General features: G+C 44.5%; 3 protein-coding genes across 4 annotated transcripts; 1 reads left to right on the top strand and 2 right to left on the bottom strand.

Annotated features, from left to right (window-relative positions):
* Nucleotides 1–29,385: 29,385 nt before the first annotated feature.
* CUNH19orf18 (chromosome unknown C19orf18 homolog) lies at nt 29,386–41,486 on the bottom strand. The gene is made up of 6 exons (XM_055310180.1): nt 41,369–41,486; nt 41,016–41,081; nt 36,929–37,102; nt 36,294–36,396; nt 31,334–31,500; nt 29,386–29,504 (listed from the first exon to the last, which is right to left on the bottom strand). Exons 1-6 carry the CDS (start codon nt 41,484–41,486, stop codon nt 29,386–29,388), a joined length of 747 nt encoding a protein of 248 aa, XP_055166155.1.
* A 7,228-nt stretch (nt 41,487–48,714) lies between these two features.
* Nucleotides 48,715–75,122, bottom strand: ZNF606 (zinc finger protein 606). 2 transcript variants are annotated; one of them, XM_055309679.1, is made up of 7 exons: nt 73,050–75,122; nt 72,029–72,085; nt 71,401–71,489; nt 61,297–61,423; nt 60,755–60,850; nt 59,076–59,141; nt 55,270–55,342 (listed from the first exon to the last, which is right to left on the bottom strand). In XM_055309679.1, exons 1-6 carry the CDS (start codon nt 73,078–73,080, stop codon nt 59,101–59,103), a joined length of 441 nt encoding a protein of 146 aa, XP_055165654.1. In that variant the 5' UTR covers nt 73,081–75,122; the 3' UTR covers nt 55,270–55,342; nt 59,076–59,100. The 2 variants fall into 2 exon arrangements, with proteins under 2 accessions (XP_055165653.1, XP_055165654.1); XM_055309678.1 differs by lacking the exon at nt 59,076–59,141 and having other exon boundaries at nt 48,715–55,342.
* A 29,465-nt stretch (nt 75,123–104,587) lies between these two features.
* On the top strand, nt 104,588–123,357 carry ZSCAN1 (zinc finger and SCAN domain containing 1). The gene is made up of 7 exons (XM_055309707.1): nt 104,588–104,880; nt 105,167–106,438; nt 107,296–107,763; nt 115,921–116,009; nt 121,919–122,030; nt 122,225–122,299; nt 122,526–123,357. Exons 3-7 carry the CDS (start codon nt 107,394–107,396, stop codon nt 123,326–123,328), a joined length of 1,449 nt encoding a protein of 482 aa, XP_055165682.1. The 5' UTR covers nt 104,588–104,880; nt 105,167–106,438; nt 107,296–107,393; the 3' UTR covers nt 123,329–123,357.
* Nucleotides 123,358–127,860: the final 4,503 nt, after the last annotated feature.

Genomic DNA, 127,860 nt, shown 5'->3' with positions numbered 1-127,860 from the left:
GATGTCACTTATGCAAAGCCCCATGTCTGCAAACCAAAATATAACTAAGTTTAACTTTCCCAGACAGGGAAGGTTTAGGTCAACCGATTAGCACTTGCCTGTCCTGCACAAGTTACTTGGCCCCGCACCATGGCTTTTCTTTGCTCCATTTAAGGAATGTAACCTTGCCTTATCAGTGCAGAGATGTTGGGATGCACAGCTATTGGTCAAGAAAGAATTCTTGAACATCTTCAGTGCAAAAAAGTGGTTTTATTAAAGTACAGGGACAGGACCCAAGGGCAGAAGGAGCTGAACTAGGGTTATGAGGGGTAGCCGATTATATACTTTCAGGTTGGGAGGGTGTTATGGATAGCACAAACCTCCAAGATATCTTGGAAACAAGGTTTCTAGGACCCTGAGGGGCTGGCTATTGTTAGGAAAGGTCATTTATTATGGTTTGGTAAAAACAAATCATGAGACCCTTCAGATGTATGTCACTGGGCCATATGTTTGGAGTATGGCTGCTAACATACATCTTGGAGGGTAAGGAAAAAGGAAGTTTCCAAAGGAATTTCTATATTTTTAAAGTAGACTCTCAGGATCCTAGAGAGTCAGGTTAAGATTGCCTTTTGCTCTTAGCAAAGAGTCATTATCAAGGCAGCTGAACTCCCCAAAGAAGGTCATCTGCCTGTTTCAAGGAACTTGTTACTGGGCTGTATGTGGTAAGTAAATCTAATTTTTCTTCTGCCATTGTTTCCTATATCAATCACCAAATGCCTGGTATGATCTGTCTGTTCCTGTTCCCTTTCGCATATACAAATTGTTAATTTTTTACAGCTCTCAGAGCTCTTTACTATCTGCTAGATTGGTTGTTGCCCAACTCATGAATTGCCAAGTAAAGGCAATAATTTACTAGTGTCGGGACAAGGATAGTGGAGGGATGCTTGGCCACCCGGAAGCAGAAGTACAAAACTGGACTTCTGGGATGCCTGTGTGGCTCAGCAGTTGAGCGTCTGCCTTTGGCTCAGGGCGTGATCCCGGGGCCTGGAATAAAGTCCCGCATTGGGCTCCTTGCAAGGAGCCTGCTTCTCCCTCTCTCTACCTATGCCCCTCTCTCTGTGTGTCTCTCGTGAATAAATAAATCTTTTTTTAAAAAACTGGATTTCTGCAGTTCCCACAGGAAACATCTCTCCTGCCTTTAGAGTTAATCACATATGATTCATTGAGCAACACTTGTATCTGTTGAATATCTCACTTTATCTTCTTTTTTATTATCATTATTAAATAAATTCTACTTCCCCAATACAAGACTCAAACACATGACCTCAAGATAAAGACTCACAGACTCTACTGACTAAACCAGCCAGGCACCCCATCTCACTTTATATTCTGATATGTGTTTAATTCCTTTAGGAATCTGGTATGTGTCAAAAATGCCATGCTGTTTGGTACAGAGCAATGGCTGCAGTTTTCAAAGATGGAAGACATATGCAAAGGTTGCTCCAAACACTGAGATATTGGGAATATCTTAAATCCATGATTTCATTTCTTTGCTAGGAAATTATTATCATTTCTCTTGTGACTGCAGTGACTGATATCCACGGGAATTGATATTAACTCAGAAAAAAGTCATAAAATGCAAATTACAAAGACCTAATATATCTATGGATGATTCAAAAGTAGTGGCAGAAATTGCTTGGATGAAACAACATGGATAGTGATAAAAGGTAACACCTCAGAGAAGTTCTGGCAAAAATGTCTGAGAACAGACAGAATTAAATGAGCACAGGACTAAAATGGTCATTCTGAAGGTTTCATCTCCAAAATGTCAACTTTTTTCATTCTTGAGAATGTTATGCAATACCAGCATGTAGGGAGAGCTAAGAAGAACATTTAGAGCAGCCAGACTTACTTAAAAAACAGAAGCTGAGGTTTGGGTGATAATGATATGTCAATGTCAGTTCATTAATTGTAACAATGTGGAATTCTCGGGGATCCCTGGGTGGCTCAGCGGTTTAGCGCCTGCCTTTGGCCCAGGGCGTGATCCTGGAGTCCGAGGATCGAGTCCCGCCTCGGGCTCCCGGCATGGAGCCTGCTTCTCCCTCTTCCTGTGTCTCTGCCTCTCTCTCTCTCTCTCTCTCTCTCTCTCTCTCTATCTCTCTATCAAAAAATAAATAAATAGATAAATAAACCTTAAAAAAACAATGTGGAATTCTCATGGTGAATATTGACAATGGGGGAGACTATTCATGTGTAGATGAAGGGGTATAGGGGAAAATCTCAGCATTTTCTGCTCAATTTTGTGTGAATCTAAACTGCAAAAAAAAGTATCTAAAAATGCAGAGGAATTTAAACATATATATATATTTTTATAAACAAAGTAGGAAAAAAGTGATGATGGTGAAGCTACAATTATCTGAATTAATACTGTAATTGCTTTGACATGTCACAAATGTAAAAATTTTACTTAATCATAAAACAGTATTTAATTCAAAACATTAAAACAAAAGCAGTATTTTAAAAAAGATTTCCTACGAAAGAGTCAATATTTTTAAAAACATTTCCTATGAAGAGAGATTATATTTAAAAATACAAACTATTGACTCTACATCACTAGTTGATTATAACTTAAAGAAAAAAATACCTGAAAATATTCAAACTGTTTTCCATTATATTTCTAGTAAACTAATGGCATTGTTATTTTCAAATATCAGTGCTATTAAGAACCAAAGTTTTCATCATGTGAAAAAAAAAAGTGAATATAAGATCAATTCATTAAAACCAAGTAATCCGGGCAGCCCTGGTGGCCTAGAGGTTTAGCGCTGCCTTCTGCCTGGAGCGTGATCCTGGGGGCGGGGGATCTAATCCCATGTCAGGCTCCCTGCATGGGACCTGCTTCTCCCACTGCCTGTGTCTCTGCCTCTCTCTCTCTTTCTCTGTGCCTCTCATTAATAAATAAAGTAAAATCTTTAAAACAATAAATAAATGAAACCAGGTAATCTTAAATCCATTTAGAAAAGTCATGATTAAAAAAAAAAAGAAAAAAGAAAAGTCATGATTATGGGGATTCCTGGGTGGCTCAGTGGTTCTGCGCCTGACTTCCGCCCAGGGTGTGATCCGGAATCTCAGGATCGAGTCCCGCACTGGGCTCCCTGGATGGAGCCTGCTTCCAATCTGCCTCTCTCTCTCTCTCTCTCTCTCTCTCTCTTTCTCTCTCTGTGCTTATCATCAATAAATAAATATTATTTTTTAAAAGTCATGATTACTATTCATAATGAGATTAATTGAAATGAGAACGCTCTTTGTTTTTTGAAACAGTTCTTGTTTACATTAAATCAATTTTTAAAAAGTAAAACACATTAAATTTGGGGGAAGAAGAATGACTCTTAATGAATCAAAAATTTAACCATGGAAGTGAAAATCAGGTGTATGGAATAACATCCTAATAGCACTGGTCATTTTGCATCACACGATCATAAATCAGATTCATTTAAACAGGGTTTGAAGAGAATGAATTCAGCAGTTAAGATATATAGAAAAAGAGCATAAGGAAATTTCACAGTACATCTGAGACAAAATATTTCTGTAGAAATCTACCAATCAATAAGTGTGCTCTCAGCCTCAATTATACAGCAGGTGAAAGAAAATATGCTGAACAATGTACATTTATGGACTAGTTAAAATAAGGAGAGAGGGGGAGGGAGAGAGAGAAGAAACAACAGGAGAGAGTAAGTTCGCTAGGATCTCTTATAATGACATTAATCTCATCATGAGGACTTTACACTCTCAACCTCATTTAACTCTGTTTCCCAAAGGTTCCATTTTCAAATACCATCACACTGGAGAATAGGGCTTCAACAGATGAATTTGGAGTGAGGAACATAATTCAGTCTATGACAATGATGAATGCAGAAACAAAGCTCAGGTTTTCCCTGCACCCTCCCCCCCAGCTGGCTGTGTAAAACATCAAGAATAGTCATTGGACAGAATTATCACTACTATGGTGGGGTCTCAACTACCTGCTTATGCAGCCCACTTGTGTTCTCCAGATCTGATCCAGCTAATTCTTGGTTATAACCAGGATGTATACAGTATAATGTATCTTATAATTCTATCTTATAATCGAATACAGCAAGGCTGTTCTGGATGTAGGAAAATTTGATGCCTCACATTTAACCATTCAGTTCTTTTTTTTTAAGATTTTATTTATTTATTAATGAGAGACACACAGAGAGAGAGAGACAGAGACACAGGCAGAGGGAGAAGCAGGCTCCATGCAGGGAACCCAACATGGGACTCGATCCCGGGTCTCCAGGATCACGCCCTGGGCTGAAGGCAGCGCTAAACCGCTGAGCCACCCGGGCTGCCCTCAACCATTCTGTTTTTATGGGCATAGTGACACAACAGGAGTTGTTTCAAATGATGTAGAAATCTGGACTGCAGATGGTATGGGCATCCTCCAGAGAGCCAGGGGCATTCATTGTGATTCTCTGGCTATGGGTTGCTAGGAACCAAACACTGGACATTTTCTCACCAGCACGATCTTCAATTCCAAGGAGTCTGTTCGATCATGTGTCCTGAATGGCAGGACTACTTGCACACAACCGAGGCCATCTGAAGAGTCCTTTCCTACTGTAAGAGGAGAGAACTTCCTACTCTCAGTGCAGGCCATGGCCATCTTCCAAGCCTCTGGTTATATTAGTTCTATTTCTAATTGAGGAAAAGTTGACTCTTAAAGCCAAAGAAGGCTACAAGGCACGGTTCTTCCTTTCCCCCCACCAAAGGGATTCAAGAAACAAAAATGATGAAAATTAAAAGGACTGATTAAACCAATTATTGGTGAGAATCTAGAAACTGAAATTCTCAAGCGCCACTGGGACTGTAGGACTGTAAAATTGTTTAGCCACCTTAAAAACACAGTTTGGTAGTTCCTTAACAATAGATACACTCACTGAGTCATTATACTCTCAGGTCTTAAGGAGATGAAACAAATTGCCATAAAAAGACTTAACATAAATGTCTGTGGCAACATTATCAGCCAAAAATACAGAAATAACTACATGTTAATTAACAGATGAATGTAAAAACAGACTGTGTTCTATACATATAATAAAATATCACTCAGGGGACGGGAGCCTGGGTAGCTCAGTGGATTGATCCTCTGACTCTTGATTTCCACTCAGGTCATGATCTCAGGGTCATGAGATTGAGCTCTACATTGAGCTCCACACTCAGTAATGAGTCTGCTCGTCCCTCTCCCTCAGCCCCACTCCCCCACCCCATCTCACCCCTTCAAACCCTCACCTTGTGCATGCTCGCTCTCTAGATGAAGTCTTTTATTTTATTTTATTTTTATTTTATTTTTTTTTATTTATTTATGATAGGCACAGAGAGAGAGAGAGAGAGGCGCAGAGACATAGGCATAGGAGAAGCAGGCTCCATGCACCGGGAGCCTGATGTGGGATTCGATCCTGGGTCTCCAGGATCGCGCCCTGGGCCAAAGGCAGGCGCCAAACCGCTGCGCCACCCAGGGATCCCTAGATGAAGTCTTTTAAAAAAAGATCTCTCCCTCTCCCCTATTCCTCCCCTGCCCTGACTTGCACTCTCTCTCTACAAAATAAACAAATAAATAAAATTTAGGAATATTACTTGGTAGAAGAAAAACACATAAAAACAAGCAAAAAAAAAAAACCCCTAAACTAGGGGATCCCTGGGTGGCGCAGCGGTTTGGCGCCTGCCTTTGGCCCAGGGCACGATCCTGGAGACCCAGGATCGAATCCCATATCGGGCTCCCGGTGCATGGAGCCTGCTTCTCCCTCTGCCTGTGTCTCTGCCTCTCTCTCTCTGTGTGTGACTATCATAAATAAATAAAAATTTAAAAAAAATTAAAAAAAACCCTAAACTATTTATACATCATATGCATACAGAATATCTCAAGATAATTATGTGGCAGGAAAGAAACTGCATCACAAAAAATAAAAATTCAACTGTTATAAAATTGTAGAAAAGGCAAACTATACTGAAATAAACAAATGGTTGTCTAGGAAAGGAAAGTCATGCAAGACAGTGAGAGGGATTATCCAGGGGAAGGAGGTTACATTTGGAAGGGTAGATAGGTTCATCATTTGGTTCATGATAATGATTTCACCAGCATTTGTTCTCACTTCCATCAGCATATCATCAAACCTGCAGGGATGATGGGGAAGGTTGTTATCTCCAAGCCACACTGTTTCTGCCTTGTCACGTGCAATCCATGGATGGATACTGTGTGACTGTATGACTGTATGTGTATCTCAGATACTAGTTTGGGCAAATCTTTATCACATGCTTATCTCACATGTTTGTATGTAGTACATGTGTGTTCTTATGGCCACACCTGCTGTAGTGTCAGTACCTCCTTTTTCACCATGGGACCCTGGTGTTTTGCAAATGCAGGTTGTGTCTCATATCTGTCACACTTGTTTTCTGTGGACAGGGTGGTATATGTGTAAGTGGATCCAGGCTGTGTTGAGGAGTGTCAGAATCCCATACCTGTCCTCAGACTCTAAGTGGGACACCCACAGTTTTGTCAGTTCCACATACCTATCACAGAGAACTGCTGGGATGTATGTTTCTCTAGGCTGTGCTACAGTGTAAGCAGCCCACATTTGTCATATACCTGGGGCATATGGTATCTGAAATGTTTGGGTTTCCAGACTGAGATGAGATATTCTAGCAAAAAGAGACACTGTGAGTTTCCAGGTGTTTCACCAACATACTTACCTGGGATCACAGGTCTATGATCTATCTCATTAATACCTAGTATACAGAAAATATAGGGGAAGGGTAACTAAATTGCATCAGATATGCAAAAAGAGACAAATCCAGAATGTGAGAAATGCTCATGAACAAATGATTCAGGAACTCCAAGGAATAACAAGGAATAAATAAGAATTAAAAAGATGAAAGCATTAGCTGTAGGTTAAAAGAGAATTATGAGACAGAACTACTAAAGTAATAAATACACTTTTGAACCTGATGGCAATGAATTTCCCATAAAGAACAAATACATTTTTAGACAAGAGAAAAACTGGGCATTGAGAATGTTTTATTATGCTTCAAATATTTTTGTTTGAGCAAGTTGTTGAGGTTATCAAAGAGCTGTCTGAACTTGAAAATGTGTTCCGCAGATTGTGCAATAAGAGACGAGATGTCAAGATTAGAAGCAACACAACATAGCAATGTGCATAGCAACAGAGGAAATAAGAATGACTATGAAATTGGGCACCTGGGTGGCTCAGTGGTTGAGCATCTGCCTTTGACTCAGGTTGTGATCCCAGGGTCCCAGGATCAAGTCCTGCATCAGGCTCCCCATTAGGAGTCTGCTTCTCCCTCTGCCTATGTCTCTGCCTCTCTGTCTCTCATGAATGAATGAATAAAATCTTTAAAAAAAAGAATGGGGGATCCCTGGGTGGCACAGCGGTTTGGTGCCTGCCTTTGGCCCAGGGCAAAGGATCCTGGAGACCCGGGATCGAATCCCATGTCGGGCTCCTGGTGCATGGAGCCTGTTTCTCCCTCTGCCTGTGTCTCTGCCCCTCTCTCTGTGTGTGTGTGACTATCATAAATAAATAAAAATTATAAATAAATAAATGAATAAATAAATAGAAGGACTATGAAATGGTAAAAGTTTAAGAATAGATTAAGAAGGCCAAGAAGGAAGTTTTAGAATGAGTTTAAGAATGTATCAAAGCACAAACATAAACTGAATGCTTTAAATATACATAATTTATGACAAGATTCCTACGTAGTCAATGCTCATTTTTCATGGATTTTGTATTTATAAATTTGCCTATCTTCTAAAAATTGAAACCATAAAATCAGCCCACATTTTTGCATTCACTCACAGACACACACAGGGCCACAAAAACTGAGTCACCCAATGTGCATAAGGTCTACAAGGCCACACTCTGCCTTCTCATTTAATACTGAAAACAAGTGTTCTGATCTAATTATTGCCATGCTTGTGGTTTTTGTTCATGATCTTGTGTTGCACATGGCCCCTATGCCTAGTGCTTAAGTCCTGTTTAGTGTTCTTAAGCACAAGGAAAATGCCTGAAAGAAACTACATGTCAGGCTTAAGGATGGGCCAGGCACAAGTTACAGTGCTATTGGCCATGAGTTCAATAATATTCAATCAACAATATACAGCAAGTGAGTTGCGTTTAAACAGAAACACATGTAAAACAATGTTATGTATTTTTTTTATTTTTTTCAATGTTATGTATTGACTGATGAAAGTGTGACTAGAGGCTCTTAGGAACCTAATCCCTGATTTCCCCAGGAACAGTGGTTCTGTATTCATTAATTCAGTGTTCACAGTGACTTTCTAGAACATAACTATCATGAATAACAGGAATTGATTATACTTCAATAAAACTGTTAAAAAAAGCAAAGTAATTCTAAAATTTGTGACTTCTTAATTATTTTATCTTGTTTATATGTTCTGGGGGTTATTCATGGTTCCCTATCAGTGCAGTGAACACACAATATAATGTGGTACTTTGTATCTTTGTCCCCTCTCAGGCTGCCATAACAAAACACCAGACTACTTGGTTTAAACAAAAGAAATTTATTTTCTTACACTTCTAGAGGTTAGAACTCCAAGACCATCAGAATTGCTCTGTAGTGAGGTCACCCTTCCTTGCTTACAGACAACTGTCTTATTACATAATCTGTCTTCTGTTCTTGGGGAGAGAGATAAAGAGAAAGTGTGCAAGAGTACACCTTCTAATACCTTTTCTTCTTATAAGGACGACAGTCACACTGAATTAGGCCCCCATTTTTATTACCTCTTTTATCTTAGTAAAAGCCACACCTAAAAATATTTACATTGGGGAGTAGGACTTGAACATATGAATTTTGAGGGGGCACAATGCAGTATTTTACAGACTTACCCGTATTATGGAAAGGATTTTATTCTTTGTGGACATTTTGATGTTTTAGGAGATTAGAGTTGAAGGTAAATGATTTCCCACATTCACTGCACCCATAAATTCTCTAGTGTGAACTCACTGATGATTAATGAGGTTGGAGCTCTGGCTAAAGGATTTCCCACATTCACTGCATTCATAAGACCTTTCTCCAGTCTGAACTATTCGGTGTTTAATGAGGCTAGAGCTGCCGATAAAGGATTTCTGACACTCACTACATTCATAAGGCCTTTCTACAGTGTGACTTCTCTGGTGTCTGATGAGGCTAGATCTGTGGCTAAAGGATTTCCCACATTCACTACACTCATAAGGCCTTTCCCTAGTGTGAACTCTCTGGTGTTGAAGGAGCATGGAGCTATGGTTAATGATTTCCCACATTCTCCACAATCATAAGGCCTTGCTCCAGTGTGAATTCTCCAGTGTGTAATGAGGTAGGATTTGCAGCTAAAAGACTTCCCACATTCACTACACTCAAATGGTCTATCTCCAATGTGAACTCTCTGGTGTTTAATGAGGTTGGACAGGTTGGTAAATAATTTTGCACACTCATCACATTTGTGAGGTCTTACACAAGTGTGAACTCTTTGATGTTGAAAGAAACAGTACCTAGAGATAAAGAATTTTCCACATTCTCTGCACTCATAAGATCTTTCTTCAGCATGAACTCTCCAGTGTTTAATTAGGTGAGAGCTCTGGCTAAAGGATTTTTCCACACTTCTCACACTCATAAGGCCTTTCTCCAGTGTGAATTCTCTGGTGTTTAAATGAGACTAGAGCTGTGGCTAAATGATTTCCCACATTCACTGCACTCATAAGGTCTTATTCCAGTATGAATTCTCTGGTGAGTAATGAGGTCAGATTTGTAGCTATAAAATTTCCCACATTCACTGCAATCATATGGCTTTTCACCAGTGTGAGCTTTCTGATGCATAATGAGGTTGTACTTCTTGCTAAATAACTTTCCACATTTATCACATTCATGAGGACTTAGTCCAGTGTGAACTCTCTGGTGTTGAATGACGCCAGAATTTGCCTAAAGGATTTCCCACATTCCCCAAACTTATAAGGCTGTTCTCTAGTATGAACTCTCTCTCTCTTTTTTTTGTAAAGATTTTATTTATTTATTCATGAGAGACACAGGGAGGGAGGCAGAGACACAGGCAGAGGGAAAAACAGGATCCCTCCACAGAGCCTGATGTGGGACTCGATCCCGGATCCCAGAATCATGCCCTGGGCCAAAGGCAGACACTCAACTGCTGAGCCACCGAGGCGTCCCTCTAGTATGAACTCTCAAATAGTTATGGAGACTACAGCTTTTGCTAAAGGATTTCCCACACTCACCACACCTGTAACATTTTTTCCCTCATGAGGACTTGCTGGTGCTGAATAAAGGTGTTTGGGGGGCTAAAAGCTTTCAGGATGTCTTCCCTGTTATAATGATATTTTACACTGTGGAAGGCCACCACACACTCAGTTCCACTGTTTGACTTCTCTCTAGTGTGAGTGACCTTTTGCTGGAGAAAGCCCAGGCTGACCAGGAAATCCTTCCTAATTTCTTCGTAGGTAAAGGGCTTCACTAACACATGGAATTTGCAATTCTCCAAAAGCAAGGCTCTACTCATGTTGCTCCCGAACTATTTATCTCTGATCTGCTGCTTATGGTGCTGATGAAGGTTTGTAGTGACAGGAAATCATCCACATGCCCCATGTGCAGTTTCTGCTCCGGATGTGTTTCCTGGTGCTCAACCAAAGGCAAAATGTCTCTCAAGATGGGTCCACATATCTCACAGAGGTACACCTTCTGGGGAGACATACCTGCTTGGGAAGTCCTGCCTGGTGACAATACTCTTGCAGAAATGCACTGCTGAGAAGATGCAGCCTTATCCTCCACTCCACAGCAGCAACCTGAAGAAAAGAAACACTAGTGAAGTACACGCTGACTGGTGAGAAGGGGAAACCTCTGGAAAATTACCTGACAAACCCAGTAATGAATCAGTGGGATTGTTCTGAGGGCCAAGGAGTTGGGTACAGATTGCAGATGGGTTGCTTAGCAGAACTGTGCCTCTAAACATCACAGGAGTGGGAGGCCCCACAAGGTAAAAGATACTCCATAGGGTGCAATATAGGAAGAAGAAACATGGCCTCTACTTTTTCCTCTACAAACAAGTAGATCTTATCTTCTGCTGCCATGGGTGTGTTATGTAGAAGAGTGTGTTCAGGCCCAAGAACACATGACTGCAACAGAGCAGCTGGTATTCAATGGTTGCCTAAGAATATGTGCATACATCATGACACAGCATGTGGAGGCTGATGTAAGGAGAGCGTGAGATGTGGAGTTCACCAACACGGAATAACCCCGAGTTGGAAAAGTAGAAGTGACAAGCAGCAGAGATGACAAGTTGTCAGTGTCAAGAATGGGAAAAGCACTAATGATATTTGGCCACCATTGTCTTTAGCACCACCAATACCAAACAGAATAGGTTTCTGACATGATTTGAATACAGCTCTGACATTGTGTCTCTCCCAGGGCCAGGTTCCTGTTGAGCACATCGTGCTGTGATTGTATTCATGCCACGGACTCAATGTTTGTGTCCCCACAAAATTCTCATGTTGAAATCTTAGCCCTTGATGTGATGGTATTAGGAGCTGGGGGCCCTTAGTGGGTAATTAGATCATGAAAGCGAAATCATCATGAAAGAGATTAGTGTCTTTGTAGAAGTGATCCCATAGAGCTCTCTCACTCTCTCTGGTTCGGGCAGGTCAGGAGGTCCCTACGGGGTCCTCAGATATGGGGACACTGCTGAGAGCCACAGTGTGCTCAGCAGAGTGAGAGGGGCAATATTCAGAGAAGTAGGGCCTGGACTCAACACTGGTAGAGTCACTAGCTCATGATTACAGCTTGGGAAAAGCTGTAGCCATAAGAACCCAATCTAGGACCTCATCAGAGGCAGGACTGCTGCCTAGGAGAGCCTTGGAGGTGGGGCTGCTGCTCGTTGGCCCGGACGGCATACCACTGAACCATAGAGGATTATTCTTGAGGCTTAAGGTTTAATGAAATTTGCCTGCATGTTTGGATTTACTTGGTACCTGTCACTCCTTCTTCCCTCCCATTTCTCCTTTTGACATGAAAATGTAGACATTTTCCACCACTGCGTTTTAGAAACATGTAACTTATTTGGTTATATGTGTTCACAGCTGGAAAAGAATGTATTGCAGGGTAAATCATACCTCAAGTTTCACACATATCTGATTTAGATAAGACTTTAGAATTTAGATTTGATGCTAGAACTAATTAAGGTTTGGGGGCTGTTAGAATGGGATGAATGTATTTTGCATGTGAGAAGGATATCAACTTTAGGAGCTAGAGGTAGAAAGTCTGTGCCCCCCGCCCCACAAATGCTTGTTGAATTCTAACCCTCAATGTGATGGCATTAGGTGGTGGGGCCTCTGGGAAGGGATTAGGTCATGATGGTAGAGCCCTCATGAATGAGATTAGTGCCCCTATAAATGAGACCCCAGATAGCTCCCTAGCCCCTTTCACTATGTAAGGACACAAAGAGAACATAGCAGCTATGAACCAGAACAGGGCCCTCACCAGAACTACACCATGTTGGTGCCTTGATGTGGACTTCCTAGCCTCCAGAAGTATGAGAAATAAATATATGTTTAACCACCCAACCATGTTGGTTCGTTATAGCAGTATGAACGAAGATAATTCATTTCTATTCTAAAAGCATCAGGGGCTCTCTAACCTACCCCCAACATAAGCAACTGAATGGGATTTGGGTGATACAAGTATTCAGTGAAAGACAAGACAGAAGGGCACACATGACTGTTCCAAAACAACTAAGTATATGATATCCTGCAGGAAAGAAAACTATTACAAAGAGAACTTCAGAGGAGAGTCTTGAAAGCATTCTGATCCATATAAGTAGCGACTATTTCAGTAATGGCAATACCTGGCACAGATAGACATGAAGAAATGTCCGCTAGATGAAGGAAGTAGGCCTGTGGCACATAGGGGCCTTGGATCCAGATAAACCTGGCCAATGGGAGGGCAAGCAACGTAGGAGTTATGAGGATGACTATGAGACTCCTGACCCTGTACCCTTCCCTGAAAATCTGAGAAAGCAGGTGCTGGGGCTGCTCAAGAACACAAGAGGGCAGTGCCCACATCTCTGCTCAACCAACCACAGCACCTACCCAGGACACTAAAGAAGGAAGCAATGCCCATGGTCCTGACGTAAGAACACAGATGTCCTTCAGGAAAGAGGAAGGGCAAAAAGTATTTCAGGACACAGGGGTAGGTTTGAGGGCCTTACCCAGGAAGGTTATAAGTGCCAAGTTCTCCAGCATCACATTGTGGTGCAAGCATCTCTGAGCCATATCAAGGAGACTCCATTCCTCCCAGGAAAAGTACACAGCCACGTCCTCAAAGTCACAGTCCCCTGTCAGGATGGTGACAGATGAACCACAAACAGTCCACTTATGAGGATCCCAATCCCTTCCCCCCACATCTACCCCAAGCCCACCCTTCCTCCAAGCTCCCCAACTCAGAGGAGAAACTATGCCCTGGCACCACCGGTACCATTGTGTCTTCATGGGCTCATTAATCATGGGGTCCAGACAATAGCAACAAGAGGCAGGTAGACACATATGTATCTAAGCAGTAGGCCTGGCACAGAGGGATCCAGATGCTCATACTACCCTGTTATGGCCAAGGTCTCAATACCAGGTCCTAGAGCCATCAGGCATACTCTCTCTCCAAATACATATCATTCTTTAGAGGGTACATCTCTGGATACCACAGCCACATGTCCATGGCCACCACTACCTCACTCCCCACTCCATGTGACCAGGCATGTCCCTGGACTCTCCACATATTATTTGTGTTTTATTCAGCATCTCTCCATCCCACTGGTGAGGGTGGAATTTCCATTCTACAGTTATAGAGATGACCAAACATATGATATCTGACACTGGCCAGATGAGATTGATAGCAATTCATTAAGCACACTTATTCACATCATGGGAGAGGAAGACATGCTATGCTACACACGGCCACATGGAGGCTGTACTCCAGAAAAGAATAAATCATGAGTGATGTAAGCTTTGTAGTATCAAGAAGTGTTTAACTTGGTTCCTATAGGAAGATATGATTGGCTTGTTACATAATCCACAGATTGGCAGGGAACTGAAACCCTCTACAAAGGGATACACTGGAACCGTTCTGGTCTCCTTGATAAAAAGGTGGTGTTTGAGAGGAAAAAAAAAAAAGGTGGTGTTTGGTTAGGAGAGGTTACCTGCAGGAGCAGAGTGGGGAGGGGAACTGGCACTCATGTCAAAGTGGCCATCCCATTTTCTCCACACATTAAGGGCACCCATAATGGGCCTTAATTTTAGGCCTATGCTACAACTTGGTAGATGGCATCCAGATTATGTTTGACAGATTCAAAAAGATCCAGTATTGTCTCTGACACCCCATGGCTTCCACTAGTGGTCACAGCACCAAAACCTATGGAGATCTCTCTGCCTGGTTCCATTCCTTGGCTCAGACTCATGCCACACAGAACCACATGCGGCTCTCACAAACCATGGCCCTCTTCTACTTCTGTGCTCTACTTGCTGTCCCCTCAAAAGTCATAGCCTTTCTTTGTCCACCTAAGCCTCTTTCAAAGCCTAGCCCACTGAGGGCCCACTCCAGGTCTAGTGACTCTTCCAGATGACCACATGTGCTCCTGACTTAACTGTTCAAGATGAATGGAACACCACAAGTCCCACCAAAGTCCCACCAAAACCCTGGTGTATATATGGAGTGGTGAATAAGCACCTATTCTAACTCGAGATCTTACCTCATTATTCTCTGTCTCTGCATCCAGCTCATGTCTGCTTTTCTCCTGGAAGCCTTGGCCCCCTGTCAGACAACACTATCTCTAAGGCCCCTCCACCTCTTTCCCATCCTTTTACCCCCACTGATAACCACTTGTCTCCTTCACTTGTGTTTGTAAAACTTGATACCATCAGCCAGGTATCCACGCCAGAGACCCAGGCCTTTGCCTTCACCCTCCCCCCTTCATGGCCCCTTAATGTCTTTACCACCATAACTTGAAGATCATCTCTTCTAAATGTGACCCACATTCATTCACTGTGTCCACACAATAGCCACTACATTTTGTGTTCATCCTGAACCACACGCCACATTTCATACCTATGGTTTTAGCTGCAAACTGAAATACGTCCACTTATTGCTATCTAAAATATTTCTGACTCTTAGCAGGGTCAAAACACAGCTCCTGGTGAATACTACTCCTATAGTTCCTCATGGTAGACAATGTTTTCATTCCTACTTCTAAGACCAAAAACTATCTCTGAATCTTGTTTCACACCCTCAGCCTTCACATCAGAAAATCTAGTTGCCCCGTTAATAACACAAGTACAGAATCCAACCACATCTAAGCTATGACTCTGGTCTATTAACATTCAGCTGGACTTTGGCAGCAGCTTCCACCCTGATCTTCCTTCTTCCTCCTCAAGCCCAGTTTTTGCCTACTTTGCACCCAGATAGAGCTTGTTACGACCTTGGTAAGATCCCTCCCTCTTCTGATACAAATTTCCCATTACCTCCATAGTAAACACTCAAATTTTCAGGCAGCTATTGCAGTCCTGACTCCTAACCCCCTACTCCTTGTTACCACCTGAAAGACAGACTTGTAGTTTCCTGAACATTCTGAACATTACATTATTACCTCAAAGAATTTGCACATCCTGGTATCAATTCTAGGGATAACCTTCCACACCTGTTTACAGTGACTGCCAGACACCCCTGGCATAGACTTAGGACCCTACGTTTGGGATCCCTAGGCCCAAGGATTTAATGAATAGCACTAAGCCCCACCGCACCACAATCCATATAACTTGTGGTTCGAGGTGAGGGACCCTCCACTTCCCTGTGGGTGTACAGCTGCTTTTGCAGGTACGAGATGTGGAAAGAGGACAGCCTTAGAGGAATTAGTCCGTGGCAGGGCTTGACGGACTCCGGTCTCCCTATACCCCTGCCTGGCCCTGATATGGAGACAGGTGACTTCAGGCTAGCTGCTCAACCTCAGGGGACAGAACCGCCCCTAACCAAGTTCCCCTCCCCTGCAGCCCGCTCCCGCCCACCGGCGCCTCCCTCTCCGGGGCACCCGGCAAGACATACTGCAGAGTCTGCAGAGACGCAGGGGCTGCAGAGACGCCCCGCGCTTGGTCCTTGAGGGTCTGGGAGGGGGACGGCGGGGAGGGGAGGGCGGACGGCAGGGAGGGGAGGGCGGACGGCGGCGCTGGGAGGGCCCGGGGGACGAGCTTTTACCTGCGCGGGGGTCCTGGGCTATCGGACTTGTTGGGCGGAGCGGACACCCGGGCTGGGGGTCCCTGTCCCGGCCAGCCCGGGCAGCGTCGCCAAGCTGTGGACCCCTGTCTGTGCGACGGGGACAGCGCCTCCCCTCGCACCTTCTCAGTGTCGTCACCTCGGTCCCCACCCAGCGTTCCGGATCCCCGACTAGGCTGACAGCATTTCAGTGAAGCCAAAATGATTGACTACTAGAAACACACCAGAAGTCCAGCGCTGGCGTTTTACCTCGGACAGAAAAGCCGATTTGGGGAGAGTCCCACAGAGCTTTCTGGACAATGTAGTTCTGACAGAGCCACAGAGCTATACGTCAGGGCGCTCGTACCTCACCTCCAAAAGTCCCAGCTCCTCCGCGAGGGCTCTGGGGCTCAGAACCGAGGATGGACTCAGCTCCTTCTTTTTTTTTTTTTTAATTTTTATTTATTCATGATAGTCACACACACACACACACACAGAGAGAGAGAGAGAGAGAGAGAGAGAGAGAGAGAGAGAGAGAGAGAGAGAGAGGCAGAGACACAGGCAGAGGGAGAAGCAGGCTCCATGCACCCGGAGCCCGACGCGGGACTCGATCCAGGGTCTCCAGGATTGCGACCCGGGCCAAAGGCAGGCGCCAAACCGCTGTGCCACCCAGGGATCCCGACATATTGTTTTAAAATGCAATTCAGGGGCACCTGGGTGCTTCAGTCAGTTAAGCATCTAACTTGATTTTGGCTCAGATCATGATCTCAGGACCCTGGGATAGAGCCCTGTCTGGAGCTCATTGCTCAGCACGAAGTCAGCTAGTCCCTCTCCTTCTGCTCCTCCCCCTGCCCCTTCTCAAATAAATACATAAACAAATAAAATGCTATTTAGATAATTCCATTGCATGTTTTATGTTTAAATATATTTGACTATTTTTACACTGCTAATTTTCACTTAAAAAATCAAAAAGTAACTTCCAACTGTAAACCTTAAAAGTAACAACTACCAGTTATTTTTCCTGCAAAAGATGGTTAATTTGGGACTAAAAGAGAATTGCCATCTAGGACAAACTTCAACAAAGAAGTAAACTGGAAGCTCTAAGTAGAATGGCTTCTCATTGGCTGAGCTGTTGGGGAATGAGGAAACTTAACTTTTTTTATTTTGAGGAAACTTTTCTTTCTCAGGCTTGGAGAGTAAAATAGTATCCCCTGCAAGGTCAAGTCAGGGTAGAGTCAAATCTGTCTCTTCCTGTTGGATCTGCAATTGACTACAAGTGTTAGGTTTTTCCCAAATGAATGGTGGAGAAATTTTTTAAAAAACGGCAGAAAAAAAATAAAATAAAATAAAAAAATAAAAAATAAAAAAAACGGCAGAACCAGGCAGTAGGTTCGAGAGTGCTTTAATGGGGAGTGCTCCCGGGCGAGGTTCCATGACGACTTGGAGAGGCTTGAGTCAGGGAAGTAGCGCCCAGGCAAACCGCAGGGGGATCTATAAAGAGTTTTCAGTGCGAAGTTGGGGGCAGGGTGGCATTCCAATTAGGGCAAAGGTTACAGGTCTTTGTAAGCTAAGTTAGGGTAGGGAGGTAAGGTGGTGTTGGCGGGAAGATGGGGGTAGGGCTGCATTCCAGTTAGGGCAAGAGTTACAGGTCTTTGTGTGCTAAGTTAGGGTAGGGCGGCAATAAGGCGGCCTTATTGGGAGGCTGCTGGCGTGGGGTCGCCGTTTTGAGGTCCCCAGTCTCGCCAGCCCAACATTCTGATCCTTTTGTTATGTTATAACTGGGCAACGATTCAGATCTGGTTGCTTCCTACTGATATAGGGGTGTCGTGGGCATGTCGGAGGTGGGCAAGCAAGCATAGGGGTGTAAAATAAGTTGATTGGCTGATACCCGAGATATTTCACGGATTCGTTCCTTGATGAATCAGAGAAGGCAAGGGGCCACCATTAATAGTATGCCAATGATTAGGAGCGGGCTTAGGAGGTGGAGGAGCCATGTGGTTAGTGTGGTCTGCCACCATTGGGTTGTATTTGGGTCGACAGGGTAATACTGTTTTTGGAGAGACTCACGAACTTTGGCGAGGGTGTGGAGATCGGTTTCAACTACACCTGTTTCGTTGATGTAGTAGCAGCAATCTTGATTGAGAAACATACAAGTTCCTCCTTTCTCGGCTGTGAGGAGGTCCAAGGCACGTTGGTTCTGAAGAGCTACCTGGGCCACAGAGGTTATTTGGCGTTGTAGGGAAACCAAAGACTCTGCTGAAGCCTTGACAGCCATTTGAAGCTTCTCAGATAGGTCCCTGGAGGAATCTATAAAATGGATCAAGGTCCCCGTACCCAACCCTGTGGCCACCAGGGTTGAGGCCAGGGAGACCCTGACAACCAGTGGGAGAAAGATCACTTGTTTCTGCTTTTCCAGGGGGCTGGTGAGGAGAGCTACTTCTGCCTGACTATAGATAGTTAATCATGGAACCAGGGAGACAGGCAGACAGAGGAGGGAGGCAGAGGTATTGAGAGATTTAGATAGCGTGCCATTGCACCAAAAGAAACCATAATGAGAGCATAATGAGAGGTGGCGATAGGAGCATAATGAGAGGTGGTGTTTAACTGGGTGACGTTGCAAAGGGATAGGTTAGGGATGGAATAACAGAAAGGGAATTGGTGGTTGAGAGGGTCAGTAAATAGGGGAACATCAGTGAAAGAGAGATGAGGCGCTGGGGACGTGGGTGCAGAGCTAGTGAGGCTGAATGCATTAGGGAAGGGAATGGCCACAAAGGAGTTTGGGGGGACACAAATGAAACAATGGGACAGATTGCCCATGCCAGAAAGGTTGGCAAGAGAAGTGCCTTGTTGGATAAGCTTTACCCAGGAGAAGGGATCCTGGTCCTGAGTTGGGTTAGTCTGTAAGTGGGTTTGGAGAAGTTGTTCCTGTGTGCATATGGTGTCAGCTTGATCTTTTAGGGTGGATTGGTTCTGTAAGACTCTTATGTATGATCTATAGATTTGGAGGGAGGCAGTAGGATAAGAGGAATAACCCCATTGGTAAAGTTTTGCTGTTACCCCCATTGCCCAGCGGGGGTCCCAGGGGTCTGGGACAGTTAGGCCATATTTACCGGACTATTGGTAGAAATGACAAGGTTGACGATGGGCCGTAGAAGGACTGGTGAAAGGGCCTTGGCAAAGGTGATGGATACTGCAATAAGAATAAGGACAGCCTCCATTAGTTTGGACCCAATAATCTTGACAGTTAGGATGAGTCTGATCATAGGTGAAACAGATTATGGGATCAGAGCTAGGATTAGGGCCAGGTGGAGGGAGAGAGTAAAATCTATCAAAGGTAAAGTTGATGCTAGTTTGGCAACCTAAAGGTTGACAATCAGTGGTAGAAATGAGGCTGGACCAGTTTCGGTTTCCCTGGCTCCAGCATTCTGTGATATAAAACCTCCACCTAAACCCAGATTCAGGGATCCCTGGGTGGTGCAGCGGTTTGGCGCCTGCCTTTGGCCCAGGGCGCGATCCTGGAGACCAGGGATCAAATCCCATGTCGGGCTCCCGGTGCATGGAGTCTGCTTCTCCCTCTACCTGTGTCTCTGCCTCTTTCTCTCTCTCTCTGTGTGACTATCATAAATAAATAAAAATTTAAAAAAAATTTAAAAAAAAACCCAGATTCAGAAGTGGGGTGGCTGGGGGGTAGGGTCAGGAGGAGGAGGATGGCATGAAAGCCGCATCTTGGTAGGCCCCAGAGGTTGGGCTGTCCACTCAGTTGAGAGAGGGCTTGTTTTAGTTTAGACAGGTGGACCCAGGAGGGGTATCCTAAAAGTTTAGCTGCAGTTGGAGTAGTAAGGATTACTGTATAGGGGCCTGTCCACCTGGGTTTTAGGGTCTTAGGGTGTAATTCTTTTAGTAAAACACTCTCTGGGGGACAGATCTCGCAATGTGTCAGGAGTCGGTGCCCTTGGGGCAGGAATGACAGAATTGGCGTGGGCCCGGAGAAGGGCTCTCAAGAGAGTCAGGTAAGGTAGATAGGAGAGGAGAGGGGGTGGTGATGAAGGAAGGTTATGAGTAAGTAGAAAGGATTGCCTGTACAATAATTCAAAAGGTCTAAGTCCTGAGGGTCCCCTTGGGGTTGCCCTAAGCCTGGTTAGGGCAAGGGGGAGGAGGGAAGGTCATGACAAGCGTGTCTCAAGGGTTAATTTGGTAAGCTGTTCCTTGAGAAGGCTGTTGGCCGTCTCTACCTTACCCGAGGACTGGGGATGGTAGGGTACATGCAGTTTCCAGGCGATGTTGAGACTTTCAGAGACCTTCTGGGTGATGCTGGATGTGAAAGCTGGCCCATTATCTGACTGTAAGGTTCGAGGGAGGCCGAATCTGGGAATGGATATGTTCAATAAGTATTTCGGCAACAACGTCAGCAGTCTCTTGGGCGGTGGGGAAAGCTTCGATCCAACCTGTAAAGGTATCCACTAAAGTTAAGATATATCGGAAGGTTTTATGACGGGGCATGTGAGTAAAGTCAAGTTGCCAGTCCTTGCCCAGTTGGTGTTCCTTCAGTTGGGGGTTGGGCCCCAGTCAATGGATCCCTCTTGTGAGTTAACAGAGGAGCATGTCTTACAGGCATGGTGGACAGTCTCGATAGCCCTACGGAAATGAGGGTGATAAAAAAGGGGTGACAGGAGGTGATATAAAGCCTTAGGTCCTGTGTGTAGAGACTGATGGATTTCACTAAGTAGGGTGTGGAGAAGTTTGTTTGGGAGGGCAATTTTTTCCTGGAGAAAGATCCATCCCTTATCTCCAGGTTTGCCCCCCATTTGTTTGAGGGTGTTAAGTTCCTCATCTGTATATGAAGGGGTGTGGGGTGTATTCAGGAACAGGAGCGGGGCTAGGGAAGTTTCTTTAGCCATTTGGCCACAGTATCGGCTTTATTGTTCCCCCGAGAGACGAGGTCCTGGGATGTCTGATTTCCTCGGCAATGTATAATGGCCACTTTGGAAGGGAAGTCGAGGGCTTCCAACAATTTGGAGATAAGGGGTCCATTAACTATGGGCGTGCCCTTGGTGGTCAGGAACCCTGTTCCTGCCAAAGTATGGAATGTGTGTGTGTGATTAGGTAGGCGTATTTAGAATCTGTATAGATGTTAACCTGTAAGTTCTTGGAGAGATGGAGTGCCCTGATGAGGGCAACTAACTCAGCTGTCTGGGAGGTAGTTCCCAGAGGAAGGGGAGCTGCCTCAACAATGGTCTCCAGAGTGACCACTGCATATCCAGTATGCCGCTGGCCATGTGGAGCCATGACAGAACTCCCATCTACAAACAGTACTCAATCGGGATCGGGAAGAGGCTGATCAGAGAGACCTGGATGAGAAGGGGTAAGATCGTCCAGGAGTTGTGGGCAAGAGTGGGTTGGTTCAGAAACAAGAGAAGGTGTGGGTAGAAGAGTAGCAGGGTTGAGACATGGAAAAGTAGATAAGGAGACTTGAGGGTTTTCAATAAACAGTAGATGATATAGTTGGAGGTGTGAGGGGGTCAAATGGGCCAGGGATCTGTGGCCAACCAGGTCTATTAATTGGTGTGGGAAAAAACAGTGAGGGGCTGCCCCAAGTGAGTTTTACAGCCTCCTTAGTGAGGGAGGCAGCTGCCACCAGGGCTCTGAGACAGGGTTGCCAGCCTTTAGTTGTGAGGTCCAGCTGTTTGGATAGAAAGGCTACTACCTGGTACGTTGGCCCAGCCGGTTGGGCAAGGAGGCTGGTAGCAGCCAGATCGTTCGTCGGTAAAGAGGTGAAACAGTCTAGAAGGGTCTGGGAGGGTTAAGGTGGGTCCTGAGATTAGTCAGTCCCTGAGTTTGGAAAACAGGTTTTGGACTCCAGTGTGCAGTCAGGGGGCCATGGGGGGTTTCCTTGGCTGCTTGATATAGGGGTCGAGACAGAAGGGCAAAGTTAGGTATCCAATGTAGGAAAAAAACCACTAATCCCAGGAAGGAAAGGATTTCGGCAGCGCTTTGAGGGGGTTGGAGGTCCCAGAGCAGCTGGATGCGGTCCTCTGTCAAGGACTTGGAGGTGGGAGTTAGGGAGATACCCAAGTAGATGACAGTTGGGGTGCAGAGCTGAGCCTTAGCTGGTGTGACCCTGTATCCCTTGGGCCCCAAAAAGTTCAGTAGAGTGGTGGTATCGTCCTCTGAGGAAGAGAGGGAAGGGCTGCAGAGAAGGAGGTCGTCTACATACTGAAGGAGGGTACTAGTTTTTAGAGAACATTGTTGGAGGTCCTCGGCCAGGGCCTGCCCAAAGAGGTGGGGGCTATCTCGAAAACCTTGAGGGAGGACCGTCCACGTAAGCTGCTCTGAGATGCGTGTGTCTGGGTTCTCTCAGATAAAGGCAAAGAGAAAGTAGGAATCGGGGTGTAAGGGGACAGTGAAGAAGGCATCCTTGAGGTCTAGGATGGAAAAATTAGTGGTGTTGGGTGGGATATTGGAAAGAAGAGTGTACAGGTTGGGCACTACCAGGTGAAGGGGTATAACGGCCTCATTGATGAGTCCTGAACAAGGCGATATGCCCGGTTTTCTTACAGGGAGGATAGGGGTATTACAGGGGGAGCTGATAGGTATGAGGAGCCCCTGTTGTTTGAGGCGGTCCATGATGGGCTTTAATCGTTGTCGGTGTGTCAGGGAAATGGGGAACTGAGGATGGGCTGGATAGGTAGATTGTCTTTGAGTCTGATTTTTATAGGTTGGTGGTGTGATGCCACAACTGGCCTGGAGGTATCCCAGACCTGGGGATCGACAAACAGAAGGCGAGAAGAGGGTGCAGAGGGTTTAGACGCCAGAGGGGGAAGAATAAGGTGGCTAGAGGTGGTGGGAGAGGGGGAGAGCCGTATAGTGGCCCTTAGTTTATGGAGAATGTCCCTTCCAAGAAGGGGTACCCGGCAAGAGGTAATGAAAAGGAAAGAGTGAGCAAAAGGGAACCCGTCCAAGTTACAAGTGAGGAGTGGGGTTGACCTAGGACTGGAGGAGGTGTCATCAATTCCTATCACCATCACTAGGGAGGGCTGACTAGGTCCCGAGTAGAAGAGCAGGACAGAATAGGTAGCCCCTGTGTCCAGCAAGAAGGATATGTTCTTACCCGCTACCTGGAGCATACCCCTGGGATCGGCGTGGGTGAGTGGGGTGTCCGAGTCTGGGCGCCGTCAGTCGTCCTCCATATCCAGTAGTTGGAAAGCCGGACTCACCGTTTCAGGGTCTTCTCCACGTGGAGGCGCAGAGGACAGTCGGACTTCCAGTGGCCCATCATTTTACATTGAGGGCATGGCCGGATGGGTTCCTTTGGATTAGGACAGTGTCCCTCGGTGCCGCATTTGAAACAGGCTCCCGGAAGGGCGCGACTGTTTCCTCCTTTTTTTCTGATCTTCAGAGTTTGCCCGCCTCAGGGCAGCAACCAAGGCTTGGGTTTGTAATTGGACTTTCTGCTGGAGTCTGGTTTGCCGTTTCTGTTCGGCAGCCTCCTCCCGGGTGTTAAAAACGTTAAAGGCCATTTTCACCAGGTCTGAGATGGGAGTTTAAGGACCCTCCTCCGCCTTTTTAAGTTTTTTTCCGAATGTCTGGCGCCGACTGGGAAATAAAATGGGTCGCCAGCACAGTCGCCCCCGCTGGGAAAGCCGGGTCTAAACGAGTACACCGAGTTAAGGCTTCCGTAAGCCTATTTAAGAACATGGCAGGGTTCTCATCGGGGTTCTGAACAATTTCTCGCAGTTTGTCATCATTGACCGCCTTGTTTGAGGCCGTCCTCATACCCGCCGGGAGGCATTGCTCCAAGCGGTTGTGGCGTCAGCGGCCATCTTGGCCGTCTGATAATCCCACCCGGGATCCGCCGCCGGGACCGCGTGGGCGCCCACCGGCATCGCGGCGGCCGGGAGATGGGCCTGGTCCGCGTGTTCCTGCGCGCTGCCTGAATGCGCTCTCTCTCTTCAGGAGTGAGAGTCATGGTCTGCCCCACATGGAGGTCGTGCCATGTGAGGTCATAGGCCTGAGATAAATATTGAAATTCTTTAATATAGTTATCTGGGTCGGCAGAAAAAGAGCCGTTTTCCAATCAGAGAGAGCTTATAAAGAGAAAGGATCGTGAACGCGGACCACTCCCTCGACCCCTGCCACCTCCTGCAAGGGACAGACAAGGTCCAACGGTGTTTGCTGAGACCGAGTCCGGGCAGCGACCGGAAGGGAAGTCGGAGGAGATGCGGGAGCCGGAGGGGAGGGAGTAGGAGGGACGGGATTAGGTTCAGGGTAAGGGGGGTGTAGAGGAGCCGCTGGTCCCGAGCGGGTGGGAGGATGTGTGAGGTTTTCGGTTTCGAAAAGGGGAGAAGGGGAGTAAGAGTAGAGGTCCTTGGAATTGGTAGGAGGTATGTTAGGAGTTGCGGTACAGGCAAGCAGGACTTGGGTAGTCGAACATTGAGAGCAGAGGGAGGGACGAGAGCGCAGATCCCAAAACGCTTGTATATAAGGAACCTCGAGCCACTTGCCTTGGCGTCTGCAAAGATTATCAAGAGCCATAAGACTTTGGTAATCGAAAGTACTCTCTGGAGGCCATTGAGACTGATTGTCTAATTGGTATTGAGACCAGGCTACAGTACAATAATGGATAAGGTGTTGTCTCCTCAGGTCACGGGAATATCCCCAGACTTTAAAGTTAGCTACTAGGCAGCCCAATGGGGTTTTGGGGTCGAATTTGGATTGGGCACTTCCCATGATTCCTGCCTGGTAACCCAGAGACTGAAAACAGGCGTCCCCGTTTGCAGCTCTCAGGGTCATGGACAGAAACAGAGCTCACCGTGAGGATGAGGACGTCTCCTGATCCCCAGGGGCCGGCGGAGAGCCACCCGGTGGCTCGGCAGAGGTGCCCTGGCGCGGCCGTGGCTTCAGGCAGGACAACTCGGAGGGAGGCACGGAATCAGGGGAACTTACCCGGCGTTTCCAGGCGCTGGGTTCAATTAAGGTCCTGGTGGCGAGAGGAGAGAGTCTCCCCACCAACGTGGGGCCTTGATCTCCCCCCGGGTTTCGGCACCAAATGTTAGTTTTTTCCCAAATGAACGGCGGAGAAATTAAAAACAAAACAAAACAAAACGGCAGAGCCAGCTGGCAGTAGGTTCAAGAGTGCTTTAATGGGGAGTGCTCCCGGGCGAGGTTCCATGACGGCTTGGAGGGGCTTGAGTCAGGGAAGTCGTGCCCAGGCAAACCGCAGGGGGTTCTATAAAGATATTTCGGCGGGAAGATGGGGGCAGGGTGGCATTCCAATTAGGGCAAGGGTTACAGGTCTTTGTAAGCTAAGTTAGGGTAGGGAGGTAAGGGTGTTGGCAGGAAGATGGAGGTAGGGCTTCATTCCAGTTAGGGCAAGGGTTACAGGTCTTTGTGTGCTAAGTTAGGGTAGGCCGGGTAGGGCGGCAAGGCGGCCTTATTGCGAGGCTGCTGGCCTGGGGTCGCTGTTTTGAGGTCCCCAGTCTCACCAGCCCAACAAGTGATAGGGTGTGAGAGCCTCACACCTGCTGAAGCTTCATCACTACATTTTAGTGAAGTTTCCTGTTACTATTACTAATTTTCACACAACTGAATTTTTATTAAATCAGTCATCACAAAAAGGAAGCAATTTCTATTAAGTGATAAACTTTTTTAAAAGATTTATTTATTTATTTATTCATGAGAGAGAGAGAGGCAGAGACACAGAGGGAGAAACAGGCTCCATGCCGGAAGCCCAACGCAGAACTCGATCCTGGGTCTCCGGGACCACACCCTGGGCTGAAGGCGGCGCTAAACCACTGAACCACCCGGGCTGCCCAGTGATAGACTTTTTTACCTGGAGAGAATATGTTATTAAAATTAGTGATAATAAAAGCAAATGATTTATTGCGTTTGAGAGATAAGGAGAATAAACACATTCGACTCTTCAAAGCGCCAATGGCTAACAATAAGTTCTGAAAGTGAATTTCATTTTATGGAGAATAATTTACAAAAGCTGCCTATTAAATACTGTATTGCATTACATTTAGGCACTGATTTTTTTGTACATTCTTTCATTGGATTTCGATTTGCCAACATATAGTATAACCCCCAGTGCTCTCATCCTGTCAAGTGCCCCCCTCAGAAGGCACTGATTTTTTTTTAAAGATTTTATTTATTTATTTGACAGCACAAGAAGGGGGAGTGGAAGAAGGAGAAGCAGGCTCCTCGCTGAGCAGGGAGCCTGATGTGGGGCTTGATTCCAGGACCCTGGGATCATGACTTGAGCCAAAGGCAGATGCTTAACTGACTCAACCACCTAGGCATCGTACTTTTTTTTTTTAAGGCATCATACTTTTAAGCACTAATTAAAACAAAAAACTTTAGCAAAATAAACTTATTTCAATTGAATTCTTAGCATTTTTATCATAAGTAATGCTATTCTTACAATCTGCTGTATGATGGGGGAAATGGTAAGAAAAGAAGCAAGGGGAAAGGGAATGGTTCTGGCAAGTACAGAAAGTACCCAACAACTAGAACTATCAGGATTTTCTGAAGGCAAGGTAATGGGTTCATCGGGGTTTAATCATGTCAAATAAATACACCAGAGTTAGACTATCATATCAATAACAACATTAAAAAAAGACTAAAATAACTCATTGCTCAACATATAGTTGATGCTAGACTATAGCCAAGTAAAGAAGACTAAAATAAATTATATAATTAGTAAATTATATAAATTAGTAAATTAGTATATTAGTAAATTGTTTTTCTTTCCTAAAATTAAGCCTAGCTAGATGAAAATCTGGGAGGGAATATTAAAGTAAAAATGAAACTCAAGCCATTAGAATTTTTCAAAAACAAGAAAAATAAAAATCACAAAATATCAATTTCATTGTTATCTAAATCAGAAAAAGTAAGTTTCAAGTACTGATTAAAGAGGGGCACCTGGGTGGCTCAGCGGTTGAGCATCTGCCTTTGGCTCAGGCCATGATCCTGGGGTCCCGGGATCGAGTCCCACATTGGGCTCCCTGCAAGGAGCCTGCTTCTTCCTCTGTCTGTGTCTCTGCCTCTTTCTCTGTGTGTCTCTCATGAATAAATAAATAAAATCTTTGGAAAAAAAGGATTTTATCTCAGAGGAGCGAGGAGTGCGTCTTGTGCAAGGATATGAGGTTGCAGTGAAGGACACTGAAGGCCCATCTAGGCCTAGGGGCTGTGAGTTGGTGTAGCTCCTCGGGCTGCTGCCCCTGGGCCTCCAATGCCCTGTGGAACTCTACCCTTGGAGCACCACCCAGGCAGGTGGTGCAAACTGCTGGCTGAAAGATTCTTTGGACTTTGGGATTTTTGTTGTTATTATAATTTTCTTAATTTAGGAAAGATGGAAACTGAAAGGAAGAGTAAGGAAGCCCAAGTCTGCCTTCAGTTCACCCTCAGACAAAAAAAAAATTTTTAACAGTTCATTTGAGATCTATTTCACATACCCACAAAATTTACTCTTTTAAAAAGAATATAATCCTGTGTTATTTTAGTATATTCACCAACTTGTACAACCATCACAATTATTTAATTTTTGAATATTTTCATTACCCCAAAAAGAAACCCTACAACCATCAGCAGTCCTTCCCTTTTTTCCCCTCACCCAGTTCCTGGAACCACTTAGCTATTTTCTGCCTCTGTGGATGTGATTATTTAGGGCATCTTGTATAAATGCAATTGGAAAATATGTGACTAAAAATTTGAGTCTAACTTATTTCAGTTGGCATAATGTTTTCAAGGTTTTTCTATGTTGTAGATGTATCGGTATTTCATGCTTTCTTATGGCTGAAAAATATTGCGTTGTATGGCTAGCCCCTCATTTTATTTATCTTTTTGTCAGTTGATGGACGTTTGGATTGTTTCCACTGTGTTGCTCTTATGAGTAGTGCTGCTATGAACATTTGTGTACAGATTTTTCTGTGTAGGTGTCTTTGTGTGTGTGTGTGTGTGTGTGTGTGTGTGTGTGTAGGTGTCTTTTCAGTTCTCTTGGACATAACCCAAGGAGTGGAATTGCTAGGGTCACATAGTGACTCTGTGTTTAACGTTATGAGGAACCATCAGACCATTTTCCAAAGCACTGACCCATTTGGATTCAGTCTTGACTCCTGTATTTCCACAGTTTATAGCATCCACTACAACTGGCCATGCTTTACAGCTCCTTGCCTGAAGACCCTTTTTCCTCACTAGATACCAGCTCCTTAAAAACAGGGATGAAGGGATTAGTGCCTGGGTGGCTCAGCGGTTTAGTGCCTGCCTTTGACCCAGGGCATGATCCTGGAGACCTGGGATTGAGTCCCATATTGAGTCCCACATCGGGCTCCCTGCATGGAGCCTGCTTCTCCCTCTCCCTGTGTCTCTGCCTCTCTCTCTCTGTGTGTCTCTCATGAATAAATAAAATATTTAAAAAATAAACAGGGATGATTGTAACTTAATCCACTGCCATAACTATTTTGATATTCTCTGCCATGTGAGTAAAATGGCAACAATTTACTGGAATTGATAGATAATATCCCTGGAAAAGTTTTGTATCATGAGAGTGATTTCTTAGTTTGGTCTGCCAGATGGCCCAAATAAATTATTTGTGCTTCTGGTTAGGGAGCAAGAAAAGAATATCCTAAAAACATTAATAGGGACACCTAGGTGGCTCAGTGGTTGAGCATCTGCCTTTGGCTAAGGTCGTGATCCCAGGGTTCTGGGATCGAGTCCTGCATCGGGCTACCCACAGGAACCTGCTTCTCCCTCTGCCTAGGTCTCTGCCTCTGTGTGTCTCTCATGAATAAATAAATAAAATCTTAAAAAAGAAAAGAGAAGAAAATCCTGGCAGTTTCTCTTTCGTACTCATGAAGTTGGATTTTTCTCCTTTCCAATTAAGTTATAGTTATAAAATGAACTATGAGAGTGAAAAAGCAAGATTTTTTGTACATATGGATTTATTTTCTGTTATATACTTCCAGTTTTCTTCTTTAGAGTGCTCTGAACAGAGCTCTCCAGGAGTAAGTCATTCTCAGGTCCCTAGTTGTGGGTTGTCCCTGTGACTGTTGGCTCCATACTGGCTACCACGTTCTGCATTTCTTTCATTTGCTTTCATAGATTCTCTGAGAATACACTGTGCAGAGAATTGTTCAGTTTTGTGTCCTGTATGAACATTTGTTCATTCTTCAATCTCTTGTTCTCCATATGCTTTCTTCTTTTGGATCTAATAACTAAAATGTAGACATAATGTTATTGAGATACTTAGGAATAGAGACAAAAGAAATGAGGGGAAAACTTGGAAAAATAAGGTATAAATAGAATTTGCAAGATATAATGAATGTTATTTGTCTGAAAAGGATGGTGGAAATTGAATTTTAAAATTATTTTCCCTCAAAAAAATGAAATTATTTTCCCACTTCTTATATACAGGTTTTATAAATACACCAGTTAAAAAAAATGTCAGCTGACGAATGGATAAAGATGTGGTATATATAAACAATAGAATATTACTCAGCCATAAAAGGAAATGAAATCTTGCCATTTGCAATGTCATGGATGGAGCTAGAGTATTACGCTAAGTGAAGTAAGTCAGTCAGAGAAAGGCAAATATCATGATTTTACTTGTGTGTAATTTTTAAAAAGATTTTATTTATTTATTTATTCATGAGAGACACACAGAGAGAGGCAGAGACATACGCAGAGAGAGAAGCAGGCTCCTCACAGGCAACCCAATGCAGGACTCGATCCCTGGACCAGGATCATGCTCTGGGCCAAAGGCAGACACTCAACCGCTGAGCCACCCAAGCATCCCACTTGTGTGTAATTTAAGAAACAAAATAAATAAGCAAAGGTGGGGAAAAGAGAGTGAGGCAATCCAAGAAACAGACTCTTAACCATAGAGAACAAACTATTGATTATCAGACGGGAGGGGGTGGGAGGACCAGGAAACAGCTGATGGGGATGAAGGGGTGCACTTGTGATGAGCATCAGGTGTTGTATGGAAGTGCTGAATCACTATATTGTACAATTTAAACTAATATTACATTGTATGTTAACTCACTGGAAAATAAAAAGTTTTTTTAAAATGCAGAAAAGTTATACTTCAATGTAAAGAAAAGACATTGAAAAAATATTTCCTAATGGTAAACTAGGGGCTTGCATCAGTAAGCACTGCTGATCACTGTGTTCCTGGCCTCCAACCTGTCTCTGACCATCTGTGTCTGGGGATGTCAGAGAGGAGATCCATACCAGGGATGCCTCCATGGTTGAATCAGACACCGCACTCTACATATTTTTGCTGTAGAATTTTTTATTTTTTATTTTTTTAAAATTTTTATTTTTTATTTATGATAGTCACAGAGAGAGAGAAGAGAGAGAGAGAGAGAGAGAGAGAGAGAGAGAGAGAGGCAGAGACACAGGCAGAGGGAGAAGCAGGCTCCATGCACCAGGAGCCCGATGTGGGATTCGATCCTGGGTCTCCAGGATCGCGCCCTGGGCCAAAGGCAGGGGCCAAACCGCTGCGCCACCCAGGGATCCCCTGTAGAATTTTTTAAATCGAGAATCCAAGAATCTCAGAACTTCTATAAAATCAGGTGTATATGAACACACATCCTGCCTTCTCCTCACAAAAACTTGCAGGCGTGGTGAGCATCTCTCACACAAGGGTCTGTTTTCTGGGCCTGGATCCTGTTCCCACATCAGAGGGAGGCCAACTGTGACAGAGAGAGACACCTGTCTGTGTTCTAGACTCAGGAATAACACCACACTGTAAAGTGTGTTAAAGGGAAATGTGTAGTCTGGGGAAGTTTTGTTCCCTGAACTCTGCTTCTGGTCCTTGGAATTACCTCACAAAAGGGACCAAGCAACCCGTGGCTGTTTGCTCTCTGTGTAATGTGATGAAAACAGTTCATTTCTGTAGGTCTGACTGTAAACATTTGCTTTTATTACCTCAAACTCCATTAAATCCCTCCTAACTTTGTCTTTGAAAAACAAACCATCAAGTCCAGCTCAGTTTTCATGTGACTCTGCATCTGACATGATAAACTGGTGGGTTAATTACCTGAGTGAATGAACTTTTCCAGCTCTTTCTCATTCTCTGGAAGTAGGTAGGTGGACTCATCCTGGCTCTCATCCTCAGAGACCTCGTCCTCATCTCCCAGAAATGGTATCCTGACATTATTATAAAGCCACACCAGTTGCTGTCTTTCCTCAGCCTGGACCAGCCGACTGGAGAATAATGTGGATGAATTTAAGAACCCAATTTTCACGGTAAATCATTACATCTTAATTCTGTGATATTCAACTGGAAACAAGTCACTGGTACTTGGTGGTAGTCAGGGGAGGGAGGCAGAAGAAGATTGGGCTCTGGTGTGCACTGATAGGAAGAAGATGGGCAAGGATGCCAAATGTGGCTCAGGGCCAGCATTAGATGAGGGGAATAAGGAACTCATGGGGGGCACAAAAAATATAAGAATATAATAATGTCTTCTTTTTAGGCTAAATAATATCTTTTTAAAAAAGATTTATTTATTTATTTATTTATTTATTTATTTATTTATTTATTTATTTATTTATTATAAACACACACACACAGAGCGGGGGGTGGAGGGGCAGAGACACAGGCAGAGGGAGAAGCAGGCTCCATGCCGGGAGCCCGATGCTGGACTCGATCCTGGGACTCCAGGATCGCACCCTGGGCCAAATGCATGTGCCAAACCACCAAGCCACCCAGGGATCCCTAGGCTAAATAATATCTTAATGCAATATTTTACAAAAGAAAAATGAGGGATCCCTGGGTGGCCGGGATCCCTGGGTGGCGCGGCGGTTTGGCGCCTGCCTTTGGCCCAGGGCGCGATCCTGGAGACCCGGGATCGAGTCCCACATCAGGCTCCCGGTGCATGGAGCCTGCTTCTCCCTCTGCCTGTCTCTCTCTCTCTCTCTCTCTCTCTCTCTCTCTCTCTCTCTGTGACTATCATAAATAAATAAATAAAAATTTTAAAAAAATGAATGCCAAGAAATCCACGATGAACAAAATATCAACATTTTAAATAAAGTCCATCTAGGTATTACTGATTTTTCCTTTTGCTCACCCTCTGAAATAGCTTGACCTGGCACTGTTACTGATCCTGTATTTAAAATGTTGTTATTTTGTTCATTGTGGATATTTTGTGAAATAAATTTAGATTTTATAAAATATTACCTTCAAATATTATTCATTTTGGGACACCTGGGTGGCCCAGTTGGTTAGGCATCTACCTTCAGCTTAGGTCATGATTCCAGTTCCTAGGATCATGCCCCACATTGGGCTTCCCTTCCGTGGGAAGCCAGCTTCTTCCTCCCCCTCTGTTGTTCCCCTTGGTTGTGCTATCAAATAAATAAATAAAATCTTTAAAATAAAATAAAATACTATTCATCTTGATGACTGAGTTTTTTGGCACCCTCTTAAATTTTGTACCTGAGGTAGGTGCCTTGCTCACCCCACCCCAGATTAAGCCCTGGAAGTGGATTTTCAAGCAACTATGTGAAAAGGGGTAATAGAATGCTTTCCTTTTTCCTAACATACATACCTTCCTAATTCTGTTTGGTGTATGTAATTAGGAAGAACTAGGCTGATCCTAAACATCATTAAGAATAATTACCCGGAGATCCCTGGGTGGTGCAGCGGTTTAGCACCTGCGTTTGGCCCAGGGCGCGATCCTGGAGACTCGGAATCGAATCCCACATCGGGCTCCCGGTGCATGGAGGCTGCTTCTCCCTCTGCTTATGTCTCTGCCTCTCTCTCTCTCTCTCTCTCTGACTATCATAAATAAATTTTAAAAAAATTAAAAAAAAGAATAATTACCCAAGGGATGCCTGGGTGGCTTAGCGGTTAAGCATCTCCCACATTGGGCTACCTGCATGGAGCCTGCTTCTTTCTCTGCCTCTCTCTCTCTGTGTCTCTAATGAATGAATAAATAAATAAAATCTTAAAAAAAAAAAGAATAGGGCAGCCCGGCTGGCTCAGTGGTTTAGCGCCTGCCTTTGGCCCAGGGCGTGATTCTGGAGTCCTGGGATGGAGTCCCACGTCAGGCTCCCTGCATGGAGCCTGCTTTTCCCTCTGCCTGTATCTCTGCATCTCTTTCTCTCTCTGTCTCTCTCATGAATAAATAAATAAAATAAATAAATAAATAAATAAATAAATAAATAAATAAATAAAATCTTTAAAAAAAGAGTAATTACCCAAATCCTGGTCTTGTCCCAATGTCTTTATTACAATTGCAAGATGTGCCAAAAAAAAAAAAAAACAACTCAGTAATGATGGTAAATATTGTAGCTCAATACCTTAAATTGAAATGAATGAAAAAAATCTGTGATAAACCAAATATCAAAATTTCAAATAAACATAGGATCCAATAGTGCTATGATGAACCATATGGGAACCTGGGTCAAAAGAAAAAGGTGAGCCCCTTATATATGTTTTTATGTATTTTTAATTTTTATTTTTTTAAAGATTTTGTTTATTCATGAAAGAGAGAGAGGCAGAGATATAGACAGAGGGAAAAGCAGGCTCCTTGCAGGAAGCCTGATGTGGGACTCAATCCCCAGATGGGGATCCCGCCCTGAGCCAAAGGCAGATGGTCAATCACTGAGCCACCCAGGGGTCTCTTATGTAATTTTTTAGATTTATTTACTTAGGGTTGGATGGGTCGTTCACTTGCTTAAGCATCTGCCTTCATTTCAGGTCATGATCCCAGGGTCTTAGGGTTGAGCCAGGGTCAGTCTCCCTACTCAGTGGGGAGTCTATTTCTCCTTCTGGGTCTGCCCCTCCCCTGCTCCTCCCTACTCCTGCTCTCTCTTGCTCTCTCTCTCAAATAAATAAACAGAATCCTTTTAAAAATTTGTTTAAAGGGGTGCTTGGTGGCTCAGTTGTTGATCATCTGCCTTTGGCTCAGGTTGTGATTCTGGGGTCCTGGGATTGAGTTCCACATTAGGCTTGCCACAGGGAGCCTGCTTTTCCTTCTGCCTATGTCTCTGACTCTCTCTGTGTGTCTCTCATGAATAAATAAATAAAATCTAAAAAATACAATTTGTTTTAAGATTTATTTATTTATTTCAGAGATGGGGTGGGCTCTGGAGGGGCAGAGGGAAAGGGAAGAAGAGTCCCAAGCTGACTCTGGCTGAGTGTGGAGCTCCAGGTGGGGCTTGACCCCCCAACCCTGAGATTATGACCCCAGCCAAAACCAACACCCAACCAACCGACTGTGCCACCCAGGTGCCCCATGTTTTTTATGTATTTTTAAGTAGTTATTTTTTTCCAAAACATTAAAGAAGTTGATAATGTATTACCAATTTGAAAAGTAGTATATCAAAATTCACCTTAAGTTTAAATATTTTATCTATACCAGAAACAGAATTTATTATTATTTTACTTTCCTGGTTTAAATGAAAGCGAACTTACCAATAGTATTTTCTTTCTTTTTTTAAAAATTTTATTTATTTATTCATGAGAGACACACAGAAAGAGAGAGAGACAAAGACACAGGCAGAGGGATAAGCAGGCTCCGTGCAGGGAGCCCAACCTGGGACTCAATCCCAGGTCTCCAGGATCACACCCTGGGCTGCAGGCAGCACTAAACCGCTGCACTACCGGGGTTGCCCAACAATAGTATTTTCAAAATCTATTCCTGGGGCAGCCTGGGTGGCTCAGGGGTTTAGCACCACCTTCAGCCCAGGGCGTGATTCTGGAGACATGGGATCGAGTCCCACGTCGGGCTCCCTACATGGAGCCTGCTTCTCCTTCTACCTGTGTCTCTCATGAATAAATAAATTAAAAACTCTTAAAAAAATCTATTCCTGGAAAAAATTAAGCACTAGAAATTACATTGAATCATGTACCTTGGGGGATATATTTTTCCTTTTGCCTCATGCTCTAAAATAGCTTGATGTGGCCCCATGAGTAACACAAATATAAAAGCTGTTGAGAGTTGACATTAGCTCAGCAACATAATTGGGCATTGCAAGTCCCAGAGGATGTTTTAGTGAATTATATTAGAAAACTCTCTCTATATTAACATCATTGTCTATACTAATGAAAATAAACTGAAAATGCAGCTACATAAATAGAGTGAAAGATCACCATGTTATATATATCAGAACTAAACACGCTGGTTACACCCTCTCATTTGTAAAATGTCTTCAATTTTACCTTTAATTTTATTTGCCTTTATTGGACATACTCAAAGGTGGTCCTAAAATGAGTATCTTAAAAAATACCCCATACACGCCAACATATTCCTTGTGTTCATGCTCAATTCCAATAGATCAAATAATGTATTACTTCCGCAAGCTGTTTCTGATGGGATATAACAGAATCCTGGCACTGAATCTTGGAGAAGGAATCAGTATATCATTCTGGTCAGAATAGCATAAATTCAGAGTCTGCATTTTGTCTAATACTAACTCTAAATGATCACATCATTTGAAAGAGCTTGACCACAAACTTTATTTGTGCAAACAAGATGAAGTATCTTCCCCAGATAATAACAAATGTCTACTGAAAAGAGAGCAGTCACAATTTTTCTGCTTTGCCTTAGATTCCTGTTAAGGTATCAAGCTCACTTTAGAACATCACCTTTTGGAAGGATGGAAGCATCTTAGACAGTGGCTTTCAAACATTTTGACCATGATCCACAATAGGAAATAGATTTTGCCTCATAACTGTGTATTTGTCTGTCTGAAAAGTTAAAAATCAGCATTTACATTAATACATGTAATGCTTTCTAATATTTTCTATCCTACTAAGTTGTATTCTGTCCTATTTATTTTTTATTTTTTTCTATTTATTTTTTTAAATTTATATTATGACCCAACATGAGTACGGTCCATATTCTGAAAAACGCTGGTGTGGAAATTTAGAAAGACTAAAAAAAATTAGTGATTATAAGAATCATCATTATTACCATTGTTGATACTAAATAATAATCTAGTTAGTTTGTTATGTCTTACTTGAGGATGGTAAATGATACTTAGTATATACTTACTATATCACATAGGAAATAGTAATTCCACATATCAGGGCAATGCTGAAGGCTACACACGCAATTACAATTACTTGAACAAGCGCAGATCTGTGTGGAATCAGTGCTGAAAATGGAAAGAAAAGTTCTCATAAAATTTCATTTCACTTATGTCTATCAGTCAATAGATTTGTTAATCATATTGTTATTCCAAAAGGGGATGGGAGACAAAATCAGAAGTACCATAAAAGATAGCATCCTTGATTTTTAAAAATATGGAGGCTAGATTGCACAGCCCGTGTGAACAGATATAATTAGAATTCCCATGTAATCTCTAACTCCCTTTGCTTCCTCTGCCTCTTGTCCTTTGTCAAAGCCCTTTTTCACTCTGTAGAGGCACAGGATCTCTGGCTCTGTGTAGCAGCACCTGCTATCTCTGTAGCTGAAAGGAGAGTGGTTTTTAAAAAACTTTTATTTATTTATTCATGAGAGACACACAGAGAGGCAGAGACATAGGCAGAGGGAGAAACAGGCTCCCCGGGGAGCCTGATGCAGGGCTTGATCCCAGGTCCCCAGGATCACAACCTGAGCCAAAGGCAGCCGCTCAACCACTGAGCCATCCAGGCACCCTGGAGAGTGGCTTTAGTTTGACAATTCACATGTTGCATTGATGGTCTCAGGGTGCGCAGTGCTGTGCTGAAAGGGTGTTAGAGAGAAATCAAGAATGCCATTCCAGGAACCTGCATTCCAGGTGTCGGTGTTCAGGGGTGTCGAATGTGCCTTAAAACTCTGGTTGTTCTTTATAGGGCTAGGTGTATCACCCTTCCCATTACCTGAAATTTAAAAAAAAAATAACCAGAGAGTTATCATTCATATCATTTAATTTTAATTTTAAATGAAAGAACAACTGGCAAAGTAAGTACATTATTCAGCCACTTGTAAAATCTGACACATTGAGGTGATCTTTGTCCTGCACTTGGCCTTCCCTCTCTCTGGCGCAGAAGGAGTTCTGCAACTAAACTAAAAACTTCCCTGAAGTTCACCCATCAATGAGGGTCAGGTGAGCATGATGAAAAGAACCTGGGCTATGAAAAGGCTAGTGGTGTAAAATGCATAATTGTAGACCACAGGCATGGAGAATGTTGTGGGTGTTCACTCTATGATTTTTTTCTACTCTCCTATGTGCTTTCAGGTTTTCCCAATGAAATACTGGGGCAGAGAGAAAAAATGAGTTACAGATGATATCAATATGGCCTCTGGGTTTGACCCTGGAAAGGTCATTGGAAGAATAGACTCAGGCAGTGCTAACAATGTGGTGGAGTTGCCCTAGTGACTTTAACAGTTCAACAGAGGACAGGAGGAAAGGAATTGAAGACAGTAGTTTTAGAAACTCTTGAGGAACTTGGTGTTGCGTGGGAGCGGTCAGGGCATATTCCAGAAGAGCTTATGGGATCAAGAGATGGGTTTTGCTTTCTAAGATGAGAGAATTGACAGTACATTCATAGGAGAATGGGAGTGATACTCTAAGTTGTGATAACACAGGAAATGGGGAGAGAATTGCCAGTAGCACCTGTGAGTTGACAGAGATGGATACTGGCTCACTGGCTGGGGCCATCCTTGCCCTGGAAAGGAAGGAAGGCAGAGAACAAGGGTGCAATTGCAGGTAGATGGGGGAAGGGAGATGTAGATACTCTCTTTTGATAGCTCGTATGTTGCCAGGGATGGAAGAAACAAGGGTGAGAGTAAGGTAAACATGTTGGGGGTTGTGCTGAACAAGAAAAATAGATGTGGAAGTCATCAAGAAGAAAAGGAGAATAAGTGGGTTAGAGAAATGAGAAACATATTTTTAAAAAAGATTTACTCATTTATCTGAGAGAGTGGGCATGGGGGAAGGGGCAGAGGGAGAGAGAATCTCTAGCAGAATCCCTACTGGGCACAGAGCCCAAAGAAGGACTCAATCTCATGACCCTGAGATCATGACCTGAGCTGAAATCAAGAGTCAAATAATTAACTAACTGCACCATCCAGGCACCCTGAGAAACACTTTTTAATAAAATCTCCTAGAAATGAAACTTCTGTGTATATTGACTATATTTTCTTATTTTCTGTATTTTTAAGTTATTTTGTTTTTAAGTAATCTCTACACCCAACATATGAGTTGCTTGAGACCAAAGTTGCACACTCCACTGACTGAGCCAGTCAGGTTTCCTATTTTCTATATTTTTGAAACTTTGGTATTTGAGGCTTTGATCCTGGACAGACTGTCCCTCCCAGGGCTATTTCCTACAAATCTCAGACAACTCCCCTATAGGCATGCCTTTGATATAAACCATCCAATCCAGAGCCCACACTCCTAACTACCTCTCACGCACAAAGCCAATGTTCCCCCTGCCCTAAATTATCCCAGGGCCAGGTGCTGGACAACTAGAAACCACTCCTATAGCCCAGAACCCACCAAAATCATTCCAACTCTCCACTACTCAGTGTACCTACCCACGTCACCCATTCCTTCCCTTGAAAACACCAATAAAGACTCTGGGCCATGCTCTTCCCTCTCATCCCTCTGCTTCCTGCTTCTAGAAATCTGTGAGTATAATGTTCTTCCTTCATGAACAATAATTTCCACATCTGTATGTCTTATCATACCTGATTAAAAATAAATCTCAGGTATATTTCAATACTCTGGGCCAAAAAGTATATACATTCTTTTTATTTTAAGAATAGTCAATGGCCCTTTATAGAAGTTGCACTTGTTCCTAGCCTACACACCAGATATACACTTGAAACTAACAGGATACTATGTTAATTATACTTTAATTTAAAAAAATGTTAGATTAGGGGCGCCTGGGTGTCTCAGTTGGCTAAGCATCTGACTCTTGATTTTGCTCAGGTCTTGATCTCAGGGTCATGAGTTCAAGCCCCACATTGGGCTCCACAATGGGCATGGAGCCTACTTAAAGAGAGAGAGAGAGAGAGAGAGAGAGGAGAGAGAGATTATATTTCCCAACTTCTTTGCCAGTTTTTTAATGAAATATTCTGTCCACTTTCAACATGATAGCTGAAAACTGGAATGAATATTTTCTTTATTATAAATTAAGCTTCTTTCCATATAACCAAGCACTAAGAATTACAGAGAAAATTGAGTCTTCAATAATCTAAAACAATTCTGTCCTCTATCTCCATATTAGAACCTGCACTTGGAACCCAAAGCTCAGGCACCTCGGAGGTCTCTCTAGTGGAAGCTCACAGCACAAGTTGGTTTCAAGGTAAAGATTAGAACCCCAGGTCTCTTGGCTTTGGTAGTATGGGGGTGAACAGGCAAGTGAAATATTCATAGCTAAACTTAAAAAAATCAATAATGTGTCCAGGATTGCTGGATGTATTAATTGTGTTTTTAAGATTCTCTGTATTTCCTGATTCTTTGACATGTGCTATTTCCTAATCTGCTCTGAGTGGCATCATGCCTGAATCAACCATCCAGGGGGACTCCTTTTTCTAATTTGCATAAAGAGCTGTACAAATTAGTGATGAGCACTGTGGGGGTGTCCTCTGGAGCCATACACCACAACAGCTTTGGGAATGTCCCTGAATCCCCACCACCCTCTCAGATCCCTTGACTTACCATGATGCCTTGGGAATTGGTTGGGCATAGTAGATCTCAGAGCTAGAAGGCCATTCAAAGGAATCAGGGAGAAGAGACAAGTTTAAGATAGATTTAGGAAAATAAAGAAATAACTTGGTATTAGACAAGGGGACCTAATAGCTAAGATGGTAAATGCTGTTAATAAATTTATTACAATGCCTCATTGAAATATGTGACTTAATTTGCAATTTATTTTGTTTGCATCTAGTGTATCCTTTTATGAATACAGAGTGTAAGAACATAATGCATTTGTCTTCTGGTCTGTTTTTGCAGTCACATGAGCTGGTTGAGGACCTCACAGATTTGAAGGGGTCTGTGGCAAAAGGTCAGAGAGCCAGTGCCAGGGAGGGCCCCATGGCAGTATCCTTTCCTCCTACAGAAATTAGATGCTATTGTATTGTGCAGATAGCATTTCCCTTGTACAGAATAGAGGTTGTTTATAACTACCACATATCTTCACAAAGAGTTGGGGCCTGACTTCACCAACTGTCAAGGTCAGTTTCTCTGTTTTAGACACACAGAGTTTCAGGACTCAGAGTGCAAATCACAGAAGGCAGATGATTATAAAGAACATTTTACACTTGCAAGGCATCCGTATCTGGATTCATATGGGTCCACCACCAAAACATGCCCCAAATTACATTTAAAGTCATAGAGACACATTCAAATGATCCTGATGCGGTCTCAGTTTCTGTGTGTGCTAAGTGAAATGAAAGAGAAGCCTGGCAATTTCTTTTTTTTTAAAGATTTATTTATTTATTCATGAGAGAGAGAGAGAGAGAAGCAGGGACACAGGCAGAGGGAGAAGCAGGCTCCATGCAGGGAGCCGGATGTGGGACTCGATCCTGGGACTCCAGGATCACGCCCTGGGCCGAAGGCAGACGCTCAACCACTGAGCCACCCAGGCACCCCTAAAAGAAAGCACAGCTTACAGAGAGAGAATAATATAGGATTAATTTCCAAGCAATGCTTATCTAATTATATTATTGTATAGACCATGCTACTAACAAATACACACACACAAAAAAGACACATTGGTATAGCAAATAGGAGGACCGAGACTTTGGTTCTCATTTCACCAAATGAGTAATATAATGACTTACCTCTGGGTCTTGAAGTAAGTCCTTTCTGCTTAGTGACATTTGCGGATGTTTGTAGCTGTTTGTAGCCTTGAAAAGAAAACTCATAGCAGTGAAATGTCATTACCCCTTTTTATTTCCCATGAACTAGTAAAAACGATGGTTGAAGCTACTCATTAAGTCTGTTGCTAGTTCGGGATCCCTGGGTGGCGCAGCGGTTTGGCGCCTGCCTTTGGCCCAGGGCGCGATCCTGGAGACCCGGGATCGAATCCCATATCGGGCTCCCGGTGCATGGAGCCTGCTTCTCCCTCTGCCTGTGTCTCTGCCTCTCTCTCTCTCTCTGTGTGTGACTATCATAAAATAAAAAAATTTAAAAAAAAAGTCTGTTGCTAGTTCAACTGGTTTGAACTCACCTCCATAAGGCAAACATAAAAGAAGTGGATATTCCATTAAAAACAAAACTAAAACGGTGAAAGAACTTTTAACTTTGTCCATCACTCCAAAACTGTTAGTGTTTTATCATATGGATGAAAGGAAATATTTAGCTATAGTGCAGTATCTGCCCTCTATTTATCTGAGGAACTAAGAATATGTTCCCTACGGAATGTTTGGGTTCTGACTTGGAGTTACCAGTGTGAGGTCAGCTCACGTTGCCACCTGGATTTCCTTCACAGAACCTCATCAGCCAATGGGGAGATTAATGGGATGGGGTGTGGGAGGAGGCTCATTTGTGGATACAGATAAGAATGAAGCCAGGGCCCAGCCCTCAGTGAGTGTATAGACTAGTAAAGAGGCAATGAAGATTAATTATAATCCAGGGAGACACATAAAAGGCAAATAGAGAACACAGTAGGGCTCTGTATTCAGATGCCTAAATTCTAGTCCTAATTTCTGGCTTCCTAGACATTTCTGCTTGATCAGGTTACTTAACCTCTTTGAGCTTTCATTCCCCTTTGCTCTCCCCTGAACACAACCTATCAATATTCAAATGTATCAATGATATCCTCTCCCACCTATTCTTATGTACTCCATCCTGGCCCCCAATAAAGGTACTTGCCCATGGATATTCACCTGCTCCCCACCTGCTTCATTGAGCTCACTCTCTAGGTGACCCCGCTGTGCAGCCCCTCATGGGGTGCAGTTGACTCCTGGTGTTATAATTCTATGGGTTTGTTATAATTCTATGGGTTTGAGAACCTATAATTCTATGGTTTATAATTCTATAATTCATGGGTTGAAATATATCATTACATTTATCCAAACTGTAGTATCATACAGAATAGCTGCACTGCTCTAAAAATCTTTCCTAGGGATCCCTGGGTGGCTCAGTGGTTTAGCGCCTGCCTTTGACCCAGGGCGGATCCCGGAGTCCGGGGATCGAGTCCCACATCGGGCTCCCAGCATGGAGCCTGCTTCTCCCTCCTCCTGTGTCTCTGCCTCTCTCTCTATGTCGATCATAAATGAATAAATAAATCTTTTAAAAAATAAAAAAATGAAAATCTTTCCTACTCCACCTGTTCGTCTCTCCCTCCACTCTCTTCCTGGCAATCACCAGTCTTTTTACTGTTTCCATAATTTTGCACTTTCCAAAATGTCATATAGTTGGAATCCTATAGTATGGATTGGCAGCTGCGGGCTGCTTTTCAGATTGGGTTCTTTCACTCACTAATATGTATTTGAGGTTCTTCCACGTCTTTTCATGGCTTGATAGCTCATTTCTTTTTAAAAGCTATTATTTTGGGGGATCCCTGGGTGGCTCGGTGGCTTGGCGCCTGCCTTTGGCCCAGGGCGAGATCCTGGAGTCTCCAGATCGAGTCCCACGTCAGGCTCCTGGCATGGTGCCTGCTTCTCCCTCTGCCTGTGTCTCTGCCTCTCTCTCTCTCTATGTCTATCATGAATAAATGAATAAAATCTTTAAATAAAAATAAAAGCTATTATTTTGGATAATTAGTTTGGATGTTCTTCAGTCCGCAGATTAGTGAAAACTCACATTTCTACATTACTGGGTCTACTCATGCAGGAAGCACTTGCATTGTATCTCTTAATCATTCACATTTTCATTTATAGCTCTTGAAAATATATGTAAATTTATTGCCACTGGTTTCCGTTCTTTTCATTTCCCCTCACCATTAAAATGTTTGTATGTTTACAAAACAGTATTCCCCCTTTACGCGCCCTATGTACGGCTGGTATACAAGCAGAACTATTGTTCCAATATCTGCAAACTGTCCCCAGGCTACTCCTCGCAGGGACGCCGAGGGGCCCATCTGGGAGCTGTTTTTGTTTTTATAGATCTTATTTATTTATTTATTCATTCATTCATTCATTCATTCATTCATTCATTCATGAGAAACAAAGAGAAAGAGGCAGAGACTTAGAGGGAGAAGCAGGCTTTTCACAGGGAGCCCGATGTGGGACTCAATCCCGCACCCGGGATCACGCCCTGAGCGGAAGGGAGACGCTCCACCGCTGAGAGAGACCCAGGCGTCCCTCAACTGTGAACTTTAAACGCGGCCCACCAGCCAGAGAATTTTCCCGCCACCCGTGATCACTCCCACTGGGCTGGGAGAGAACCGCAGAGAGCTCTTGCCCAGGAGGCAGCGGACCTAGGGGAGAAGGAAGAGGGCGGCTCCCGGCGCGCTTCCCAGAAGCGGACCCGGACCCGGTGTCTCCACAGCCTGTATTGGCGGAAGTCCCAGAAGGCCGTGCGGCCTGGCAGCGTCTCCGAGGTTAACGAAATCTGCGGCCCGCGGGTGGCCTGTGGGGAGGTGGACGCGGGTGGGCGCCTGAATTCCCCTCCTGGTAGAGGGGCTGCGGGAAGAGTGAGGGCAAAGTCGCGAGGCGTAAAGGCAGGCGTGGTTCCGGGAGCGGCGCCGAGGCCGGGGGCTTCAACGATGCTATTTGGCTGCTGGCGCTGGTATGAGGGAAACGCGCATCAGGTGGTGGGGTTGTCTGCTCCGGGCTCCCTCGATCTTCAGCTCCCCGGAGGCAGAACTAACTGGGGAGAAACACCCGGCCCTCCTTGCAAGGATGGGGCCGGCCCCTGCGGCCTCTCCCTGCCCCCGCGGTCCTCTGGTTGCCTTAGCGTTTTGCTTCAGGTTGAGAGTTGGTCCTTTGCTGCTCTGGCGCTTCTCTTGATCGTCAGTACTTTCGCCACGATGTGGTTGATTTGTGGGCCTTGTCTGCAGGACCTTGTCTAGGACGCCTGGGTGGCTCAGCGGTTGAGCATCTGCCTTCGGCTCAGGGCATAATCCTGGTCCGGGAATCGAGTACTGCGTAGGGCTCCCTGAGGGCAGCCTGCTTCTCCCTCTTTGTCTCTGCCTCTCTCTGTGTGTGTCTCTTGAATAAATAACATCTTAAAAAAAAAAAAAAAGGCTCTTGTCTGAAGGTGTAACATTGTCTGAATCAGCAGACATAAGTGTTCATCGCTTATCCACAACCTCTGCACCTCCTTGGTCAGAGCCTCCGTACCTCCACGCTTCTCTTTCCGCCAGGCCATTGTCTCCGTTAGTCCATTACCCACACAATGGCCAGAGAGGTCTTTGTACACAGAAAAGCCTTCTGTCCTTCCTGGTTGAAGCTGAGGGTTCCCAAAGCCCATACAATAATAGCCTTCCGATATAGAAACGCGGCTTTCATGCATAGTTTCTGATATCAATGTACTGAAAATGAAGATGCCCAAGGATGTTTGTGAGTAACTGAGCTATTTATACCATTACATGTATTACACGTCTTAGCACCTCCCGACAGTGTTAAGGCACTGGAAGGTCCACTTAAGCCATGTGGCAGTTTACACCAAGTTCCAAAGGAATAAGCTCCAGCTGGTTTACTCCCTGGAAAATGATAACATCCAGTAAATAAACCAGAACAAGTACAGCGCCAAGGAAGTTCTTAAGCCTCAAGCTTTATTTTTCCAATTATTCAAAATCCAGAACAGTCTTACCCATTATTACCTCTGTATGCTCTAACAAATCCATGCCCCAAAGTTCTTCCCTTTGGCCTGGGTTGTCTTCCCTGGACTCTGTTAGGACCCTTCCATTGTCATAATAATATGGGAAGATGTTCAGAGTCTGAGTTTGGGAATCACCCTAATGCTGATTTGGCCTTTAGTTCAACATACATCTGTTGAAAACTTGCTGTGTGCTAGACACTGTTCCAGGTCCTGGAGACAGAACACTGAACAAGTGAAAAACCATGTCTTGTTGAAGTTTGTATCTAGTAAGAGTGATAAAGGCAATAAAAAGAGACATAACAAGTTGGTTATATTGCATGCTTAAAGTTGGTAGGGGTTACAAATATATAGACCAGGAGAGTAGAGTAGGGTAAGAGAATCAAGAATAAGAGGGTTCTACCACTTTATTTTATTTTAAATTTTATTTATTTATTCATGAGAGACGGAGAGGCAGAGACATAGGCAGAGAGAGAAGCAGGCTCCATGCAGAGAGCCTGATGTGGGACTGGGTCCTGGGACTCCAGGATCATGCACACCCTGGGCCAAAGGCAGACGCTCAACTGCTGAGCTCACTCAGGCCTCCTGAGGCTTTGCAATTTTAAATAGAACCCCCTGGCCTTGGATTTGCCTGTGCTGTGCTGTGTGCTGCTCCTATGGAGAAGCTGAGAGAATAAGGGGAGGTAAAAGGTATGGTCTCTAGTACCTTTCCATAGACTTCATGTTAAGACAATCTATTCTAAGTTTCACAAATGAAATTCCAATTCTGGTCCCTACAAGCCCTATAGGCACCTACATGAGATTAAATCCAGATATAACTTAAGAGGAAAAAGATCAGGGAATATCAGAAATGCTAGAAAGACCTAGATTGATACCTGCTTTGAATGAGTATGCTGGGTTGTATGACTAGAGCAGGAGATAGATAGCTGAGCTGTAAGAATCAAACAAAAGGAACTTCTGGAGTTTGCTCTTGCTTCTTTCCTGTTTGCATTGGAACAGTATCTGTGCCCACAGCTGCAGTAACCGAGCCTCTGGTCCAGGCTTCCTGTGGAGCAAAATCAAGGCAAGGCAGTAGCCTGTGCTTATGAGTAGCTGAGAAGCAGGCACAGACCACATTATCTCAGGCAAGTGTTTCTCCACCCTGCCTCCTCAAAGCTCTGGGATGGCTCTGGGATCACATTCCAAGGAGTTCTCTCATGAGGTAAGGAGTCATTGACTAGCTTTCTGATGACTCAGCCTCCCCTCTTAGGATCCATTCATCCTGAACTATTTATAGGAACCAGAATCTGATCCCATCACATGAAAGCATAACAACCGACAGAACAGCCAGTGACCCCAAAGGAAACACACTTACTGGCGAAAGTAATAAGCAATTTTCTGAACATAACAATTTCAAGAGAAAACACACAATGCGTTACAGCTTCCATCAGAAATAGAACAGATGGACCAAAATTTTAAGTTAGTCTACTAAATATATTTAAAGAGGTAAGGCATGGTATTGCAATAGGAAATGAGAATATTAACACATAAAAAGGAACCAAGTATAAATATTAGGTATGTAAACAATTGTTGAAATGAAGACACAGTAGAGGAAATAGCAAAATGGACAGCTAATAAAGAAATTATCAGCTAATAGCAAACTGAAAGAGCAAATTGAGGAAATGTCCAGAAAAAAATAAGAAAGGAAATGGAATTAGGAAACATAGAAGAAAACCTAAGAAATATGGACAATAAACATTGTGTGCTAACATTTGAATAACAGAAATCCTAAAAGAGAAACTCTTTAAATGAAAAGGATGAAGTATTTAAAAACAAAAAACATAAATTTCCACAGTGTTTTGCACATGTCCCAGAATGTCACTCAAAAATTGTTACTATACTATGACATATTATAAAATTTTATATTTGTATATGTTTGTCTAATATTATTATATTTACTATCATAGTTTATCTTCTTTTTACTACAGATGTAACACCATTTCTGTGTAAGGCTACTCAAGATAAAATCAGAAACATAGTAACTTGGGGCACCTGGGTGACTCAGTGGTTGAACATCTGCCTTTGGGTAGGCCGTGATACCAGGGTCCTGGGATTGAGTCCCGCATCAGGCTCCCCATGCCGGCTTCTCCCTCTGCCTATGTTTCTGCCTCTGTCTCTCATGAAAAAAATAAATAAAATCTTTAAAAAAAAAAAGAAACATAGGCATTTGACCTTGGAAAGAACTATAACCTTTGTCAGATTTGACTATCCATGGAATGAACTATTACTATATTATAGTTCTTTCTTCTTTTTTTTTTTAAGATTTTATTTATTCATAAGAGACACAGAGAGAGAGAGAGAGACAGGCAGAGGGAGAAGCAGGCTCCATGCAGGGAGCCCGACGTGGGACTTGATCCAGGGACCCCCAGATCACGCCCTGGGCTGAAGGCAGCGCTAAACCGCTGAGCCACCAGAGCTGCCCTCCTTCTTTTAGTCATAAGTGAGAAGAGTTAGTTACTACTTGGTAAACCAGGAAAATACAAAAGAGGTAAATAAGTGTTAAAAGCTTAGAAAGGAAATACAAAGGCATGGAATCAGAAGATGGATTTGTGTGGGGATACTTGATTGGTTTCCAAAGAAGTATGCTAGAGCTGATGAGCAGAGCACCCTGGTGGATTAGTGACATGAATAGGTATAACTGACTGTCTCTGTACATAACTGTTAAGGACATATAAAAAGAACAGCGAGGGCAGCCCTGGTGGCCCAGCGGTTTAGCATTGCCTTTGGCCCGGGGTGTGATCCTATAGACCCGGGATCAAGTCCTGCGTCAGGCTCCCTGTGGGGAGCCTGCTTCTCCCTCTGCCTGTGTCTCTGCCTCTTTCTCTCTCTGTGTCTGTCATTAATAAATAAATTAAAAAAAAAAAGAACAGTGAAATTCAGAAAAACAAAGCCCACTTTGTGGTATGTGGCTAGAAGAGTCTTTTTTTAAATAAGGATTTTTAAAATTTTTATTTGACAGAGTGAGAGAAAAATCATGTGTGGAGAGGGAGAGGGAGAAGCATAAGCAGGCTCCTCACTAAACAGGGAACTTGACATCATCCCAGGGCCCTGGGATCATGACCTGAACCAAAGCGAGACTTAACCAACTGAACCATCCAGGTGCCCCAGAAGTGTCTTAATCAAGGTTTAACAGAAATCCAGGCAGAAAGAGCCTGAATCCAATGGACTGGCAGGGCTTGTTCCTTGTTCTCTGTATTTACCAATCCTTATAAAGCCTCACTACCATCATTCTGCTTCTTTCATTTCTGTTACCATTTGCCACTGACACAAAAGCATTGGTCTCAGATTTAAGCATATCACAGGCCTTTAAAAATTGATCTCTCATCTCTTATGATGCTCTTCTCAATTCCTATTTTCTTTTCCTTATCTTATCCTCCTTGTGCAAAAATGTTTTGTTGTTCCTGATCTTTAAAAAAAATGGATACTATCATAAAAAAAGACATAAATTTCCCAGAATATTAAACATTAACGACATCAGATTAAAAGATCCAGTGTCTTATTAACTTAAACATATACTTAACACAAAACACAAGTATTCTAAGCCTAGGTTTTTACACAACATAAATGAAAACTTGCAAAAAAAATAAATAAATAAATGAAAACTTGCATATACAAAAGCTTTGTAGATGAATGTCTATAGCAATTATATTTACAATAGCCAATAATTGAAAACAACTTAATGTTCATCAACAGGTAAATAGAATAAGTAATGGTAGCACATCCACATAATGGAATTCAACTCAAAAAAAAAAAAAAAAAGAGAGGGGGAGAGAGAAAGAGAAGAGAGAGAAGAGAGAGAGGATTAAGCTACCAATACATGCTATAACATGGATGAGCCTCAAAAAAACCTCCATTATGTTGAGCAAAAAATTCTGGACACAAAGGTAAGTATATGAATAGAATACTGTGTGATTCCATTTATACAAAAAAGCCTAAAAGAGAATTCTAATATGTAGTGATAGAGCAGAGAAGTGGTTGCTCAGGGCTTGGGAGTGTAGGGTAGGGTGGGAATGAACGGTAGAGACATGAAGGAACTTTTTGGAAAAGTAAAAATACTTCAACACTCATCAAACTGTAGCCGTAAAAGTAAAGTCATCAGCGTACCAGTGGTATTTGAAGCTCAAGACTGGACAAGACCATCAAGGGTGTAAACAGGTAGGAAACAGGGCACCCTTAATGTCCTAACATTAAGAGGTAAGGAAAGTGGGGAGGAAACAGCCAAGTGGCCTGAAATAAAGAATGTCCCAGAATCAGGAGGGAAGTCCTGAAAGCCAGCTGAAAAATATTTGTTTTGTTTTTTGGATTTTATTTATTCATGAGAGACACACAGAGAAAGGTAGGTTCCCTGCAGGGAGACCAATGTGGGATTTGATTCTAGGACCCTGGGATCACGACCTGAGTCAAAGGCAGATGCTCAACCACTATACTACCCAGGCATCCCTGAAAAACATGTTTTAAGGAGGAAATGATCTATTATCTATAATGCTATGTCAAGGAAGGCAAAAAACAATTGACCACTAGGTTTAGCAATGTGGAGGACATCTGGCATTGAGGTAGGTTTGGAGAAGGTTGAAGAAAGATTGGAAAGGAAGTAGAGCAAGAACAGACAACTTTTGAGAAATTTTGCTTTCTACAACGAGGCAGAGAAATTATGCAAGAGCTAGAAGGGGATGTGGTATCAATGGGTTTTGTTTTTTAAAAGCATGTTTGCATGTTGGAATAATCCAGTATGTAGGGAAAACTTGAAGACACAAGAGAGGGGAAACTTGCTATAACAATGCCCTTGAGGGATCCCTGGGTGGCGCAGCAGTTTGGCGCCTGCCTTTGGCCCAGGGCGCGATACTGGAGACCCGGGATCGAATCCCACGTCGGGCTCCCGGTGCATGGAGCCTGCTTCTCCCTCTGCCTGTGTCTCTGTCTCTCTCTCTCTGTGACTATCATAAATAAATTTTAAAAAAATTAAAAAAAAAAAAACAATGCCCTTGAGCAGTATGGAGGAGACAGGCTCTAGGGCCAACCCAATCAGTTTGTATATAGGTACCAGTGGGAATGCATGGACACTGTGGAAGGTGGGTTGATGTTATGGCAGGATTCTGATTGCTTCTGTTCTCTCGGGGAAATAAGAAGCAAAGTCATCTGCTGGCAGTGAGCATGAGGGAAGGTTAAGGGGCTATTGGAATCTTGATACTAAATAGCCAACCAGCTTAAAAAAGAGATAGTGGAGGTGTTCCAGTCACTAGTAATGGTATAGTCCTAGGGATGACAATGGGAGTGAAGAGTGGTTTACAAAACCATGAGCACAGCGGTCAAAGAACTGTGGGATCACTTAGATGGATGATGGACTCAGGAAGCATTATGATGGAGGTGGTTCTAGATGCAGTAAAGCAGGTGCTGAAATCTGATATGTAGACCCCAAATAGCTGACTGCAATGAAGGAATCAAGAGTGACGGTCTCATGTCCCAAGAGTCAGAGGTAAGTTTTAGAGAAAAGGGAAGAACAATCTAGAAGCAGCAAATGAGAAAAGTGGGAGGGAAAGGAGCCACCCCCTGGCACTCTTGTAAGAGACACTGTGCATAGCGGAGACCCAAGCTTCAACCACAACAGGAAGGTGAAAGGGGAGAGCTCATGGCCAAATTAAGAATTCCAACTGGCCCCGGCAGAAGGGCAGAAGGTTCCAGAGTTCGGGAGAAGTTGAAGATGTGGTCAAAAGAGCAATGAACTGGGATGCCTGGGTGGCTCAGTGGCTGAGTGTCTGCGTTCAGCTCAGGCTGTAATCCTGGAGTCCCGGAATCGAGTCCCACATCAGGCTTCCTACGTAGAGCCTGCTTCTCCCTCTGCCTCTGTCTCTCTTGGTGTCTCTCATGAATAAATAAAATCTTAAAAAGGGGGGAGGGACAATGAACTGAGCCACACATGGGTTAGAATAAGGGAGGTGAGGGGGCTGGGAGTCCTGAACATCTAAGGCACACTCTGCATGTAAGGCTGTGTTTTAAGTGGTAGGGATGTAGGAGGTCCTTTCAGGAGGAAGCAGAAGTCTGGGACTTTCTCTTGATTTGTGATGTAGGCTGGGCCAGAAGAGGCACTTTTAGAAATTATTTTTTAAAAGATACTAAGCTGGGTAATAGATAACTTGTCAGGATGTTTATATAATATTGTATATGAATTATGAGATCCTTTGGAGTTCCTAAATCAGAGAAACTGGATTTGCTCAAAATGTATTATATTGGGTACTGGAATACTATACCCATATAGCTACAGTATGACTTCATACGTAGTGCTTTCTCTTAACAGAGATGTTGCTAATTTTATTCTCTCTAAAGCTCTTTGCACAAATCTTTACCTTATCTCTTTATCTTTGCACAAATCACATGAGAATTCCATTCAGTTAATTTACTCCTGCAACATTTATTGGGTGACCACTATGTATTGAACCCTGAAAGGTAGGGAATCAGACATTACATAATTATATGAGTTCCAGCTACAGGAATCAGATGGTGAGCACTGCCTCCCCACACCGCTAGGCCACTTTCTCAACCAACGGGGAATCATGGACCCTACAAGAACCAGATGAACCTTTTGTATCCTAGATTTCTAACCAATATCCTTGAAGCATATCCAAGGATTGCTGACTCTTAGTTATAGCCCTACTTTAGGGGAAATACAGGAAATATTTGTGAACTGGAGAAAAGCCACTTAAAATCCTCTTAGGTATCTTGCCTTTACTAGGAGTATTCAGAGCATTCACTCTGATGAATTGGTGAGCTCCCTTCCCTTCTGAAGCCCCCCTACTATCAAACAATCTTCTCATGTAGAGAAGATAAAGCATAAACACTGAATTTGAGGGAGACCTTGAGAAATAGTGCTCCCATGTGCAGTAGTGTCTCTTGTTCTGTCCTATGAAGGCCAGTCTAAACCCATCAAGGGGCATTCCTCAGCATTGCCCAAATGTCCATTGAGTCTTCCAGCCATTGCTGTGCTGTAATTCTCAGAGTTATGGGTAGTGAAATCCTAGGGAACCCAGGTCCCAGAAAATGCAGTGATTCTGAATGTCCAATCCAGATTTCATATTCCAAAGGGAGGAGCTCTCATGTTACAGAAAGCATTCAGGATAGAGAGCCAGGTAATTTTATTTCTCATTGTTTAGGAATTTATGGACTTTTATTATTAAATATCTACTATAGAAAACTGAACAAAAGGGAAAAAATGGGGAAAAAAATCACTTGAGAGGCAGCATAACATAGTAGTTAAAAACATGACTCTGGAGCCAAACAATCTCAGTTCCATTTCTTAATAACTGTGTGTCCTTAGGTAGGTCTCTCAACATCTCTGCCCCAGTTTCTCCATTTGTAAAACTGGGATAATAATGGAACCTATCTCATAGAATTAAGGAGACTGAAGAAGTTAATATTTGAAAAGCATTTAAAACAAAGCCTAGCACATAATAAGTGCTGTGTTTGTAAAACTTTTAAAAAAATTAAATTAACCAGGTTAATTTCTCCATGGGTCCTCCCAGTCTTAATCTGTATACATTTATTAGAGGTTATAATTATAGATATATATGTACAATTTTGTCCTTTTCATTCCTTAACATTATGTATACTGATGCAGTGTCCACATTATAACTTATAGGGATTGCCTAACACAAATTACAAATGAATTTTCCAACAATGCAACCATGAGTAAACCATGGACACTGACACACTGGGTCATAAACTGTCACCTCTTGTTCCAATGTCAGTCTCATACTTCTAGGTAATTATCTTTCCACCATTAGTAATCTCATTTACTAATCTTTTCTAAGGTTAATCTTGATCAACAGTAAATATCCCATTTAATACTATTTTTTTCTTAAATTCAGATTTATAGTATTTCATATTCTATTCCTTAAAGGGCACCCACATCCTCCCTCTAAAACAGCAAAATCTGTATTTCCACAACTATGCAAAAGATGTTACTATAAATCTTCCCATCCATTATTCCAGCTTGATTTAAAACAGTATATTTTCAGTTGAAAACTTTTCCCAGAACAAGGTTTTCCCCTTAACAATGCACTTTGATCCACAAATAGTTGAGATCTCTTACTAAAAGAAGTCTCATTCCCTACATTCGTGTTCCATAAGTAGGACTCCTGGTGGAGAATTATGAGAGTTTGGAGTTTTCTTCACTCTAATTATCTGATGTTAAATAAAGGCTACATAACTGCTGAAAGTTTTCCCAGTCTTTCCATTCACAGGTTTCTTCTAAGCAGATATTTTCTATCGAGTAAAAGAGGAGTTTTCCTGAATTCTTACTAAAAAATTTCCTCTCTTGATTTATAGGGATTTTTTTTCCTTTTTCAAAGTATTACTAAATGTACAAAAAAAAGAAAAATCTATCAATTTTCAATTCACAGTTTCTCTTCACTATGATTTCTCTGATGTTGAAGTAGGGCTGAGTGACCACTAAAGGCTTTTCCACAGTCATTGCATATAAAGCGTTTCTCTCCACTATGCATTCTCTGATGAATAATAAGAGAAGAATTCTTACAGAAAGCTTTCTCACAATGATTGCATTTGTATGGTTTTTCTCCAGTATGGTTTCTTAGATGTACAATTAGGGAAGAACTCTCATTAAATGCCTTCCCACATTCATTACATCTATATGGTTTCTCTCCAGTATGAGTTCTCCGATGCGCAATAAGGTGAGAGCTACAGTTAAAGGATCTTTCACATTGATTACATTTATAGGGTTTCTCACCAGTGTGAATTCTCCGATGAGCAACAAGGTGACAGCTCTGGCTGAAGGATTTTCCACATTTATTACACTCATAGGGCTTTTCTCCAGTATGAGTCCTTTGATGTCTAACAAGGTGAGCCATTTGGCTGCAGGATTTTCCACATTTATTACATTCATAAGGCTTGATTCCAGAATGAATTATTTCATGTTTAGTGAGGGCTGAGCGTTCTCTGAATGCTTTGCCACATTCCTGACAGTTGTAGGGTTTTTCACCTGTGTGAGTTCTCTGATGGGCAATAAGATGGGAGCTCCAGCTGAAGGATTTTCCACATTCCGTACATTTATATGGTTTTGCTCCAGAGTGAGTTCTTTCATGTTTACTAAGGGCTGAGTAATCCCTGAAAGCTTTTTCACATTCATCACATTTAAAGGGCTTCTCTCCAGTATGCATTCTCATATGGGCAATAAGATGGGAGCTCCAGCTGAAAGACTTCCCACATTCAGTACATTCAAAAGGTTTCTCTCCAGTATGAGTTCTCTGATGTCCAATAAGATGGGAGTTCCAGTTGAAAGATTTCCCACATTCATTACATACATAAGGTTTTTCTCCTGTATGAATTCTTTTATGTACAATAAGATGAGAATTCCAGCTGAAGGCTTTTCCACATTTGTTACATTCGTAGGGCTTTATTCCAGTGTGAGTCCGTTCATGTTTAGTAAGGGCTGAACGATTCCTAAACACTTTTCCACATTTATCACATTCATAGGGTTTCTCTCCAGTATGAGTTTTCTTATGCTGGATAAGGTAAGAGCTCCAGATGAAAGATGTCCCACATTCATTATATTCATAGGGTTTCTCTGAGGTGTAAGTGCTTGTATGTTGAGTAAGGAATGAATCATACCCAAAGACTTTCTCCCATTCATTGTATTTATATGCTTTCTCTACAGTACCAATTTTTTGATGTTCCATAAATGATGAGAAATAAAAGATATTCTCATATTCTTTGTAATCATACTGGTTTTCTCCAATATGAAGTCGTGGATGTTCATTAAATGAAGGGCTCTGGTTAAAGATTTGATGGCATTCCTTATATTCATAGAGTTTTTCTCCTGTATGCATTCCCTTATGATCACCAAAATGTAGTAAATGATTGAAAGATTTAACAGCATCCGCACACTTGAGAAGATTATCTTCAGTTTGGATCCTTTCAGGCTGAATAGGTTGTATGGATTGGTGGAAGGCTTTGTCATAATCATGACTTCCACAGGTAATCTTATCTGCATACATTATTGCTGAATTACACCGCCAGCTTTCAGCATTTGTATCAGGCTTATAGAAATGTTCTATTTGAGAAACTCTCTGAGATGGAACAAAATTTAAGTTCTGGCTACACTCTGCTCCAAATTCACAGAATTCAGAACCACTTTGAGAGAGTACTTGCTTTTGCATGAAGACCATTTGCCTCATAGCTGTACTCTGGTTCATGTGATACATTTCTAATTGGTCTTTACATCCCAAGACTTCTAACCTGGAGAACCAAGGATCATCCCATATGTATCTTTCCAACTTCATCCTATGGGATTGTTCTTCTTCAAAAACGCTTTGGGTTGGGATCAATGCTTTGCTTTCAAGTTTTCTCATCCATTCTGAAATAATCAGAAAAAAAAGCCATGAGAGCAGAAAGAAAAACTTCTAGGAAGAACAGAGTGAAAAAGTGAGATTTATTGTCCATATTATTGAAAAGGCAAATGTGAATTTATTTTCAAAAAGATTTGTAACACAACAATCACAACAGGGAAAAGGAGAATAGTGAAAAGTAAACAAACAAAAAGAATGTTAACCAGAATAAGTGTGTACTGGAAATCAATAAAAACCATTTAGGGGTATTTTCCCATGGAAAGAAGACCAGAATAAGGATGTGCAGTAAAGAGTTAACCGCATGCCTGAATTGCTCAAACTCTGCACATTCCCACAAAGGCCTGTTTCATGACCAGCCTTCAGCCAACTACTAGGAATTTAGGTCTTGAAATGGTCTAAGAGTGTTTTGTATGCTTGAGACGTTAAAGCCCACTGTCTCCATATCTCTAAATAGTCTATACAAATGTCATTTATGGTGAACATCTGCTTTCCTTTCTGGGGATCTGGAGGTTTAATGATTGCAGTCAGTTATGCAGGAACTGTGTACCCAAATATCCTATCCCTAACTAACACCCTGGACTCCTAGACTCAGGCAAGCTTCCCTAAAGATGACACTTCATACATGTAGTCTCAACTCACTGCTGAAGGAATTAAATGTATCCTTTGCAACTTCAACTGGGAATGACTATTCCAAGTTTACACGTGGTTTCCTCTGGAGTTGCTTCAGGTGCCTTTTCCCTTTGCTGACATGCTTTGTATCCTTTCACTGTAATAAACCATTACCCTGAGTATAATGATTTTTGAGTCTTTTGAGTCCTTTTAGGGAATCACTGAACCTAAGGGTAGTCTGGGGGATCCCTGACAAAAGGACACAATGGATACTATTAAGGTGAAAAAGTGTAAGAAATAACTTGCTTAAAAAATAAATAAGCAACCAGGCCTTTAACTAATGTTCAAATGATTAAAGTGTCCTAATTCATTTCTATGTTATAATATCCTCCCCTATTTTGACAGTTGCCTCAGAAAAGGAGAGGGTGGGGTTAAGAGAAAATATCACCAACAAAAGTTTCAAGCAAGGATGTTATCTATAATATACTATCACACTGTTTCCTATTTAGTTCAGTCAATGACGCAAAATTCATCAGCCTAAGGTCACCATGCTTTAAGGATATTCCTATAGTTACAATTCTAACAACTACAGAATCATTTGTAGGAAAATGACACAAGAGATAGACTTGAAAGGCAATGTATTATGATGAAAACAAGGGAGTTATAGCCTGATATAATGTGATTAAATGCTGGCTCTGCACTATCCTTAGGGGACATTTCCAATGATTCCATGAAATTGTGAATCCAGTGAAATGTCTGGCTAATTCAGTGTAAGGAAGCCACCCATCATCACTGCTGAGGAATCAATCCTCCAACAACTGAGGGGGTCTGTATTACTTTCCTACTGCTGCTATAACAAATTACCATATATATTGCAGCCTGAAATAATACAACCCTATTACTTTACAGCTTTGGAAGTCAGAAATCCAAAATGATTTTTACTGGGCTAAAACCAGGGTAGCTTCCTCTAGGAGCTCTAGGGGAGAACCCATATCCTTTGTCTTTTCTTTTCCTGCTTAGAAGCTGCCTGCATTTTTTGGCTTACAGCTCCTTTCCCCATCTTCAAAGCCTATCATTCCAGCCTGTTTCCATCATCACATCTCCTTTCTGTGTCTCTGACACTCCAGCCTCACTCTTACAAGGACCTTGAGATTACTATGGGCCCATTCAGATAATACAAAATCATCTCTCCATCTCCAAATGTACTCACAACCAAGAAGCCTCTTTGCCCCTTAAGTACCATAATAAGTTTAGGATGTGGACATCTTTTTGGAGATAGGGGTAGGAGGTTGTCATTATTCACCCTATCACATGGTCTAAAGCCACAGATACTGGACAGGACCTAGACCCTTGTCCTCTTTCTCTAGGTTTTTCTTCCTTCTTACTATACACCATTTCCTTCCTTTTACTATCCACGTACATTACAACAAGGGCTCTACTCTGCTCAAAAACTGGCATTGATTACAAATTTCAAGCTTACTTAAAAGTTAGGGAATAATTTTCATATACGCTTTGAATCCTTCCAATAGAAACTTTAAGAGGGGCACTGGGTATCTCAGTTAGTTAAGTGTCTGCCTTCAGCTCAGGTCATGATTCAAAAAATGGCAGCTGACCAAATGAATAATTCTTGTCCAATTTTATATTCAGTGCTGGTGGGCTGAGTATCTAGAACCAGAGACAAGACAACAAAGTATGGTTTAACCTGGTTAGAATCTATGTGATGACAGTGTATCAGTGAGACACTAAGGAGATGCAGATGCTGAATGGGCAGGAGGCTGGAGAAGGAGATTAACACTGACAACAACCTTAGAAAGTTTCATACAAGCGAAATGACATGAGCTTGGCCTTCAAGCCTTGGTTGAATACAGATAGACTGCTGTTCTATGGCATGAACTAGTTAGAAAATGAGAAAAATAACAGAAAAAATTGGAAGGTCTTGAAATCTAGTCAGAGTTATTTAAAAGGCTATTTGAATCACTATAGATTTACTGACAACCTCAAAATGGAAGATTTCAGGGAGATATAGCTAGAAATAACACCTGAGGTAGCTAATAAAGTAAGAATTTCCTCATTAACTTGAACAGGAATTTTATAAGGAACCTGAGAGTGATGTTGCTAGAAGCTGAATGACACAGTTGACATTTCAGAAGCAGGAAAATCTCAGGAGTTAGAAGAGAAATTACTTCCTGGAGAGGAAAATTGAGGACTTCTCAATTTCCTGCTTAGTGGGGACTCACAGAAGGCTAGTACCAGGAATATGCATCAAGAGGAGGTGGAAACATCATCTAGAAGAGCTGAGATTACGGATTTATCGCAATCAAGATGTTTGAGATAATTTGCAGGATGGCAGAAGCATAAGGATGGGGATGGTGGAACCACCAGGCTCAGGATGGTAACTCAGAATGGTCAGCACAAGGAGTAGGAGACTTAAAGTTACCAGATTTCTTGAGCCCTTGATGGAACATTTCAGATATGAATGGGGGCAACTGATGAGACTCCAAAAAAACTCCACTTCATTAGAATGGATGGGAAGACATCCAACTTCAGAACTTAAGAGCAGGCTATGGCATGTTGTTAAATTAAAAACAGCAAGATACAGAATAGTGTATACCATAATCTACTTTTGAAAAAGTGAAAATAATCATATCCCTGTATGCTTACAGTTGTATAAAGAAACTCTGGAGGGATGCCTGGGTGGCTCAGTGGTTGAGCATCTGTCTTCGGCTCAGGGCATGATCCCAGGGTCCGGGGATCGAGTCCTGCATTGGGCTACCCACAGGGAGTCTGCTTCTCCCTCTGCCTATGTCCCTCTCTCTTTGTGTTTCTCATGAATAAATAAATCAAATCTTAAAAAAAGAAAGAGAGAAAGAAGGAAAGAAACTCTGGAAACATACAATAGAAATTATTAAAACTGATTATCTGGGGCAAGATGTCAGTAAAAAATGGAAGAATAAGGGCCTCTGAAATGTCACCATTCTATAAGAGCAACCACACAGCATTAGCAAAAACTATCAATCAATGTCTTCAAAATTCTATAAATTAACCAAAGTCCTGAAGCAGCCCAAGGAAGATTTTATTCAAGAAAAACAGCTGAATTTTTGTAACAGTGAACTTTGCGGCATTGTAACTTACCCTATCCCATCTCTGGCTCCCCAGCTCAGCAGCAGCCTTGGAAAATAACAACCCATATTTCTGGTACTAGAGAGAACAGAATGAAGCTAGAGGTTTTCCAAAGCCTATACCCAAACAACAGTCATTATTTGACCTACTTGGTGGAGGACTTCCCTTGAAAGATTGTCAGGGCCTAAAAGCCTCTAGGGAGCAGGTATTTGTCAAACATTCACAGGCAATATATTAAAAAGTTGCTACTGCCTGAGATGATGGAAAATAGCTGAGGCAAATAATACATAAAACCAAAAAGATTTTTTTTTTAAATCTTTTAAAATTTATTTATTCATGAGACACACAGAGAGAGGGAGAAGCAGGCTCCACGCAGGGAGCCCGATGCGGGACTCGATCCCGGGTCTCCAGGATCGTGCCCTGGGCCAAAGGCAGGCACTAAACCGCTGAGCCACCCAGGGATCCCCAACCAAAAAGATTTTTAAAAAGCTGAGGGATAAGATGGTTTACAGGAGTTTTGAAAAGTTCTAATATATTCCTAAGAATCTAGAACAGCCATCATAATAAACTCTCAAAAGCCAGAGCCAAAGAGGGGATCCTGAAAGCAGCAAGAGAGAAGCAGTTTATCACATACAGGATCCTCATACGACTAACAGTTTATTCCTCTTCAAAAACCACAGAAGCTAGAAAGAAAAATACTGTCAACCAAGAATTCTGTATCTGACAAAACTTTCTTTCCAAAATGAAGGGGAAAGGAAAGGACTCCCAGATAAACATCATCTGAATCTGCTGCTAGCAAATCTGCCCTAAAAGAAATGGAGTTCTTTACACTGAAATGAAAGGACACTAGACGGTAAGTCAAAATATAGAACATCAATAACAGTAACATAAGATGTTATAAATGCATTTTTTGTTTAGAACTTTTTTCCTGATTTAAAAAACAAAAACAAAGCAATAATTATAAATCTATGTAGATGTAATTTGTGACAGTAACAGCATAAATGGGGGAGGATATACAGAATGAGAGTTTGTAGACTATCAAAAGTAATGGTATTAATCCAAACTAGATAGTTATAAATTACAATGTTAATTATAATCCCTAGGGCAACGACTAAGAAAATAGCTCAAAAATTTATAGTAAAAAAGTGGTTACCTTTGTTCGTGCCCTATGTGTGTATGGGATGTGGGTAAGAATAATGGAATAATGTGGATAACAGCAGCAAAAGTAAATGAAATTTTTCAGCTTACTCATTCTATGTAGCTCTGGGCTTTTTGAACCATGTGAATACATCACGTATACAAAAACCCTTTTTTAAACAAAAGAAATAGAAGAGTCTCTGTTAATTTGTTCTTATTTCCTTTATGGCCAAACTTGTAGCCAGGAGGCAGAGACTCTTATTCACATGCAAGTGAATAAGAAATCATCTCAGAGAAAGGGGCAGTGGAGAGAGTATGAGAGGGTCAGGAGAATGGATGACAGGGAAGGGAAACGGCAGCTCATAAAAACTGTCAGTAGGGTGGGCATCTTTCCTCTGAATCAACAGCTGCAGGAAAGTCAATACATGGCATAAAGCTCCTTGGAGGGAATTGTGAATGTCTGAGGACGGTAACTCCTCAGGGCCTCAGCCCATTTTCCAAACAAGGAGGACTTACAGGAAAGTTTCTTGCTTCCACCCGGGGCCTGCCCTCACCTGAACAAGTGCTTTGAGGATATGCTTGTTCCACTGACCAGGGCTCCTCTCCTTGCTCCAATAGAGAGATGACTTCTGGCTTGGCAATCTGATTCCCTGTGCACGGAGGAAAAACAAAGCCTTGTAAACTGCCCTTGCCTATTGTTCCTGACTTTTCACTTGGGCAGAATAAGCACGGTCTCTCCCACTTCGTGCTTCATAAGCATCAGGACTGTGTCCTTGAATGTCAGGTCTCAAGATCATCTTCGTCCTTCTGAGACCTCCATGAGGGCTTTTGCGTGTGTAATTTGCCAGTGAGTGTTTATTTGTTGTTGTTGGTGGTGTTCCGCATTGCTAATTTTTTTAAATTGTAATATAACTGAAGTATTACATAATATTACTTTCAGGTGTACACAATTCAGTATCTGTATACATTGTAAAAGGATAATAAATCTAGTTAATATCCATTACCACATAGTTACATCCTGTGAACTTTCGAACACAGAGTAGTAGAAGGTAATGCAATGGAAATAGCTTCATTAACTGAGATAGCTCAGGCTTACCCACAGAGAGTAGATGCCCATAGGTCTCCAGCATCACATCACGGTACAGCGTCCTCTGAACAGGGTCCAGCTGCCCCCACTCCTCCTGGGTGAAGTCCACAGCTACATCCTTGAAGGTTACTGGTTCCTAAAACAGCAGAGATGTTCCCCCTCAGCCTGCAACCACACCCTCCCATGTTCTCTAGGGATGGAGTGAGGCTGATCACATTGGGGAAGACAGAGGATATAGAAAAACTGTCCAGGATATGTTCAGTACTGTAAACTGATTTGGATCAAGTCCCATTGGGAGCAACCCAAGGGATCTGTATTTGGGATGTACTCTTAGGGAATTAGGTATGTGGGCCCACAGTAACCACAATGAAGATCAGCAGGTCTCTCCTAAGACTCTTACCTAATTCTAGTAATATTGGTTAGTATGGACAGGAATACCACCAGGGAAGTGCCCCCCTTCTTCTCCGGAGATGAAGATACTTAAGGCCAGGACCAGAAGAAAGCAGACTACAAGCACTGGGTTGGAGTCTGCTAAACATGTCGATGTAGGACCTGAGAGGAGGATGTAAATATTCACAGGCTGTCTTCCTGGCCACTAACAGGAGGTTTCCACTCTCAGTTCATTCCTGTCCCAAGGGACTGGAGCTAAGAGTGAGACAGGTTTGAGCAGAGCAGTCCATGCCAAAGAGAATCAGCTACAGCTGCCGTCAAAAAGCACCTGAGTTTTAAAATGTTCCAGGAGAGGTTTTTAGGAAAAATAGAAGCAGGAATACTTAACTAGAAGGGAGGAGGAATTACAACCTAAGTCTGACTTTTGTATGAATGCATCCCTCACAGTGCTCTCTTAAAAAATATATATATATATTTATTCATGACACAGAGAGAGAGAGGCAGAGACATAGGCAGAGGGAGGGGTAGGCTCCTTGCAGGTAGCCCCATGTAGGACTCGATCCCCAGACTGGGATCACACTCTGAGCCCAAGGCAGACGCTCAACCGCTGAGCCACCCAAGCATCCCAATGCTCTCTCTCTCTCTCTCTCTTTTTTTTTTTTTAAGATTTTATTTATGAGAGACACAGAGAGACAGAGACACAGGCAGAGGGAGAAGCAGGCTCCACGCAGGGAGCCTGACACGGGACTCGACCCCAAAGGCTGCCCTGCTCTCTTTTTTTAAAAAGATTTTATTTGAGAGAGAACACATGCGAGTGAGTGAGCACAAGTTGGGGGTCAGGGGTGGAGAGAAGCAGACTTCCTGCTGAGCAAGGAGCCAGGTGTGGTGCTCGACCCCAGGACCCTGGGGATCATGACCTGAACCAAAGGCAGAAGCTTAACAGACTGATCCTTGCAGGCACTCCTCTCACAGAGCTCTTAAGCAAATCAATGTGAACTTGTTACCTAGGCCCATCCAGATGGAGTAGAGCATGCCCTCCCCGTGGTGACAGTGGGAGTGAGCTATCCATCATGGTTAGTACGTTAGAATCCCCACAGGCCCCAATGGCTTCTAGGTCCTCTCATCTGTCTGGAAATTGGCTTTCTGGCCTACCCCTGTGTCTGTGAATTTCCACTGCAAGTGTCCTGTGAGCTTCTACCCGTGCCTTCCCAGCCTGCTATGTCACTGCCCTTCCCATGACCTTCCTTTCTGTCCCAGCTCAAGGTTCACAAACTGAGCTTGTTATCTCTGATCAGGGTCAGGCATCGTGACTGGGTCTTCAGTGTATCAGCCTTGGCTCTGTCAGACTTAACTGCTCCCCCTCCACCTTTACACAATGCCTGGCTTAAAACACAGAACTGATTCTGCTGCAATAATTACATGACTCTGAAAAGCACTTAAAATTGCTGAGCACAGGGGCAGCTCGGGTGGATCAGTGGTTTAGTGTCGCCTTCAGCCCAGGGCCTGATCCTGGAGACCTAGGATCGAGTCCCAGGTCAGGCTCCCTGCATGGATCCTGCTTCTCCATCTGCCTGCGTGTCAGCCTCTCTCTGTCTCTCATGAATAAATAAATAAATAAATTAATTAATTAAATAAATCTTTTTTTTATAATTTTTATTTATTTATGATAGTCACAGAGAGAGAGAGAGAGAGAGAGAGGCAGAGACACAGGCAGAGGGAGAAGCAGGCTCCATGCACCGGGAGCCCGACGTGGGATTCGATCCCGGGTCTCCAGGATCGCGCCCTGGGCCAAAGGCAGGCGCCAAACCGCTGCGCCACCCAGGGATCCCTAAATAAATCTTTTTAAAAAAAACTGCTGAGCACAACCTCACAGTGAAACTTTGCTTAACCCTTGGACTCATCAAGGCCAATACCTTGGTTTTCTTCTACAGACCTGCCTAGGCCTCAGTTTCCCTGGTGGGTCGTGCTTCCTTTCACAGAGCAATCATCCCTTCTAACCAGGGTGCTCCAGGTGTGCTCACCTCATACTACCTCATCTCCCCAGAGGGTGGCATCTACTTGATGGCTTCCAAGTTCACTTACACTTAACAAGGTGAAGGGGTCAAGCTGGTGAACTGAGCCACAAGTTAACCACCATGCCAACCACTCCTCCCAAGACAGAAATGGAACCCGCATGCACAAATTTATTTTTTTTATTTTTTTTAAATTTTTATTTATTTATGATAGTCACACAGAGAGAGAGAGGCAGAGACACAGGCAGAGGGAGAAGCAGGCTCCATGCACTGGGAGCCCAATGTGGGATTCGATCCCGGGTCTCCAGGATGGCGCCCTGGGCCAAAGACAGGTGCTAAACCGCTGCACCACCCAGGGATCCCAGCATGCACAAATTTAAAAAGGAATCAAAGAACTACATCTAATAGACACTGAAGGATTGAAACTATCAGAGTGATTCTGCAATCTTTAATCAAATAGTGGACAATGGCAGTGATCATCAATGACTGCTAAATCACACATGAAAAGCAGACAGGGAACATGTCTGAATAACATGAAGACTGATGGAGGGGCAGCTATTAGCCTAATCCATCACATCATCTGAAAATGGGACCACCAGACAACCTGTGCCCACTAACGCAACACAGGAGGAAGGACCTAGCACACCTATGATGTACTCTTACCAAAAATATGGGACCTGAATCTACTCAGCCCTCTAGCCCAGTTATCAGTTTACAAGGAGACAAAGGGAAAAGAACTCAACCAATGACATCAAGAGGGCAAAATTAGGTAAACCAACAGGACAAGTGACTAGTTTCTTCAGCATATGAAGTACACAGTGAGTGGTCCTTGTTTGAATCCTTATTTGAACAAACCAATCATAAAAGATATTTTGGGGACAAGTGGAAAAAAATGAACATTGCCTAGGTATTAGCTAATAATAAGGAATTACTGCTGTTAATTTTGTTGTGTGTGATAAAGGTACTGATAAAGATACTGTTTTCTAAAAAGTATGTTATCTTTTAGAAATATACACATAAGTGTTTATAAACAAAATGACAGAATAGCTTAGATTTGCTTTAAGATGTTCAGTTTTTTCAAGTGTCAGCAGAGATGAAAAGGCAGGCAGAAAGCTGAAAGTTGCTGTTATTGAACACAGGTGTTTGTAATAATGCCCCCAACCAAGAGATGGTCACATCCTAAATCCCAGAACCTATGACTGTTACCTTAACAAGACAAAGAGACTTTGCAGAGATGTGATTATGTTAAGGATATGGATTTGGGGAGATAATCTTGGATCATCCAGGTGGGCTCAATGTAATCACAAAGGTCCTCATAAATGAAGGAGGGAGCAGGAGGGTCTTAGTCAAAGCAGATGTGACACTGGAAGCAGAGGTTGGAGTGATGCACACTGAAGACAGAGGTAGGGACCATGAGCCAAGAAATGCAGGTAATCTCCAGAAGCTGAAAAAGCAAGTAAGCAGATTCTCCCCTGGAACCTCCAGAGGGAACACAGCCCTACAGACCGCCCCCCGCCACCCATTTTTGGTCTTCAAAAAGTGTTACCATTTATTGATATCTGAAGGGGAGAAGACATAACAATGTATGTCAAAAAAGAAGTATCAATGGAAAGATAGAGCTGGCTAATTGCCAAGAGCCTACAGACCCACTTTAGACTTCTGAGCTCTAGAACAAGAGAGTAAATTTATATTGTTCTAAACCATTAAGTCTGCAGTAATTTTTGGTAGCAGGAAGTAACACAAGATTCAGATTCCACGTTGTGGTTTAAAAATCTGCCAAAGTTTTCTAAGACAGGGAAATAACCAGAAGAGGCCTTTGTTTGGCACATGGTGTTCCACACATTCTTGCAAGATGAGGTAACAGATGAAAGTGCTGCGGACCAAGGAAACTGAGCAGAGGAGATTCCAGGCCCACACGTTGGAAGTGGCTACAGTGGAAGAGGTTTCCAGGAGAGGATTCAGGCTCTGAACTTAAATGATACAGTGAAAGCAGGAATGAGAGCCAGGATGAAAACAAGTAAGGAGGTGAGTCTGTATTCAGGACAGCTTTGCTAGTTGTCCCACCTTCCAACGAGCCACTCCACCTTGTGGGCAGCACAACACCCAGATGTGTTGGACTTATACTTGGGCAACACAGCTTAGACCCTTCTCACACACAAGACTGTGCATGGTTCTAAGGTTGCTTGGGTTGAAACCCTGGAGTTGAAACCTCTTCCACCAGGATGTGGGGCAGGGAGGTCTGTGGCCTGAGAGCCAGCTGCATACCTGGGGAAACAGGGAGGAGCATAAGCAACTTGATGATCCTGGCTCAACCAGCTCCATTGGAACTTAGAGTGAGACTTATCGGAAGACAGATGCAGACATAGACACAGACACACACACGAAGGGAGGCCTATGGGGAACCAAACTTGCTCAGCCATAGCAATGCAGGATGCTCAAATGCCTCACTGCTCTTTCCTAGAGAACAGAGACAGAGGCGCCCTGGAGCCAAGAGAAGTACATACAGCACAAGAGGAGACCAAACTCAGAGGCTGAAAGGAAAACAGAATAGAGGCCACAGCTACATCCAACTTTCAATGAACTGCAATTCCACTTCCCCAACTGGAGATTTCAGTATAAAACAAGACAGGCTGACACCAGAGAGGCTCTCAAAGAACAAGAATTCATTGAACATAAAGACACAGCAATTGCTTCAGGAGGCCCACCATGTAACAGAAGGCCTCAGAAACAGAACAAAAATAAAGGAATAGGACAGGACAGATTTTTTCTACAAGGGTTCTTTTTTTTTTCTACAAGGGTTCTTAAAAGAAGACACAAAAATACTAGCCATAAACAAAGACAAAATTTGTTTTTGACAAATTATTGTCAAATAATTATTTGACAAAAATATCCTGGAAAACACTTGACTGATCAAAGACACCACAAAGTTAAGAGACACTAGGAGAAACCAATTCATACAAGGCAAAGAATCAGAATCCACAATACAAAAAAAAAAAAAAAAAAAAAAAAGGAATCCACAATGCATGTAAATGCCTACTTATCAACAAGTCTGATTCTACACAAATCTGGGAATGAGAGAGAAATGCAGATGAGCAGTAATGATATGAAGATACTCAACCTCACTAGCGATCAAGGAAATGAAAAGTAATACACCTTTTGGGTCTTGAGGTAAGCAAACATTAAAAGATCTAAGTGGCAGCAAACATGCAAGGAAATTGACACTCTTCCAGAGTAGTGAGAAGAGGCTTTGCACCTTCAAAGAGCCTTATGGCAGCACTGGTCATATTGAAAACACACACACACACCCTACGACTCAGCATAATTCTGCTTCTAGGGGTATATCTACATAAATATTTATACGTGTGCTCAAAGTGAAATTACAAGAATGTCCACACAGCTTTCCCTGGAATAGCAAAACTGGTGGGGGCAGGGAACTTCTAAGCCCATCCATAAAAGGGATGAAGAGGGGCAAAAGAAATGGACTTTAAAAAAAAAAAAAAAGAAAGAAATGGACTTATCACATGGATGGACCTTAAAGTTGGCCTTCAATAAGTAAGAAAGGTGTAAAAAAAAAAAAAAAAAAAAAAAAAAGGTGTAGAAAAGCTACAGGCAGGAAAAGCATTACTTAAAAAAAAAAAAAAAAAAAAAAGAATAGGGGCACCTGGCTGACTTGGTCAGTAGAGCATGCAACTCCTAATCTTAGGGGTGAGTTCGAGCCCCACATTGGGTACAGAAATGGGTTAAAATGAAAATTAAAAAATATTTTAGGGCTGCCTGGGTGGCTCAACAGTTGAGCATGTCTTTGGCTCAGGGCGTGATTCTGGGTTTCCAGATCCCTGTGAGGAGCCTGCTTCTCCCTCTGCCTATGTTTCTTCCTCTCTCTGTCTCTCATAAATAAAATCTTAAGAAAAAAATCTTTTAAAAATGGAATATTACTATCTCTGACATCTACAGAAACATTATCTATGAATGAGTATAAAAACAAATTAGCTGTGTACACACCCTAAGTGGTCATTCTGCATAAATGTGGAAAATGTGAATAGAATGTATAAAAGAAAAACTAAGCAAATATGACAAAGCTTACCTGTTTATTCAGAATAATAGAAACGTTTGATTACTTTTCATACTTTTCTATAATTATGGGATTTGTCCAAACATTTGAAATAAGCAAGTATTTCCAGATTTGTAGATGTTATCAGAGTGGCAGGAATCATGGACTACCACACAGGAAGAGAAAAAGACCCACAGCTGGGTATATCCTAATATTGGGGCCTACAGTTCAGGCAGGCCTTAAAGATGCAGAATATGCAAAAGCACAACTGGAGTTGAAACAGAAGGAAGAGATGGGGGAAGTCAAGGGCCCAGTCTCATCAGCTGTGTGGACAAGAGGGACCTTAGAAGGCAAGACAGGATGGAGTAAGCCATTCTCAGGCAACCATACCTCAACTTGCACTTTACAAGTATAGCATCTGCTAGGATGACTTGAAAATGCCTCGCCCAAATTTCCTGTAATCATTCCTACACATATGTATGAGCCCTCACCAGGGCTCTCTATAGCACTTCAGGGAATCTCCTAACCAGCTACACATCTAAACCATGGTGCAGTTTGAGAAGATGCAGAGGATGCTGAGATGGATCTCAGTTCCTGCATTATCTGAAATCATGGACAATTGGCTCATTCATGGAATCTAGAGAAATTCAGATGGGTTCTTTCGCATCTTCAGAATTTCATTAATATTTCAGGGCAAGCTCTTTGCAGGCAAGGAAAACACAACTACGTGTACATCCTCAAGACAATCAGAGATGGGTGCAGAGTGCTAGATTATTGTTATGTGCATGTTTATCATGCAGAAAGCATTGGTGGATTGTTATACAGGGATTTGAGAGCTGCCATATTTGAGGAAACTGGGTGGAGATTTTTCTAGATGGGATATTATTTTCCTTATTCTTCAAAATAATGAGATCTGGGATTCCACTAGTTGAAACTTCACTATCCGACATGTTGCCCAGAATAGACTACTCAGATAACAAGGGATGACAGCATTTGATGTTTTCACCAGGTGAATGCTTTATTTCAGTATTTAATTTGGAGGGAACAAGGGAGGGATACGGAGCTCTTGTTAGTGTTCCTGAAGACCTTGCTTAATACAAAAACTCACATGATTCAAATCTTGAGTTTCCCACAAGGAAAAATCCGAAGTGAGTGTGGGGAGGGGGCCAGGAGCATGTTCTCAGAAATCATAACTCTTCAGACATTGAAGGGTGTTGTTATTTTAATTCTCCATTTTATTTTCTCAGCATTAACCCTAATTCTCAGAAACCACATAATTTAACAGCAGAGTGCAGCCCAGTGGTTATTAGGCTTCTTCACAGCATTTTAGTACAGCTAACTTCTATTCCCAAGCGACAGATTTGGGGCCCATCTTTCAGCCTAGCTCACTGCTGATTCTGTTAGAGTCTAAAAATAAATATCATAGCAGCAATGAGCGTCACAGTCACCCAAGTTATGATGTCAGACAACCACCACTCTGTGTCACATGGTTCAGGCCCTTCTGCCTCCTGGGGACAGCAGTACCGCTATGTGGGGGTAGCATACTTGCGATGCATTTCATCTATCAGCTTTGAAACTGGGAGATTTCATTACATTTTATTTCAATTTGGGGAGGGAGGCATAAAACTGAAATGTCGGATCCCTGGGTGGCGCAGCGGTTTGGCGCCTGCCTTTGGCCCAGGGCACGATCCTGGAGACCCAGGATCGAATCCCACATCGGGCTCCCGGTGCATGGAGCCTGCTTCTCCCTCTGCCTATGTCTCTGTGCCTCTCTCTCTCTCTCTGTGACTATCATAAATAAATAAAAATTAAAAAAAAAAAATTTAATAAAAAATAAAAAAATTAAAAAAAAAAAAACTGAAATGTCATTAATATTTTTATAGCTCAGTATCTCTTATTTGCTTGATCCATTATTTTAACTTAAGAAATCTAAATATAGTAATGAAACTATTTTTCTTTACCTTTCGTAGTACGGAGTCAATAAGATAAATGTAAATTTCATGAATCAAGATAAAAATCTCTCATTTAGAAACATAGAGATAACCCTAAGGAACCAAAAACAGTAAGTTAAAAATGGCTGCCTCTGAATTATAAAAAGAAATAAAATATTGATGTGTACTACAATACAAATGAACCTTAAAAACACACTAAGTGACAGAAACCAGACACAAAAGGCCATATATTATAGAATTTCCCTTTATGAGAAATGTCCAGAATAGAAGAATAAATAGATAAAGTAAATTAGTGGTTGTCAGGGGATGAGGGTGGTGGGAACATGGGTTCCTAATAGGTACAGGATTTCTTTTTGGGGTGATAAACACCCATGCTCTAGAAGTACATTATCGGTTGATAATACTTGCCCCATTCTGTGAATATATGAAAAACAAGAGAACTATTTACTTTAAAAGGGTGAACCTGTGGTATTTGAATATTTTAATAAAGTTGTTATGAAAAAATTTGTTTTTAAGTGGCTGCCACCAATGAAGAGGCTGGGCAGGAAAAAAGGGAGATGACACTTTTCCAATATTACCTATTCTGCTATCCTATTTCCTGCCACCTTTCCCGTATCAACTCTGCTGTCCTAGTTCTCTCAGAAGCCATTCTTATGCCTTTATGTCATAAAGCTCCCCTGCTTTGACTCCCTAATACTTCTTAGGTCTTGCTCCTAGGCCCTGGTCACACTGACCTGAAATGCAAGCCTGCTTCCCACAACCCGCTTCTCCCCACACTCCTGCCAGGGACATCCTTCCAGCCACATTTTAGACAGTGGCGCCTCCTACTCCCAATATTTAAGAGGCTCTTTATTACCACCAGGATGGACCCCTGGCTCTGCAGGCATTCAGAACCTGGTTGGATTCATCCTAGGCTCTCCATGCTAAATTCTAATTGGGGTCAGCCTTCGCCCAGATGCTGGTCATGCAATACCCCTGCCTCACCCCCCACCCAACACCACACACTGGTGGTGCTATAAAAGGCCAGACCCCTGCTTACCAGGCTGATGAATCCCCTTCACCTCCTGGTGCAAATGTGTCAGGTCTACTGGGCAGCCACTCTCCCCACAGCAGAAAGACTCCAGCTGCTCTGTGCCCCAATGACTCTATGCAGACTGACCCACTTCCTAAGACATCAGTTGGGCTCAGCTCTTTCAAGGCTTGGGGCCTCCCCCCAGCAACTCAGGCTCATATCCTGAACCACATTTACAGCACCAGCAGGCCATGAGCCCTCAGTAGCTGAGTGAATCATTTTGGAAAGGGGACTGAGAATCCCTCAGGACTGGGCTCGAACTTGTCCACATTCCCCTCCCAGCAGGCATACAGCTCACAGGACACCATCAAACTGAATCAGTACTGAATACATGAGGTAAGGCAGGAGGAGGAAGGGGGACTTCCAGCCAAAAGGGTTGCCCCTCATCCACCAAAACAACACACAGCACAGCTAGGGCTCAGGAATATGAATAGACTAATTAATAGTGTGGCTCCAAGTCATAGAAAATTGTTTGAATTCTGAGTATTCAGAAAGCAGTAAACTTCTGGCCGATTCCTTCTCTACCCAACTCTAGCTGTTATAAAGTGAGGAACACATAGACTAGGATGGTGGGAAACAACTTGGGCACCTTAGGGACAGCACAGCCCTTCAGGAAAAAGCAGAAGCCCACCTCACCTGGACCTCGGCTGTCGGGAGCCCAGTGGCCCTCCTCTCCTCCTCGGGGTTCTCTTCCAAATGCCAGGCAGAGTCCTGAGGACATAGAGCTGGGGAGGAAAACAAAGTCACGGAGGCAGCTCTCCCTGCCAGAAGTATGCCTACATGAGTCCTTCCTCCTGGGAGGTGGGGGGTTCAGGGAAAACTGGTTTCTGGACCTCTCTGTTACATAAATAAAAAAACTCATCTCCTCATTTTATAGATCAGGGAAATGAGACTCAAGAGCAGATAAGGAATGTGCCTAAACATGAACCCTGCACTGTCCCCCTTTGCTCTGAGGCACCGTCTCTGAGAAATAGTGCCATTCATATCCTTTCTGGGCCTGAGCCACAAATGCCCACACATTTATTCTCATGCCCCTTTTGTGGAGGTATCACCATCACTTTATCTCCCAGTGGTGTGTTCTGATCGTTTGCTATTCCAGCTTTGAAAGAGACAGATCTGGACCAGAAACACTCCCCACTGCCCTATGCCCTAAATCCCCAGGTGGCTCCCTAGGTCTGATTCCTGGCCAAGGCAAGTCACTGCTGGGAAAAGCCAGGACATTGCAGCCAACATGGCCAAAGGGGACACAGGCTCTTTGACTCACCCCAGGAGGCCCACGGGTCAACAGCCGCCATTCCCCAGGACTGGTCCGTAAGGATACCTGCATGAAATCAGGTTAGGATAAGTAAAGGGAAGGTATTGGCACAACAATCCTAGTGACTAAAGGCAACAAAATGGAAAAGGAGATCGGTCTCACTGAAAGGTGTAACAGAGTTCCATAAACAGAGCCCAAGGACATGTGACAAAATCCAACATAATAAGCTAGATTTGGGATGCCTGGGTGGCTCAGCGATTGAGCATCTGCCTTCAGCCCAGGTCATGATCACAGCATCCCAGGATCAAGTTCCACATCAGGCTCCCTGCATGGAGCCTGCTTCTCCCTCTGCCTGTGTCTCTGCTTCTCTCTCTGTGTCTCTCATGAATAAATAAAATCTTAAAAAAAAAAAGAGCTAGATTTATATCAGAAATGCATGTTAGTCACTATTAGAAAATCTGATGTGATATAGCCATAGAACAATATTTAAATTGCTCCTCCTTAAATGATTAAGGTGGTATCTGATAAAATATTTAACATTACCTAATTTAAAAAAAAAAATCTACATAGTAAGATACTCCCCTCAGTGTTTTTACTGATAAATACAGGGAACCTCACTTAAAAGATAGCATACCACTGACCTCACACTATTTAACACTGTTGCTAAATTACAAGCCAATGCTATAAAAACAAGAAAAAAATAGGGTAGTGGTAGAGAAATTTTTATCAGATGTATGATGGTTTTCTAAGAAATCCCACAAATCATTAGAAAATCTCTTAGAACTAATGAGACACCTTAGGAAAGGACTATAAAATATACAAAAATTATGTGGCATTTTACACCAAGTTTCCCTTTTCACCAAAAACCAAGTTGTTTCTTCTTTTTAAATCTCACTCAGTTCTAATTCTATACCAAGATCAAGAGACCCTCCTCCAATTCTTCAAAACCCTCAGCCCCTGTGCCACTTTGACCCCTGGCCGCAGCAGGTCACTGCAGAGGAGGCCCAGAAGAAACAGATTTTGAACTCACCCCAGGAGGCCCAAGGGTTGATGGCTGCCATCCCACAGGATCAATGGACCAGGTGCCCTCCCAGGTGCACTTGATTCAGGTGATTCATTCACGGAATGCAATTGCAGTACCAACCTAATGACAAAAATAGAAAACACAAAAGTGGTCCTTTCTCTGAAGAAGAACCAGTAACAAAAAAGGCAGCCTATCCACAGAAACAACAGAAGACTTCTAGGGAGCATTATAAGAAAACAAAATTTACAAGTCAAAAACAACAGAATGAAAAGGGAGTTAAGCTGAAAAAAGAGCACAATCCAGGATTAGAGGGTGGAAATTTGTCAATGGCTCCCAAGAGACACCGAGTGACAACTTCGAAGTAACTTTTTGGTGATTTACAAAAATTACTGTAAAATCTACATGCACCGCCCAATGAATCAGTGGCTGCCTAGAGCCGGCAGGGAGGGAGGAATGAGGAGTGACCGCTTAATGGGTGCAAAGATTTCTTTTGGGAGGTGATGAAAATGTTCTAGAATTAGATAATATTTTATTGTACAACTCTCTAAATATACAACAAAACCACTAAGTTGTACTCTAAAACGGCTAATTTTTTGTTATGCAAATTTTACCTAAAAGGGAAGGGAGGGAGGAAAAGAAGGGAAGGAAAGAAGAAATTGTTGGGGCCAGGCGGGAAGGGAAACTCCTCAAGATGGCGGATACCCCAAAATGGCTGAAGTTCCTGTCACTACCTCCACTTGGGACGCCAATGGACCAATGACCTGCTGACAGCTTGACGCAGACCCTTAGACCTCTCCTTTGGACTTCCCCAACCGAACCCAATGCCCTTCAAACCCCAGAGGAGGAAGTCACCTTTGACTGGCCGAACTGCAATCCTTCCTTTGCATAGTGAGGGTCACTCTGACTGGTTGGATTGCAATCCTTCCTTTGCATATGAGCCAACCAATAGGAAACCGTTCTGCCTTACAACGTTATGTAAACCCCCTACCACCTTGTCTTGGCGCGACTTCCCCGACTCACTCTCTTTCCCCCGTGAGTCGTGGAACCTCGCCCGAGGGTGCCTGCAATAAAATCTGTTCTTGGACCCTCGCTTGCCTTGGCGGTCTTATTTCCATTTAGTTACTAAAAAACCTAACAGAAATCAATCTGCAAAACCTACCAGGCCCAAGCCTGTCTGTTTACTGGTTCAGAGCCCAGACCACAAACTCCCTGGGTTCCAAGTCTTTGTGCAAGTCCCGAGACCTCTCTGAGGGTTCCAAGGCCAACTGGCAGAGCTCTGGGTTTCCTGGGAATGTGTATAAGGCACCAGGACGCCTACTGGACCCCAGGAACACCGGGATCTGTGACAAAGCTCAAAGCAGGCATACTACGCTGCACCGCTGTTTGCAACTTAACAAAATCCGCCGTCACTGCAAGCTGAAGGGAATGGGGGCTGTTCCCCTCCCACGTTCCACGTCGTCCTTCCGCGCCTCCGGTGGACCCGCGCGGACGAGAAACACCCGCTGGGGAAAGAAAGGTGTGCATGCCCATTAACAGCCTCAGAGGCGTCCTCATCACCTGCTGCCTGGCCTCCCGTCCGATTTTATCTGCAACCACCGGGGAGGAGTGATGCTCAGGAGCCCGTAGCAGCGAGCCGCTGGCCTTACCTGTTTCGTGGCTCCCAGCCTCCCACCCGTGAGCCGGTCCCCGCCAGTGCGCGCTCGGCAGGCGACTTAGCAAGCTCGGGCTCGCTCGGCCGGGGGCGTCCGGCTTTTGTTCCGCTCCAAGGTTCGGCCCGCGGGGCACTTGGGATCCTCGCGCGCGGCGGGGAAGACAAAAGCGTACGGGGCCGACAGCCGCGACCCCGCGCCAGGACCGACGTCCAGGGCTCCTCGGGTCCGCCCAGCCGGCCCAGCGCGGCCGCGAGCCCCGAGGCGGGAGAACCAACGGAAACGGGAGCGCGAAGCCGGCGCGGAAAGGGCAGGCGCGGGATCCGCCCTGGCGCTGCCCGGATTGCCGGAGTCGCGTCTTCTAGCTCGTTTTCCCGTCCTTCCTATCCCTCCGCTGCGACAGAAACAGCGGCCCCACAGCCTCAGCGACCGCCTCACCTCAGCAGTGGACAATGGCGGCGCTCCCCCGACGTCGACCAGGACGTGCGGCGCAGGTTGCTGGGAGTTGTAGTTCTGGACGGTGAGCTTCCGGCTGGTCCGGAAGCGCCGCCATGGCAGGTACCGGGAGCTGTTCGCCTGGAGTTGGCCTCCGCAGCGTCAGTGTCTTGCCAGGGCGTATAGTAGTTTCCCGGTCCCCACTGAGCCAGACAGTTCTGTCCTGGGCCTACACCACCCTCCCCGCCGCCGCTGCCCAACTTGGAAAGGCCTGAGTAGGTCGCGGCCCCGCGAGCCTCAGTGTGCGGTCTGTGAAATGGGGGCTCAGAGTAGCTGCGCTTAGCAATGCGAACTTGACGAAGTCTAGTCGTTTTCTGCGTCCGGGACGCAGGTCCGAACGCTTCCAAGGTTGTCCTTTCACTTACCATTTACAATACTGTGAGGAAGTAGCTGTTCTGATCCCCCTTTCCAGATGAGGCTGGTTTGGAACTTGTCGCACGTGAAACCTTAGTGTTTAGGATGCAAGGGATTGTTCCCAAATCTATCTAGATGATGAAGCTTTATTGGAGCCTAAGTACCCGCCGACCTACGTTGCGACGTATCTGGCGTCAGCATTTATTGCGAGGCGTTGAAGCCTAGAACGTAGAACGCGGTTAACGAAATCTCTGCCTGGCAACCGGCATTCAACCCACTCCTGAAGAGCCTGGACAGGGAGGATGAAAAGGCTCCGCACTCGCTGAGTCACCAACCCCAGCCTCCAGCTCTAGCTGAATCTGGAATCCCCAAATCCAGTGACAGCGCTTTGGGACTCTGTTGGAAACCTTCCCGGCTGAGTTTGAGGTGTCCCTCAGCTCGAGCTTCCCTGGCTCCCCACCTTTTCCTCCTTGTTCCTGATCCATCTTGCCTGTAGATTTGTCTACCGTGGTTTCGACGGCTCAGTTGGGGTTACAGCACGGTAGTCAGGCAATTAGGGGCCAGATTTCAGACAGCCTTAGGGTCACTGTGATGGCTCTGATTCTGAGTGAAATGGGGAGCCATCCCACGGTTCAGAGCAGAGCACTAATGAGCTCTGGCCTCACCAAAAGATCACTTTGGTTTATGTGTAAAAAATGAGCTAAAAAGGCGAGGGACGGATCCCTGTGTGGCGCAGCGGTTTGGCGCCTGCCTTTGGCCCAGGGCGCGATCCTGGAGACCCGGGATCGAATCCCACGTCGGGCTGCCAGTGCATGGAGCCTGCTTCTCCCTCTGCCTGTGTCTCTGCCTCTCTCTCTCTCTCGTGTGCCTATCATAAATAAATAAAAATTAAAAAATAAAATAAAATAAATTTAAAAAAAACATAAAAAGGCGAGGGAGGGAGCAGAATGGCCCTTAAAACCAATTTAGTAATCAAAGTGGGAAATGATAGCTTAGATCAGACTGGTGGTAATCAGCGTCCAGTTTGGGACGTTAGTATTTTTTTTTTTAAGATTTTTAAATTTAATCATGAGAGACACAGAGAAAGAGACATAGGCAGAAGGAGAAGCCGGGGAGCCTGATGTGGGACTCCATCACAGGTCCCCGGGATCATGACTTGAGCCAAAAGTAGATGCTCAACCCTTAGCCACCTAGGCATCCCAGATGTTAGTATTTTAAAGGTAGAGGCAACAGAAGGTTCAAGGTTTTGTTTCATGGGCTGCAGTCCGGCCTGTAATACCCAAAGCAAGGCAGAGCTGTTCACCAAGGGCCTTGTTGGGTAGGGAATGGGTTACAGGTATGTGAGAATACTGCTTCCTCTGACTCAAGCCCTCTCCCACTCCATTTACCTTAGTGTGCTGTGTGACATTCTGTTCTGTCCATGCTATAAGGAGGCAAAGACTGGGCTGCACAGCCATCTTGGATGCATGCCCCTACCATGGGGGTCTGAGCTATTTCTGAGCTGCCACAGGTTTCTGAATGGGAAGAGATGAGGGCAGTAGGAGAATCTAGGTTCTCCTAGGAGCATGCCTTTACTCAGAGATGCCTAAAGAATGGTCACCCCATGCCATCTGAAGGTCTCCAGCTGTTTCCATTTTCTCACAGCCAGATGTTGAGAATGAAAGGTAAAGGGAGTCCAGGGCACATTCCTTGGAACAAATAAGACCTTTAATCTGAGTCATAGGGTCACCAATAGTAAAATAACTAGTACAGGGACGCCTGGGTGGCTCAGTGGTTGGGTGCCTGCCTTCGGCTCAGTTCATAATCCTGGGATGTGGGATTGAGTCCCACAACGGGCTCCCTGTGAGGAGCCTGCTTCTTCTGCCTGTGTCTCTGCCTCTCTCTCAGTCTGTGTCTCTCGTGAATAAATAAATCTTAAAAAAAAATAGTACAAATACGTTGGATTTGAAGTTATCTATATACTCAAATACTAGTATTAACTCATTTACACCAACTAGGAGCCCAGTCATTAAAGATCAATATTCTGTGGGATCCTGGGTCCTCTACATGGAAGTCAACATGCCTGTCCACTGTCGGTGGCCACAGAAGCTTCCCCTTCTACAGTGCTCTTCCTTGCTGCCTTTGCCACCAGCTCAGCATTCAGCCTGATTTTTTTTTTGTCCCAGAGATTTAATTTTAGAGGTCTGCTCATTTTTCTTTTAAGAAAAATATGTAAAGGGATGCCTGGGTGGCTCAGCAGTTGGGTGCCTGCCTTTGGTTCAGGTCGTGATCCCGGGATCCGGGATCGAGTCCCACATCAGGCTCCCTGCGAGGAGCCTGCTTCTCCCTCTGCCTGGGTCTCTGCCTCTCTCTCTGTGTCTCTCATGAATAAATAAATAAGATCTTTAAAAAGAAAAAAAATGGGGATCCCTGGGTGGCGCAGCGGTTTAGCGCCTGCCTTTGGCCCAGGGCGCGATCCTGGAGACCCGGGATCGGATCCCACGTCGGGCTCCCGGTGCATGGAGCCTGCTTCTCCCTCTGCCTATGTCTCTGCCTATCTCTCTCTCTCTCTGTGTGTGTGTGTGTGCCTGTGTCTCTGCCTCTCTCTCTCTCCATGACTATCATAAATAAATAAATAAATAATTTTAAAAAATTATAAAAAAAAGAAAAAAAAGTAAAACATAATAGAGTTGTAAGGAATTTAGTGAAGCCCCGTGAAAGCATTCCAAAGCTCCAGGGGAAAGAAAGAACATTATCAATGTGGCTGAAACCCCTGTGTTCCTCCCTTCAACAGAAACGGCCTTTCAGAGACAGCCACTATACTGAATGAGATGTGGAATCCTCTGTTTCTATAGGTGTATCCCAGATCAATACACAACATTTACTTCGCATGTTTTGCAGTCATATAAATGTATCAATATAAGATTTTATCTGCAATTTGCATTATTTTGCTGCATATATTTGTCATTGCAAGGTTTATCATTTTTAAAAAAGATTTATTTGACAGAGAGCACAAGCAGGCAGAGCAGCAGACAGAGGCAGAGGGAGAAGCAGGCTCCCCACTGATCAGGGAGCATACTGCAGAGCTTGATCCAGGACCTTGGGATCATGACCTGAGCCAAAGGGAGACAGTTAGATCTAGGTGCCCCTAGATTTACTGATAATGTGAAGCTTTATATCATTTATTTTCACTCTGTCTAGTTTCTTGCTAAATGAGTATACCACAACTTGTTTATCCCATCTACTTTTGTTGGCCACTTAGTTCTTTCAGCAAATATTCATTAAAGAACCTACTATGCAGGGCGGGTGTCTGGGTGGCTCAGTACGTTAAGCATCTGAGTCTTGATTTCAGCTCAGGTCATGATCTCTTAGGCCTGTGAGACTGAGCCCCATATCAGGCTCCAGGCTTAGCAGGGAGTCTGCTTGAGATTCTGTCTTTCTCTCCCACCACTCACTCATGTTCTCTGTCTCTTATAAGTAAATCTTTAAAAAAAATAAAGAACCTACCATGCATGGAATGGGGAAGAAAGTAGTGAATAAAAATCACAAAATCACTGCCCTCATGGAGCTCACATTCTAGAGGAGAATGCAAATAGAAAAATAAGTAAAATATCTAATACATCAGATGGGGATAATAGCTAAAGGCCAAGTAAAATATCTAATGCATCAGATGGGGATAACAGCTAAAGGCCAAATAGGGAGAAGAGGCAAAGAATGCTGGAGGAAGTGGCTGTGATTTTAAGTTGGAGCCTCAAGGAAAGCCCACTAAGAAAGTAACATGCAAAGCAAAGACAGAAGAGGCAGGGAGAAGGCCAGCTGTGCAGGTATCTGGGGGAAGAGCATTGTAAGCAAAAGGCTTCCAGTCACTATAGATGATGTTGCTATGAACTTTCACATAGGTCTTATGGACAGACACAGGGTGGCTCTGGGGTTAGCCCTCAGCGGTACTGACAGGCCATAGCTCATGAATACTCATGTCCAAAACTGTTATGTCTCCTTGTTTCCAAAAGGATTGCACCTTTTCTTTTTTTTAAAGATTTTATTTATTCATGAGAGAGAGAAAGAGAGAGGCAGAGACACAGGCAGAGGGAGAGGCAAGCTCCATGCAGGGAGCCTGACGTGGAACTCGATCCCAGGACTCGATCCTGGGACCCTAGGATCATGCCCTGGGCCAAATGCAGGTGCTAAACTGCTGAGCCACCCAGGGATCCCCAGGATTGCACTTTTTCATATGCCCCTCAGTAACAGGAGTCCCACTTGCTCCACATCCTCAGCAATGCTTGGCAGTGTCAGCTTTTTTATTTTAAATTTTTTGCCAAATTCATGAGTAGAAAATGGTATTTCATTGTGAAATGTTTGCCTCTTTTTTGTGAGATTCAGCATTTTTTCAGTGTTGCTATTTATGTGTTCTCTTTTTTTAATTTTTATTTATTTATGATAGAGAGAGAGAGAGAGAGAGAGAGAGAGAGAGAGAGAGAGAGAGGCAGAGAGAGAAGCAGGCTCCATGCACCGGGAGCCCGATGTGGGATTCGATCCCGGGTCTCCAGGATCGCGCCCTGGGCCAAAGGCAGGCGCCAAACCGCTGCGCCACCCAGGGATCCCTATGTGTTCTCTTCTTGAATTAACTTCTCACTTCATGCATTTTTCTCCCAGGTTGTATTTTTCTTATTGGTTTGTAGAAGTTCTTTACATAAATTTTAACATTAATCTTTTATTAGGAATAGGGCAGCCCGGGTGGCTCAGTGGTTTAGCGCCGCCTGCAGCCCGGGGCCTGATCCTGGAGACCCGGGATGGAGTCCCACATGGGGCTCCCTGCATGGAGCCTGCTTCTCCCTCTGCCTGTGTCTCTGCCTCTCTCTCTGTCTTTCATGAATAAATAAATAAAATATTTTAAAAATATATTTTATTAGGAATATATCCTAAGTTGTGGTTTACCTTTACTTTGGTGTTTTTTGAAGCAAAGGATTTTTTTTTTAATTGTCTTTTCTGGGGTCCTTGGATGGTTCAGTCTGTTGAGCATCTGGCTCTTGATTTCCAATCAGGTGGTGATTTTAGGGTTCTGAGATCCAGCCCCATGTCGGGCTCCACACACAGTGGGGAGTTGTCTTGAGATTTTCCCTCTCCTTCTGCCACACAGCCCACTCATGCTCATGCGCACTCTAATGAATTAAATTTTTTAATAAAATATCTTTTTCAATCTAGATTCCTTTTATTCCATTCTCTTGCCAATTGCCTTGGCCAGAACCCTCATTACAATGTTGACTAGAAGTGGTGAGATCAGATAGCTTACCTTGTTCTAATCTTAGGGGTTAAACATTCAGTGTTTTACCTCTCAGTATGATATCATCTGTGGATGAAGCTGTCCTTTGCTAGGCTGAGGACATTGCCTTCTATTCTAAGTTTGGGGAGAATTGTTTATTTATTTTTAAGATTTTATTTATTTATTCATGAGAGACTCAGAGAGAGAGAGGCAGAGAGAGAAGCAGGATCCATGCAGAGAGCCCAATGTGGGACTCGATTCCGGGTCTCCAGGATCATGTCCTGGGCTGAAGGCAGCACTAAACCACTAAGCCCCCTGGGCTGCTCTGTTTGTTTGTTTGTTTTTAATTTTTTTTTATTTATGATAGTCACAGAGAGAGAGAGAGAGTGAGGCAGAGAGAGAAGCAGGCTCCATGCACTGGCAGCCCGACGTGGGATTCGATCCTAGGTCTCCAGGATCGCGCCCTGGGCCAAAGGCAGGCGCCAAACCGCTGCGCCACCCAGGGATCCCCTGTTTGTTTGTTTTTAAATCAGGAATGATTGTTGGATTTTGTCAATTTTTTCTGCATGTACTGAGATAACAATATACTTTTTTTTTTTAGCTTGTTAATGCAGTGAAGTACATTTATTGATTTTGGTTAAACCAACCCTGCATTTTTTAGATTAACTCCACTTACTCATGACTTTTAAAATTTCTATTATTTTATTATTATATTATTGGATTCAGTTTGCTAAAATTTTGTTTATAAAATATAAACTTATGCCCATAAAAACAAAACACATTGATAAGTATGTTCATAGCACCTTTATTCATAGTAACCAAAAACTGGGAACATCAATCTCAGAATGGAATAAATTGTGCTATATTCATACAATGGAATAAATACTACCCAGCAACAGAAAAGAACAGTAAAGATCCATGTAATGACAGAGATAAGTCTCAAATTTTTTTGCTTAGGGAATGTGGCAGTCACAAAAATGCAAGGAATATATGACTATAATCTCACCAGAGTAAATTCTAGTATTGGCAAAAATAATCCATGCTGATAGAAATCGCTGTTTGCTTTGGGGTTTATAGGAAAGAAATGTCTGGTAACTGACAAGAAAGAACTTTCTGAGGTAATGGAAATGTTCTGTTTCTTAATATGTGTTCACCAAAAATGATTCAATGGTGTACCTAGGAGAAGAGTGTTTCACTGTTCTGGGGTACTCAGCAAAATTCTAGGCTAAGGGGATTTTTTTTTCTTACATATTTTGCTTATTTTAGAGACAGAGAGCATGGGTGGGGGGAGGGGCAGAGGGAGACGAAGAGAATCACAAGAAGACTCTGCACCAAGCATGGAGCCCGATGTGGGGCTCGACCCCACGACCCCAAGATCATGATCTGAGCTGAAATCAAGAGTCGCTCAACTGACTGACCCACCCAGGCGCCCCTAGGCTAAGGGGATTCTCAAGAAAAGCAATTAGCAGAAAATTACTCTTAGGGTTTTTCTAGCCCCAAACCTGGGTCTCTGTCCCACCAGCCCACTGTCATCAAAGGCTCTGATGCACTCCTCATTTGTGGAGGGGCTCCATCAATGCCCAGCTGCTTTGATGCCCATCTACACCCAGTCCAAGTATTTGTCCCCAGCATGGTACTGGGCTCACCTGTAAAAGGTTTACCTCCCTTTAGAATTCATCAAATTTTCCTTGTTTCCACCTCTCTTCAATAGCTTACCACAGAAGAATATGAAGGTAGATATCGATGAACATCACATATAGGGATTAAGGATCAATAGCTTACTGGAATGGAAATTTTATTCAGCGTTGGTTAAGTTACATTATAGATTTTGAAGTTTCTTTAAAGGCTTTACTTTTTCCTTGCTTGCTTGGGTTTGAATTCACATTTGCTGCATCCTGGTTTTGTCAGTTGTGTTTATATCCTGAACATCTGTAGATGGAGACATTTTTACTTCTCACAAATGAGGGACACATCAACCCATCATACTCACATCTCTGGCTTGGAAAGACACTCTTGGTCCACCAGAGTCCCCAGATGAGGCATTTGCCTTCTGGCACAGCTACAAAGGCCCATACTGTTGGCTTTGAAGAAGCAAGTGTGCTTCCTTGTGGACACTTTTTTTTAAGCTTTTAATCTCTCTGTATTTCTCATATACATACATGGTTCCTCTATCTTAGGTCAACTTCCCTAACAGCACTGATTGTATCTCTCTGGCTACACACACATGAATGATCTGTGTTCTATTTCCTACCTAGTAACATGGGATAATGAAAATCTTGGATTTCATGATTTTAATATTATTCCTGGATGAAAGTAATGTTCTTTTATTTTTTATTTTTTTAAGATTTTATTTATTCATGAGAAACAAAGAGAGAGGCAGAGACATAGGCAGAGGGAGAAGCAGGCTTCATGTAGGGAGCCTGGTGTGGGACCTGATCCCAGGACTCCAGGATCACGCCCTTGGCCGAAGGCAAGCACTAAACCACTGAGCCACCAAGGCGTCCCAGTAATGTTGTTTTAAATTCCAGTTACATTTACTTTAAACAAAGTAAAACCACTTAGGAAAAGGCAAAAAGTAAATATTGCCACCACCCACAGATAACAAATTATTAATATGTGGATGACATTTTTCCAGAGATCCCTTGGGAAAGATTTATAATTTCACAGAGTTGGGATCATCCATGTTGTTATGAAGCTAATTTTGTCTCCCAATAATATGCCATTTAATTTTTGCACCATAATGATGTAAACTTTCTGGTATTGGGGAGCATTTAGTATTTTGCTGTTATAAACCATGCTATAACAAAGGTTCTGCCCATATTTTTATAGCTGGGCAGTTATTTCCATGGATAAACTGCAAAGGTGAGATTGCTGAATCAACTCCTGAACATACTTTACATTTGGACATTTCCAACCTAACTAACCTACAAAGAGAGTACACACATGTAACCATTTGTGTGTGCTGAATAATAGAATCAATTTCCTAATACTTTTTTAGTTTTCAGGGTTTTTTTTTTAAAGTAAACTCTACCGTCAACATGGGGCTTGAACTTGTGATCCCAAAATCAAGAGTCCCATGCTCTACTGACTGAGCCAGGCTGACACCCCCATTTCATACTAATTTTTAAAGATTTTATGTATTTATTAGAGAGAGAGAACACAAGCAGGGGGGGGGCAGAGGGAGAGAGAATCTCAAGTAGACTCTGCACTGAGCATGGAGCACAACATGGGACTTGATCTCACAACCCTGAGATCATGACCTGAACCAAAATCAAGAATCAGACACTTAACCATTTGAGCTATCCAAGCACCCCTTGTACTATTTTTTCTTATATCCAACAAGGATTTAAAAATACATCTTTTTAAATCGCTGTCAATCTTTACCTGCCAATTAGCCTCTCCAGACTGTACTTTCTGCATCTATAAAATGGAAATAATAGAAGAACTTGCCTCACCAGGATCTTTGTATTAAATGAGGTAATGGAGACTACATGCTTGGGATACTGCCTACCTCATAACAGCTGTTCAAATATTTATATCATTTTATTTGCATTTCTTTGATGACTGATGAACTCATGTACTTTTTAAATGTATTTATTATTCATTTGTACTCCTTTTGTGAATTTACTGTTAATACATAAGGACTAGTGAGCAACCCTGCCTTGATACTTCCTGAATGGAGATGGCTCTACATCTGGGGTTGGCAAGGCTTTTCTAGTAAATATTTTGCCTTTTCAGGCTATGCAATCTCTTTTACAACTATTCAACTCCACCTTAGTGTGTTAAGGCAGCCATAGACAACATAGAAATAAGTGGGTGTGGCTACGTTCCAATAAGACTATTTACAGAAATATATGGGCCAGATTTGGCCTGTGGGCCATAGTTTGTCAACCTCAGTGCTGGTATCACCATTTAAGCCCTATTTCACATGATAAAAGTATTTTTTTTCCTGTTACTAGGGTTCTTTCCTGAATCTTTAAATACCAAAAATTTTTTAATATTTTATTAATTCATGAGAGACAAAGAGAGACAGAGACATAGGCAGAGGGAGAATCAGGTCGTCTGGGAGCATGACCTGAGCCAAAGGCAGACGCTCAACTGCTGAGCCACTCAGGCACCCTAAATATCAACTTTTATGAACTTTTCTCATTAATCATGGAGATGTTGTCCATTTCTCCATTGCTTGATTAAAATGAGGTACTATGGTTATTTCCTAATACTCAGTACTTTGATTCCTGGAGTGAATGTTCCTAAATTCAAATGTACTAGCTGTACTATCTTTACTAGCAGGATCTGATCTAGAAATTTTGCATTAATAGTCCCGAGAGATATTGGCCTATAATTGTTCTTTCTTTGAATCTTGACAAACTAGTATCACAAGAGAGGTAAATATTCAGCTTTCTACATGTTCTGGAACAGCAGTGTATCAGTGCAGAGCCAGTCACAGGACTCAAACTCACAACCTTGAGATCACAACCCAAGCCAAAACCAAGAGTTGGATGCTTTAGCAAACTGTGCCACCTAGGCACCCCTCTCTTCTTTGTCTTTTTATTTACTGTAAAATTGTAGCAGTTTTTTTTAAAAAGACTTATGTATTTGAGAGAGAGAGTGCATGAGCAGACGGAGGAGTAAAGGGAGAGGGAAAATCCTGTGGGACCCAACACAGTGCTCGATTTCATGACCCAGAGATCCTGATCTGAGCGGAAACCAAGAGTTGGATACTCAACCCACAAAACCACCCAGGCGCCCCATAAAATTGTAGCAGTTTTGACCATAAAAAAAAAGCCACACAATATCCTAAGACTTATTGATTTGCTATGTCCATTTGTTTTTATCTAAGCCTTTGTCCAAATGTACATATAGGGCAACATAGTCACAACAGTACAGCACATTTCACTACAGCTGACCTCTGAACAATGTGGGGCTTGGGAGTGATAACGCCCTACACAGCTGGAAATCTGCATATAGCTCAGACTCCAAAAAAACTTTACTAATAACCTCCTGTTGACTGGAAATCTTACTGATAATATAAACAATCAGTTGATTAACATGTATTTTGTATGTCATATATATTATATACTGTATTTTTACAATAAAGGAAGATAGAAAAAAGGAAATCATAAGGAAGAAAAACACAATTACAATACTGTACACTAGAGATGCCTGGGTGGCTCAGTGGTTGGGCATTTGCCTTTGGCTCGGGGCATGATCCCCAGGGTCCAGAATCGAGTGCCACATCGAGCTCCTTGTGCAGAGCCTGCTTCTCCCTCTGCCTGTGTCTGTCTCTCTTTCTGTGTCTTTCATGAATAAATAAAATCATTTTTTAAATATTGTACTTTATTTATTGAAAAAATCCACATAATAAGTGGACTTGCACAGTTCAAAACTGTTGTTCAAGAGTCAACTGCATTACAGGCATTTTCCATGTTTCTACACAGTGTTCATAATTATAGTTCATAATGAATTCCTGAAGCAGCCCAATTTTCTAGCATTGGGGGAACAAAAAAGCAAATAATGCTACTCTGGCTCTTTGGAATAGTAGAGGAGTCATTCAGTTAAATATCATCCGCCTATTTTGACTTCTGAGTAACAGTCCATCCCACACTGGGTAATCACATTAATTAGTACTAGTGAAGAGAGTTTTGTGTTTTTTTGTTTTTTGTTTTTGTTGTGTGTGTGTGTGTGTGTATGTGTGTGTGTGTGTGTGTGTGTGTGTGTGTGTGTGAAGAGAGTTTTGACCTCACTAATTTAAAAATTTGTCCTAGGGGGCGCCTGGGTAGCTCAATGGTTGAGCGTCTGCCTTTGGCTCAGGGCATGATCCCAGAGTTCCAGGATCATGTCCCACACAGGACTCCCCAAAAGGGAGGCTGCTTCTCCCTCTGCCTGTCTCTGCCTTTCTCTGGGAATGGGTCAAAAAAACCCACAAAATTTAAATGTATGTGAATAGTTTTTATATATTAAAATGAAATATGTAGTTTTTTCCCCTTTGGTATGAGTTCTTTGGTGCCCAATAAAATTAGAACCTTAATTGAACTTTCCCACACTGATGACATATATACGGTTTTTCTCTAATACGCATTCTCTTATGTTGAGTGAAGGATAAGTGAAAACTGAAGGTTTTCCTGCATTCATTACATTTATATGACTTCTCACCAGCATGGATTCTCTTGTGAACTGTAAGGTGAGAGCTGTGACCAAGGGCTTTTCCACATTCATCACATTTGTATGGTTTTTCTCCAGTGTGTGTCCTTTCATGTTGTGTATATGAGGAGTGGTCACTAAAAGCTTTCCCACATTCATTACATTTATAGTTTTTCCTCCAGTATGTGTTCTCTTATGCACATGAAGATTAGAACTTCCATTGAAGGATTTTCCACATTCATCACATTTATAGGGTTTCTCTCTAGTATTAACTCTCTGGTGTACATTAAGGTGAGAATTTTGGCCAAAAGACTTTCCACATTTAATACATTCTTAAGGTTTCTTGCCAGTGTGAGTTCTCTGGTGCAAAAGGAGGTGAAGACTCTGCCAGAAAGACTTCCCACATTCATTACATTCATAGGCTTTCTTTCTATAGTGATTTCTCAGATGGTAAGAAAGAGATGAAAGTTTCTTAAAGGCTTTCCCACCTTCTCCTTAGTATGAGTTCTCATGACATTAGATAGGGGTGAGATAGAGGTAAAAAAAATCTCCAATTTCATTGCCTACCTGTTATCCTTGTTCCTTCTCCTTCTGGTTTTCTTTAGTTCTCCCTGAGCAGCACCATTATTAACACACCATTCCTCTCTGCTTGAGGACCTTCCTTTGGTCTCCAAAGTCTTTGCTATCAGCAACACTTCCCCTTCTCATCAAGTGAGCTCTCAACTCCTGGGTCACTGCCTCTGAGAGACCCTTCCCAACCATCCAGCCTGCATGGTTCTTCATCGCTTTCCACCTCATTGTCCTGTTTCATTTTCCTCTTACCATTGTTTAGCAGTAATCAACATCACCTTGTCCTCTCTGTCCTTTATTATCTGCCCCTCCCCAGGCCCATGTAGTAGAGGCTGTAGGCTCCACGGTGCCGGAAACTTTGTCCTGGTCACACTGTGTCTCTAGTGCCCAAAATGTACACAGACAACAAGAGGACTCTGCAAACAGATGGATAAATAAAAAGTGATCAGCACACCAGGGACAGAGGATGCACTTGGAGCACCAGGGGTGCTTGATCATGCTCCCAGCAGCCTGACTCCCATTTCTGACAATGGGAGGAGGCTATGGAATTGAATGTGAGGAGGGCTTTGCAAGGTCATGCAGAGCAGAGGAGTCTAGAAACCTACAGAGGACCCCAACAGGGAATGCATAAAAGGCTAACACCTGATGAAGAACAGTTGCTATGGTGCTGAGCAGAGGTTTCAGAAGTGACGCAGTGTTGGGAGGCATTAGCTGTGACCCAGTAAGCACCTGAAAAATTCAGGTGAGACTCTGCAAAGCTGTACATTTGGAGGAAACACCATGCCACAAGGATAAGAACAACATCCAAAGACTAAAGCAAAACCAAAATGACATTACCTTAATAAATCCTAAAACCAAGCCTCATCAAGATTAGGGTGATTTGTAGTAATTTAACTGCCTACCAGAAAAAAAAACTCATACTCTTGATAGAAGAGAACAATCCATGTCTCTCCAATGCATTGTTTGCAGTATCTAGTATACAAAAATTAACTAGACATGTAAAGAATCAGGAAAATGTGACTCATAATTAAGAAAAAAAGTCAATGAAATTAGATACACCAAGCATTAGAAGTAGCAGGAAAAGATTTAAAAATAACTATGATAGAACCTTCTCTCCAACTTGGTGGCTGAGCAGCAAATGCAGAGATGCAGATCTTTGTGGAGATCCTTACAAGCAAGACCATCACCCTCAAGGTCAAGCCCAGTGATGCCATCGAGAATGTCAAAGCCAAGACAACAAGAGCAACACAGCTGACCAGCAATGTGTTTGTGGGGGCAAATGGCCAGAGGATAGCTGCACTCTCTGACCACAATATCCAGTAAGAGCACCTTGCTTTCCCTCTGCCAGCTTACCTAGAAATACAACTACAGCAAGTGTTGTGCTCTCTGCCAGACATGCAGCCACACCAACCACCTGCACCCCCAGAAGAAGGTCAATAAAGCCCCTCCATTAGGTCTTCCTTTTCCCACAAGTATAAATGTATAGCTATAAATGCAAACATTAGAAAGGAAGAAAGCATTAAAATTAATGACCTATGCTTCTGCCCCCAAAAGCCAGAGAAAATGAAAGTAAATTAAACCAAGACAAAGGAAGGAAATAATAGCAGAAATCAATAAAATGGAGAAAAACAATTCAATCATGTCAATAGGTGCACAGAGCATTTGGTAACACCCATTCATGATAAAAACAACAACAACAACAACAAAAAACCTCATCAAACCAGGAATAGAACTTTCTTAGTTTGATAAAGGGCATCAGATCACATTTAATGGTGAAATATTGAATGCTGGCCCTTAATATCAGGAGTAAGGCAGAAGTGTCTATTCCTATCACTTTTATTTAATATTGTAATGGATAATCTCTGGTGACAGATATCAGAAGAATGGTTGCCGCACTGGGGGAGTCCTAAGTGGAAAAAGACATAAGGAAATATATGGGGATGGAAATATTCTATGTGTGGATTGTTGGAGTATGGGTCACATAAATACACATTTGAAAACTTTATTGAACTCTACTCTTAGGAACACAAGTCTCACTGTATGTTAATTATGCATCAATTTAAAAAAATACTAAAGGTCCTGGCTGGTATATGAAAACTGAAAAGCATAAAGTCTGGAAACGAAGAAATAAAGCCATCTCTATTTGAAGAAAACATGACTGTGTAAAAAAACTAAAGACATTGACAAATTACTAGAACAGTTAAGTGATTTTAATAAGTTCACACAGGATACAGTGTCAGTTAAAGAATAAATTACATTTATATACACTAGCAACAAACAAATGGAAAATAAAATTAGAGGGCAGCCCGGGTGGCTCAGCGGTTTAGTGCCACCTTCAGCCCAGGGCCTGATCCTGGAGACGGGGGATCCAGTTCCATGTCAGGCTCCCTGCATGGAGCCTCCTTCTCCCTCTGCCTGTGTCTCTGCCTCTCTCTCTCTCTCTCTGTGTCTCTCATGAATAAATAAATAAAATCTTAAAAAAAGAAAATGAAATTAGAAATAATACTTATAATAGCATCAAAAATGCCAAATTTCTAGGAATAAAATTAGTAAAAGGTGTGCATTATACTTGAAAAGTATAAAACATTGCTGAGAGAAGTACCTAAATAAATATATCATGATCACAAAATTAGAAGGCTTAATATGTTAAGATATAAATTCTTCCCAAACTGATCTGACTTAAGGTATTACAAATCAAAATTCAGGTAGGAATTTTGTGAAGTTAAAAAGCTTGATAATTTCCAATTGACAAACTGACTCTAAAATTTTTATGAAAAGTGCCAAGGACCTGGAATAGCCAGAACAATTATAAACAATAAAGTTATGGTAGACCGGGGGGCTCAGTGGTTTAGCGCGGCCTTCAGCCCATTCAGCCCAAGGCCTGATCCTGGAGACCTAGGGTCAAGTCCTGCGTCAGGCTCCCTGTGTGGAGCCTGCTTCTCCCTCTGCCTGTGTCTCTGCCTCTCTCTCTCTCTCTCTCTGTGTGTGTTTCTCATGAATAAATAAATACAATCTTAAAAATAAATAAATAAACAAACAATAAAGTTAGAGGATGATGTTCATTACCTCATTTCAAGATTTACCGTGAAGTACAATAAGACATACAATGCTAGCACAGAGTTGGAACAATGGATCAATGGAAGAGAAGAGAGCAAATAAAGAGACCCACACATATGCATTCGGTTGATTTTCAACGAGGGCAGGAGAGGAAAGTCTTTTCATTAAATGGTGTTGGAACTACATAATCACAAGAAAAAATGAGTGCCTACCATCTACTGTTTACATAAAAATTAACTCAAGGTAGATCACAGGACTTTATGTAAAAGCAAAAACTATAAAAATACCAGAAGAAAACAGGACAATATCTTTGTGATCTTGTCATATTCAAAGATTTCTTAGGATGTTAATGAAAATAAACAAATCTGGGATCCCTGGGTGGCTCAGCGGTTTGGCGCCTGCCTTTGGCCTGGGGCATGATCCTGGAGTCCTGGGATCAAGTCCCGCGTCGGGCTCCCGGCATGGAGCCTGCTTCTCCCTCTGCCTGTCTCTCTGCCTCTCTCTCTCTCTGTCAATCATGAATAAATAAATAAAATCTTTAAAAAATGAAATAAAATAAACAAATCTAACAATAAGAAAAAATTAATAAAATCAGACCTTGTAATCTATCACCCAACAATTCCATTCCTAGATATTTACCCAAGAGAAATAAAAATACAAATCCTTGGGACGCCTGGGTGGCTCAGCGCTTGAGCCTCTGCCTTCAGCTCAGGGCATGATCCTGGGATCCGGGATCAAGTTCCGCCTCGGACTCGGTGCAAGGAACCTGTTTCTCCCTCTGCCTGTGTCTCTGCCTCTCTCTCTCTCTCTCTGTGTGTCTCTCATGAATAAATAAATAAATCTTAAAAAAAAAAAACACCCACAAGTCCACTAAAAGCATTACACAAGAATGTTCACAGCAGCATTACTCATAATAGCCCAAAACTAGAGACCATCCAAATGTTCGTTATCAAGAGAATGGATAAATTGTAAATCATCAGAGGCGCCTGGGTGGCTCAGTGGTTAAGAGTCTGCCTTTGGCTCAGAGCGTGATCCCGGAGTCTTGGGATCAAGTCCCACATTAGGCTCCTCATGGGGAGACTGCTTCTCCTTCTGCCTATGTGTTTGCCTCTCTCTTTGTGTCTCTCATGAATAAATAAAACCTTTAAAAAAATTGTAAATCGGCAGCCCCGGTGGCGCAGCGGTTTAGCGCCGCCTGTAGCCTGGGGTGTGATCCTGGAGACCCAGGATCAAGTCCCACATCGGGCTCCCTGCATGGAGCCTGCTTCTCCCTCTGCCTGTGTCTCTGCCTCTCTGCCTGCCTCTCTCTCTGCCTCTGAATAAATTTAAAAAAAAAAAAGAAGAAAGGTCTCTTGGTAAGAGATCTCATAAAAAAAAATTGTAAATCATCAAAAAATGAAATGGCCATAAATAGTAAAAAATTAATGAAATAATGCATGTAATACGGATGAACCTCAAAAATCTTATGGTAAGCCTTGCATAAAAGAAATAATGCATGATTCTCTTTATATGAAGTTCTAGAAAAGGCAAAAATAACCTATGGAGGAAAAAGATCTCAACAGCAGTTGCCTTTCTTAAACGAAAGGAGTTAACAAAGGAACTTTGTGAGGTAATGAAAATGTTCTCAAGCTCCATTTGGGTGAGAATTACGTATGTACATACATTTATGAAAAATTTTCAATTGTATATTTAAATTTTGTACATTTAAAAAGTATCACCAGCAAAAAAAAAAAATTAAAAATACCTATGGTCTTCAAAGTAACAATAATAAGATGGAGGTCGACTTCTCTCTCTTTTTAAAAATATTTTATTTATTTATTCATGAGAGACAGAGAGAAAGAGGGAGAGAGAGAGAGAGAGGCAGAGACACAGGCAGAGGGAGAAGCAGGCTCCATGCAGGGAGCCTAATGCAGGCCTTGATCCCAGAACCCCAGGATCACGCCCTGGGCCGAAGGCAGGCATTAAACCGCTGAGCCACCCAGGGATCCCTGGAGGTTAACTTCTCAACAAAAATCATGGAGTTCAGAAGACAACCACATGGTGTCTTTAAAGTACTGAGAAAGGGGTGCCTGGGTGTCTTAGTCAGTTAAGCATATGCCTTTGGCTCAGGTCATGATCCCAGGGTCCTGGGATTAAGCCCCACTTTGGGAATCCTTGCTCAGTGGGGAGCCTGCTTCTTCCTCTCCCTCTGCCTGCCACTCACCCTGCTTGTGCTCTTTCTCTGTCAAATAAATACAATCTCAAATAAATAAAGTGCTGAGAAAAACAAAACACCTGACAACCTAAAATTCTCTGCTTACAGTATCTTTCCAAAATGAAGATGAAATAAAGGCATTTTTAGGCAAACACAAAATGAGGCCATTTTGCCACGCAAAATGGCAGGAATCTTGGGAGAGCCCTCTGTCCCTCATCCATTGCTCCATTCCGAGTTCTAGGTGGGCAGCAATATCTGGTTTGGGGTTCCAAGTTCCTGTCCAAATGAATGATCAAGCTGTGATGCTGTTTTGTTTTGTTTTTTCCCCATGATTTTTGCGACAATATTTTCTTTATTTTTAAATAAGCTCTGCACCCAACATGGGGCTTGAACTCACAGTCCCATGCTGCAGAGTGGCATGCTCTACAAAATGAACCAGCCAGTGGATTCAGGCTGTGCTGTTCGAGGAAAAATCCTCCAGTGACTCCACACTCCCGACTAAGTCAAACCCACTCTGCCAAGACCCCAAGCAAATAAAATTGACATGGGGAATAGCCTCACCCACAGTGACCAGGTATCTTAAGGTCTCCAATATTATGTCTTGGTACAAGGTCCACTGGGCAGGGCCCAGCAGTCCCGACTCCTCCGGGGTGAAGTCCACTGCCACATCATGGAAGGTTACCTGAGCCTGAAATGACACCTACATGTCTGCTGAGCCATGGCCTTTACCCCTGCAGAGTTCCCAGAAGAGCAGGGTGGGGCTATGTGGGAATGTGAAGATGCACCCAGATACAGGGAGACGTCTTGAGAGCAGTCCGGCTTCTGACAGATACATCTGAGTCTTTCTGGGGGGCGTCAGAAGTCTGCATCAGCCATTTCAGAGGGGAACCCCCGTCACACTAGAATGCTTACCCCCTTCATATCTCATCCGTTTCTTGATCAATTTGTTATCTTCTACAAGACCAAGTGTAAAGTTCCCTTTAGGATTTCCTTCCTTTTTTATACCACCAGGCATTTGAGAATGATAACGTTAATATTGGCCAATAGTAATGTTAACATTTGCCAAGGTCTCTCTTTCCACACTGGGCGCTGTATTCAAGTCAGCACTTTACCCAATGGAAATTTTCTTAATCCTCACAACAGTCTTAGGAAGCAGTTCCCACTTCCTGCGGTGGTTTTTGTTTTTTCAAAAAAAAGCCTGAGCTCATACAATGCACGTCTTGGAATCATGGTGACGGTGGCTTCATGAAGACGAATTGAGAGATGTTCCCTCTTTTAGACAAACCATTGCAGGTGATATAAAGCCATGAACTGTTTGTCCCTTACACGTGTGGTGGCTGAAGCCATCCGGAGTCTGGGCGTGTGATTTTCCCGCTGGGGGGTTTTCTTGGATCTCTACTGGTTTCCCGACTTCGCAGAGGCAGGAAGGGCTGCAGGACTGCCAAGGTTTCCGCCCCGTGCGTCCGGGACCACGGGCCCCGACTCCTACCCGAGCCTCGGGCGCAGATTCTAGCGCTCGGCGGGCAGGGAGGGCGCGTGGCCAGGCACTAGGGGCCCCGCAGCCATCGCCTCTTCGACTACGAAGTACTCACGGAGTCACCAGCAGCCCCACCAGCTCCCTCCAGGAGCTGACGACAGACCGCCAGGGCTCGGAAAGCTGGAGCTCGGCGTCCAACGAAGCCTCTAGGGTCCGCCGAGGCGCCGGGGAGGAAGCGGCACTACCACGACCAGGAAACTCCGCGCTGCCGACCCCCGCATAGCCCTTCAGGGAGTTGTAGTCCTGCGGCCGGAGCCACATCCCCGTCCAGCAGCCGGCACAACCGATCGCCCAGAGAGTTAGACCACGTTTCCCAGAAGGCGCGGCGGTGAGGGTGCCCACCTAATGGGCGTGCCCGACCGGGCCTGGGCTTGGGAGCCGGGCCTTCCAGGTCTTGTAGTCTCGGCTCTCTGGCTGGGCCTGGGCGGCAGTGAGGCTGATTTCTCTCACTAGAATTCCCCGAAACTACCGTCGGTCAGACTCCCGAGCTCCAGAAGCGCGCAATCGGCGGCTCCGGAGAGTTGAGGAAGCCTCCATAATCTTTTCTAAAATTAACTAGAATTCTTATTCTAGTTAAATTATTGGGAATTATAGTTACACTAGCTTTTTCCACCAGGTGGCGGGCGTGAACACTTAGGGCCTCATACTATATCTCCCAGAAGACTCCGCGGTGCGGGAAAGTAGGCGTCACCTAGAAGCTTGGCCTTCTGGGAGTTGCAGTCCATTGTCGCAGGTCCTCGAGTCCTACGCTGAGGCACCAACTGCCCCGCGGGTTTGGGAGTGTTTGCCCCCCCCCCCCTCACCTCCAGCTTTCAAAGATGCTGCCTGTCATACACCTACATGGGGACGGAGGAAAAGTAAGTGAGACAAAAACATTTATTAGCATGTTATGTCCGCCCTGGTGTTTCTTTTCATCGAGTGGGTAATAAAGGCAGGCATCCCTCACAAATCATCAGATTCTTCCTCATAAAATGGAATGTTTGGTCTTAGCTAAATCACGTGTTGTCATAACTGAGGTTTTCACCACGTTTATGTTTCCTTGACAAAAAAGGAAAATGAGAAAAATCTTGTGGGTGGTTTTGTTCTCCGTTTGGAGAACTAAAATGTGGAGAAACTTTCCCATGCCGACAACTGGAATTGTCAAACTGCTGAGAGCAAACCTAGGTTTGGGAAGGGAGGCGCTGACAGAACCCTGGGTCACTTTCCTTGTAGACAGACCTGCTCTCCGCTCTCTTGGCGGCACGTGTGAGGCAGAGGGGGGCATTTCTTCCACTCCAATCTGAGCCCTGGCTCATCCTGTGGAAGATGTTTTTCACCCTTTCACCTCACAGCCATTTTCTGCACAAGACGGATTCACCAACCCAATGTTCTCTATGCTCTTCTTGGTGGTTCTTTAAGGAATTTGCAAAACCCCCTATTTAAAAAGATTTATTTATTTTAGAGAGAAATAGCGAACAGGTGAAGGGGCAAACGGAGAGAGAGAGAGAGAGAGAGAGAGAGAATCCCAAGCAAAGGCTCCAGGCAGAGCAGAAAACTGGACTTGGGGCTGTATCTCAAAACCCTGAGATCAGGACCAGAACGGAAACCAAGAGTCCCATGATTAACCAACTGCACCACCCAGGCACTCCAAAACCCAGGGCTAGTCTCCACCCCACTCCCCAGCCACTCTGCCATTTTGTGTTATTTGAAAGCAAATCCCAACCCATTTTAACTACAATATGTAATGCAAAGTACCATTTTCTAACATAACCAAAATTCCATTATCAAAGTTTTAGAAAAAAATAACAACTTTTGCACTATTGAATATTCAGTATTCCAACTTAAAAGTATCTCCACTGTTTTAAATGGTTTGAGGGACATCTGAGCGGCTCAGACCATTAAGTGTAGGACTCCTGATTTCAGCTCAGGTCCTGATCTCAAGGTGGTGAGATCCTGGTGAATCCGCCTGGGGCTCCAGGCTCAGCAGAGAGTCTGCTTGAGATCCTCTTTCCCTCTCCCTCTGCCCCCCCCCATAAATGCAAGCCCGCTGCTCTCTCCCCACCTCTCCCTCTCAAATAATTAAATAAATCTTTTTTCAAAAATTAAAATTAAAAAATAGTTTAATTTTTTTTAAAGCAGGATATAACGAAAGGCCACACTTTGGAATATAGTAATTCCCCTTTTTTTTTTTTTTTTGCTAACAGCTTTATCAAAGTATTCACATACCATAAAAAATCACCTTTTTTGCACTGTAGAATTCAGTGGTTTTTAGCATATTCACATATTTGTGCCTGAAGTGAGATTCCATCCCAGGACCCCAGGATCATGACCTAAGCTAAAGGCAGACACTTAACTGACTGAGCCAGGTGCCCCTTTATGGGTTTTTTAAATGGCTCATTTTTTATAGTTAATTTTTGGAAGTAGTAGTAATTGTTCTTATTAGCAGTAGTTTTGGGCTGAATTAGGTTCCCCCCAAATTTGTATGTTGAACTCCTACCCCAGTATCTCAGAATGTGTCTACATTTGGAGACAGGGCCTTTAAAGAGGTAATTAAAGTAAAATGAGGTCATCAGAGTGGGCCCTAAATCCAATGTGACCAGTGTCTTTACATGAAGAGGAGATCAGGACACACATACACATGGAAGGATGACCATGTGAGGACACAGGGAGAAGATGGCCACCTACAAGCAAAGGAGAGAGGCCTCGGGAGAAACCAACCCTGCTGATACCTGGATCTTGAACTTCTAGCCTCCAGAAATACGAAAAAATAAATCTCTGTTGTGTGAGCCCCCTAGTCTGTGGTATTTTGTTGTGGTGGCCCCAGATGCCTAAGATGGCAAGTTTTACCAATCCTGCCACACTTCCTTGGAAGATTTTTTTTTTAAGATTTTATTTATTGGGCAGCCCAGGTGGCTCAGCGGTTTAGCGCCGCCTTCCCCCCAGGGGCTGATCCTGAAGACCCAGGATCAGGTCCCACATCAGGCTCCCTGCATGGAGCCTGCTTCTCCCTCTGCTCGTTCTCTGCCTCTCTCATTTTATTTATTCATGAGAGACACAGAGAGAGAGAGGCAGAAACACGGGCAGAGGGAGAAGCAGGCCCCATGCAGGGAGCCCGATGGACTCCATCCCGGGTCTCCAGGATCACGCCCTGGACTGAAGGCGGCAATAAACCGCTGAGCCACCTGGGCTGCCCAAATGATTATTTTAAATCACTGCTCTGAACCACAATGACAGAGCTGGTGAGGATGAGCATGGTGGGAGGCAGAATAATGCTCCTTTTACCCTAAAATCTCCAGACCCAACCCCTGGAACTTGTGAATTTGTTACCTCACATGGCAAGAGAAACTTTTCAGATAGGATTCAATTAAGGATCTTGAAATGGGAAGATTATCTTGGACTGTCCAGATGAATCCAAAACCATCACATGAGCCCTTAAAAGTGGGAAAAGAAGGAAGAAGGATTGGACAGAGAAACATGACTGGAAAAGGTGGGAGAGATTTGAAGCATGACAGGGACTGAACTCACCACTGTTGACTTTGAAAATGGAGGGAGACCTTGTGGTAGGGAATGGGACCTTCTGGCTGACAACCCAGAGAAAATGGTGTCCTCAATCCTACAACTGCAAGGAGCTGATTCCTGCCAACAACCCAAAGGAACTGGGAAGCAGATTCTTCCCCTAGAGCAAAGACATGGCCCTCCAGACACCTTAGTTATAATGAAGTCAGACTGGAGAGGCACCCACAGATTCAGCAAATGAAATAAGCTCTCAGGTAGGTCTGATGGTGGCAAGCCTGGTAACAACTGTGGGCAGTGGTGCCCTCTAGTTTCTCTGAGGCACCTGTGTAAAGAACACATGTGCTCACCTCCCCACTCCACAACCTCCCCTTGGAGGGCTAGTGGGTCTACTCAGGACTCGCAAAAGAATGGTCTGACTCCCTGACCCTACCTCCCACCTCCGGCAAGAGTCATGGAGAGGGAAGCTAGGGGCGAGAATGCCTTTGAGAAAAATGTTGGAGTGCTGGGTCCCCCTCCCCAGAGGGAGAGCAGTGTCCTGCCCTCTCAGGCCAACCTTAAGGGACTTCATGAGAATCCTGTGAAAGTTCAGCTTGCCCCTGGGTTTGAGAGGGCCAGAACTGGGAGCCTGATGTCACTTGGAAAACCTGAAGGCCGACAATGACTGGAGGCGAAGGACAATGAGGTTGCAGTGGAGGGAGTCACGTGTCTGGCTTCAGGGGCCAGGGTGTCTCTGGGAGCCAGAGCAGACACCTGGACATACCTGCCCTAAGATGGCAAGTGACTATGTCAAGAAACAAAATTTTCTCCAATATTTTCATTTTTGATGGTAAGTAAAATGCCTTTCCTCCCCTCAGAGAAGGATCTGGTTATGGACAAACAACATAGCTGATGTATCAGGCCCAATTTAGAGCTCTGGCCACCTTCTGCATCAAGTAGTTCTTGGACCACAGGCCTCTGAGTTCCCTTCTGGTTTTAATTCACCAGGACAGGGGTGATCCGTGCATCCGGGCCACTCATCTGGAGCTCCTCCTTCATCAAGTAGGACATAATTCCATCCCCTGAGGAGGCTTGTGGGTCAAAAACATCTATGTGGACAGAGGAACAGGTCTTTGACAGATTTCTGCACTTGAAAAATGTCAAATTCTAACTGTGTTCATTAACATCAAAGGCAATCTCTATCCATTGAGGGTCTTGAAATGCATCTTCCTGAGAGGATGGAGAAGCCAGGGGAAGGGAGGGTGATGTCATAGATAGGACAGGGACCGTCCATAGCTCTATCCAAACTGTCACAGGCCAATGACTCTGTGACCCAGGTGACTTTCCCAGCAAGGCCAACTTATCCCAAGACCCATGAAAAAATATTTTAATTTTACCACTTGTAAAATCAGAAGAAAAAAAATGGATAAAGTTATAATAAATATGTAATAATGAATGCAACCTGGATTGTGTTTGCCTTGATAGCAAAGCAGTAGTAAAATATGATTTTTAATATTTTTTTTAAAGGAGGAAAGGACCAGGACACCTGGGTGGCTCAGTCAGTTAAGCATCTGCCTTCAGGGCAGCCTGGGTGGCTCAGCGGTTTAGTGCCGCCTCCAGCTCAGGTCGTGATCCTGGAGTCCGAGGATCGTGTCCCACATCGGGCTTCCTGCATGGAGCCTGCTTCTCCCTCTGCCTGTGTCTCTGCCTCTCTCTCTCTGTCTCTCATGAATAAATAAATAAAATAAAATCTTTAAAAAAAATTATCTGCCTTCAGATCAGGTCAGGATCCCGGGGTCCTGGGATGGAGTCCTGAGTCCCTCATCAGGCTCCCTGCTCATGGAGAGTCTGCTTCTTCCTCTTCTGCTGCTCCCCCTTCTCCTGTGTGGGCTCTCTCAAATGAATACATAAAATCTATAAAAATACATAAATAAATATTTTTGAAAAGAGAAAGGACCCACAAAAGTCATAGTGAAGCTCTGGTACCAGGGACTGTGGCCACAGACTACCTTCCTCAGCCTCATTACCCCCCAGCAAAGTCCAAACCCCATCAGGCCTACACAGACCTGCCTCCGCTGGATTGCAATCCTGTGTCTCCCATGCCCCCTCTGCGCTAGCCATGTGGCTACTCTTGCCCATTCTCTCTGAAGAGCCCCAACTCTGTCCTGCCTTCCAGGCTTGGGCAGAGTGCAAATCCTGCTTCTCCAACTCATCCACACTTTGCTCTGTCACCTACCAGAGGGCAGTAATAAAATGAGTGATAAATATGGTATACTGTGTTAATGTAAAGTTGCTCTGGTCTCAGTGGCTCAGCTGATGGACCACCTTCTCCACCAACTCCTGAAGGCAAAGGTTGAGAAAACCAGTAGGAATTCTGTCTCCCACTGGATTCTGGGCCCTCTGTACACCTCTTACTTGCCCTTAATCTCTTCTCCTCCACAAGAGACTTCCTTCTGTAGAGAAAAGTCAATAAAACAAGTCAACACAAATGTAATCTAAAAAGTAAAAGGTGTCAGGAAGAACATAAGCAGAGAGGACTTGAGAGAGCTATCTGAGGCTGTTTTAGTTGAGGTGGGCGGGGAAGCCTCTTTGAGGAGCTGATGTTAGAGTTGAGGCCCCATCTGTCATCTGGGGGAAGGATATTCCAGATAAGGCAAAGACTCAACCATGTAATTCAGGGGTCAATGAACCACAGCCTGGAGGCTAAATCTGGCTTTCTGCCTCTTGATAAAGTTTCTTGGAGGGGTGCCTGGCTGACCGGCTCAGTTGTTAGAGCATGCAACTCTCAACCTCAGGGTCATGAGTTTGAGCCCACATTAAAAAAAGAAAAAAAAGTTTTAAGTGAGTACAGCCAACCATGTCTTTCTATATATTCTTTCTGAATGCTTTCATGCTACAACTGCAGAGCTGAGCAGCTGCAACAGAGACCATATGGCCAACAATACCAAAAACATTCACTACTCAGCCCTTTGCAGAAAAAATGTTCTGGCCTCTGTTGTAGAGATTTTTTCACTGGTGCAAAATAATCCGCTATGTGAATAGAGCACAATGTATCCCTTCTTCTCCAGTAGGTGTCTGGCCTGAGCATCCCTAAGTGGGGAGATGTTAGGCCTGGGGTGTGCAGATGTTCAACTGAACCAGAAGATGCCAAAATGTTTTCCAAAACTCAAATATCCACAAATATTTCCCACAAAAAGTTTTAATATTTTGTGTTTGGCTTCAAGTCACAGATACATCTGGAGTTGATTTTTGAGTGTCATACAGCCACAGTAGATCTTCCTACAGCCCCAATAGCTCTGCTTCTTTTTATTTTTAATATTTTATTTCTTTATTCATGAGAGACACAGAGAGAGAGGCAAAGACATAGGCAGAGGGAGAAGCAGGCTTCCTGCAGCCTGATGTAGGTCTAGATCCTAGGACCCCTGGATCATGACCTGAGCCAAAGGCAGATGCTCAACCACTGAGCCACCCAGGCATCCCTGCTTCTTTTTAATAACATTTTTTATTGATGTATAATTCACACAGCATAAAACCCAACCATTTAAAGTACATAGTTCAGAGCAGCCCCGGTGGCACAGCGGTTTGGCGCCGCCTGCAGCTCGGGGTGTGATCCTGGAGACCTGGGATCGAGTCCCACATTAGGCTTCCTGCATGGAGCCTGCCTCTCTCTTGCTCTCTCTGAATGAATACATAAATAAATCTTAAAAAAATAAAGTACATAGTTCAGTACTTTTTAGTATATTCACAGGGTTGTGAAACCATCACCACTAATTCCAGAACATTTTCATTACCTTCAAAAGAAACCTCATGTGTATTAGCTGCACTTTCCATTCCTCCTCCTTCCAGCCCCTGGTAATCACAACAGTTTGGCTTCTAGCTAACTTACTTTTTAAATTTAGATTTACCTCAGTGCCATTTGGAACAAAAGTTTCTGCTGCTTACAAAATGTTTGGAGAGGGGATCCCTGAGTGGCTCAGTGGTTTAGTGCCTGCCTTCCACCCAGGGCATGATACTGGAGTCCCAAGATCAAATCCCAGGATCAAGTCCTCCATTGGGCTCCCTGAATGAAGCCTGCTTCTCCCTCTGCCTGTATCTCTACCTTTCTCTGTGTGTGTGTCTCTCATGAATAAATAAATAAAATCTTAAAAAAAAAAAAAAAGTTTGGAGACCTTTGTCTAGTACCAGACTGCCTCCCAGTGGATCTAGCATTCAAGTTGCCTAAAGATGATGCCTTTCACTCTGGCTCTAGAAACAAACTAAGTAAATGTTCTCTCAATAGCAATTTCCTAGGGTTCCTAGCAGTTATAAATGCATAAATAAGGCCAAAACATCAGGTCAATTTCAGCTACTAAGAAAATGAGCCAGGGAACTCAGTCAGTATAAGTGCATAACTTACAAGATGAAGAATAAGCCCTCAGCACTTGGATTTTATTTTCCCATCTGTGGCTTCTGCACACAGCAAGCACTTGCTTGAATACCATACTCAGGGACCAGCAGCTAAGGGGAGAGGAGATGGAGGCATGGAACCATGGACCACCCAGCTAGGTAGCCCCCTGAAAGTTTCTAATTCCATGCGTAGTTTTATTTTCTCTAAGGCACTCACACTGCCAGCAAGCATCTGCTTTACTTGTTTACCTGTGTGTAAACTGCGAGCCCTCCAAGTCCAAAGTCCCATCAGTCCTGCTCACTGATATGCTCCCTCATTCCCCACTGCTGTCCAGTGGATAAAGAGCATTCAATCCTAGGCTCCTGGAGCCTCGGTGTCCATCGAAAGATGAATGGATAAAGAAGACGTGGTTTATGTATACAATGGAATATTACTCAGCCATTAGAAATGACAAATACCCACCATTTGCTTCAACGTGGATGGAACTGGAGGGTATTATCCTGAGTGAAGTAAGTCAATCAGAGAAGGACAAACAGTGTATGTTTTCATTCATTTGGGGAATATAAATAACAGTGAAAGGGAATATAAGGGAAGGGAGAAGAAAAAGACTCCTAACTCGGGGAAACGAACTAGGGGTGGTGGAAGGGGAGGAGGGTGGGGGGTGGGGGTAAATGGGTGACGGGCACTGAGGGGGGCACTTGACGGGATGAGCACTGGGTGTTATTCTGTATGTTCGTAAATTGAACACCAATAAAAAATTTATTTATTTAAAAAAAAATCCTAGGCTCCTGGAAGTGAGGTTCGCATCTCCTTTGTTAGGTCCCCAGTCCAACTCACATACTCTTGCTATCCCATCTCAGCATTGGGTAGCTGCAGCCATCCTGTGACCAGTCCCGGAGCTGTGAAACCTCCTTGAAACGTTATCTTATCCTCAATCTGAATTTCAAAAAAATAATAACTTCAATATAAGTATATTCCAAACATGCTATTGTAATGTGCTTATACTAAAATACAGCATTAGTATTTAGAAGAGTATTTAGAATTATAATTTAAATATGTCCCAAATACACTATTGAGACAAATAATAATAAAATAGTTTGTAATTGATTAATTAAATTAAAATTAATTAATTAAAATAGTATTTAGTATTATTATTTAGTATAAGTATATCCCAAATGTGCTAGTGGGATATAGTTATACTAAAAAAACTATTCTTCTGAAATTCAAATTTAACTAGGAGCTGTCCCGTATTTTTGCTAAATTTGGCAACCCTACTCTGACACATACATGTATCAAAAATTAGTTACGCTAAATATATAGTAAAAGGCTTTTTAAAAGATTTTATTTATTCATGAGAGATACACACAGAGAGAGGCAGAGATACAGGCGGAGGGAGAAACAAGCTCCATGTAGGAAGCCGAAGATGGGACTCCATCCCAGGACTCCAGGATCAGGCCCCCAGCCGAAGGCGTCGCCAAACCACCGAGCCACCAGGACTGCCCAGTAAAAGGCTTTTAAAAATGTAATACATAGAGATACACTTATTCCAAAAAAACTATTTTTTGCTTACCTGGAATTTAAGTGGGCATCTTGCATTTTTATTTACTAGATCTGGCAACCGTACTGTGGACATAGCTACTCTGAGAATTACGAGTACTACTATGAATATATTTCCTAAGTTTTAAAAAATACACTAAATATGAGACACACTAATACTAAAAAAACCTTGTTATGAAATTCAAGTCTAGCTGTGGCTCTTGTATTATTTATTGGCTAAACCTGGCCATTCCTATTCTAGGACATACTCCATTAAAATAGACATATCTTAAACTTTCTTTTTTAAAAATATTTTATTTATTTATTCATGAGAGACACAGAGAGAAAGAGAGGCAGAGACACAGGCAGAGGGAGAAGCAGGCTCCACGCAGGGAGCCCGACGTGGGACTCGATCCCAGGACCCCGGGATCACGCCCTGGGCCGAAGGCAGACGCTGAACCACTGAGCCACTCAGGCGTCCCTAAAATAGACAGATCTTAAAATATGTTAACATAGTCAATGTGAGACTGTTCTGTAGTAAAGCAGACACACACGCACTGTAAACGACGAATTTCCGGCCTGCGGCCGGCCAGCTCCCACAAAGCCAGGGCCTTACAGCAGCGCTCAGGCAGCCCCACCCACTCTCCTTCCTCACCCCGCTCCGACGCGGCGTGCCCCTTTGCCATGGCGACCGAAGCTGTCCGGGGTAATTCGGCGGCACTGCGGAGGCGAAGGACCATCCCACGCCGCTTCCGATTGGCCAGCGAAGCCCGGTCTTTACTACTCCGCCCCCGCGCCGGGGAGTCCCGCGACGCGTGACGCTCCGGAGCGACACTGCGCGGCTCTCTGGGCCAATGGTGGCCTCCCGCGGGGCGCGGGGTTCTGGGAGTTGTAGTCCGCGCGGCAGCGGCCGGACTCGCTCGCCTGCCGAGGCGCCGCCATGATGGAGCGGCCCTGGCCGGAGCGGAGCCCGCGCGCGGTGAGTCCGCCGCGGCCCGTCCGGCCGTCCCGCCGTCCCGCCGCTTGTCCCTCGTCCGTCAGTGCCTTCGTCGGACTTGGCCGGCCGGGGGAAGAGATCGTGGGGGCGGGCCAAGGGCGCCAGAGTCGGCGGGCGCTGGCCGGGATCGCGTTAGAGGAAGCGCGGGTGGAGACGAATCCGGGCTCGGGCAGGAGGCGCATCCCGAGGCCAGCGGCGGGGCCGAACCGGGTCAGGGAAGCCGTCGCGGGGCCCCAAGGTCCCTGGGGATGAGGGAGACGGGCGAGCCTCGCAGGCCACGCGGGGGGACTGAGGTGGAGGTGGGCAGGGGCCCGGGGCGCGCTGTCCCGCTTGGCGGCATCTCCCCTCCCCGTCAGCCGTGGCAGGAAACCTCTCCACCCAGCTTTTCGACTCCAGACCCCACCCCAGGCCTTTCCCAGCCTCCCCACCCCCCCGCCCCAATCCGGCCGCCAGAACCTGACCCAGTGTCAGCGGCACATCTCGGTGTCATCCGCAGGTAAGCCTGGCCTGTCCACGTGGCTTTGAGTCCTGCCAGTGACACTCAGAGACTCCCTAGCATCAATCCAGGTTACCCTCAGAATGGATCTCCAGGACCCCGAAACCACGGCACTGTCCATGTAGGCTTCAAGCCCTACCGTCCCCCCAACACACACACACAACTTCCCGGCGTCCTCATCAGCCAGGGGTCCACATTTGGTCCAGACCCCACAGGAGGACATCGTTCCCCCAACTTGGGCCTCAGACACCCGCCGTAGCCTTAGGTGCCTTCAACTAGGAGTCCCCCTTGGCCCCTTCTAAATCCCCCCCATCATCTCAGCTTCTCCCCACATAGACTTCATCCCAGGACCCTGGAGGGTGCTGAGGGGCTGCAGTTCTTCACCCTGGAGTCTGCCTGGGGCGCACTTCCCTGCTCACCGGAAAGAAGGGTAAGGTCTGAGATCCCAGAGCACGAGGACTGCTTAAATCCGTGGAGCTGCCAAACGAGCCCTTTTACTTTTTCAGAAATACACATGTGAAAGTGTTACTACAGCATAAGAGTATTTTTGCCTGTGGTCTCAGCAGGGGTGACGGAGCTTGTAAATGCCCAGTCAGGCCAGCGGAATCAAGAAGCAGGCTGGAAGACTGCTGGCAGGGCACAGCCCTCGTGAGTCGCCCTCCCTGCTTTTGTACACCTTTCCTTTCTTCCTGATTGTAAAACCCACACACGTGCACATGAAAAGTTCTCCAGAGGATCAAGAAGGAAAAAGTCACATGGAATACTCCTCCACTTTTCACTTGTCATAAGCATTTCCCATGTCATTAAAAATCCTTCCTAAATGTTTTTGTTCTTTTTTTTTTTTTCTTCACATTGAAGGTCACACATGATCAAAATAACCATTTAGGGGAGATTAAGAGAAGTATAAAGAACATAGCATATGGCTGGCTACCAGTGGCCCTTTTTGGGACCCTCATATATCATTTCACATCCCACTTTCCCCTGTACCTCATATCATCCATATGTCATGTGTGCTTCCCTTGCGCATGTTATGTTACTGTGTATTTTGCAGTCAAATTCTCCACCATGTGGTGGGAGGGTAATTGATCTTACCAAGCTTAACTGTTGGGCACTTTTGTTGTGATTCTTGGTGCCTAAATCTTTGTCCCAATTGCAGATAAATTTCACAGCATGCGAACATCCAGAATGATCTTGATATACAAGCTGCCACTTTGCTTTCCAGAAAGGTCGTGCCAGTTTGTACCTTCACTACTGGATCAGCACAGAGTACAAGTATAGAAAAAAATCTCATTTTAATTTTTACAACTTTAACATTTTCAAAATTTTCTTCAGTTATATGTTCAGCGTAGGAAGCTTGGAAAACACACAAAATGCTATTTTTTTTTCACTGCTCTTCCCACTTTCCCTCTGCTTTTAAAGTCTCTACCCCCTTGTCCTCAACTACCTCCTCCCTCAGCCTTAACTTAGTAGAAAAGGCAAGAAAGACAGCATAGCCAGGCAGAGGGCCTCTGTTGCACTATTACATAGCATATCTGGCTGGGTCTAGTTCCTTATTTCAAGTGCTCAGGAGCCACATAATACAGCTGGTGGCTACCAAACTGGATGATATAGATGGAGAGCATTTCCGACCCCATAGGAAGTTCTGCTGGACAGTACTGGTTACTCCACCAAGGCAGGAATCCTATTCCCTTGGATGCTCAGGAAACTGTTAATGACTAAATAAATGAAGGTGGGAGATGTACACTAAGCTAAGTAAGGAAATGAGATCTGATCCCGATCAGGTAAGAGTCATGAAGACAGCATAGTGAAGATGAGATAAGTGTGACAGCCTGAGCCAGAGCATGGTGGCATCCTGGTGTGGTGACAGCTGAGCTGGGATCAACATCAGAGAGGAGTATGGGTGGGAACAGTGGGTAAGGCTCTGTGGTGACCAGTTAGTTCCTCGTCTTCAACACAATGTAGCCCATGAGGGTCATATGGAAGATTAGGTCAGAATGAGATAGGGAGGGCTCAGGTCAGCAACTTGGTAACTGGGGGTCAGGGCAAGGAGGTGGGGAGCTGAGGGGAGTCCTGAGCAAGGTGGTGGCCACCATCTGATGTGGCCACTTTGCGCCTGCCCCTCTCTGCAGACCCCTGACTGCTGACTGCATCTGCCTGCTGCTACCTGTGTTTGGAGCTGCTGGGACTGTCCTGGGATCCAGCCTGCTTGCCCTCTGAGGCCGGAGAGATGCTCCCGTTGGCCAAAGCCCTTGCCTCCCCCAGGAGTCCCCAGACCTCAGCCCTGGGGGAGCAGGACAGGGCTTCTCAGCTGGCCAGCCCCGGGGATGCTGAGGCCTGGCGCCTGCGTTTCCGACAGTTCCAGTACCGCGTGGCAGGTGGGCCACACCGTGCACTGGGCCAGCTCTGGATGCTGTGCCGCCAGTGGCTGCGGCCTGAGGCACACTCCAAGGAGCAAATGCTGGAGTTGCTGGTGCTGGAGCAGTTCCTGGGTGCGCTGCCCAGCAAGATGAGGACCTGGGTGCAGTCGCAGGGTCCTCGCACCTGCAGAGAGGCCGCTAGCCTGGTGGAGGACCTCACACAGATGTCGCAGCAGGAAGGTGAGGGGACGGGCCTCACCCCTAAGAGCGAGTGGCTGCCGGTTGGGGGGAGCAGATGCCGGGTTTGGGTTCTGGCCAGTGACTCCGTGGCCCGGTGCCCAAGGATGGCGCTTCTTTTTCCTTTTGGACTCAGAGTGTCGCATCCACCCAGCCCTGCTCCCACCCCCCCCACACACACCCGCTCCTGTCCCGTTCCCTCTCCCGATCAGCAGCGCCCAGGCCATCCGAGCAAACCTCTTCCCTGCACATGTCCTGCCAGTGCACATTGTCTTCTCACACACCTGTGTTTTTGTTGTACATAAATGTCATTGTGCTGCACGTCTCTGTCTGCCTCACTTCTCTTGCTCAGTTGGTAATTTAGGATTTCTCCATTTTACCATGTGTCCATCTGGCCTGTGGCTTCGCATTTGTCTGCTCTCCCTCAGGAGGACCCCAAATGAGGTGCTGTGGACCACACCCCCCACCCCAGGCCCTGTCCAGAAATCCCAGAGCTTGCCCGTTTCTCTCCTGCATCCAGTCCCAGAGGCCCAGGGGCCAGTTGTGGGGACTCATGCCTGGGTCTGCAGCTGTCACAGAACAGGTGTTGGTGAGAACTCAACAGAGGAGTCTTGTGTAGCTGCAGGGTCTGCAGACAGAGCTGACACTGCCTCTCTACTTTGGCTCCCCTCTCTCCTTCAGGGGCTCTGTCCTCATGCCTTCTTGCCCCTGTAACCCTGTGTAGAACTGCCATCTCCCCAGGCTCCCTCACTCCTAGTAATGTCAACAGAAGTGCAGACCCCCATCACAACATCTGTAGGTCAACCCTCAGGGCCTGGCTTAGGTGCTGTGATCAGAATGTCTTCAGGCCCTAGCTGCAGAAAAGCCTTGAAATCTAAAGAAAGTTTTCTCGGGTCTCCATACTGCCCGCAGGGAAGCTGGCCGACATGCCCAGGAAAGTTTTGCATGTCACATTTTGCAAAGGCAAGAGCATTGTCCAAGTTGGAAGGCACTGGATGGCATCATGGAGTCTTGTTCCCAGGTTCCTGTGGAATCATGAAGATGTGCAAGGCAGATAAAGTGGCTCTTGGAACTCACTGTTCCAGGGACTAAGGGGCCCACAAGTTTTTACATCTGGCCCTTGGTGGAACCATGCACACCCTAGGGCCTCAAGTTAGGAGGCCCAGGCTGGCATTAATGCTTCACTGTTGCCATCTTGAGGTTCCCTATCATTTTTTAGCAAAGGGATCTTGTACGTGTTTTACATGGGGCCAACTTGTGGTCCTGTGGACAGTGAGGCAGTTGGAGCAGCAGGTGACTGGACCTGATGAGGCATCTCTACCTCTCACATGAATGCCTGGAAGTCAGGGACACAAGCAGGAGGCATCTGCATGCTGCTGCCTCAAGATTGGGCTTCATTCCTCGGGAAGGAAAGCTCCCAGGGGGTGAGGAGTGGGAAGGGTTAGGATGAGATGTGCACTGAGGGAAGGAAGCCTGGGGCTTGGCTAGAGCAGGGCTGTGGGCTGGGTGCCTGAAGCCCAGATAGAATCCAGCAGGAGCCTGGCTCTCCTCTTTTCTGGGTGGCCCTCTGGAGTCACTATGGTGCAAGCGCAGGGGGAAGATAGACCCAATATTTCCACTTGGAAGTCCCTGATGGCTGGTGTCTGGAAAAATAACTGAATAGGTCTCTTAGTCCATGATATATCCCTCCCTCTGGCCCAGCATTGAACCTGGGTGCCAAGGAGTGTTGTGATCACTACAGCCTATTTATTGATAGTGATGCTCTTGGGCACAAGAGGGAGAGTACTGGGAGAGAGAGTGTACACCTGGGGCTCTACCTTTATTGGGCCTGACTAGGGTCTCCGAGGTATACTCTTTATTGGCTAACTTAAAGCAGAAGAGTGGGAATTAGGATGTGAGAAGGGAGAATTTGGTCACCCAAACTGTCAGTTATCAAGACGACCCAAGGCTTCCTGAATGAGGGACCTCCATGAGTGGGGGAAGCCCAATTCCTTATCTTTTTTTTTTAAGATTTTATTTATTTATTCATAAAAGGCACACACACAGAGAGAGGCAGAGACACAGGCAGAGGGAGAAGCAGGCTCCATGCAGGGAGCCTGATGTGGGACTTGATCCCAGGACTCCAGGATCATGCCCCTGGGCCAAAGGCAGGTGCTAAACCACTGGGCCACCCAGGGATCCCCTTATCTGTTGTTGTTGGTTTTTTTTTTTTCGTGTGTGTGTATGTGTGTGAGTAGCTGTGTCATACAGCAGAAATTGTTTATTCCAGATGGAGGTCTTTGAAATGGATGCCTCAGCAATCAAAAGGTTGTTAGCCTCAGCGCTCTGCTCTTCCCACACTCATCATCCTATCCTCTAACCACACAGCAGCAGAGGGTCAGCTCCTCCCATGCCAGCCCTGCAGTGGATCCCTGTCCTGGCTATGTACCTTTATCATCTGCCTCCAGGGCCTCACCTCCCTATAGCCCTGCAGCCTTGGCCCTCACTGGGTGCAGGGGTAGCCAGCTCATCATCTAGACCTGGCTCAGACATCCATATCCTCTGAGAGGCTACCACACAGGACCCTACTTGTGTTCTCCAGGGTCCTCACCCCTCTGTGATATTTATAGCATTTATCCTTTCCTTGCATGCCTATTCTCTGTCCTAGTTTATATGAGCTTCACATAAACTTCTTGCAGAGCAAGAGTTCTGCATCCACTTTCCATGGTTTCTGGACAGTGGGTAGTACCAGATACCTAGTGGGTGCATAGCCAATACAGAAGGGAAGGGGTGGGTGAACAGAATTAGCAGGAAGAACCAAGGTTGGGTGTTTGGCAACTAGCAGGCACTAGTTGGGTATACTGTACAAACTAAGGGTGCAACTTTATTCTTTTGCATGTGGCTTACCAATTGTCCCATCACCACTGTTGAAAACACCCTTCTTTCCCCTACTGAATGGTTCTGGTATTTGGCCATGCATATATATGGGCTTAGTTCAGGACTCTCAATTCTTTCCCATTCTGTATGTCTATCTTTATGCCAGCACTGTAGCTCTGTAGTAAGTTTTGAAATCAGGGCATATGTGTCTTCCAACTCTGTCCTATTTTAGGATTGTTTGGGCTCTTCTGGGTCCCTTGGAATTCCATATAAATTTTAGGACAAGCTTTTCCATTTCTGCAAAAAGAAGAGAAAATGGCTTTTGATAGGGATTGCATTGGGCCTGTAGATCACTAAGAGTGTTGCCATCTTAATGATATTAAGTCTTCCATTCCATGAACACAATGTATTTATTAATAACAATAATTAATAATAATGTTATTTTTAAAATTTTTCTTTAACTCCTTTCAGTAATAGTTTTCCAGTTTTCAGTGTACAAGTCTTGTATCTCTCAGGCTAAATTTATTCCTAAGTATCTTATTCTTTTTGATTCTGTAAGTAAAATTGATTCTTTCATTGTAAATGAAATTTTTTGTGCTTCCTTTTTGGGTTGTTCATTGCTGTTTTACAGAAACACAGCTAATTTTTATGGGTTGATATTGTACCCTGTAACTTTGCTGAATTCACTTATTAGCTCATGCCATCTGTGAATAGGGATAATTTTTCTTTTTCCTTTCCAATTTATTTATTTTTTAACAGATTTTATTTTCAGGTAATCTCTACCCTCAAGGCGGGGCTCGAACTCACAATCTCATCTTCCTTTCCAATTTAGATGACTTTTTTTCTCTTGCCTACTTGCTCTTGCTAGAACTTCCAGTACAATGTTGAATAGAAGTGGTAAAAGTAAACATCCTTTCCTTATTCTTTATTGGAAGTAAGTTTTCAGTCCCTCATAATTATGATATTTTTACCATTAAGGGCATTAGATTACAACAAATGGTTTTTCTGTCAATTGAGATGATCATGTGGTCTATTAATATGGTGCATCACGTAGCTTGATTTTGATGTGTTGAACCACATGACAGTTTGATTATAGTGTGTTTCAGTGTGGATCTCTTTGAGTTCATCTTATTGGGAGTTTGTTCAGCTTCTTTGAATGTGTAGATTCAAATATTTCATGTATTTTAGGAAGTTTCCAACCATTGTTTTCTTTCAAATATTTTGTCTCTGTCTTCTCCTTTTGGAATTCCCATTATATGTCTGTTGGTGGATTTTATGTGTCCCACAAATACCTTAGGCCCTGTTCATTTTTCTTCTACTCTGCAGACTATAATTTTAATTGACCTATCTTCAAACTTACTGATCCTTTTCTCTGCCAGTTTAAATTTTTTTTTTTTTTATTTATGATAGTCACAGAGAGAGAGGCGCAGAGACACAGGCAGAGGGAGAAGCAGGCTCCATGCACCAGGAGCCCGATGTGGGATTCGATCCCGGGTCTCCAGGATCGCGCCCTGGGCCAAAGGCAGGCGCCAAACCGCTGCGCCACCCGGGGATCCCTCTCTGCCAGTTTAAATCTGAGGTTAAACCCCTCTAGCAAATTTTTCATTTTAGTTATTGTACTTCTCTGCTCCAGAATTTCTATTTGGTTCCTTTATATAATTTCTCCTTGATATCCTTTATTTGTTTTTTTTATTTTTTTTTAATTCATTCATTAGAGACACAGAGAGAGGCAGAGACATAGGCAGAGGGAGAAGCAGGCTCCATGCAGGAAGCCTGATGTGGGACTTGTTCAGGATCATGCCCTGGGCTGAAGGTGGCACTAAACCCCTGAGCCACTTGGGCTGCCCTCCTTTATTTGTTGAGAACATCATTCTCCTGGTTTTTTATAGCTCTTTGTTCATGGATTCCTTTAGCTCTTTGAAGTTATTTAAGACAGTTGATTTAAAATCTTTGTCTAGTAAGTCGAGTGTCTGGGCTTCTTCATGGACAGTTTCCATTCATTTCTTCTTATTCCTGTAAATAAGATATACTTTCTTGGGTCTTTGCATGCCTCTTAATTTGTTGTTGGGAACTGGGTATTTTTAATATTTGATAATATAACGTGATAACTCTGGAGATCAGATATCTTCCCTCCCCAGGGCTGGTTTATGCTGCTTACTGTGGGTTGTAATTGTTTATTTTGGAAACTTTCTTTCTTTCTTTCTTTCTTTCTTTCTTTCTTTCTTTCTTTCTTTCTTTCTTTCTTCTTTCTTTCTTTCTTTCTCTTTTCTTTCTTTCTTTCTTTCTTCTCTTTTCTTTCTTTCTTTCTTTTAATTTTTATTTATTTATGATAGTCACAGAGAGAGAGAGAGAGGCAGAGACATAGGCAGAGGGAGAAGCAGGCTCCATGCACCGGGAGCCCGACGTGGGATTCAATCCTGGGTCTCCAGGATCGCGCCCTGGGCCAAAGACAGGCGCCAAACCGCTGCGCCACCCAGGGATTCCCCTTCCTTCCTTCCTTCCGTCGGTCCTTCCTTCCTTCCTTCTTCTTTTTCTTTCTTTTAAAGATTTTATTTATTGGGATGCCTGGGTGGCTTAGTTGGTTAAGTGTCTGCCTTTGGCTTAGGTCATGATCTCAGGGTCCTGAGATTGAGCCCCACATCAAGCTCTCTGCTCAGTGGTGAGTCTGCTTCTCCCACTCCCTCTCCCTCTGTGATCTCTTTAAGAGAGATAGAGAAAGTAAGAGAGCACACAAATGCGGTTGGGAGGGGGAGAGGGAGAGGGAGCAGCAGACTCCCTGCTGAGCAGGAAGCCTGATGCAGGGCTCAATCCCAGGACCCCAGGATCATGAGGTGAGTAGAAGGCAGATGCTTGACCAACAGAGCCACCCAGGTGCCCTATTTTGGAAACCTAACTATTCTTGTAAATACTACATTCTTTGTTGTGTGTTCTCACTAAAGTTTCTGTTTCATTAATTTAGTGGCTACCTAGTGATATGCATTTCCTTAAATGCATGGAGCCAACAAAACACTCCTCGTCTTTGTAGGTTAGCTCTGAATTGAGGTACTCCTTCAATGCTTAGCCTCTCCATATACAACTCTCCTGAGCCTTCACTTCTGGGTTACAGGGGGGCCTAAAGATCAATCAGAGATGAAAGCTTGGGAACTTTTCATGTTTTCTACTATGTGTTTAGCCCTGATTATATGCATGGCCTGCTAGACTCCCCAGTAAAAGCCCTTATTCCCACATGTACCTCTTTCTCCAGCCTCTTCTTTCCTAGGGTTCTTGGTATCTCTGCTGCTTGCTCCATCTGTTATCCCTGCTTCAGGTGGTTGTGGCTAGTATATGCCTGCATTTATTTATTTATTTATTTATTTATTTATTTATTTATTTATTTATTTATTTTTAGTATATGCCTTTAAATGCTTTTGACAAATGCTGCTCTGGAGGCCACTCCAGTCCTGAAGGTTCTGAGAGGGCATAACAAAGGTAAACCCCTGAACCAATCCTTCAGGGAGTCACCAGACAGGTCACCAGACAAACACGCAAATGTAATGCTTTGGGAACAAGATCTGCCCCCTATGGCTTCAGCAAGCCATACCAGTTCCACGGACTGTCATCCACACAGCCCCTCCTACCTTTGGAATGGGGCTGGTAGGCAGGTAAGTAAAAATGCCACAACACCTTCTGGTTGAAATTTAATAGCTTCTTTTTTCATTAAGCATTCCCTCCTCCTTGTAAGTTCTTGGTTTTTTGTTTTTTGTTTTTTTTTTTTTTTCAGATTCAAGTTCCCAAAAGTTATCTCTAAAAATTTTTTCAGAGATAAAGGCTGGCTAATTGTTGTTTCAGTAGAGATACTGATTTTGAGAGCTCCCTACTCTGCCATTTTTGGTGATGTTACCTTCCTGTTTGCTTTTAAAAATAATGTTATTGAAACAGAGTTCCCATGCCATATAATTCACCCATTTAAAAATATACAATTCAGTGATTTTTAGTATATTCACAGAGTTGTGCAACCATCATCACCACCTAATTCCTGAACATTTTGTTCGCCACAAAAGGAAACCTCAGACCATTAGCAGTCACTCCCCATTCTCCTCTCTCCCCCAGTCCCTGTAGCTTTCCCCCAGATCACTAATCTACTTTTTGTCTTTATGGATTTGCCTGTTCTGTACATTTCATATAAATGAAGTCATATGTGGCCTTTTGTGTCTGGCTTCTCTCACTTAGCATAAAGTTCTCAACGTTCATCTATGTTGTAAAATCTATCAGTACTTCATTCTTTTTATGGCTGAAAAATATTCCATTGTATGGATATACCAGTTTGTTCCTTCATTCATCATTTGATGGACCTTTGGGTTTCCACTTTTTGGCTATGATGAACAATGCTATGAACGTTCACATACATATATTTGTGTGGACATGTTTTCATTACTCTTGGGAACACCTAAGGAGGTGAAGTGCTGGGTCATATGGTAACTCAACATATAACTTTTTGAGGAACTGTCAAAGTGCCTTCCAAAGCAACTGTTTGCTTTTTATATGACACTTTTTCAGCCTATAAAAGTGTATGGAAAATATTATAATGAACACGCATATAACTTCCATGAAGCCATCTCAGAGCCTAACCTCCTGAAAGGCAGCTTTAGGTTATTTAGAGAAATGACACACTGGGTCAACAGTGCAGGTCTCCTCCACATTCCTCTTTCTCTCCCTGCTGCCCCAGAGGGGGGAAAGGCCTTGAATTTCTCATTGCATGTGCATGTTTGTCCTTTTCCCTCTTATTTTGTAACAGTGTATGGCTCTGTTTCCCATGTCCTAAACCTATAAATGGTGTGCCTTTGTAACTGCTATCCTGCCCTGGCTTTTGTCCCCCTACAATATGTTCTGTGGTAGATCCATGGGGCCTTGCTTCAACCATCTTTGCTACCTTACTGCATTCCACTTCAGGAAGATTCCAGTTGTGGGATGAGACCCCTGTCCAGGCTTTCTGAGTTAATCAGTGCTGCAGGAAATGTCCTCATGGGCCTCTCAGGGGCACAAATGGGCGTAGAGTGTTAGGTGAGAAGATCTGTCCTCAGCTGCCTCTTATGTTACCATGGCCTCATGCCTGGCAGCCATGGAAAGGTCTGGATCAGGAGGATGGGGCTGCAGTTAGAAGCTTGTTGGAAGATAAAGGCAGTGGCATACTATTGCTCTTGCCTTGGCCTTACTGGGGTTCTTCAGAGATGCTCCTGGGATGTGTTATCCTCCTTGTGCAGGAAATCTGGGGATTTGGGGGCTCTGAGTCACACAGGCCTCTCACCATCCCTTTCTCCCGCCCAGTTCTGGTATCTCTCACCGACCACCAGGACAGGAGCATCAGCGAGGAGGAAGACGGGAAGAGTCTGAGGTCCCAGAAAGACCTATCCCAGGTGAGCCCAGGGCCCCTGGCTCCATGCTCCTACATCCCTGGGGCACCATGAACATCAGTGCTGTGACAGGTTGAAGGACATCCCATCCAAGCTCTGTGCAAGGCTCTCCCCCAAATTCCCAGGAAGCCTGAACTCCACACCTCCAACCTATCCCACAAATCCCAAAATTTGCTGCAGCTCAGTGCTGGGCAAAATACAGTTAGTAGGGCTGTGATCTGCTGCAGACCCCCTAGACATCATCTTCATCTCCCTCCACCCAGGTCATCTGCCAGTCCTTTACCAGTCAGCAGCCAGATGCTGAGGTCCCCATCCTCGTATATAATCCACAACTGCATGCTGAGTATATCAAAAGATTTCCAGTGCTGCCATTCCAGGTGCTACCACACAGAAGCTTGGGTGTCCTGGCTCAGATCCCATCTGTAGTATTAGTATCTGTAGTAGTGTTTTACCTGAGAACACTGTGGATTCTTGGAGAGGCTGGGAAAGACTCCAAGAGGGCATCCCCAACAGCAAGATCTGTTTTTGCAAAGGGCCCAAGTGAGAGGGGATCATGGTTTATGATGGAAACTTGGCTAGAGCTCACAGAGTGATGGGGAAAGGCCCCCCAGCAGGGACTGGAGTGATTAAAACAGATTTGTTAACAGGCAAAACACAAAATAAACAAAAACCAAACCACATTCCCTTCCCTCTGGCATCAAGTAGATTCACAGCACCTTGTTCTCACCTCCCATCACCTCTGTGACCTCCCCCTTCTTCAGACCAAAAGCCCCTCTGTCTCCCACTAATTTGCCACTCTCTCGAATGTTTAACCCCCAACTCTAAACCCCTGTCAGGATCTTCATCCCTTGCACATCACTGTCAGTCTGGGTGTCCTTGAGACATCCTACCTCTCAGTTGGGGTCGTGTGGCCTTCCTCATGACCTATACTGCCATCTTCCCCTCCCATGTGCCTCCACACCATTGGCGAGCAACCTCAAAGCATCTGTGGCTCCCTTTTATTTTCTATGTCCATGCTCAGAGAGCATAAGGACAGGAGGCATGTGCTTCCCTTTTAAAAATGGGAATTTTACAATGAGCACATGGAAAGATGCTGAAGATCACTAGCCATCAGGGAAATGCAAATTAAAACCATGATGAGATATCACTGCACACCTACTGCAATGGCTAAAAGTAGAAAGAGGGACAGCACCACGTGCTGGCAAGGGTGTGGAAAAACTGGAACTGTTTCATTACTGATAGGAATGCAAAGTGGTAAAATCAATTTAGAAAATGGTTTGGTTGTTTCTTACAAAGTTAAATATAAACATGATGTATGACCTAGCAATCCCACTTCTGGGATTGGATGTTTACCCAGATGAAACAAACATTTATGTTCCTACAAAAACCTGTACACAAATATTCATAGCAGCTTTGTTTGTAGTAGCCCAAAACTGGAAACAAGCCACATACCTGTGTGATTGGATAAACAATCATTTATCCTGCACACCATGGAATACTACCCAGCAATATCATGGAAGAAACTCTTGATTCACACACAACTTGGATGGATCTGAAGGGCACTGTGCTGTCAAAACAGTTAATCTCAAAAGGTACATGCTATGAAATCCCATTTATATGACATTCTTAAAAAGACAAAATGATGGCCACAGAGAATAGATCAGTGGTTTCCAGGCAAGAGTTCTGGGCAGAGGGAGAATGTGAGTAGACAGAGGTAGCATGAAAGAGTTTTCCCTGGGTGATGGAATCATTCTGGTCCTAATTATGGTAGTAGTTTCACGAATCTATATATGTGCTAAAATTCACAGACCTGGACATGAACGCACACACACACACACACACACACACACACACACACTCTTATATAATTAAAATTAAGAAAAATGAAGGAACTACTAAAAAGTGATAATATTTTCCATCAAGCCAAAGTCTAGTCCGTTCTTTGTCCCCAGAGACCACCCCTCCTTATGATGCTGGGGTCTGGTATCATTTTGAGGTTTTCTGATTTGCATGGCCAGTTTTTGAAAGACCCACTAGTTTGTATTCTGTTTCTTCTTTGGCTACTATGTTCTGCCTGGAGGCCATTTTCATTCTTTACTTAATTAATAACAACAGAAAAAAGACATCTAAACAAAAACATGAGACAAAAGATAATACACCCACTGCTCTGCAGAAGAGCTCATCCCACCAAAGAAACACCCGTATACCTTTGTTGCTATCAACAGCAGATCACCTCCATCCTTGAATTCACCTGCATGAATTTCTCTATCTCTGTCCTGTTATGGCTGGGAGAAAAAAAAAAGTTATTCTTATCTTGTTTTAGGCTTGCAAGAGGAAATATCTTCTATTTTTTTTAAGATTTTATTATTTATTTATTTATTCATGATAGTCAGAGAGAGAGAGAGAGAGAGAGAGAGAGAGAGAGAGAGAGGCAGAGACACAGGCAGAGGGAGAAGCAGGCTCCATGCAGGGAGCTCGACGTGGGACTCGATCCGGGGTCTCTAGGATCACGCCCTGGGCCAAAGACAGGCGCCAAACCGCTGTGCCACCCAGGGATCCCAGAGGAAATATCTTCTTATAAAAATTTTTATTGTGGGGATCCCTGGGTGCTGCAGCGGTTTGGTGCCTGCCTTTGGCCTAGGGCGCGATCCTGGAGACCCGGGATCGAATCCCACGTCAGGCTCCCGGTGCATGGAGCCTGCTTCTCCCTCTGCCTGTGTCTCTGCCTCTATCTCTCTCTCTGTGACTATCATAAGTAAATAAAAAAAATTTTTTTTATTGTGGAAAACCAAACATACACCATGTGGTAGGCTGAATAATGCTCCCACCACCCCCCTTTGCCCCACCAAACGTTCCTGTCCTCATCCCTAGAACCTGGGAATGTTACCTTAGGTGGAAAAAGGGGCTTTTTGCAGGTGTACTTAAGGTAGGAACATGAGAAAAAATTACCCTGGTTTATCTGATTGGATTCCAGATGTAATCACGAGAGTCCTTATAAGAGGGAGGTAGAGGAGGTTTAATACACAAGGCAGGACAGTGACCTGGGCACAGAGGCAGTAAAGATGGAGGAAGGGCCAAAAGGCAAAGAATATGGGTGTGTCGAACACCAATAAAAAATAAATTTATTATTAAAAAGAAAAAGGATATGGGTGTGTCTAGAAGCTGAGAAAGCCCAGGAAACAAATTCTCCCATGGAGCTTTCAGAAGGAATGAGCCTTGGTGGACACTAACTTTAGCTCAGAGAAGTTGATTTCAGACTTCTGGCCTTCAGAGCTATAAGAGAAATTTGGGTTTTCAGCCACTAAGTTTCTCATGATTTGCTATAGCAGCCACGGGAAACTAGTACACTACATACACCAAAGTAGAATAAACTAATGGACCCAGGGTTGTAGTAGGACTTCTGTGGGCCCTAAGAATTTTTGTCCCATAAGAATTATATCAAAGTTATACTCATGAGCTTCCACAAAATAGTAAGTTATATTTTATGACCATTTGGTATAAAGATGAACATATTCCAGGCTGGAATAATCACTATATTCTTTTTTTTTTTCTGGCTGATTTTAAAAGACATTAAACATTATTGCAAGAAACTCCTTTCTCCAAAAATTTTCATAGGCCCTGGGCACTGTTTCTGGCACATGATGAAGTCAGCCCCAGATGGGCCGTAAGTGCTTGACACATAGCCAGGTTTGTTGATGGAAAGCTCTCTTCCATCCTGGACTCTCCCCTTAGAAATCACAGATATGCTCACTCGCCATTTCCATGCATTGCAAGTAGAGCTTGCCCTTCAAGGACTTTTTCCCCCCCAATTATATCTATGTTTTTATTTTTATTTTTTATTGAGATATAATTGATATGGAACATTATGTTAGGTATATAACATAATGATTCAATATATGTATATATTGTGAAATGATCAACTACTGTAAGTCTACTTAACATCTAAAGTTACAAATATTTTTTCTTGTGATGAGAATTGTAAGATTTGCTCCCTCAGCAACTTTTAAATACACAATACAGTATTATTAACTATAGTTAAGCAGTACATTATAGGCCTAGGACTTACTTGTTTGACAACGGAAGGTTTGTACCTTTTGACCCCTTCATCTATTATAGCCACACCCACACACCCAAACACCCCTGGCAAACCACCAACACTCTTTTTTTAGACATCAACCCAGCTCTACTGCCTCAACTAAAATCATTAACAGTAATCCCTCATCAGCAGTAAATGGCTGGTTGGCATTCACATTTCCCATTGTTCTTCTTTTCTTTTTCTTGGCTGGTTAGATGACAGATGTGGGTCCCCACATCCCACTCACTGCCCTGCACTGTGCCTGGAATGATCAGAGCCCTGGTCAAAAGGACTTTGGGGGACATTTTTTGTATTTGGAGCTATAGAGAAGGCTCAGAAATGTCCTGGTTTCTGTGCCTGGCCCAAGTGTGTTTGTAATTTTCAGACTTCTCTGGATGGTGGCCCATGCTTCCAAGTCAGGGGAATTAACATGCCCCTCACCACCACACACACAAACGTACACGCACAGGTCCATAGCCTCCCCTCTCAACCCTTCCACCCTCCATTGTCATGGTCACACTTGATGACCAGTGAGACCTGGAGCCCCCCCCCCCACTGCTCATCACCTTCTGGGGGGCTTGTTCTTAGGGACAATGCAGCTGTGAGGGGCAGTTCAGAACCTCACAAGTGATATTGACCTCAGTCCTTACATAGGGCCCAGTGCTCTCTTGTTGCTGTAAAATCATCAGTGGTATTCAAGTAAGGATGTACTATTCAGGGCTTTCCACGGAAACAAAATCAGTAGGATTTATATAGAAATATATAGAGAGACATATTAAAAGGAACTAGCTCACATGATTATGGAGGTCAAGGAGCCCCTGATTTGCTGTCTGCAAGCTAGAGAACACCAAAAAGCTGTCTCCAGGACAGGGAGCTCCATCTCAAGCCCAAAGGTCTAAAGACCACAGGAATCTCAGTCTCAGTCCAAGTCCAAAGCCCAAGAATCAAGAGGGGTCCAATGTCTGAGGGCTGAAGGTGCCTGTCCCAGTTCAAGCAGAGCACAAATGCACCCTTCTGACTTTGTGTTCAACTTGGGCCCTCCACAGATTGGGTGATGCCCACCCACATTGGTAAGGATGATCTTTACTCAGACTGCCGGTATAAATGCTAGTCTTCCCTGGAGACACCCCCACAGATACCAGAAATGAAACTTTACCAGCTACTGGGCCATCCCTTAGCTCAGTCATATTGACTTCTAGAATTAACCATCACAAAGAGGACTTGCGTTTTCATTTTGCACAGGGGGGCCCTTGAATTATTTCTCCAGTCCTAGTAACAGCCCACTGGGAATGTGCATTTGGGGTGTTAAAATTAAATACAAAATAGAGACCAGACTTGAACATTCCCTGAGCTGACAAAACCACGTACAACATAAGTGAGACTTCATTTAGTGTGTTCTGCAAAACAAGTGGAACATAACCTGGGGCACCTCATGCAAAAGCCTCAAGGAAATGATCAGTAAAGAAACTTAAATCACCTTCCTAAACACAGTGTAAGATAATCACTGAGCCAGCCCCTGCTGTCTGGAAACTCCCTCTGTAGTAATGGTCATCCAGGCTTCATATCAGTCTTGGATTTGAAAGCTCCCAGTTCGTAGACTATTTTTATATGCACAATAAACTCTTACTAAATACTGTTTATTGGTTTGGTGGCTTTTTTTTTTTGGCACCTTTTTGTCGGGGAGCAGTGGCTTTAGTTTTGCTATTCCTGGATTTTCTAAAGGAAGCAATGCTGTCCCTCTGCTCTGGTGGCACCGGGTGGATGGCCCTCTGGTGGTTGCTCCAAGCCCTGGGCGGTGTGGGGCAGTTGCTGAGCGGGACTGTGTTTGCCATTCCAGGCATCGGAGCTGGGGCTCCCCCAGGAGGGCGAGTGGCCGCAGCCTGCCCAGCCCCAGCGAAGTCCCCACACCAGGGCGGGGGCGGAGGCATCCTGCACCCTGGGCTCACTCGGTGAGTGTTTGGGTCCTACAGCAATCCTAAGGGCTGGGAAGGTTTAGACTTTGCTGATGGCAGTGTTGGGGGGGTTTGGTGATGAACTCTGTACCTTCCCCCAGAAACTGGGCCCACCAAAGTGGGGACTGATAGCACCCCCACCCCCACCCCGTCCTGCAGCAGCCACTCAAACATTTCCACCCCTTGACCAGGGCTTCGGCCTCCTAGCATGAAGGCAGACACACAGAAGATGCTGCAGCATGGGGTCCCCTCAGCTGCCTGCCCAGGTGAGGACAAGGGGGTCTGGGGTGTGGGATCTGCCTCCCAACCCCACTTACCCTTTATCTTAGTAGAGGAAAGCATTGAGGGCACTAAGGCTCTACTAAGTACAGGCAGCTGGCTGCCTGTTCTTCTGTGTGTCCCTGGGGGGAGAAGGGGCAGGGAGGTGCCCAGGGTGTGGCCTGGTCCCTGCCCTCTCCCTAACAATTAACGCTTCTCCCTCACCCTCCCCAGGCCTGGGCTGCTTGCCTCTGAAGCCTAGCGTCTGGGATGAACCTCCCTGTGGGCAGACTGGGGACAGAGCCCTGAGGAACAGACACTCCCTCCCCAGGCTGGCCCAGGACACACCTCAGGCTTCAGAAGAGGGTGTAAGGCAGGCAGGGGCTACCCCCAAGGACGCTGTGCTTAAGGGCACCAGAGGCCAAGGGCCTGCACCAGAGGGGCCCCTGCACCTGAGCCCTCAGCCCAGCCTGGTTGCAGACCCCACCCTCCCAGGTGCTCAGAGCACCAGTCCCCCAAAGAGACTTGGGGACCGCGATGTCGGCAGCACTCGCCTACCCTTACTCAAAGACACTAAAGCCTCCCCTGGAGAAGCGGGACAACCGGCTGCTGCCCCCTCCTCGGGGAGCCCAGCAGCAACCCAAGTCCCCTCAGGGACGCGGCCCTTCGCGTGTGCCGAGTGCGGGGAGGTCTTCACCTGGGTCACTCACTTCATCGAGCATCAGAAGCGCCACCTGGAAGAGGGGCCCTTCCCGTGCCCCGAGTGCGGCAAGGCCTTTCTGCACGCTTCCGTCCTGGGGGAGCACCGGAAGATCCACCTGCTGCAGCAGCCGCGCAAGAAGCCCCGGCGCGGCGGGGGCGAGGGGCCAGGGGAGGCCGGCCCCTTGGAAGCGGCCGGGCAGGCTCAGGACACGGACGGAGACCCGCGCGGGGAGGCCGCTGGAGGAGAGCGGCCCTTCGAGTGCGGCGTCTGCGGGAAGGCCTTCCCCTGGATGGTCCACCTCCTCGACCACCAGAAACTGCACACTGCGCAGTGAGCGGACGCGCGCCCCGCGCGACAGCGACCCCCGGCGGACTCGTCCTGCAGGCCACCCGCCCCCCCCCGAGTCCCCCGCGCGACAGACCCCCCGAAAGGCTCGTCCTGCAGACCACCAGGGCCCCGCCACCCCCGCCGCGTCCCCCGATGCCAGCGACCCCCGAAGGGCTCGTCCTGCAGGAGACCCGGGACCCACCACCTCCTCCGCCCGCCGGTCCCCCGCTGCCAGTGACCCCCGAAGGGCTCGTCCTGCAGGAGACCCGGGACCCACCACCTCCGCCGCGTTCTCTGGGTGTCGCCCCGCCCGCCGCTTACCCCTGGTGACAGTGACCCCCTGAAAGGTTCGTCCTGCAGGAGACCCAAGACCCGCCTCGCTTCCCTGGTGTCGCCGCACATGCCCGTTCCCCGAGTGACAGCGACCCTCGGCTGACTCTTCCTGCAGAACGACCCGGGACCCGCCACCCCCGCCGCCGAGTTCCCCGGGCGACAGCGACCCCTGGCGGACTTGTCCTGCAGGCGACCCGGACCCGCCGCGTCTTGGGGGGTGTCGCCGCGCCTGGTGCTTACCCAGGGTGATCGCGACCTCCGAAGGGCTCGTCCTGGGAGCGACCCAGGGACCCACTACCCCCGCTGCGTCCCGCGGGTGTCGCCGCACCTATCGCTTACCCCAAGTGATAGTGACCTCCGAAGGGCTCGTGCTGCGGGGCGGCCCAGGACCCGCTGCGTCTCCCGGTGTCGCTGCATCTGCCACGTTCCTCAAGTGACAGCGACCCCCGAAGGGCTCATCCTGGGGAGCGACCCGGGACCCACTGCCCCCGCTGCCGCGTTCCCCGGGTGAAAGCAACCCCCCGAAGGGCTCGTCCTGCTGGCGACTCAAGACCTGCCGCGTTTCCCTGGTGTCGCCACACCTGCCGCGTTCCCCAAGTGACAGCGACCCCCGAAGGGTTCGTCCTGCGGAGCGACCGGGCCCCGTCACCCCCGCCTCCGAGTTCCCCGGGCGACAGCGACCCCTGGCGTACCCGTCCTGCAGGCGACCCGGACCCGCCGCGTCTCGGGGTATCGCCGCGCCTGGCGCTTACCCCGGGTGACCGCGACCCCCAAAGGGCTCGTTCTACAGGGCGACCGTCGACCCGCCGCGTCTCGGGGTGTCGCCGCGCCTGGCACTTACCCCAGGTGACAGTGACCCCCGAAGGGCTTGTCCTGCGGAGCGACCTGGGACCCACCGCCCCCGCCGCCGCCTTCCCTGGGCGACAGCGACCCCTGGCGGACGCGTCCTGCAGGCGACCCGGACCCGCCGCGTGTCGGGGTTTCGCTGCGTTCCCTGGGTGACAGCGACGTCCAGCGTCGCTCTCAGCTCCGCGGGTGGCCGGCCGTCTGTGCTCCGCAAGCGACAAAAGAAAGAGCTTCGCCAGCGCCATCGGTTCTGGGAGTCTTTTCCGGGTACGCCAGGGCTGCGCCCGCGCCCTTGACCCAGCGGCGGTCCTGTACTCCAGGAACGGAGGTCTCCTGCCCGCCCAGCCCCTGCGAGCGCGGCACACGCGTGGGGCTCTTCTATGTGGAACTTAACTCTTTTCTTCCTTTTTTTTTTGTCCCCGCCCTCCTTTTCCTTTTACACTCCTTTTTTTATGATAAAGTAAACACAACATAAAACGTGCCATTTTAACTACTTAAAATGCACAATTCGGTGGCATTAAGTACATGCATAGTGTTGTGCAACCATCACCACGATGCATTCTGGAACATTTTCATCACTCCCAAAATGGGTTCCCCACACCCATTGGCAGTCACTCCCCATGTCCGCTCCCTCAGTCCCTGATATCTAGTTTTTGGTTTCTTTCTGGATAGATTTTGGGCAGGGTTTTTAGGTCTAACCAAAACTGACCAGCACATGATTTTGTTTGATTCACAGAATGACTTTTTTTAAATTTTGAGATAAATGCCAACATTTTTCAAACCATAGATATCACATAAAAATCTGGCATTATGCTCACCCTGGATCTCCCAAGACCAGATGTGGGGTCTCCCAGGCATCTCAGTTCCCCACCACTGCTGGGGACAGCCTGCATGCACTTGGATTCAGCTTTCCATCCATCCCCAGCCCTTCCTTGCTAGGCACCACTTGCCCCATGCAAACGAAAGCCTTACAAGTTTTTGTCTTTCTTTAGTTTTTTTTTTTTTTGAACTTTACTTGGAAATAGTGTTGGATTGACTCTAACCACATGTAAGCAGAGACTTTCTTCTTTAAATCATCCATAAGTCGCCTTTCAACTGGAAAAGCCTTTGGATCTGCCCTACCCAGCCCACTGCTGCTTCTCCACCAAGCTGCCTCCTGCATAAGTAGCCTGTCCCCTAGCACCCTCCAGGGCCATGCAGGTCCCTCTGCTGCCTTTGCGCCATTCGCCGCGCTTGCCTTCTTGGAACTCTCACTAGCTGGGCCTTGCTCGTGGCTTGCTCCAGCACCCTGGCTTATCCTCGCAGTCCCCACCGGGGGCTTCTGGCTCTACTCCATGCCTTAATTTATTGTGGGTTCCACCTCTCCTCCCAAGCACCTTCTTTCTCATCCTGCTGAGGCAGAGTCTCTTCCTTGGAGATCAGGTGACAAAGTGGGGGTCCTGGCCCCACTGTCAGCCCCTGAGGCTTCCACTATAGCACACATGATGAACAGGTTTGTTTGAGATGACAGGATATGTGGACAAAGAACTCCCAGTGTCTCCACTTGTTGGGGGGCAGGGGTTTATTTCAATGCAGTTTTCTTCCCAATCCCCCTAAGCCAGAGGCACATTCATAGCTCTCTGGGTTGGAGCAGGATTGCATGAGAGAGTAGGGGCTACTGCCCACAAGGCAATCGTCAGTCAGGTCCCTCACTGCCATGGACCCCAACCATCCTCATATGAACAGCTCTGAAGATGGGGTTCTCCGAAGATGTCTGCCTGGGCATCCCACAGACCAAATGCCCTTCAGAGACTTCTGCCTGGTGTCCCTCAGTCCTCCAACTGAGATTGTCCAAAGAACCCATGAGCAAAAGAAAATCAACTGCCTCCCATAGGCCATCATACCTCCACCCTCCAAGGCCCCAGGATCACCCTGTTCTCTTTTCTCCTCTGCACTTAACCACCCCAGCCTCCCTCTCTTCTATCTTCTTTCCTACATATCTGGATGTCTGCAGCTGCCACTAAGAGAACCCTGCCTCCAACCCATTCGCCTCCATCCCATCCAATATCCACAGCCAGCAGGATCCCACTGAAGCAGAAATACTGAGATGACATAAAGTCCAGCAGACCAGTTCCTTTGAATCTCTTCTCCTGCTTCAGTTAGTCCCCAGTGCTGGGGTAGTGGATGCTGGCCCCTCTCCACAATGACTCCCATGCTGGGTTTCCTCATCTCCACAAAGGTTGCCTCCTCTGTTCATAACAGTCTTCACTGTGGCATTATCAGCACCTGGCACAGAGCAGCCCTTCGTGAGAATGGGTGAATGGTAACCAAATGAGTGAGTTGCAGCTACTGCCAAGGCCCCACCTCAGGACTGCAGTGGTAAGCCAGGGAAGCCTCACTTGGACCTTTGAGGAGGTGGGGTGGCAGCAACATGGAAGGCCACCCTCAACACACTCTGGCTCAGTTGACACAGGCAAGGATGTGGCTCAGGGTCCTGGACCTGAAGAGTCATTTGTAAGAATCCCGATTCACCAAAGCTGCCAAATTGAGTTAATTGCCCCACTTGCTTAATCCCAAGATGCTGCTTAAGCTATAGTGAGATAGAGCACCAGCCTCTCTCTTCTCTTTCTGCTCACTCCATGCACGCCTGGCTCACCCTGTGCCTTCATCAGCCAATGTCCGCTGCAAGACTCTAGCACCTGCCCATTGGGACCCTTCCCAGTCTCCTTGTCTGTCCTCCAGGTCTTGTCACAGAGTATTTTCTGGGCCAGGTACTGGGTACTGTGATGCAGTTCAAGTCCTCATCATCTCATGCTCCAGAACCAGAGGCAAACAGACCACCTTCCTCCTCACTGCATCCAGGGTCTCTGGGAACAGAGTCCTCGGCACTGTTAGGTTTTGAGGCTCCCAAAATGATTTTTTTAAAGATGAAATACATACACAAGGTTAAACACTTTTTTTTGAACTTTAAACACTGTAATATATTTAAATGTATATATTGAACAATGTATAAAAAATAGAGTGTCACAAAGTTGTGCTATCCGTGACATGATTATAGAATTACTAGAAAGCTACACTGATTTCTAATGCAACTGCGCCTGGTATGGTCCTGTCACAGCCAGGTGGAGGCAACCCCTGTGGTTAGAGGAAGTTGATGTTGGCATGAGCAGGGGCCCAGCCACTGGTCTGAATGGGGAAAGGCCAACAGAGAGCGAGCCTTCATAATATCTTGTGTTTTTAAACCCTTTGAATTCCCTGTGAACCGAAAGATTTCACACACAAATCCAAATCTATGGCTTCTTTTGAGAAGCCCAGACCCTGTACACTGAGCTTACCTGCTCAGTGGGGCCACTTGGTTATCATTAGCATCCATCCCTTTAA

Source organism: Nyctereutes procyonoides, unplaced genomic scaffold, assembly GCF_905146905.1.
Source record: "Nyctereutes procyonoides isolate TBG_1078 unplaced genomic scaffold, NYPRO_anot_genome, whole genome shotgun sequence".
Classification (NCBI taxonomy): Eukaryota; Metazoa; Chordata; class Mammalia; order Carnivora; family Canidae; genus Nyctereutes; species Nyctereutes procyonoides.
This window is presented reverse-complemented; position numbering and strand designations above follow the sequence as displayed.

Excerpts from the sequence above, each read along its gene's own strand:
- CUNH19orf18 (XM_055310180.1), bottom strand. The coding sequence starts at position 41,486 with ATGGACAAAGTTAAAAGTTCTTTCACCGTTTTAGTTTTGTTTTTAATG. Across the intron at positions 31,501-36,293 it reads ACTATTTCCTATGTGATATA|TCGGCTGGTCCAGGCTGAGG; the intron begins GTAAGTATATAC and ends ATTATTCTCCAG. Across the intron at positions 29,505-31,333 it reads GGAAAAGTTCATTCACTCAG|TTATTAGATCCAAAAGAAGA; the intron begins GTAATTAACCCA and ends TCTACATTTTAG.
- ZSCAN1 (XM_055309707.1), top strand. The coding sequence starts at position 107,394 with ATGCTCCCGTTGGCCAAAGCCCTTGCCTCCCCCAGGAGTCCCCAGACC. Across the intron at positions 107,764-115,920 it reads ACAGATGTCGCAGCAGGAAG|TTCTGGTATCTCTCACCGAC; the intron begins GTGAGGGGACGG and ends TCTCCCGCCCAG. Across the intron at positions 122,031-122,224 it reads CTGCACCCTGGGCTCACTCG|GGCTTCGGCCTCCTAGCATG; the intron begins GTGAGTGTTTGG and ends CCCCTTGACCAG.
- ZNF606 (XM_055309678.1), bottom strand. The coding sequence starts at position 73,080 with ATGGCAGCCATCAACCCTTGGGCCTCCTGGG. Across the intron at positions 61,424-71,400 it reads TCCCGACAGCCGAGGTCCAG|GAACCAGTAACCTTCAAGGA; the intron begins GTGAGGTGGGCT and ends CTGCTGTTTTAG. Across the intron at positions 55,343-60,754 it reads TCCTCAAAGCACTTGTTCAG|AATGGATGAGAAAACTTGAA; the intron begins GTGAGGGCAGGC and ends TGATTATTTCAG.